General features: G+C 42.0%; 6 protein-coding genes and 1 long non-coding RNA gene across 27 annotated transcripts; 2 read left to right on the top strand and 5 right to left on the bottom strand.

Moving 5' to 3' along the window:
- Window positions 1–5,161: 5,161 nt before the first annotated feature.
- On the bottom strand, window positions 5,162–11,450 carry LOC123726722 (ras-responsive element-binding protein 1). Its single transcript, XM_045694459.1, has 4 exons — window positions 10,998–11,450; window positions 7,766–8,470; window positions 6,796–7,572; window positions 5,162–6,420 (listed from the first exon to the last, which is right to left on the bottom strand). The coding sequence occupies exons 1-4, from the start codon at window positions 11,260–11,262 to the stop codon at window positions 5,471–5,473; spliced, it is 2,697 nt and encodes an 898-aa protein (XP_045550415.1). The 5' UTR covers window positions 11,263–11,450; the 3' UTR covers window positions 5,162–5,470.
- A 25,190-nt stretch (window positions 11,451–36,640) lies between these two features.
- Window positions 36,641–46,475, bottom strand: zbt17 (Zinc finger and BTB domain-containing protein 17). 2 transcript variants are annotated; one of them, XM_014141163.2, is made up of 6 exons: window positions 46,019–46,475; window positions 39,659–39,694; window positions 39,358–39,391; window positions 38,914–38,971; window positions 38,552–38,753; window positions 36,641–38,427 (listed from the first exon to the last, which is right to left on the bottom strand). In XM_014141163.2, exons 1-6 carry the CDS (start codon window positions 46,370–46,372, stop codon window positions 37,318–37,320), a joined length of 1,794 nt encoding a protein of 597 aa, XP_013996638.1. In that variant the 5' UTR covers window positions 46,373–46,475; the 3' UTR covers window positions 36,641–37,317.
- On the bottom strand, window positions 44,823–45,607 carry LOC100286550 (THAP domain containing 4). The gene has a single exon (NM_001146489.2). It carries the CDS (start codon window positions 45,506–45,508, stop codon window positions 45,143–45,145), a length of 366 nt encoding a protein of 121 aa, NP_001139961.1. The 5' UTR covers window positions 45,509–45,607; the 3' UTR covers window positions 44,823–45,142.
- Window positions 46,083–48,055, top strand: LOC123726720 (uncharacterized). Its single transcript, XR_006758842.1, has 2 exons — window positions 46,083–46,353; window positions 47,176–48,055. It is a non-coding gene; the product is annotated as an uncharacterized lncRNA (long non-coding RNA).
- A 1,712-nt stretch (window positions 48,056–49,767) lies between these two features.
- LOC106569621 (zinc finger protein 287) lies at window positions 49,768–69,153 on the bottom strand. 2 transcript variants are annotated; one of them, XM_014141166.2, is made up of 12 exons: window positions 68,616–69,153; window positions 66,685–66,822; window positions 66,173–66,310; window positions 63,219–63,356; window positions 60,269–60,406; window positions 59,855–59,935; window positions 59,085–59,726; window positions 57,206–57,433; window positions 56,137–56,176; window positions 52,989–53,034; window positions 51,568–51,787; window positions 49,768–51,465 (listed from the first exon to the last, which is right to left on the bottom strand). In XM_014141166.2, the coding sequence occupies exons 1-12, from the start codon at window positions 68,961–68,963 to the stop codon at window positions 49,954–49,956; spliced, it is 3,669 nt and encodes a 1,222-aa protein (XP_013996641.2). In that variant the 5' UTR covers window positions 68,964–69,153; the 3' UTR covers window positions 49,768–49,953. The 2 variants fall into 2 exon arrangements, with proteins under 2 accessions (XP_013996641.2, XP_045550414.1); XM_045694458.1 differs by lacking the exon at window positions 66,685–66,822.
- An 11,225-nt stretch (window positions 69,154–80,378) lies between these two features.
- On the bottom strand, window positions 80,379–114,042 carry LOC106569622 (ran-binding protein 3). Of its 18 annotated transcripts, none has more exons than XM_014141169.2 (16): window positions 113,798–114,040; window positions 106,549–106,604; window positions 106,358–106,394; window positions 104,622–104,708; window positions 104,442–104,519; window positions 103,270–103,332; window positions 102,811–103,013; window positions 102,427–102,516; window positions 102,160–102,251; window positions 101,864–101,939; window positions 101,441–101,540; window positions 101,184–101,308; window positions 92,232–92,352; window positions 86,191–86,333; window positions 84,355–84,535; window positions 80,379–81,832 (listed from the first exon to the last, which is right to left on the bottom strand). In XM_014141169.2, the coding sequence occupies exons 1-16, from the start codon at window positions 113,817–113,819 to the stop codon at window positions 81,789–81,791; spliced, it is 1,518 nt and encodes a 505-aa protein (XP_013996644.1). In that variant the 5' UTR covers window positions 113,820–114,040; the 3' UTR covers window positions 80,379–81,788. The 18 variants fall into 18 exon arrangements, with proteins under 18 accessions (XP_013996644.1, XP_013996649.1, XP_013996646.1 ...); XM_014141174.2 differs by having other exon boundaries at window positions 102,811–102,998; XM_014141171.2 differs by having other exon boundaries at window positions 103,270–103,335; window positions 106,358–106,391.
- Window positions 114,043–129,562: 15,520 nt separating this feature from the next.
- On the top strand, window positions 129,563–132,936 carry ccl25a (chemokine (C-C motif) ligand 25a). 2 transcript variants are annotated; one of them, XM_014141165.2, is made up of 5 exons: window positions 129,563–129,862; window positions 130,320–130,441; window positions 131,138–131,255; window positions 131,501–131,597; window positions 131,688–132,936. In XM_014141165.2, exons 2-5 carry the CDS (start codon window positions 130,381–130,383, stop codon window positions 131,715–131,717), a joined length of 306 nt encoding a protein of 101 aa, XP_013996640.1. In that variant the 5' UTR covers window positions 129,563–129,862; window positions 130,320–130,380; the 3' UTR covers window positions 131,718–132,936.
- The last annotated feature ends 11,243 nt before the right edge of the window (window positions 132,937–144,179 follow it).

Raw genomic sequence — 144,179 nt, 5'->3', positions numbered from 1 at the left:
CCGGTGTGAACTGAGCCAAATTAACTAATTGTCTCGTTTAATGTATATAACAACGTTCCAACCTTGTTTAGCACCTAGTCCAAAATGTGGCATTATTCCACTATTTGTATCAATTTGCATCGGTTTCAATGGGGAACTTGTATTTTGAAGGCAAACCGTAAACACCACTATTGTGGCTAATCCTTATTGTGGCTAGCGTCACCAAGGTTTGGCTCCAAGCTAATTGTCCAATTTTTTGTTACTGTAAATACTACAAAAGTGAGCACCAAATTTGCACGGGCAGAAATAGGAATCTCATATGAATCTGTTATTTTACTGTCAATAAGTAAAACAGTGAACCCACAAGGTTTGCATTCAGAATTTTTACATTTATTAAAGAATACACCAGCAGATACAAAACAACAAAGCAAACTTAAGAGTGCGTTTTTGAACACAGGAGTAAAAAAAAACTCAATGATTTGAACTACTCAACGAGTACGGTTACATGCACACAATAATGCGATTGTGGATAGTCTGATTAATCTAATAATTTGATTAAAACTTTTACATGCTTTGCAAGAAGAGCCATTTCCCTAATAATCCTGTTTACAGGGACATTTTAAAATCAGGCTACCTGATGGCGCTGATAAATGCAGTAAATTACCAATAAAAATAAACATTCTACCACAGTGACCATATTATTTTTGTGAGGCATATCTGATTCGAGTTCCGACATATAAAGTGTGTATGTGAAAACTACTTCCTAAGACTCATACATTCCGTTGTTCCGAACTCACTTCACTCGCACTAAAGAGTGAGGCTCGCTCGGCTGGCGCAAGCACATGTGCAGATCAAATACACAGGTAGAATGCTGATTAAGTCCAGGAACCACACCCTAACAGAGATTATTTTTTACACTTTAACAACTTTTACTAGTTGAATGTAGCCAGATATTTTTTGCTAATATGCAAATGAGGCAATACATCATTAAATATGCGCATACAACATCAATTAATTTTTCTGGACACTGAATGAAGTCAGCCTAAATATTTTAATTTCATGTTAAGACAGTCCAGCACCAGACTTGTCCAGAGCAGATTGTGGATAAATATTTTTTTCATCTTTCTATCAGTAAAATAATGACATTTACATTTTTTCCAAGTAAAATGTTACCTAGAATAAAATATTTACAGCATATCAACAATTCCCTCTGGGCAAGTCTGGATAATATATCTAAGGATAACCACACAACGCGGTGAATGCTGATGCTTCTGAAGCTGATGAAAAGGAGTTGGCATGTGGTAAGAGTCTGACTTTCAGGAAATGGCAGTTAAAGACAAGTACACTGAATTAAGACTACCAAACGCCAAAACCCTATTTAGACCCAATTCTCATCTCTTCAAAGTAAGTTACTAAATGAAGTCCAGTTTATAACATTCTCTATGAAATGGGCTTGGAAATTGTATAATTCAATGTAGTGAGCTTTGAAATTATTGATGCATGTCCGGTTGAGCTAACGTGCGCTAATGTGATTAGCATGACGTAAGTAACAAGAAAGTTTCCCAGGACATAAACATGTCTTATATGGTCAGAAAGATTAACAAGAATTTAAGCTAACTACACTGTCCAATTTACAGTAGCTATTACAGTGAAAAAGATCATGCCATTGTTTGAGGAGAGGGCACAACAACAAAACTATTATCACGGCAACTGGTTTGATATTCACCTCTGAAGGTAAATAATGTACTTACATTCAGTAATCTTGCTCTGATTTGTCATCCTGAGGGTCCGTCCCAAAGATGAAATGTAGTATAGTTCTGTTTGATAAAATCCATTTTTATATTCAAATGTGGGAACTGGGTTCCCCACCATCTAGATGTGTGAAGGTTAGTGTTTCTGTAGGGAAGCTATTTATCCATCATTTATGACATTCCTGGGAGTGTGTAAACGTAAATTTCGTATTACCATATCATTTTTGTATGTTGTCTATAGTTATGTACTTGAATATGTATCAATTGACCAATTCGGCACAGTTGGGCAGACTTGAGACAACGTTTTGAACAGTAATGCAATGGTTCATTGGATCAGTCTAAAACATTGCACATACACTGCTGCCATCTAATGGCCAAAATCTAAATTGATCCTATACTGCTAAGTGATATAATGGCCTCTCTCTTGCATTTCAAAGATGGAACAAAAAAATTTAAATAGAAAACACATTTTTTTCTTTGTATTATCTTTTACCAGATCTAATGTGTTATATTCTCCTTCATTAATTTCACATTTCCACAAACTTGGTATTAGGAATTTGTATATCCTTGCTTCAGGTACTGAGCTAAATAAAGGGAGTTAGATTTGGGTATGTCATTTTAGGCAAAAATTGAAAATAAAAGGGTCCAATCCTTTTAAGGTATTCTAATAATTAGAAAGATTACTCAGAAAACCAGGTGTTTTAATTGATGTATGCTTTCTTCGATTTTGACCTTACGCCGATTAAGATAAACGCTTTACTCTGCTTACATGACTATTGCATAATATGCTTACTGCCAAAATCAGTTTAATATTGGATTATTACTGTGCATGTAAACATACCCATTGAGTAATAAACAACCTTACCATCAACGTCTTCATACAAAACAAAAAGATATGTAGCCCACATGTTAAAATGGATCAATAATCCATACATTTGATGCAGGAAAAGAAAAAAGTGGAATAATTATAAATTGTTTTTCCTTAAACACTTTTTTTCCTCCCTTCTATATACATTATTGGAGAGATACCTGATGACAACTTTATAAACTAAGAACTGCTAAAATGTTCATTTTCCATAGCCCCAGCATTTGAATATCTTTAACATCCTTTGGGCTCCCGAGTGGTGCAGCGGTCTAAGGCACTGCATCTCAGTGCAAGAGGTGTCACTGTAGTCCCTGGTTTGAATCCAGGCTGTATCACATCCGGCCGTGATTGGGAGTCCCATAGGGTGGAGCACAATTGACCCAGCGTCGTCCAGGGTAGGCCGTCCATTGTAAATAAGACTTTGTTCTTAACTGACTTGACTAGTTAAATAAAGGATAAAAAAAAACACAAAATGTACTGGAAACAAAGACATCTTATCACAATTTCGTTGGACTTCTAAACTGTTACCAATAGCAGCCAAATGTCCCATACTCATTAACCAGTGTTGATTGAGTTTTGATGAGGACGAAACAACTTTCAGTAAAATGTGTGTCCCAAATTATAATCAATTTCTTATATAGTACACTACTTTGCCTACGGTCAAAGGTAGTGTACTACAGTGGTAAGAAAAAGTATGTGAACCCTTTGGAACTACCTGGATTTCTGGATAAATTGGTCATAAAATTTGATCTGATCGTCATCTAAGTCACAACAATAGACAAACACAGTCTGCTTAAACAAATAACACACAATTATAATTTTTCATGTATTTATTGAACACCGTATTAACATTGCAGGTTGGAAACATTATGTGGACTCTTGGATTTAATAACAGGTTGACTGACCCTCCTTTGGCAGCAATAACCTCAACCAAACGTTTTCTGTAGTTGCGGATCAGACCTGCACAACGGTCAGGAGGAATTTTGGACCATTCCTCTTTACATAACTGTTTCAGTTCCACAATATTCTTGGGATGTCTGGTGTGAACCACACTCGAGGTCATGCCACAGCATCTCAAATCAGGTTGAGGTCAGGACTGACTGGGCCACTCCAGAAGGTGTATTTTCTTCTGTTCAAGCCATTCTGTTGTTGATTTACTTCTGTGTTTTGGGTCGTTGTCCTGTTGCATCACCCAACTTCTGTTGAGCTTCAATTGGCGGACAGATAGCCTTACATTCTCCTGCAAACTGTATTGATCAACAGAAAAATGATTTTGCAAGTTTATGATAGCAAGCTGTCCAGGCCCTGCGGCAGCAAAGCAGCCCCAAACCATGATGCTCCCTCCACCATACTTTACAGTTGGGATAAGGTTTTGATGTTGGTGTGCTGTGCCTTTTTTTCTCCACAGTGTTGTGTTCCTTCCAAACAACTCAAATGTAGTTTCATCTGTCCACAGAATATTTTGCCAGTTGCGCTGTGGAACATCCAGGTGCACTTTTGCAAACTTCAGATGTGCAGCAATGGTTTTTTTGGACAACAGTGGCTTCTTCCGTGGTGTCCTCCCATGAACACCATTCTTTTTTAGCATTTTACATATCGTAGACTCAGATGTTAGCATGTTACAGAGATTTCTGTTAGTCTTCAGCTGACACTCTAGGATTCTTCTTAACCTCATTGAGCATTCTGCACTGTGCTCTTGCAGTCATCTTTGCAGGACAGCCAGTCCTAGGGAGAGTAGCAACTAGAGGTCGACCGATTATCATTTTTCTACACCGGTGCCGATTATTGGAGGACCCAAAAAAAACGATACCGATTACTCGGCCGTTATATTATGTAATAATGACAATTACAACAATACTGAATGAACAATGAACACTTATTTTAACTTAATATAATCAATTTAGTCTCAAATAAATAATGAAACATGTTCAATTTATTGAATATTGAAGACTCATGTTAAAAGGAACCACCAGCTTTCATATGTTCTCATGTTCTGAGCAAGGAACTTAAACGTTAGCTTTTTACATGGCACATATTGCACTTTTACTTTCTTCTCCAACACTTTATTTTTGCATTATTTAAACCAAATTGAACATGTTTCATTATTTATTTGAGGCTAAATTGATAGTATTTATGTATTATATTAAGTTAAAATAAGTGTTCATTCAGTATTGTTGTAATTGTCATTATTACAAATAAATAAAAATCGGCCGATTAATCGATATCGGCTTTTTTGGTCCTCCAATAATCGGCATCGGTGTTGAAAAATCATAATCGGTCGACCTCTAGTAGCAACAGTGCTGAACTTTCTCCATTTATAGATAATTTGTCTTACCGTGGACTGATGAACATCAAAGCTTTTAGAGATACTTTTTTAACCCTTTCCAGCGTTATGCAAGTCAACAATTCTTAATCTTAGGTCTTCTGAGATCTCGTTTGTTCGAGGCATGGTTCACAGCTTCTAGTGAATAGCAAACTCAAAATGTTTAGAGTTTTTTTATATGGCAGGGCAGCTCTAACCAACATCTCCAATCTCGTCTAATTGATTGGACTCCAGGTTAGCTGACTCCTGACTCCAATTAGCTTTTGGAGAAGTCATTAGCATAGGGGTTCAAATACTTTTTCCAACCTACACTGTGAATGTTTAAATGATGTATTCAATATAGACAAGAAAAATATAATAATTTGTGTGTTATTAGTTGAAGCAGACTGTGTTTGTCTATTGTTGTGACTCAGATGAAGATACAATTTTATGAACCAATGTATGTAGAAATCCAGGTAATTCCAAAGGGTTCACATACTGTTTCTTGCAACTGTATGTATATAGGGAATAGGGTGCCATTTGAAATGCAAACAAATACGCTTTGGCCCTTGATTAACCTGTATGAAGTCTCTGATGAGCTTTCAGGCTGCTCTTCTGAGTGAAAGTCTTACCACATATCTCACAGCTGTAGGGCTTCTCACCAGTATGAGTGTGCAGGTGTCTTTCAAAATGACTATGGCGATCAAAACTCTTTCCACAAAAGGAGCATATGAAACATCTATTTCTTGTGTCGTCTGTAGTGGCGCTGCTGCCCTCTGTACTGTCAAAACTGTCTATGCCAAGGGCAAATAAAATCCCTTCTTGACTGTAGTTTGGTTCTGTGATGTACGCTCTCATTGCTGTTTCCTCCTCTACGGGTAGTGGTGGCGGTGGTACCCGGTCCTGAAACCTGGGTAGTATTGTCCCATCACCATCCTCCCTGTTCCTTGCATGTAGAACCATCCCTGCATACTGCTCTTGCTCAATCACATCCAACTTGTCTTTTTCATCCTGAAAAGACAAGTCTTCAAGTTCCACCTCTCTAGAAGCTGACGTATAGAACGCGTGGTGGTGGTGCAGTCCATCAAAAGGACTGTGATGGTATTTGACACTGGGTGAAACAGGATGGGAGTTCTGCTGCTTTGTCACATCGGAGGAGCAGCCTGGATGTAGTGACGCAGACTCAGTATCACTGTGCCTCTCTGTGAAAGATCTACACAGCTGACTCTCCCTCTCATCCATGACATACTCTGGGTCGTCCTGGTAATCTGGTCGCTCTGTGCTTTGTTGGTGTGGAGGTCCTGACTGACTGAGTATCTGGGATTCAAACTGCTTTTCTTTCTCTGCTTCCCCCACCAACCCCTGCCCCCTGCCCTCCTCCTCCTCACTGTGCCCGGAGCTAGGCTGTGCTTCAGCAGGTGAGGGCTGATCCCTCGGTTCCTCTGGGTTCTCCGAGGGTCTAGGATAAACGTCAGGCTTCTTATCATCAAGTGGAGGTTGTCCCGTTAGCATGTCAGCATCATCTGCTTGTCAGGAAAAGAGTATCAAGTATTTTAGCATAGATTTTAACAACATGGCAATTCAAACAATGTAAATCAGCCAACATGAACTGTTTAACGTCATCTTAAACCCGACAGAGAACAGGAAAACACTTTGTATCCATCCCAAATGGTACCCTATTCTGTATGTAGTGCACTACTATTGATCAGAGCCCTTTGGGTCCAGGTCAATAGTAGTACACTGTAAAAGGAATAGGGTGTCATTAACGATGCACCTTAATTATATAACAGGCATACTGTCTGTTAATTACAGAATAATTAACGATTTACACACTTAAGAGTTACTTTTAATAAATGAAAAAGCTATGAAAAAAATTCTATATTTTTCTCATATCTTACCTCTGTGAGTTTTCAGATGCCCTTTGAGGCTACCCTTCTGGTTGAAACACCTTCCACATATGTCACAACTATACGGCTTCTCACCCGTATGAATTCGCTGGTGCCTTTCAAGATGACCAACACGCTCAAAAACTTTCCCACAGAATGAGCAGATGAAGCACTTCTTGTCCTTGGTGACTCCTTGGAAGGTTTTCACTTTCCTTTCCTGGAAACTGGAGAAGATGGGCGGATGGTTCAGAGAAGCCCCGTCCATGACCTGTGAGTTTGGCTGTACTGTACCGTCACTTGCTATCAAGAGTGTGTCTGAAGGTCCATAATGTTGCTGCCTGAGCTGTAAAATCATATCCTCGCTGACATCTACATATGGTTTCCCTGGAAACGAAGCACTGCTGCATGACGCCTCCACCATTCCTGGGACAGGAGGTACAGGAGAGTGATCAGTGAGACACTGGGAGTTCTGACCTGAACTGTTGAAATATTCTGAATTGCTCTTGTCTATATCGTTGTCTGCTTGTGGACCGGACATCCATGGCTGGCTGTCTCTCTCGTACATTGACAATTCATCATCCAGTTGCTGTTCTGCTCTCCCTGCTGTCTGTTCTTCTGCTTTATGATCTAGTGTCTGGAATGCATCCTTCTCCTCCCCTGGCTCAGACTTCATAGGGATCTGAGGAGCAGTTTGGAACACTTTGTCCTTTCCGTTCAACTGCTCTTCCTCAGTCTGACGTCTATCCAGGCGAGGCTTCTCTTCGTTGTTAGCTAGCCCGTCCATCGATACTGTTTGGAAAGATCACATTTGATTGATAAAATATTGATGCATCGGTCATGTCCTAAATATCACCCTATAGGGGTCTGGTCAAAAGTAGTGCACTACGTAGGGAAAAGGGTACTATTTGGAGTGTACATGGAATGATCTGTTGTATAATAGTGTACTATCTGCCGTCATTAGCTAGTGATTCTAATCTCTTACCTCTGTGAGTCTTCAGATGCCCTTTGAGGCTACCCTTCTGGTTGAAACACCTTCCACATAGGTCACAACTATACGGCTTCTCACCCGTATGAATTCGTAGATGCCTTTCAAGATGACTGTAACGTTCAAAACTCTTTCCACACAGTGTGCAAATGAAGTGTTTATTAACCTGGAAAAATCTCTTGGTCCTCGCTCTCCTTGCCGTATTATAATTCGGGCCAAAACCGAATTCACTTTGAGGGTCTGGGTTTGACTTTACTGTGCCGTCGCTTGTTCTCCTGAGCGCGTCTGACTGCCGATAATGTTGTTGCTGTCTGAGCTGTAAAATCATATCCTCTCTCACATTTGACTCCAAATATGGTTTTCCTGGTAATGAAACATTGCTGCATGATGCTGCCGTCATTCCGGAAGTTCCAGGAGAGTGATCAGGGAGACACAGTGAGTTTGTCTCCATATCATTGTCTTCTTGTGTACTGGGCATCCACGGCTGGCTGTCTCTCTCGTACGTTGACAGTTCAGCATCAAGACGATCCTTGTATTTTCTCCTTGTAGTCTGCTCTTCCTGTTCACTCTCCCCTCCCGGCTCAATCTTGACCAGAGCCTCATCCGCAGGTCCAATGCATTCATCCTTTCCTTTACCATCTCCCTCAGGCTGCAGGTTCTCAGCTGAGGTCCTCCTCACAGTGGTACCGCTTTTACCAGGCCCTGTGAAAATATTCAGTCATCAAAATCCTTCATTGTTTGTTTTAACTGTAATCCAAATGGATTTGGATTACACACACACACACACACACACACACACACACACACACACACACGTTATTCTTATTGTGTTCTTTTTTACTTTAGTTTATTTGGTAAATATTTTCTTAACTCTACTTGAACTGCACTGTTGGTTAAGGGTTTGTAACTAAGCATTTCACGATAAGGTCTACGCCTGTTGTATTCGGGGCGTATGTGACAAATAAAGTTTGATTTGAAGCTGTGGGTGATTGGGTTCAAGGGTTGTAATAATAAATTATTCGATTTCACAATCCTAGTGAGTAAGCCTTGTGCGAGCCAGGACGGCCCATAGGGCAAGAGCGTCCTGTTCCTATAGTGGGATGTACAAGTACACCTAGGGGCCCCCCCCCCCCAACAGTAGAATAGTTTACTTATTCAATTGTTCAGCCTGTCTCATTCTATGAGAGAATAGAATATTCCTCTAAGGCTCCTTCAAATTGCGAGTGTGGCGCAGGGAGAGAAATATGCATGCCCAGTTATTGTAGCTTACAATCTTAATACAGTTGCAGGAAAACCCGCCTCTGAAAACAGGCCACTGTTAAAAGACGACGATCATGAAGCCTTTCTGGTGCTATTAGGCTACACTTACTTCTCAAATCCCAATAAATTAGTCAAATGCACCATTTTATGAACTGAATTTTTAGCAGCAGCATTGTTTATGGCCGTTGAATGGCCGTTGAATGCATAGGGCTAAATGTGACATGGGTCAGGGGTAACAGCGAGGCCTACATTATATTCACAGTACATGATCCTTGGTTGGCTGTGTGACAGCAGAACACTTTTTTGGGGGGACATTCGAATCATCAATATGTTGCTATAACTAGCAACAAGATAGCCTATGTTTAAACTTTAGAGTTTGATCTAGCTAAAAATGATCCCAGTGGTGGAAAGGCAGATGGGCAACACTCAGCCTATTTATTTCTTGCCAATATGGTGCATAATGGTTAAATAAAGGTTAAAAAATAATATTTAAAATCAGGTGGGCTACATCATATCTTCATATTCCTAAATAGCACAGCTGCCTGATTTACATGTACATTTACATTTTAGTCATTTAGCAGACTCTCTTATCCAGAGTGCATACATTTCATTTCATTTTTTTTTTTGTACTGGCCTCCCGTGGGAATCGAACCCACAACCCTGGCGTTGCACACACCATGCTGGCGTTGCAAACACCATGCTCTACCAACTGAGCCACAGGGAAGACATTTACTTTATTTAAATAGGCAAGTCAGTTAAGAACAAATTCTTATTTACAATGATGGCCTACCGGGGAACAGTGGGTTAACTGCCTTGTTCAGAGGCAGAACGACATATTTTTTTTTACCTTGTCAGCTCAGGGATTCGATCCAGCAACCTTTCGGTTACTGGCCCAACGCTCTAACCACTAGGCTACCTGATATTGACCAATATGTTATATTGGGCTCATTTCTTGAGGGGGAAATTATATTTGAGATGTCATCATCATGTTATTTTGGAATAGGATTTCCTTCTAAAAAGGTCACCAGAACTGACATTCTCACAGTCACACCCCCCCCCAAAAAACTGTTAAGTTCTTCCGCAACCCCCTATCTCCCAAATCAACCACTGAGTACAACCCCTGGACAGGATACTAGTCTGTTGTAGGGCCTTACTCCAAATCCATCTCCTTAATGCTGAGTGCTAAACAGTCTGTGTTCAAATCAATGATTTATATATACACACTAGATAACTAATAGGGGATGCTGTGTTGAAGCCGCTGTGCCTCCATCTTGGCTCTCCCCCACCATTGTAAAGAAAGATTTTGGAAGCTACAGAAAACGCATTTATTAACGTCTACATTACTGTTTGCTACATGTATTTTATTATTTTAAATTCGATTTTTAAATACATTAAAAGTTTTCCTTAAAGTCGTTTTTTGAGATTAGTAAACGTTACTGGCCCCACTACAACAATAAAAATACTTAAATGCATGTCATTCTGCCCTTGAAACATTTAATTGAAATACTGTAGAATTCCATGTATTGCTATGGAGGACTACTCCTACTGAGGAGAGCCAATATGGCCGACCGGTGGCTTTAAAACCTCTCAATGGCCAATACATAGCGTTCACAATCCAGGATAATATATATCTCGTTTGTTCAAACCCTCAACCTTCCAATCTCAGGGCGTAGGCCTGCACTCTAACCACAAGGCCACTGAGTTGGTTATAATGATAGTCATTGCTGTTCCTCTCCCATCGGGCAGTCAAGAGATATGACTGGAGGACATGAGGCCTTCAGACTGCACATTTTTAGCCCAGGGCTAAGTGCCTTGAGAACGTGAGTAGGCTGATTAAATAAGCCTAGTTAATTTGTTTACCTGCGAAATGGTCATGTAATATTGCTAGAACCCTAATGTGACTTGCACAGTTAACTATTGATAATTGATTGATAGTAAAAAGTGAGTTAGTACCACTAGGTCGACCCACCTTTTCTCCCAAGATTCTCAGCATCGACTGATAGACCATGATGAATGCGTTTTCGAGGTTGAATCCCTCGAGCTCTTCGAAGCTCGCTGTCAAGTTGTTGTACATTATTTTTCAGGACGTTGATTTCATTTTCCCGTCGACACATTTCTACACGTAACACAACTATGCCATCGTCGATTACTTTGCTAATTTCTGCAACCGCAGTTTTAGAAAGTACCTCTATGATGGAAGCGATCTGAGCCCGGAGAGAAACACTGCTCAACATTTTCAAACGTTTGCGAAAACTAAACAGAGATCGGTCTGACTTCTGCAGAAGATTTAAACTTTGTATCTAAGTAATATGCTAATAATGTTTTGAAAATGGTAAATATGCTAGCAACAATTTGATCCGTGTACTTCTGAGCAGATAGCTGCATGCACCGCTGTGAAGCAGGCAAGGATAACTAAAGGTACTTCCGGATCACGGATTTTCGTAATCCTTCAGAATAAGAGTCCTGTCATGTATACTTTGTGAATGAATAATTAGGGCGAAAATTATGGAAATTGTCCAGAATTATCTATCTATATATATATATATATATATATAGATGTACATGTTATTATTGTTATCATACAAAGAGTAATTAAAAATACTTATATTAGATATGTGATTTATTTGTTTATTTTTTCAAGCTGAAATGGTCAACAATGTTTTTGGTGTGTACTTAGGAGCACTGCTAGTTTCCAAATCCACAGAGTTTACACCCAGAGCATCGTCAGTGCTCATTTTGCGGCCCTTTAAAATCCAATAATCATCATTAGAATAATGTAGATCATTTACAGGTATGCCGTCAGTTAAAAACCTCTCAGGGATAGGTGTCCCGCTAACTGGAAGGCGCGCAATTCAAATAAATAATCATAAAAATTATGGATTTTAAACATTTAGGTACATACAAGTGTCTTACATCGGTCGAAAGCTTAAATTCTTGTTAATCTAACTGCACTGTCTAATTTACAGTAGCGACTACAGCGAAAGCATGCCATGCGATTGTTTGAGGCCCCACATCAAAATATTTTTTCCACTGGCACAGCTTTCATAAATTCACAAATAGCGATTAAATATTCACCTACTTTTTGAAAATCTTCCTCTGATTTGTCATCCAAAGGGTTCCAGTTATAACAAGTACTGTTGTTTTGTTAGATAAAATCCTTCTTTATATACCAAAAAGTCTGTTTAGTTTGCGCCATCAATTTGAGTAATCCACTCGTTCAACGTGCAGAGAAAGGAATCAGAAAATCTACCCATAAACTTTGTTTCAATAAGTTAAAATATGTTTCGATTTACTCCTCAGATACCCTAAAATGTAATCAAACTATAATATTTCTTACGGAAAGAAGTATGTTCAATAGGAAACCGATTTTAGCAGGTGCGTCCTGTATTCATGGCACGCGCAAATACACATTTCCAAGACTGTGTCCCTGTACTAAAACTGATATTTCTTATTCGTTTTGGAAGTTACAAACCTGAAACCTTGAACATAGACTGCTGACACCCTGTGGAAGCCATAGGAATTGCATATTGGGAGCTAGAATTCAGTATGCCCCTATACTTTCCATTATAAGAACATGGTCTCTCTCAAAACGAAAATTCTGGTTGGTTTTTCTTTGGATTTTCTCCTACCATATCTATTGTGTTATAGTCTCCTACATTATTTGAACTTTTCTACAAACTTCAAAGTGTTTTCTTTCCCATGGTACGAATTATATCCTGGTTTCAGGGCCTGAGAAACAGGCAGTTTACTTTGGGCATGTCAGTCAGGTAGAAATTGAGAAAAAAGGGGCCTAGCCCTAAGAGTTTTTAATTAACACTCCATCTACAGATCACATTGCTTCCATTGTTTCGCTTAAGCAGTTAGCTTCTCACCTAATCACATGCTAATAGTCGGAATTTGGCACCTCCATTATAAGACAATCCAAGAGTGCAGTTTCATACTGGAAGCAAACAAAGAGTAAGCTAAAATGATAAATGTATTCCATTGTGATTAAGATATAGTCCTGAATTAGTCAGTCAGCAGAGAGTTAAAGTGATAGTACAAAAGTGCAGACTGGGAGCTGGTTTTATGGACACATTCTCTAGTTTTTCCTTTACAGTGTTATATTTGTACCATTGAGGGACAGTTTCCCAGACAGATAGTAAGCCTAGTCCTGAACTAAAAAGCTTGTTCAATAATGATTCTCCATTGAAGGTGCTTTGTTCAAACTCATCTGTTTTGTATCCTATGGACTCTAGTGAGTAGGCTGGACCCTGGTTCATCTGTTTTGTATCCTATGGACTCTAGTGAGTAGGCTGGACCCTGGTTCATCTGTTTAGTATGCTATGGACTCTAGTGAGTAGGCTGGACCCTGGTTCATCTGTTTTGTGTCCTATGGACTCTAGTGAGTAGGCTGGACCCTGGTTTTATGGACTCACAATCGATTATGTACGGTGCAATATTTATGTCCGGTATGAAAAACGTAATGCATTTAAACGTGATTCGTCACTTTTTAAGGGACACAAAATGATCAGTGACACTCCTCTGGGTGTAAACTGTGGATTTGGAAACTAGAAGTGCTCCTGATTAGAATGGATCCTTCTTTTAACTGCGACACATTTTTACATTTACATTTTACATATTTAGCAGACGGTCTTATCCAGAGCGACTTACAGTAGTGAATGCATACATTTCATACAATTTCATTCATTTTTTTTCTGTGCAGGCAATTATGTATGGTGCAATATTTATGTCTAATATTAAAAAACGTACTGAACATCATTCAATATGAATGGGCTAAATAACAATGGGATACTTTAAAAAAAACATTTATTATAATTATAATATTTATGTTATACAATTTTGAGTACAATTATAGTTTATTTTTTATTTTTCTAAATGTATGACCTTTGCGCCCTATAGGCCTACTATATAATAATAATAATTATTAACAGTGGCATTATAAAGAATGTTTTGTTTGAATTACTAGTGTTACCATAATAACTATCTAGTAATCATTACTTCCAATGCTGTTTACAATATCGCCAATGCTATAATAGTATTTGGCCTACTAAGCCTATTAACTTTTGAAAATGTTTATATAGTCAAACAAAATTCTAAGTCTGCTAACATTTCCCAATAAAATGTTACAAAAGAAAAATCTTCCTTGTGGGACATTTATTTTGAAGGGAAATCGCCGAGTTAAAGGCCTTATTCTTGCTAGGTCTTGCTTATTTTTGCTGGTTTCTCAGCGCCTCAGAGCTCATCCACGCCACAAAGTAAAACAGGGGGAATTATGACGGCAAGTGATGAAAGTAGTGAACCGTAAATAGAGGAGATTATGCGCAAATGAATTTGAGATCTCTTTTTTTTTTTATCAGACGAAGCAAAGACAAATAACATGAGAACAGGTTCAACATCTTTAATACTTTATATATTAATACTTCATATTTTGGAAACCTAAACCTTCTCAGTACAGTTGGACAATATTTCCGGTAAACTTTATTTTGAATCCCAAAATACAAGAACTGGAAATGTGTTATTTAGGCTGTGGGCAGGATATACTTAAGTGATAATACTTGAGAGGCAATGGCCGTGTTCGAGAGTATCAAAACGACTTCAGATGACTGTCGACAGACTGATCTACAAATAACATTGCATCATAAATAAAGACTAATTTATATTTGTAGGTCAGACAGTCAGTCACGATTTACCAATGATACATTGCGGGTTTGATCCTCTCGAGCACGGCCCATGTGTTTGCCTTGTGGCTATTGTCACGGCCCCTTTTCTGCAGTGCAGGGGCGGTTCCTCCTGCAGGCAGAGGAGGGTCGTTAGTGATTGGAGCCACCTGGGCTCAGGGTATTTAAACCTGCTGCTTCACTAACCATTCTCTCTCTCTGTTCCTCCAGGTATGATCCTGTTTTGTTTGTTCTTTTGTAGGTTTACTTAGTTTCATTTACATTTACATTTAAGTCATTTAGCAGACGCTCTTATCCAGAGCGACTTACAAATTGGTGCATTCACCTTATGATATCCAGTGGAACAACCACTTTACAATAGTGCATCTAAATCGTTTAAGGGGGGGGGGGTTAGAAGGATTACTTTATCCTATCCTAGGTATTCCTTAAAGAGGTGGGGTTTCAGGTGTCTCCGGAAGGTGGTGATTGACTCCGCTGTCCTGGCGTCGTGAGGGAGCTTGTTCCACCATTGGGGTGCCAGAGCAGCGAACAGTTTTGACTGGGCTGAGCGGGAACTGTGCTTCCTCAGAGGTAGGGGGGCCAGCAGGCCAGAGGTGGATGAACGCAGTGCCCTTGTTTGGGTGTAGGGCCTGATGTTTCCACTCAGTCATGTTCACACACACAGATTCATGCATCCATGCACCTTACCTACACCCTACATTATGACATTTCCACACCTCATTACTTTTTCTTTGTTTAAAGTTAATCGTTTTTTTTATCGTTTATAATAAATAACCTTTTGATTGGCCTATACCTGTTGTTCATGTCCCCTCATTTTTGACACAGGCTATGAGCCGGCCTGTGACACTATAATCATGTCACCACCATGATATAAATGGCATAACGCATGGACTCCAGTGATTGGCTACCAGCAAGCTATAAACGTGTGATTGGATGTTTTTACGTTCATTTAAAAAGGGTCCCTGCTTTCTGGAATCTTTGGAACGTCGAACTCTGACATCATCCCATGGGTCTTGAAACTTCAAATTATTAAAGCCCCCATGCAGTCTTTGGATTTTATTTTTAAATCATCAATTTATGTCTAATAAATTACTGTGTGTGTTTTATAATTTATTTTCACTGAGCCTCCTTGGCCCACTCAGTCTGATCATGTGGTTGTTAGAAAACATATTTGAATATGAAATTAGATATTTACATACACAGACCTGATTGGCTGATAGGATGGTCTAGAGCCCATCCCCTTACTCCTTAAAAAAAAGGGGGGAAAAGGCACATGGTATTCAACCTGTCAGTTGTAGCTGTAATTGGACCCTGAACGTGACCATCTTCCACAGGTGTGTAGGCTACTTTGTCTTGTCATCTAAACAAAAGGCATACATAATTAATCTTATATCATTGTTGTACCGTTTTCAGTAGGTGCAGGAGCACAACAACCTGTTTATACATTTGGGAATGTTTTCTACTGTTAAAGGTAAACAAAGAAACCAGACTGCAATGAAAGGTTGTCATTCTTCATAAATTCTCATCAGTTATTTACATAACATAATAAACAGATAGTAAACAAGGTTATAGTGAAAGCTATGTATCTTCCTTAGAAGTTGTTGTTTTACATGTGCTCAAGCTCTGTAAGGTGTTCCTGTGGGAAGAAAAACAGATGATGGTGAAAGTAAGAGTGTGTTGGCTAAACATGATCAGATAGGAAGTCCAGAGCGGCACCAGAGTAGTCATCGATGGTATAAAGTAAAAAAAAAAAAAAAAAGGGGTTTTATTTACATTGTCATCACCAGCTTTCTCCAACACTGACATTACCATACACACATCATGTGGTAGGAAAGGTAGAAGAGTTAGTATTTCACGCTTCCTGCACGCACACAACTACACCTAGCTTCTCAACTACACTTAGCTTCTCAACTACACCTAGCTTCTCAACTACACCTAGCTTCTCAACTACACCTAGCTTCTCAACAAGAACTTGCTTGGTGGGAACTGTTGTGATATGTGATGGAGTGAAACCCTACCGGAGAATAGATCTTCAAGACGATGGATGGTGACCACTGCTCCTAAACACACTACAAATGTGTTTTTATAATAGTCATACAGTCAATCATAGATAGACCCATAGCCCCTTGAATCGTATCTTCCTTCCTACTAATCGGTTGTAGGGCATGTTTCAACCACTACACTCTTAAAAAAACTAATATAGAACTTTTTTCCCCCTAGCAGAACAATCTTGGGTCTATACAGTGCCTTCGAAAAGTATTCAGACCCCTTGACTTTTTCCACATTTTGTTAGGTTACAGCCTTATTCTAAAATTGATTAAATATTTTTTTTTTTCTCATCAATCTACACACAATGCCTCATAATGACAATGCAAAAACAGTTTTTTAGAACTGTTTGCTAATGTATTAAAATAAAAAAGGGAAATATCACAAATTTACACAAATATTCGAGTTGTTTGTGGAGATATCCCTCCAGTGGTGTGGGGGCTGTGCTTTGGCAAAGTGGGTGGTGTTATATCCTACCTGTTTGGCCCTGTCTGGGGGTTTCATCGGATGGGGCCACAGTGTCTCCTGACCCCTCCTGTCTCAGCCTCCAGTATTTATGCTGCAGTAGTTTGCGTCGGGGGGCTAGGGTCAGTCTGCCACATCTGGAGTATTTCTCTTGTCTTTTCTGGTGTCCTGTGTTAATTTAAATATGCTCTCTCTAATTCTCTCTTTCTCTCTTTCTTTCTTTCTCTCTCTCGGAGGACCTGAGCCCTAGGACCATGCCTCAGGACTACCTGGCTTGATGACTCCTTGCTGTCCCCAGTTCACCTGGCCGTGCTGCTGCTCCAGTTCCAACTGTTCTGCCTGCGGCTATGGAACCCTGACCTGTTCACCGGACGTGCTACCTGTCCCAGACCTGCTGTCCCAGACCTGCTGGAACCCTGACCTGTTCACCGGACGTGCTACCTGTCCCAGACCTGCTGTTTTCAACTCTCTAGAGACAGCAGGAGCGGTAGAGATAGTCTCAAAGATCGGCTATGAAAAAGCCAACTGACACTTACTCTTGTGTTACTGACTTGTTGCACCCTCGACAACTACTATGATTATTATTATTTGACCATCTAGGCCATGTGCTGTTATAATCTCCACCCGGCACAGCCAGAAGAGGACTGGCCACCCCTCATAGACTGGTTCCTCTCTAGGTTTCTTCCTAGGTTTTGGCCTTTCTACTGAGTTTTTCCTAGCCACCGTGCTTCTACACCTGCATTGCTTGCTGTTTGGGGTTTAAGGCTGGGTTTCTGTACAGCATTTTGAGATATCAGCCGATGTAAGAAGGGCTATATAAATAAATTTGATTTGATGATATTCAGACCCTTTACTTAGTAATTTGTTGAAGAACCTTTGGCAGCGATTACAGCCTCAAGTCTTCTTGGGTATGACACTACAAGTTTGGCACATCTGTATTTGGGGAGTTTCTCCCATTCTTCTCTGCAGATCCTCTCAAGCTCTGTCAGGTTGGATGGGGAGCGTCGCTGCACAGCTATTTTCAGGTCTCACCAGATATGTTCAAGTCCGGGTTCTGGCTGGGCCACTCAAGGACATTGAGACTTGTCCTGAAGCCACTCCTGCATTGTCTTGGCTGTGTGCTTAGGGTCGTTGTCCTGTTGGAAGGTGAACCTTCGCCCCAGTCTTAAGTCCTGAGCGATCTGGAGCAGGTTTTCATCAAGGATCTCTCTGTACTTTGTTCCGTTCATCTTTGCCTCAAGCCTGACTAATCTCACAGTCCCTGCCACTGAAAAACATCCCCACAGCATGATGCTGCCACCACCATGCTTCACCGTAGGGATGTTACCAGGTTTCCTCCTGACGTGACGCTTGGCATTTAGGCCAAAGAGTTCAATCTTGGTTTCACCAGACCAGAGAATCTTGTTTCTCATGGTCTGAGAGTCTTTAGTTGCCTTTTGGAAAACTCCAAGTGGGCTGTCATGTGCCTTTTACTGAGTAGTGGCTTCCGTCTGGCCACTCCACCATAAAGGCCTGATTGGTGGAGTGCTGCAGAGATGGTTGTCCTTCTGGAAGGTTCTCCCATCTCCACAGAGGAACTCTAGAGCTCTGTCAGAGTGACCATTGGGTTCTTGGTCACCTCCCTGGCCAAGGGCCTTCTCCCCTGATTGCACAGTTTGGCCGGGCGGCCAGCTCTAGGAAGAGTCTTGGTGGTTCCAAACTTCTTCCATTTAAGAATGATGGAGGCCACTGTGTTCTTGTGCACCTTCAATGCTGCAGACATTTTTTGGTACCCTTCCCCAGATCTGTCTCTCGACACAATCCTGTCTTTGACCTCATGACTTGGTTTTTGCTCTGACATGCACTGTCACCTGTGGGACCTTATATAAACAGCTGTGTGCCTTTCCAAATCATGTCCAATCAATTGAAATTACCACAGGTGGACTCCAATCAAGTTGTAAAAACATCTCAAGGATGATCAATGGAAACAGGACGCACCTGAGCTCAATTTCGTGTCTCATAGCAAAGGGTCTGAATACTTATGTAAATAAGGTATTTCAGTTTTTTATTTTTAATAAATTAGCAAACAATTCTACTAACCTGTTTTCGCTTTGTCATTATGGGGTATTGTGTGTAGATTGCTGAGGATCTTTTTTTATTTAATCAATTATAGAATAAGGCTGTAACGTAACGTAACGTCAGTGGGTCTGAATACTTTCCAAAGGCACTGTATAGTACTATTTTTCAGTCCATGCCCTTTAACAGACTTAGTAGGAACTATCAATGGACAGGGGCTACTCGTCTATCTGTGATTGGCCGTAGGACCGATAGAAGACATTTGTATTCGGCCCCCTTGAACTTTTTGACCTTTTGCCACATTTCAGGCTTCAAACATAAAGATATAAAACTGTAATTTTTTGTGAAGAATCAACAACAAGTGGGACACAATCATGAAGTGGAACAAAATTTATTGGATATTTCAAACTTTTTTAACAAATAAAAAACTGAAAAATTGGGCGTGCAAAATTATTCAGCCCCCTTAAGTTAATACTTTGTAGCGCCACCTTTTGCTGCGATTACAGCTGTAAGTCGCTTGGGGTATGTCTCTATCAGTTTTGCACATAGAGAGACTGACATTTTTGCCCATTCCTCCTTGCAAAACAGCTCGAGCTCAGTGAGGTTGGATGGAGAGTGTTTGTGAACAGCCGTTTTCAGTTCTTTCCACAGATTCTCGATTGGATTCAGGTCTGGACTTTGACTTGGCCGTTCTAACACCTGGATATGTTTATTTGTGAACCATTCCATTGTAGATTTTGCTTTATGTTTTGGATCATTGTCTTGTTGGAAGACAAATCTCCGTCCCAGTCTCAGGTCTTTTGCAGACTCCATCAGGTTTTCTTCCAGAATGGTCCTGTATTTGGCTCCATCCATCTTCCCATCAATTTTAACCATCTTCCCTGCCCCTGCTGAAGAAAAGCAGGCCCAAACCATGATGCTGCCACCATCATGTTTGGCAGTGGGGATGGTGTGTTCAGGGTGATGAGCTGTGTTGCTTTTACGCCAAACATAACGTTTTGCATTGTTGCCAAAAGGTTCGATTTTGGTTTCATCTGACCAGATCACCTTCTTCCACATGTTTGGTGTGTCTCCCAGGTGGCTAGTGGCAAACTTTAAACAAGACTTTTTATGGATATCTTTAAGAAATGGCTTTCTTCTTGCCACTCTTCCATAAAGGCCAGATTTGTGCAGTATATGACTGATTGTTGTCCTATGGACAGAGTCTCCCACCTCAGCTGTAGATCTCTGCAGTTCATCCAGAGTGATCATGGGTCTCTTGGCTGCATCTCTGATCAGTCTTCTCCTTGTATGAGCTGAAAGTTTAGAGGGACGGCCGGGTCTTCGTAGATTTGCAGTGGTCTGATACTCCTTCCATTTCAATATTATCGCTTGCACAGTGCTCCTTGGGATGTTTAAAGCTTGGGAAATCTTTTTGTATCCAAATCCGGCTTTAAACTTCTCCACAACAGTATCTCGGACCTGCCTGGTGTGTTCCTTGTTCTTCATGATGCTCTCTGCGCTTTAAACGGACCTCTGAGACTATCACAGAGCAGGTGCATTTATACGGAGACTTGATTACACACAGGTGGGTTCTATTTATCATCATTAGTCATTTAGGTCAACATTGGATCATTCAGAGATCCTCACTGAACTTCTGGAGAGAGTTTGCTGCACTGAAAGTAAAGGGGCTGAATAATTTTGCACGGCCAATTTTTCAGTTTTTTATTTGTTAAAAAAGTTTGAAATATCCAATAAATTTCGTTCCACTTCATAATTGTGTCCCACTTGTTGTTGATTCTTCACAAAAAATTACAGTTTTATATCTTTATGTTTGAAGCCTGAAATGTGGCAAAAGGTCGAAAAGTTCAAGGGGGCCGAATACTTTCGCAAGGCACTGTATCTGGCCTATAGGAGCTTTGTCAGTTGGTGCCGGGGCTATCTGGGCCGTAGGAACAGAGTGGTGCTGCAGCCTTTGTAGTCCAATATTTGCTAGATTGAAACTGAATATTCACTGCCATCGTACACCTTACCTTTTGATTATAGAATGTGGCGACATAAAAATAGTGTTAACCCAATCAACAACCAAAGTTGTACTTTTTTATTTGGGGCTGACAGTCTTACAAATCCCTTTGATAGTACTTTGACAGTATGTCAATCTGAAGGAAGTATGATTTGAAGTGACTGAAATGATTCAGAGAGGTATTGGGAAGTGATTGGAAGATCACCAGGCGATAATTGTGTATGATATTCTGTGTAGAAAATAACAGAATTGACATTGCTTTCAATGATGTGGTGCTTTCCACCCCGCTTTCCACCCTAGTCTGATTATGCCTGTCCACTCTCTGTTCTAACAAGTTGTGTTCTAACAAGTCGTGTTCTAACAAGTCATGTTCTAACAAGTCGTGTTCCTGAGAATTGTATCTTTCAGGAATGGGGTCATAATAGCAAAAGTTAGAGCCACATTTGCAGGAGAAAAACAGAAAGCACTCTGTTTAACAGAACCTATATTTATCTGTCTATCTGCGGTTACGCACGTAACCCCAGTTCTATGAACTTAGCAATGCATTTTTATTTCATTGAGAGCTTCTCTCATGACCCCATTTTTCAAATCAGGCGAACCCAAGGCTTTGGGAAACGCGATGAGCCAGTTGGGTTGCCTCCCATAACTTTGCAGCATAAAACTTTCAGCCTATACTTTCCCTAGGTTGGGGAGTTTGCTAGAAATTAGGATACTGACGTGAAACATTTACCAATACATAATAAAGCAATGTTAGAATCGTAAATACAGATAAATGTCACGTCAGTATAGTAAATGTGATCTAGAGTTTTGTCGCCTCTAGTTCAGGGGTTCTTAAACGTTTTCAGCCTGGGACCCAAATGAGAAGTTCTGTGTTTTCCTGGGACCCAAGCTCATGAAAACATGCAACTATATATAAATATCAGTACATTTCATTGCCGTTATGCCTAAAACGAATGCAATATAGACAAAAACAAATAACAATTACATTAAATATCCATATAAATAGCTATTTATTTTTATTTTCCCCCATTAAAAACACTCTTACATATCTGTCTAGGTTGGAACTGTACCTGTTAAAATATGATAAATCGTTTTCTTTCTAAACTGGAATAAACTGATTGATCACATCACACCGATGTATAACAGAAGACACACGCGCACAGGCTCCATTGTGATAGTGCAACTTTAAGTAACAGTACAGATGAAAAATGGCCAGGCCTACTGTACATCTTACTGTAGAAATGATTGTTGAAAAAAAGGTCTAAGTAGGAACTGTTGCTATTAAAATACAATAAATATGTTTTAATTCTGAACTGGAATAAACTGATTGATCGCATTACACAGTTGTAGACCAGAAAACACACACACACACACACACACACACACACACACACACACACACACACACACACACACACACACACACACACACACACACACACACACACACACACACACACACACACACACACACACACACACACACACACACACACACACACACACACACACACACACACACTCAGTCCTAATGAGAGGTGTGTGGATGGTTGAAGTTTTCAACAAGCATGTCTATTCTGGGCTCTGCTTTAGACAGAAACAGACTCAGCATTGAGTCTGTTTCTGTACTTGTTTTTTTAGGTACACCTGATTTGAGAAACCCTGACTTATATAGGTCTGTGGTGCTGACCTGAACCAGAACATCTACTGCTTTCTCAGTCACGCAGGAGACCGCTTCCTGTTGTAGATGAGCAACCCAGAACTGTGTGTGTTTGCCACAAAAAGTGGCAAGTGACTGAAATGTTTCAGAAATTTTACATTTAGAAAAATTCATGTAAAATCATGTGAGATGAAAATGGACAAACTAAAGGGTGTGCAATGTGTGTCTATGCCATCGGTCTTCCCTGTGGCTCAGTTGGTAGAGCATGGTGTTTGCAACGCCAAGGTTGTGGGTTCGATTCCCATGGGGGACCAGTACAAACAAACAAACAAAAAAATCCATGAAATGAAATGTATGTATTCACTACTGTAAGTTGCTCTGGATAAGCATGTCTGCTAAAAGACTAAAATGTGTTGGGAGAGTGCTGTAGCAGGCAGTCATGACAAGTGATGTGAGAACAATGAACTAATCCCAGCACTAGCTAGCTACATATTTCTCCCTCATAATTCTAGTTTCCTTATTTGTTGTATCCTGACTGCCCCCAGTCCTAACAATCATTACTAGAGCTAACACAGCAAGAGAGACAAACTGAGAAATAATTATCCAACAGTCAGAGAGAGGGAGATAGGATTGAACGATGTGCTTTCTCACTGGGTACAGTGCATTCGAAAAGTTATCACAACCCTTGACTTTATCCACATTTTGTTACATTACAGCCTTATCCTAAAATGGATTGGAAATTGGTAAATTCAATTGATTGGACATGATTTGAAAAGGCACACACCTGTCTATATAAGATCCCACAGTTGACAGTGCGTGTCTGAGCAAAAACCAAGCCATGAGGTCGAAGGAATTGTCCGTAGAGCTCCGAGACAAGATTGTGTCGAGTCATTTTCTGGATTGACTGGCCTTCGTGTCTTAAATGACATTCCATCATTACTTTATCTTTGCTTATTTGAGCTGTTCTTGCCATAATATGGAATTGGTCTTTTACCAAATAGGGCTATCTTCTGCATGCTAAGAGTGTGCAAAGTTGTTATCAAGACAAAGGGTGGCTACTAGTATATTTTGATTTGTTTAACTCTGTTTCTGGTTACTACATGATTCCATATGTGTTTTTTCATAGTTTTGATGTCTTCACTATTATTCTACAATGTAGAAAACCCTTAAATGAGTAGGTGTAGAAAGAAAAACCCTTGAATGAGTAGGTGTATCCAAACTTTTGACCGGTACTGTATGTCTTAACCATTCACTATCAATCACTTCTTATATAGTTCAGATTAAATAATTTGGTGTGACCAATAACAAAGAGAGAAATGCAGAGAAAAACATAAAACATTTTTACCAGTTGTATTTAGATTGTCATTATGGAGACACCTATTCCATAAATTTGGCAAATCATCTCTTGCTGCAACATTTTTGGGGGGGGATATTTTTCAGGCCTTGTGGGTGGGTTTTGAGGGGTCATTTGTCTTGAAATTTTAGCTAGACCTGACAACTCTGCAGGTAGGCTCCCTACAGTAACTAGCTATGCAAATATAAATGTCATGTTAATTAGCTAGCAAGCTATCCTGGTTGCGGTCAAGGCTAGTAGCTAGCTAAGCTAATGCTATTGGCAGCAACACATTTATTTAACAAGGCAAATCAGTTAAGAAAAAATTATTTAAAATGACATCCTACACCAGCCAAACCCAGACAATGCTGGGCCAATTGTGCACCGCCCTATGGGACTCCCAATCACTGCCAGATGTGATGCAGTCTGGATTCAAACCAGAAAATGCAATGACACATCTTGCACTGAGATGCAGTGCCTTAGACCTCTGCACCACTCGGGAGCCCTCCAAAATGTCATGTCCTTTAGCTAGAAGAATAACTATTTAGAGACTTACTTCTTGAACGGTTGCTGCTGGCTACGGCTGCTGGATGCACGGTATAGAATCCTGATGGATAATACTAATTAGGGGGCGCATATATAGTTATTTTCCACTGTATTTACAAGTGGGTAACCTGAACAGGTGTCAAATGGAAATGTGTCCTTTGGACATCCCTATGCCATTGAAGTTGGCAATTAAAATAGTTACGGTAAGAGTTAAGGTAAGGTTTAGGGCAGGGGTGGGGTGGGCAAACTTTTTTGGCTCGAGGGCCACATTGGGATTTTGAAATTCAACGTAGGGCCGCATTTTTTTGTGGGACCAATTGTTGGTTAAAATCAATTTGTGGTGGCCTCCCGAGTGGCGCAGCGGTCTAAGGCACTGCATCACAGTGCTTAAGGTGTCACTACAGACCCGGGTTCGATCCCAGGCTGTGTCACAGTTGGCGGTGGTTTAGGGTATGGACGTCCCAAGGATCCCGGATCCTGGGAAGAATCCATTAAGCTTCTCCCATCATTTCCTTCACTGAATTTATAATGTATTGGGGTGCGCCTGACTAGTAAGGCTAAAGCAACCGAGGAGTGAAGTCTGATTGTACGTTCAAGACAACTGGGAACTCAGAAATCTCTGACTTCTGACTTCAGTGCGTTCATGATAACTGGGAACTCTGAAAGAAAACTAGCTCTGACTGGGCTTGACCTCACCTTGAAAGCACCAAAGATACATTCAGAAGTAGAATTGGCAACATGACAAAAAAATTCATAACATTGAGAAAGGACAAAAAGTTTTGGGCAAAAGGACATGTTTTTTTTAAGATAACTAGTAGCAAACATTTGCTACTCTCATCTAAAAATGAGCTAGCTAGCATAAGGGATTCAATTCCAAGCAGAGAGGATTTATTCTATTTGATAGAGCAACATTGTTCTTTCCATGCAAGCCTTTCATTCTAATATTAATACATCTTATTCTTTGACCTTCAACAGATGCACATCCTTTAAAACAACTCAGTTGGGAGATTAAAAGTCTCCCATTTAATAGTGTTCCATTTCAAGTTGTGGGCACAAAGACATCAGGAAGATGATCAGGAAGATACTTATTTCCCTCATTAAAATGCAAATCATTTTATAACATTTTTGACATGCGTTTTTCTGGATTTTTTGGTTGTTATTCTGTCTCTCACTGTTCAAATAAACCTACCATTAAAATTATAGACTGATCATTTCTTTGTCAGTGGACAAACTTACAAAATCAGCAGGGGATCAAATACTTTTTTCTCTCACTGTAAAATTGTAATGGTGGTACATGGAATATTCCTCAACTGCATATATCATAAATTGCTATTGCAAATAGAAGTATTATGTTCAACAACTGGGCTAGACAATCTGGACCCTCTCTTTCTAAAATTATCAACAGATATTATTTTGACAAACACACTTTGGTGCTTCCAATTCATTCTCTATTGTTATAGATTTGGTGGGCACTGTCATCTGTGATCTTTATGATATGACTTTCTTTAAGCACGTACTGATGAAACTGTCACTTCATATTTTTTTCTTAAAGTCTACAAACGCTCTACATTTATTCACTCTGTGATAGGGTTGGATCCTGTATGCTACTCTTATTATTGTCCTGTAAATGGTTCAGTGGCTATAATTTAGGCTGTGTGTAGAATCGGGCATAAAGTAAGTTACCTCTACTAATAAATTACTACTAGATTATAGTGATAAGGAAAACAGCATACACATTTGGCCTGTGTATCCATTTGCCTATAACTAATCATAATTCCATTATTTTTACTTACAAAAAGAGAATAATTCAAAATGAGAAGATCCTGCCATGGAAAAGACGACTGGGTGGACATAAAGTGGAAAGGATGGGAAATAACTCACACCATGCAGCAGGACACCTTCAGCTGTGGGGTCTTTGTAATAGTTATATTTTCAATAATGAATGGTTAGCTGTTATGTGACAATTAGGTCAAAAACTGTGTTTTATTTTTTGGTGAAGATGGCCAAGGAAGTTGCACAGAACTTCCCCAACATCCCCTCCCAAATTGATATGGAACCTTCACAAAAACACATGGAGCAACTGCGAAAAGAAATGACTGAGGATATACTAAAAATGTCTAGTATGTAATGACATTTAATTCAAAGTAAATGTAAATTCTTTATTTTTATGTAGTTGTGTGGGACAGCCATATGTTCAGTTCATGCCTATGATTTCAGAGTTCAACAAGGGCAACAACTGCTTCATGTGTGCCACTGATAAAGAACCTGGATGTGGCCCAAAGACTGACTGGGTTAGTAACTTTATTTAACACGTTTATAATCTTTTGACAACAGTGACAGCATGTAAGACAATTTATGATATAACACAATGGATGGCTAATTCGTCATTCTGCATTGATATGTGATATTATTTATAACGTGTTACGCTTTGTTTTGTTTTAGATTGAATGTTTTGCATGCCAACGGTGGTTCCATGTGCTGTAACTAGGAATGAAGACAAAAGAGTTCAACAGAGTAAAGAACACACACTGGAAGTGCAGTCTTTGTTGTTGAAAATGTATGCTATACCCCATCCACACTGAAGAGGCTCTAATGTACATCAACCAGGGATAAAGAGAAAGTTAACACTGTGAAATGTTTCACCAGCTCACTCTCCATCCTGCTTTGGACAATTAATAACATGACTCTCGTACTTTACCCTTTTCCTTTATGGTTGATATTAACGACGAAAGGAGATATTATCTGTCTCTCTCCTATTGTGTACCGCTGTTAAATACTGTGGAAAAATAAAAAAAACTGGGAAAATAGGTACTTAGAACTATCAATTATTGTAGATAAATATTAAAGAAAAGGGTAAACATAACACTGGACTGAACCCCCTAATTGTCAAACTAATATTAATATACAACAATATAGAAGATACATGACTAGAGGTTATGCAATATGGGTGTATATCCACTGCATGCTTCTTAAGTGTGTAATTGACATGACCAAGGAGCTATTGCAAATTTTAAACTATGAAAAATGTACGTTACACCACGTGATTTTACAGTACACAAACAAGAGTGTGCAATATAGAAGGGTAGTCAGCGGACATTAGGTCACATGACCAAGGAGCTATTGAAATTTTACATTTAGAAAAATTAATGTAAAATCATGTGAGATGAAAATAGACAAACTAAAGGGTGTGCAATGTGTAGGGCCACTGAGTGGACATTCTGAACCATGTTTGAAGTCACTAGGTCACATGACCAAGGAGCTATTGATATTCCACATTTTGAAAAATTCATGTAAAACCATATGAGACGAAAATGGATAAACTTAAGGGTGTGCAATATAGAAGGATAGTCAGTGGACATTCTGAACCTTGTTTGAAGTCAGTAGGTCACATGACCAAGGAGCTATTGAAATTTGAATGTAAAAAAAATGTGTACTTTGTTTACTAACTAATTCAACTTGGAATACAAAATGCTGCTCACATTTCCACATGTTTATTAGCTTTGAAAAGCGAATTAATGTACAAATCGTGAAAATAACACCTGTGCAATGTTGTGCACAATTTTTCCAACATCATGATATTTATTTGGAGACTGTGGCTCAAGTTGTTTCAAAGCTATTGAGGTTTGAAAGCGCGAATATCCGTTGAATATCCAACTTAAAACTGTCTTTACCTCGGTGAATGGCAGCAAGGGGAAAGACAGACAAACAAATGCCAAAGAGAAATATGCTGCTGAAAGGAACAAGATAGAAATAAGTAAGTTCAAAGACAGATCACTGTCATTTATACCATATACTTTTACAACATTAATTTTATTATAATGTTGAAGTACTAACTAAAATTTTTTTAATGTTTCTCAATATAATTGATGAAGATGGGACTTTAATTCTTAAAAGTCTAAACTGTTGGGGGGTGGTGTTAAGCTGATATGTGGAATTGTTTTAAGATGGTCATACTATGGATCATTTAGCTATTTGATTTTGGATTGTAGGACCCCTTTTAGGGATATAAAATATATAAAATAATGATTTGATAAAATATTGAATTTGGCCTTTGCAACTAAAGCCCATCGAAATGCATTGAATAACGCATCCATAAATGGAAAAAAAGACAGTCATGATTTATTTTTTAAGAAACAAGGTTTTGAAGTGTTTGTCCTATATCTTTGAGATATAAGAAAGCTCAGAAAGCTTTTTTTTTTTTTTTTCACATATTTAACCACTTTTTTAGGTAGGCATAAAACTACCTTCCTACTTCCATTAATTAAAATTAAAAAAACGGTACAGGTTACCTTCAGATGAGTCCTGTGACACTTGTGGGGGTCGTAGAGCAAAATGGCAAACACCATTGTGTTCGTGAGAGTCTCCCATTTTCATAGAGTAGTCAAACCGTTCGAACGCTAAAGACGTTTTCGTGAGAAGACAAATTTGTGGGATGTCTCATGGTCTGACAAACACCGCTCTAGCTCCGCCACGCTTCACATCAGATGAGGAAATGCGTCATAGATGGACACGGTGGATTGAGACACATCCAAAACAGATATCTCTAACTTAAACTGACAGATTAAAAAAGTGTACCGGTGTGTCAATCGACTCTTGGGGATTAAACGGGTATCCCAACTCCCTAAAGAACCCATGGCACTTATTGCAAGAGTACGTAATGAAGCATCAAAGCTGGGACCGAGAGACTGAAAAACAGCTTCTATCTCAAGGCCATCAGACTGTTAAACAGCCATCTCTAACATAGAGAAGCTGCTGCCAACATAAAGACTCAAATCGCTGGCCACTTTAATAAATTGACTTAATAAAGGTATCACTACTCACTTTAAATATTGCCAGTTTAATAATGTGTATATATCCTACATTACACATCTCATATGTATATACTGAATTCTATACCATCTATTGCATCTTGCCAATGCCACACGGCCATCGCTCATCCATATATTTATATGTACATATTCTTATTCATCCCTTTACATTTGTGTGTGTGTATTAGGTAGTTGTTGTGAATTTGTTAGATTACTTGTTAGATATTACTGCATTGTCAGAACTAGAAGCACAAGCATTTTGCTACACTCGCATTAACATCTGCTAACCATGTTTATGTGACCAATAACATCTGCTAACCATGTGTATGTGACCAATAACATCTGCTAACCATGTGTATGTGACCAATAACATTTGATTTGATGAATATCATTTGATGTGTGTATCAAACTGTTTTCCTATCGTGTAATAATGTGTATATCAAACTGTTTTCCTATCATGTAATAATGTGTATATCAAACTGTTTTCCTATCGTGTAATAATGTGTATATCAAACTGTTTTCCTATCATGTAATAATGTGTATATCAAACTGTTTTCCTATCATATAATAATGTGTATAAAAGTACCATGTAAAGTGTATGAAGAATGTATATCTAACAAAATATCTGTCAAAAACTAAAAGTTACTTTTGTCCTCTGAAGAGGGGGGTGATGGGAAAATAAAATACATACAAATAAAGAGTATGTACGTGGGGTGGTGAGTTACCCCTGTGTAGAGTGGGGTGGTGAGTTACCCCTGTGTAGAGTGGGGTGGTGAGTTACCTCTGTATAGAGTGGGTTAGGGTGGTGAGTTACCCCTGTATAGATTGGGGTGGTGAGTTCCCCTGTATAGAGTGGGGTGGTGAGTTACCTCTGTATAGAGTGGGTTAGGGTGGTGAGTTTCCCCTGTATAGAGTGGGGTGGTGAGTTATCCCTGTATAGAGTGGGGTGGTGAGTTTCCCCTGTATAGAGTGGGGTGGTGAGTTACCCCTGTATAGAGTGGGGTGGTGAGTTACCCCTTTAGAGTGGGGTGGTGAGTTTCCCCTGGTTAGGGTGGTGAGTTACCCCTGTATAGAGTGGGCTGGTGAGTTTCCCCTGTATAGAGTGGGGTTAGGATGGTGAGTTTCCAAGCGCAACATAGCTTCCACGTGTAAATCAGCTAGAAAGATGTGTCGGTATCGAGTAACTGTCTCTGGCCCCCTCCCAGTTAGGGGGAGTGATGTGTTATTCAGCAGGGTCTCACAACTCAATCGCTGGTTGAAAATGTTTTTCTGTCCCTCCCAAAAGATATAATTTGTAGATAATTGGCCCTCTTTCTGGGACTCAACCACAAACAGGACCAAGCCTGGCCTGTTGAGGAGTGACGGACTCCATGCTAGCTGGAGGGGTGCTCTCATCTTATCTACGAACATAGACAGGGCTCTAACTCCCCTAGCTCCACAATGAGAGAGGGTGCAGGTCAGGCAGCAGGTTGTTAGCCAGCCGGCCAGCTTAGTGGAGTCTGCCACTAGCACAGTCAGTGTAGTCAGCTCAGCTATCCCCATTGAGACCGTGTCTGTGCCTCGATCTAGGTTGGGCAAAACTAAAGATGGCGGTGTTCGCTTTAGCAATCTCACTGGAATAAAGACCTCCTCCATTCCTGCCATTATTGAAAGAGATTGTGATATCATACATCTCAAAATAGGACTACTTAATGTTAGATCCCTCACTTCCAAGGCAGTTATCGTCAATGAACTAATAACTGATTATAATCTTGATGTGATTGGCCTGACTAAAACATGGCTTAAGCCTGATTAATTTACTGTGTTAAATGAGGCCTCACCTCCTGGTTACACTAGTGACCATATCCCCCGCGCATCCCGCAAAGGCGGAGGTGTTGCAAACATTCACAATAGAACATTTCAATTTACAAAAAACAACAACTGCGTTTTCGTCTTTTGAGCTTCTAGTCATAAAATCGATCCACCCTACTCAATCACTTTTTATAGCTACTGTTTACAGGCCTCCTGGGCCATATACAGCGTTCCTCACTGAGTTCCCTGAATTCCTTTCAGACCTTGTAGTCATGGCAGATAATATTCAAATTTTTGGTGACTTTAATATTCACATGGAAAAGTCCACAGACCCACTCCAAAAGGCTTTTGGAGCCATCATCGATTCAGTGGGTTTTGTCCAACATGTCTCCGGACCTACTCACTGCCACAGTCATACTCTGGACCTAGTTTTGTCCCGTGGAATAAATGTTGTGGATCTTAATATTTTTCCTCATAATCCTGGACTATTGGACCACCATTTTATTATGTTTGCAATCGCAAAAAATTATCTGCTCAGACCCCAAACAAGGATCATCAAAAGCCGTGCTATAAATTCTCGGACAACCCAAAGATTCCTAGATGCCCTTCCAGACTCCTTCCACCTACCCAAGGACGTCAGAGTACAAAAATCAGTTAACCACCTAACTGAGGAACTCAATTTAACCTTGCGCAATACCCTAGATGCAGTCGCACCCCTAAAAACAAAAAACATTTGTCATAAGAAACTAGCTCCCTGGTATACAGAAAATACCAGAGCTCTGAAGCAAGCTTCCAGAAAATTGGAACGGAAATGGCGCTACACCAAACTGGAAATCTTCCGACTAGCTTGGAAAGACAGTACCGTGCAGTATCGAAGAGCCCTCACTGCTGCTCGATCACCCTATTTTTCCAACTTAATTGAGGGAAATAAGAACAATCCAACATTTATTTTTGATACTGTCGCAAAGCTAACTAAAAAGCAGCATTCCCCAAGAGAGGATGGCTTTCACTTCAGCAGTAATAAATTCATGAACTTCTTTGAGGAAAAGATCATGATCATTAGAAAGCAAATTATGGACTCCTCTTTAAATCTGCGTATTCCTCCAAAGCTCAGTTGTCCTGAGTCTGCACAACACTGCCAGGACCTAGGATCAACGGAGACACTCAAGTTTTTTAATACTATATCTATCTTGACACATTGATGAAAATAATCATGACCTCGAAACCTTCAAGCTGCATACTGGACCCTATTCCAACTAAACTACTGAAAGAGCTGCTTCCTGTGCTTGGCACTCCTATGTTGAAGATAATAAATGGCTCTCTATCCACCAGATGTGTACCAAACTCACTAAAAGTGGCAGTAATAAAGCCTCTCCTGAAAAAGACAAACCTTGACCCAGAAAAAAAACTATCGGCCTATATCGAATCTCCCATTTCTCTCAAAAATGTTTAAAAAAAGCTGTTGCGCAGCAACTCACTGCCTTCCTGAAGACAAACAATGTATATGAAACGCTTCTGTCTGGTTTTAGACACCATCATAGCACTGAGACTGCACTTGTGAAGGTGGTAAATTACCTTTTAATGGCGTCAGACCAAGGCTCTGCATCTGTCCTCGTGCTCCTAGACCCTAGTGCTGCTTTTGATACCATCGATCACCACATTATTTTGGAGAGATTGGAAACCCAAATTGGTCTACACAGACAAGTTCTGGCCTGGTTTGGATCTTATCTGTCGGAAAGATATCAGTTTGTCTCTGTAGATGGTTTATCCTCTGACAATGGTTTTCTGTAAATGTCGGTGTTCGTCAAGGCTCCGTTTTAGGACCACCCTTGTTTTCACTATATATTTTACCTCTTGGTGATGTCATTCACAAACATAATGTTAACTTTCACTGCTTTGCGGATGACACACAGCTGTACATTTCGATGAAACATGGTGAAGCCCCAAATTTTCCCTCCCTGGAAGCCTGTGTTTCAGACATAAGGAAGTGGATGGCGGCAAATGTTCTACTTTTAAACTCTGACAAAACAGAGATGCTAGTTCTAGGTCCCAAGAAACCGAGAGATCTTCTGTTGAATCTGACAATTAATCTTGATGGTTGTACCGCCGTCTAAAATAAAACTGTGAAGGACCTCGGCGTTACTCTGGACCCTGATCTCTTTTGACGAACATATCAAGACTGTTTCAAGGACAGCTTTTTTCCATCTACGTAATATTGCAAAAATCAGAAACTTTCTGTCCAAAAACGATGCAGAAAAATTAATCCACGCTTTTGTTATTTCTAGGTTAGACTACTACAATGCTCTACTTTCCGGCTACCCAGATAAAGCACTAAATAAACCTCAGTTAGTGCTAAACACGGCTGTTAGAATCTTGACTAGAACAAAAACATTTGATCATATTACACCAGTGCTAGCCTCTCTACACTGGCTTCCTGTTAAGGCTAGGGCTGATTTCAAGGTTTTACTGCTAACCTACAAAGCATTACATGGGCTTGCTCCTTCCTATCTTTCCAATTTGGTCCTGCCATACATACCTACACGTACGCTGCGATCACAAGACGCAGGCCTCCTTACTGTCCCTAGAATTTCTAAGCAAACAGCTGGAGGTAGGGCTTTCTCCTTTAGAGCTCCATTTCTATGGAATGGTCTGCCTATCCATGTGAGAGACGCAGACTCGGTCTCGACCTTCAAGTCTTTATTGAAGACTCATCTCTTCAGTAGGTCCTATGATTGAGTGTAGTCTGGCCGAGGAGTGTGAAGGTGAACTGAAAGGCACTGGCGCAACGAACCGCCCTTGCTGTCTCTGCTTGGCCAGTTCCCTTGTCTCCACTGGGATTCTCTGCCTCAAACCCTATTTCAGGGTCACTGGCTTACTGGTGCTCTTCCACGTCGCTAGGAGGGGTGCGCCACTTGAGTGGGTTGAGTCACTGACGTGATCTTCCTGTCCGGGTTGTCTCCCCCCCTTGGGTTCGTGCCGTGGGGGAGTTCTTCATGGGCTATACTCGGCCTTGTCTCAGGATAGTAAGTTGGTGGTTGAAGATATCGCTCTAGTGGTGTGGGGGCTGTGCTTTGGAAAAGTGGGTGGGGTTATATCCTGCTTGTTTGGCCCTGTCCGGGGGTATTATCGGACTGGGCCACAGTGTCTCCCGACCCCTCCTGTCTCAGCCTCCAGTATTTATGTTGCAATAGTTTGTGTTGGGGCTAGGGTCAGTCTGTTATATCTGGAGTATTTCCTGTTTTATCCGGTGTCCTGTGTGATTTTAAGTATGCTCTCTCTAATTCTCTTTTTTTCCCCTCTCTCTCTCGGAGGACCTGAACCCTAGGACCTTGCTGTCCCCAGTCCACCTGGTCGTGCTGCTGCTCCAGTTTCAACTGTTCTGCCTGCGGCTATCGAACCCTGACCTGTTCACCGGACATGCTACCTTGTCCCAGACCTGCTGTTTTCAACTCTCTAGAGACAGCAGAAGCGGTAGAGATATTCTGAATGATCGGCTATGAAAAGCCAACTGACATTTACTCCTGAGTTACTGACCTGTTGCACCCTCTTCAACCACTGTGATTATTATTATTATGAACATTTGAACATCTTGGCCATGTTCTGTTATAATCTCCACCCGGCACAGCCAGAAGAGGACTGGCCACCTCTCATAGCCTGGTTTCTCTCTAGGTTTCTTCCTAGGTTCTGGCCATTCTAGGGAGTTTTTCTTAGCCACCGTGCTTCTACACATGCATTACTTGCTGTTTGGGGTTTTAGGCTGGGCTTCTGTACAGCACTTTGTGATATCAACTGATGTAAGAAGGGCTTTATAAATACATTTGATTGAACACTTTACATGTCTGCTACTACAGCCACTGAAATGACTGCAAAACTTAACAAAGAGCTGGAGTTAGTTTCAGAGAGGGTGGCAAGGAATGTTAGTCCTAAATGTTTCTAAAACTAAAAGCATTGTATTTGGGACAAATCATTCAGTAAACCCTAAACCTCAACTAAATCTTGTAATAAACAATGTGGAAATTGAGCAAGTTGAGGTGATTTAACCGCTTGGAGTAACCCTGGCTTGGAGTAACGCTGCTGTACCTTCTTAACAACACTATCAACAAGGCAGGTCCTATAGGCCCTAGTTTTGTCGCACCTGGACTACTGTTCAGTCGTGTGGTCAGACGCCACAAAAAGGGACTTTGGAAAATTGCAATTGGCTCAGAACAGGGCAGTACAGCTGGCCCTTGGATGTACACAGAGAGCTAATATTAATATTATGCATGTCAATCTCTCCTGGCTCAAAGTGGAGGAGAGATTGACTTCATCACTACTTTTATTTATGATAGGTATTGACATGTTGAAAGCACCGAGCTGACTGTTTAAACTACTGGCACACAGCTCAGACACCCATTCATACCCCACAAGACATGCCACCAGAGGTCTCTTCACAGTCCCCAAGTCCAGAACAGACTATGGGAGGCGCACAGTACTACATAGAGCCATGACTACATGGAACTCTATTCCATATCAAGTAACTGATGCAAGCAGTACAATTTGATTTAAAAAACAGATGAAAATACACCTTATGGAACAGCAGGGACTGTGAAGCAACACAAACATAGGCACAGACACATGCATACACACACACGATAATATAAGCACTATACACACACGTACACATGGATTTTGTACTGTATATATGTGGTGGAGTAGGGGCCTGAGGGCACACAGTGTGTTGTGAAATCTGGGAATGTGTTGTAATGTTTTAAAATTGTATAAACTGCCTTAATGTTACTGGAACCCAGGAAGAGTAGCTGCTGCCTTGGCAGGAACTAATGGGGATCCATAATAAACCCCAGGAAGAGTAGCTGCTGTCTTGGCAGGAACTAATGGGGGTCCATAATAAACCCCAGGAAGAGTAGCTGCTGCCTTGGCAGGAACTAATGGGGGTCCATAATAAACCTCAGGAAGAGTAGCTACTGCCTTGGCAGGAACTAATGGGGATCCATAATAAACCCCAGGAAGAGGAGGTGCTGCCTTGGCAGGAACTAATGGGGATCCATAATAAACCCCAGGAAGAGTAGCTGCTGCCTTGGCAGGAACTAATGGGGGTCCATAACAAACCCCAGGAAGAGTAGCTGGTACCTTGACAGGAACTAATGGGGATCCATAATAAATACATATACATTTCTGCATTTGTATGTGAAGCACGTGCATATTGAACTGTACAATTAACCACTCTGTTGAACAATTCTGTTTATGTCACAGAACTAAGCGGACTATGAATCAGTGATATAGTTAGATACTATATTGAGCTTGAATATTACATTGACTTCAAATCTTAAAAGTTGCACGAAAATCTATAAAGGCCATATTTCAAAATGCAACATTAATCATCCTCATGACAGCAAATACACAAATCCTCCATAAAAATATAAGAAAATTATTTTCTAATATGATATTTCAACAACTATTAAAACAACTGGAATTCCAAATGATTAAAATAATGTAGACAGTCATCAATACATGTTATATAACATCAACACAAACTAAGTACTGGTTAAAGTAGTAGTAAATAGCTACATTTTCATTTCCTGTTGAAAAAAACGTTTTGCTACGGTATGCCCTATGAACACAACACTGCTGTGATCAATCCAAGTCTTCTAGAGCTACATTTCTTTCCCCAGCGGTTCTAGATGTCCCTCTGGGCCTCACCTTATCTCTCCCTTCCCCTCTTCCTCTCCCTCCGCCTGTGTTACTCTCCTCTCCCTCCGCCTGTGGTACTCTCCTCTCCCTCCGCCTGTGGTACTCTCCTCTCCCTCCGCCTGTGGTACTCTCCTCTCCCTCCGCCTGTGTTACTCTCCTCTCCCTCCGCCTGTGTTACTCTCCTCTGCCTCCGCCTGTGGTACTCTCCTCTTCCTCAGCTTGTGATACTCTTCTCATGGCCATGATAGCGTTGGATGTGGTTCTTCAGACTGACATTATGATTGAAGCACTTCTCACACTGCTGGCACTTGAAGGGCCTCTCCCCTGTGTGGAGGCGCATGTGGGACTTAAGGTTGCTCGCTTGGTTGAAGGACTGTTGGCAGACCTGGCACATGTGGGGCTTCTGCCTTTTGTGAATAATCATGTGCCTCTCCAGATGGTTTTTGTTAGAAAATTCTTTGTAACAAGTGTGGCAGATGTTTCTATTCAGGTTGCTGTGGGTTCGTAGGTGGCTGTTCCTTGCCATTAGGTCATCACATTTTTCGGAGCATTCTGAGCACTGGTAGGGAGAGTTCTCATCCTGATGGCTTTCCTCGTGTGTCAGTTTGTCTGACCTGGTTTTGAATGGCTGCAGGCAGAACTTACAGGGGAAAACATGGTCAGGGTGGTGGAGGTGCCTGTGAATCTTGATACCCGTTTCAGTCCTACAGCGCTTACCACAGTCTACACAGCGGAATTTCTTGATCTTGTGCTCACACCAATGGTCCTTCTTGTGAGGAAAGATGCCACAGTCTGTACAGAGCAACCTATGAGGTTTTGTGTTGTGTTCACGTCGTACATGTTCCTTGAAGCTGGCCGGGTCCTCGAACTGCATGTAGAATCGGTCAAATCCAACAGCTTGTTGGACCTCAGTCACACACAGACCACAGGCGTACAGCTTCTTATGGCGTTGTGTGGTGCAGGCGAGTACAGGCTCGGCTCCACAGTCAGTGCACCACTCCACAAGTCTCTCTTCTTTCTCTATTCCGCTCTGAGAATTATCAACGTTGGCCTCTTCTGTTAGACCAGAGGAACCTGCCGTTTCCAAATCCTCAGAAGAATCAGAGTCCATTACAATGTCTTCCTCATCAGACGGCTTCCACTCGGTCTCATCTGATCTCTCCTGCTTATTCCGCTTCTTCGGCTTTTCGTCCTCCTCACTCTCCTCATCCGAGGACCGAGCATCATGTTCACACAACTCCTCAGTGATTTCCATAGTCAAGCAAATGTTCTCTAGGTCTGGGTGTCTGTCTTCACATGGCTGGGACAATGTCCCTCCAACCGCCTTAGGAAAGGAAAACAAAATATCATTATTATGGATTACAGGCATGCCAGAATCTTGTTAAGAATGTTGTGTGCAGAATTTGGATTTCATTGTGTCCACTACATTGTATCCCGTGCATACCCACCTCTTCATTCAATCCACAGGTTTCCTGGGAAAAAGAGGGCTGGCTCATCCATTTCCTGTGGTGACTGCAGAACGGACACGTCTGAACAACAGAGAAGCAACCCAGTTCATCCTGGATCCTGGCATCACAGTCGCAGCCACATCTCTCGCAGATTAGGAAGAGCTGCAGCAGACAGGCTCTGTTCACACACACATCTGCACTCCTGTGGATGGAGGAGAAGCAACATAGAGGGGTTTTAAAATCGTACCACAATCTTACAATCTCTAAACACTTCAAAAATGGACAGTTAATGACCAAATACATCTGGGCTGTAGGATTGTTAAGTACCGATAACAAGAGGTGGTGTGATTATTTGAACGTACTCAGGTGTAATGTCAATGCTGGTTCCAGAATCCTGGACACGGGGACGGGTCAGAACACCTGTGAACATTCACATTGGAACATCACTGACATTCTATGAGACAGAAATTCTACCTGTCTTCATTGTTACAGCCTAATTGGAAAACTAAGTGGAATCGTCATGGCCAATTTACTACCATTTCTTGAAGTGGAATGAAAAAGATGCCTGTACAATACACCAGTGTTGATATTTTAGAAAAATATGAAGTGAGATAAGATCCGAGGAAGGAAGGCAGGTAGAATCCAAAAACAAGACAAAACGGTGACCAGTACAATGCAGAAAATGTTTAGTTAACTATTCAAAGATATTATCAAAAATATATACAAGACAGAAAAACATGAAGAAAACGTGAGTGCTGTTTACCACTGACAAGAATGTAGATGACACCGAGTTGCTTTATACTGACCTTTGTTCTTCCTTCCAGGCAATATTGGAGCCACCTGTATAGATACATCTGTGATCACTTTTAATTGTAAAGACATCCCAGTAAACATGTCAATGTCTACATCTCAAATGGAACCCTTTATAGTGCCCTTAGGGCTCTGATCAAAAGTATTGCCCTATATAGGGTGGCGTTTGGAACGCATACAAGATGACCTCAAACAGGGATGGCACCATCCATCAGTCTCTACAGTAATGAGTTAGGGCTAGGCTATGTGTTATATTAAACAGTAACAAATGTAGTGATTGATATGGCACTGACTCACCTCTGGTGTGATGAGAGCTTCAATACTCTTCAGATACTGTAAAGAAAATACAAATGTTAGGCTACACATCATGAAATATATTGAGACAAATTACAGACAGTAGCATACAAGTAGCAAAATAGAACTCAATTGATTGAACATTAAAATGTATTTCAATATGATTGAAATAGATATCTAGACTACTGTTTTATATTTTAATGCAGTCATCTCATTTGAAGCACCTTTTTATAAATTGTTTGTTTGTATCAATTGCAAAGACATTGTCAAGTTTGAATTTGTAGTTAACTTTGTTCTGAAGTCATCGGTGGTCACAGAGACGGATAAAACCATGTGATTCTGTTTAGCGGAGATCTTCTGTGTATAAAGTGACACAGGAAGGCAAAACGACGCACACCGCTCGCCCGTATTTTGATTTTGACCACCCACACCAGACGCGATCAAGACATGCAGGTTGAAATAGTAAAACGAACTCTGAACCAGCTATATTAATTTGGGGACAGGTCGAAAAGCATTAAACATTTAAGGCAATTTAGCTAGCTAGCTTGCTGTTGCTAGCTAATTTGTCCTGGGATATAAACATTGGGTTGTTATTTTGCCTGAAATGCACAAGGTCCTCTACTAAGTTAGTTTCTAGTAATCTCTCCTCCTTCAAGCTTCTTCTTCAGACTTTATATATGGCGGTTGGAAACCAAATTTAAGGTGCATTACCACCACCAACTGGACTGGAGTCTGGACCTCAGTTCATCTTTCAATCACCCAAGTGGGTATATGCTCCTAAAGGTGGGACTTGCAGCACATCAAGGGTAACAAATAGAACCAAGTTCTACGTGCGCGAGCAGTGTAGGTGCAATGATTGAATAACGTGTACATTTATTTTGCGACGCGGGAGGTGTGGTCAGCATGTTAGCTTACAAGTGTTTTCAAGTGCAACGTTAATAACGATGGTTTTGCGAAACAGCTCGGAGATTTAACGATGTTCCTATGAAGGTTCTAACCATGAACTTAGCCTTAACCTGTTTAGGATAGGGGGCAGTATTTTCACGGCCGGATAAAAAACGTACCCGATTTAATCTGGTTATTACTCCTGCCCAGAAACTAGAATATGCATATAATTATTTGATATGGATAGAAAACACCCTAAAGGTTCTAAAACTGTTTGAATGGTGTCTGTGAGTAAAACAGAACTCATATGGCAGGCCAAAACCTGAGAAGATTCTATATGGGAAGTGCCCTGTCTGACCATTTCTTGGCCTTCTGTAGCCTCTTTATCGAAAATACAGGATCTCTGCTGTAACGTGACATTTTCTAAGGCTCCCATAGGCTCTCAGAAGGCGCCAGAATGTGGAATGATAACTCTGCAGTCCCTGGGTGAAAAACAGTAGGGGTTTTGGAAAGTGGTCGTTCTGAGAACAATGACACTGGGGCGCGCGTGCATGTGAAGACTCCATTTTCTACTTTCAGTGTTTGAACGGATACAACGTCTCCCGGTTGGAATATTATCGCTATTTTACGAGAAAAATCGCATAAAAATTGATTTTAAACAGCGTTTGACATGCTTCGAAGTACAGTAATGGAATATTTTTAAATTTTTTGTCACGATACGCGCCGTCGCGTCACCCTTCGGATAGTGTCTTAAACGCATGAACAAAACGCAGCTAAAACAACATTGGGTGTTGAAGTAAAAGTCCTGGGAGTGCATTCTGACGAAGAACAGCAAAGGTAATCCAATTTTTCTTATAGTAAATCTGAGTTTGGTGAGGGCCAAACTTGGTGGGTGTCAAAATAGGTAGCCATGATGGCCGGGCTATCTACTCAGAATATTGCAAAATGTGCTTTCACCGAAAAGCTATTTTAAAATCGGACACCGCGATTGCATAAAGGAGTTCTGTATCTATAATTCTTAAAATAATTATGTTTTTTGTGAACGTTTATCGTGAGTAATTTAGTAAATTCACCGGCGGTTTCGGTGGGTATGCTAGTTCTGAACAAAACATGCTAATGTAAAAAGCTGGTTTTTGATATAAATATGAACTTGATTGAACAAAACATGCATGTATTGTATAACATAATGTCCTAGGAGTGTCATCTGATGAAGATCATCAAAGGTTAGTGCTGCATTTAGCTGTGGTTTTGGTTTTTGTGACATTATATGCTGGCTTGAAAAATGGGTGTGTGATTATTTCTGGCTGGGTACTCTCCTGACATAATCTAATGTTTTGCTTTCGTTGTAAAGCCTTTTTGAAATCGGACAATGTGGTTAGATAAAGGAGAGTTGTCTTTAAAATGGTATAAAATAGTCATATGTTTGAAAAATAGAAGTTTTTGCATTTTTTAGGCATTTGTAATTCACGCCACGCTATACCATTGGATATTGGTGAGGCGTTCCAATAGCGGAACATCTAGATGTAAGAGGTTTTAAGATGCTTTTGGGAAACCGGGTCCTGATAGGCTGGCAAGAGTAACTGAGACCACTTGATCAATCCAGACGGATTTGACTATTACACACACACACAAAACAGTGGACTGACTGGGCACGTTTGAGTGGTAAGGCGAAAGAAGCCGACTGTAAACAGAAGTCCGACACATAAAGTCGGGGTAGGTACATATGCACCGGCAGCAAGTCGGATATCTGCGATTTCTAAGAAACACGACAATGGCATTCGTCTTTGTTATTTCCGATGAAGTCGATGCTATCGAAATTCCACTTCTACACGAAGCTGAACATGATCCCCATGTTCCAAGGAATTAATATACTGATGAGGAAATGAGTTACCAGCCCAAGCTCTTTCTAACATCCACAAGACTGGTTTTATATATCAAAACATAACGAGGTAGTGAGTTTATAGGCTACTAGAATGAGAACATATGGGTGTTTTGCAGCATAATAGACATGCTCTGTCGTTGCCATTACTTCATCCCTTGCAACGTCCTCATTATTGTGTGTGATTGTGCAACATGGAACTGTGATAGCTTCTTACTGTATTGTAATTGATTGCATGTCAGCGTCACTATAGCCTGCAGTGTGTTTATTTAATTCTCAACCTTTATGTTGCTCTTCTCAGTAAGCATGTGAAGAATAGAATAGAATTGTAAAAAAAATAAATCACATGAAGGACAAAACACTCACAGTACAGAGGTCACCAACTAGATTCAGCCGTGGGTCTATTTTTCCTTGAGCGGACGGTGGGGGGGGTCGTAACATAATGACAAATAATTTGTAGACTGCAAATTGACCGCAAGAAGTCCAAACAGTATAATATTTGACTAAAACAATCATTTTAAACCTTGCTTACATTTGTATATGTTCACATGTCTCTATGATGAGTGGGAATACTTGGGAGCAGATTTCCTAAATCAAAATCACTATGAGCAGATTTTCTGGGGATTTTACAGTCTATAACATGAGACACAACATTACAGTAACATCTAGAAAAACACATTAGCTATATTGTTGCAAGCAGGATATTTCATTTATTTATGTTCGAAATGTGGATCATATGTAGGCCTGCATATTTAGATCGTAAGGATGTAAGGATCAATATGTATTTAAACTCTAAATAGTAATCCATCCAAAACAGTCAACACGCATTAATAGTAAGCAATGATAGGTGGCGACATCAACCATTTGAGTATGTAGTGCCTTTTGCTTCCAAATAAAACCCAGAAAGTTGTCTCCCACAATGCTTTGGTTCCGACTTCACATTGCAGTTGGTGAGGAGCATCTGCAAACATTTCAAGTCGACTGCTGTCGAAAATTCATGACCTTTGGTCACATGGTTGTTGTAAAGGTCACACAGTCGACATGTAGTCTCAAGCCGGACAATTTTTATACCCATAATGCAACACACTTTGAAAGGTGGTGGTGACCAACGTCATACGTTGATACGCTTCAACTCGTCCATTGACTTGATTATAGGGGTTGAGTTCATTCATTGGAAGGAGGAGTTTCGGGTTTGAGAGCAATGGCGGAAGCAGAAGCAAAGGCTTGTTTCTGTTGGGTGCAATTGAAGATAGAGGAAATGAGTGGAACACTGAAACATCGAAGAATGGCTAGAGTTATAAACCAAGATAAGCCTCACTATGATAACGCCTCATTCCTTGTTGGAGTGGGGGCCCGTTTGAGGTCACAAAGATGGTGAAGGATGCATTGGGAGAAGTGGAGTCAGAGTGACCATTGGTATGATGTTGATTTTCTAATTATCGACGCATGAAATGGAATGCTATGATTATTGGAATAGGTCACGGATAAATGGGAGTCATATGTGGCGTCTCAATGGAGATTGAGGCTTTATGGATTAAGATGAACATGCCAGGAATAGTTGATTCACGTCACTTAACCCGCACTGTGAATGGAAAGGAAAGCCTTTCTGTATTATTGATGTTTGATGAAGAAGTTCTCCCGACCCATGTAAAGCTGGGATATATGAGATATGCAGGTGGGAGCTTATATATAAAAGATACTTCAATGTCATGAATGTAAAAAGTTTGGACACGTGTCAAGTGTTTGCAAACGGAATATCATTTTTGAAGATTCTGAGGATAGACGGTGTTCCAATTGTGATGTGAATCACGTTCCAGAGTTCCCTGAGTGGCCTGTTAGGGTGAAGGAGGTCAAAGTAGAAAGGATCAGGGCTGTCGAGAAGGTGTCCTATGTAAAAACCAGTACAAATTGAGAAGGTGTCCTATGTAGAGCCTGTACAAATTGAGAAGATGTCCTATGTAAAAGCCAGTACAAATTGAGAAGGTGTCCTATGTAAAAGCCAGTACAAATTGAGAAGGTGTCCTATGTAGAGCCAGTACAAATTGAGAAGGTGTCCTATGTTGAGCCAGTACAAATTGAGAAGGTGTCCTATGCAGAGCCAGTAGAAATTGAGAAGGTGTCCTATGTAGAGCCAGTACAAATTGAGAAGGTGTCCTATGTAAAGCCAGTACAAATTGAGAAGGTGTCCTATGTAGAGCCAGTACAAATTGAGAAGGTGTCCTATGTTGAGCCAGTACAAATTGAGAAGGTGTCCTATGCAGAGTCAGTAGAAATTGAGAAGGTGTCCTATGTAGAGCCAGTAGAAATTGTCAACGCAAGAGTAGAGATGATGAAGCTATGTCTGTGGATGTCAGTCAGTTGAGAGATCCTGAAACACTAATCGTAAACAAGGTTGATTTTGTTGTGTTTATTGCGCAGGTGATTAATTGTACATTTCAATGTTAGAACAACAAAAAAAATCTAAGAAACTGGAAATCCTTCTTAAAGCAGCTAATGGTTATTGGATCTCCAGGATTTCATGGTTGAAACATTGCTGGGAATACCGTCTGAAGTAACGTCTGACTCTCGGGAGACGGAACAAGTTCACAATTTCTGATCAGCAAGGCTTGAGCAGAGAGGGTGGAAAATATACGAATTTCAGCAAACTCTTGAGTTGATTTGGCCGATACATTAAATACAGGACTACAGCGTTAGCTGTAACTAGCTAACCTGGTCTAGGTGGGCTAGGTTACCTCTAATCGAGATCTTTTCTTCTGTGCTGGTGTTGGTTGATCTGATGTCTTCCGTTTTGTTGTGAAGGAAAACACCGATGGTATCGCGTCCCTTTTTAGCTGACGTCGATTTGGCTTCCCCATCAATTCAGATTGATAATCCCTCAAATAATCTTCTGGCCGAAAATGTTGACTACAGACGCGGATGTTTTGATACTTGGCCACTGGTGTATTGACATTGTAAATATTATTCTTGATAGCCGCGAGCCATTTACGGCATCGGGGTATATCTCCGGTAGGTAAACTGTGAAAGATCACTCCTTGTTTTTGCGCTTGTTTGTAATTAGCACAGTATGGTACAGAACACCACACGGGCATGATGATGACAACAATACAGTCTAGAGAAATTATGAGATTACAGGTTTGACTTCTCAACGCGTTGTTCGTACCTGCTTAGCCCACGTAAACGCCATTTCCACTTTACTTCCGGGTCATGTCGCCCCTAATTTTCTGTCACAACCACAAAAATCAATAAACCCCGCCTATTTCTAAAATATAGCTTCATAAAATCTGATGTTAAACCTAACTTTAACCACACTGCTAACTTTATGCCTAACCTTAAATTAAGACCAATAAACTTATTTGTTTACAATGTAGACTTTGTGGCTGTGGTAACTAGTGTAGTGACAGACCTGCAAAAGGCTGGAGCAGCGACTCTGTAACTTAACGTAGTTTACTTTAGCTTGCAAAGTTACAAATCACGTCGTCGGGTAGCAGCTAGCTAATTACGTTGGTTAGCGATGGAATGATTAGCCAGCGTATTGTGAAAACGAGCTAGATGTTGGTTTAACTAGATAAATAACGGTTCGCTATAGTTACTGTAGTTACCTCAACTCGACTTGTTTTCTGCTGCGCTGATGTTGGCTGATCGGATGCCTTCCTCTTTGAAGTCAAGGGGAAAATCGATGGAATAGCTTCACTTTTCAACGTTCGACGACCTGGCAACCCCATCAGTTGAGATTTAAGGTCCGTTTCGAAATGCTCTGGCTGAAAGTGCTGGCTACAAACCCGGACATTTGGATATTTATCCAGTGAAGTATTCACATCATAGGCTGCGTTCTTTATTGCCGCCAGCCACTGTCGACTACGAGTAATATCTCTGGCAGGTAACCGATGAAACGTTACCCCAGCGGCCTGTGCTTGCTTGTAGTTGGCACATCCAGGTACTGAGCACCACACCATGACTAAACGTTAAGTTGTTGACACAAAAATAAAAGCGGTTGATCGCCTATTTGTTAACTGGATCCGCTTGGTTGTTACCACAGCCACAAAGTCATAAACCCCGCCCATTTCTATTTCTCATAAAATTATCGTTTTACCTTAATAACCAACACTGCTAACCTTATGCCTATATATATATATATGTATATATTTTTTTCGACCTAGCTTACGACCAGTAAATGTAGAGGTCCCGTTCTACAGGTGAGATGCAGAAACGCTCTTATTTGCGTGTGCCCTATTCAACTAGGCAAATCAGTTAATAACAAAATCTTATTTTACAATGACAGCCTACCCCCCGGCCAAACCCGGACGACGCTGGGCCAATTGTGCGCCGCCCTATGGGACTCCCGATCACGGCCGGATGGGATACAGCCTGGATTCAAACCAGGGACTGTAGTGACGCCTCTAGCACTGAGATTGCACTGCCTTAGACCGCTGCACACTCGGAGCCCATATTATACTGTAACGACTCTGGGTTTATAAGCGCGGATATCGACTCTGCCGTTTGACCATGCTTTTGCGGCACAGTCGATAGCGCGCTGGACTTCGGGCTAGAAGGTCGAGGTTTCGAGACATGCTCCCTGCTGTTTCATTATAATATGTTAATAACATATTAATGGCCATATACAGTGAAAGAGCAGTGGTGAAAATGTTCTTTCAAGTTGAATACCCCTGGCCTGGGGGCTAGGGTCAGTCTGGCCTATCTGGTGTACTGTGTGATCTTAGACATGCTCTCTCTAATTCTTCTTTCTCTCCCCTCCCAGAATGCCTGAGCCCAACTCTGTCACCAGTCCCCCCCCAGTTGTACTGCTGATCCTCTCTCATTCTCTGTCTCTCTTTTTCTTTCTCTCTCAATCTCTCTAAGGACTTTATTGGCATGGGAAATATATGTTTACATTGCCAAAGCAAGTGGAATAGACAATAAACTGAAGGGAAATAAGCAATTAGAAATTAGCAGTAAACATTACTCAAAGTTTTTAAATTAATATAGACATTTCAAATGTTATATTGTCTATGTACAGTGTTGTAACATAGTTGAAGTATAACAAATAGTTGAAGTATGAAAGGGAAAATAAACAGATATATATAGGTCGTATTTACAATGGTTTTTGTGCTCCACTGGTCGCCCTTTTTAGTGGCAACAGGTCAACAAATATTGCTGCTGTGGTGGCACAGTCCTCTCTGAAAAGCCAACTGACATTGACTCCCGAGGTGTTGAACTGTTCCACCCTCTATATCCACTGTGGTTATTGCTTGACATGGCTGGTAATCTATGAACATCTTGAATAACCATCTTGACTTATTGGCCACGTGTACTCAAAGTTTCCCCAAGGCACAGCCAGAAGAGGACTGACCACCCCTCCGAGCCTGGTTCCTCTCTAGGTTTCTTCTTAGGTTCCCGTCTTCTGGGGAGTTTTTCTTAGCCACTGTACTTCTGCATCTCAATTGCTTGCTCTTTCATTTTTTTGGGCTGAGTATCTGTAGAGCACTGTAACAAGCTTTATAAAATACATTTGGTTGATCTACTTGTTTGCTTCTGTACCATTTAAACTGAAGTTATATCACTATACAGCTATTTGCTACTGTACTGTTCATTCTATAGAAGTTGTCTCCAATAAAGGAGTGTGATTTGGAATCCTCAGACACTCTTCTAATAGGACCCAGTGTCATACCAAAGATTTTTTATATGTAACCCAAGATAGACCTCAGCCTGTCGTTTCCAATGGGAGCAAATGAATCATAGTGGGCAAAACAAGCAAGGAGGTGGGCAGAGCCAAACACGAGCTAGCGAGACCCTATAGGCACGTTCCAGCATGTATTTGCATATTTCTGTTAGGGAACGCCTACTCTGTTAAGTGCGTGTGCAATACTTAAATTCGACCTTGCATTCCTTCTAAAGAACAAAAGGCAAAGTCTACAAAACTTAGTCCACTCTGTTCGTAACTGATTCTAGTTTTGGAAATAGAAAACTATATTGAGATCAAATGTTGCATCGATGAGAAAAATCCATCTCGCTCCATCATCTCCCATTGCCGGCCCGTGGGGCATCACCATATTTGGTAGTGAGTGGAAACGCCAACACGATGCTTCACATTTATATACTGAAGAAAAATATAAACGCAACATGTAACAATTTCAACGATTTTGATGAGTTACAGTTCATAAAAGGAAATCAGTCCATTTCAATACATTCATTAGGCTCTAATCTATGGATTTCACATAGGCCCACCCACTTGGGAGCCAGGCCCAGCCAATCAAAATTAGTTATTCCCTACAAAAGGGCTTTATTACAGACAAATACTCCTCATTGAGCAGTTATCCACTAAGCATAATTGAATCTTTTACCAAGTGTATTGAGACGTATTGAAAACCACTTTAATAAATAGATGGTGATTTTAGAGGCATGGTGATTTTAGAGGCGTGGTGATTTTAGAGGCGTGGTGATTTTAGAGGCACCTTGCTTACACCCATGTCTGCCATCGGAGTCTGTTGTCACTACACTGAAACACAAAACATATTTTGCAAGAAACCTTGATGGACATAAATCAAAGTTTTTTAAATGTATTAATAAATCCTCAATGCTGTAACATAGAATATGAGGAAACCACTCAAAATATTTCTCAATCTTTTATAAATCAACATTTTTTTGTCAACCTCAAAAAAACGATAACAGACTTTTCTAAGGACAATGGTAGATGGCTGATGTTCATTCTGGTGCGACCTGGAGGTGCCCACAAAAAGGCACAAATCACTCCTGTTTTTGTTTGTGTTTTGGTTCTTCCTGTCCCTCTACTATGATGTCCTTTTTCTCCACGTCAACGGCTTCTCTGGGTCAGTCGGAAGTGGCGTTCCTGCCTGACTACAGTTCAGACGTTGCATTGCCTCAACCAATGGTTCAGTGCCACATCATCGAGTGCTTAGTCGGCCATCAGATAGCTATATCACATGATGTGGTCAGCTGATATGTTAAACACCTATCCAGGCACTGTGAGATCTGGAAAGTATCTGCATTGTAGTCAGTCAGGAAAACCTCCCAATTCAATGGTGCTCCGACTCTCCCCCTCCTACTCTCTCTCCTGTTCAGCACTAGAGTTTGGTTCCTGACTCTCCACCTCCTACTCTCTCTCCTGTTCAGAACTAGAGTTTGGTTCCTGACTCTCCCCCTCCTACTCTCTCTCCTGTTCAGAACTAGAGTTTGGTTCCTGACTCTCCACCTCCTACTCTCTCTCCCCCTCCTACTCTCTCTCCCCCTCCTACTCTCTTTCCCCCTCCTACTCTCTTTCCCCCTCCTACTCTCTCTCCCCCTCCTACTCTCTCTCCCCCTCCTACTCTCTCTCCCCCTCCTACTCTCTCTCCACCTCCTACTCTCTCTCCACCTCCTACTCTCTCTCCACCTCCTTTTCTCTCTCTCCCCCTCCTACTCTCTCTCCACCTCCTACTCTCTCTCCACCTCCTTTTCTCTCTCTCCCTGCTTCTGAGAGCCGGGGCCATGATGCCGTTGGATGTGGTTCTTCAGATGGACTATGCGATTGAAACACTTCTCACTGCTGGCACTTGGAGCGCATGTGGGCCCTGATGTGTCTCTTTTCAGTGAACGAGCGTTGGCACAGCAGGCACGTGTGGGGTCTCTGCCTACTGTGGACAGCTGTATGTTTCCGGAGGTGTTTAAGCTGGAAGAAACGTCTATCGCAGACATCACAGATGTATCTCTTTGAACCTCTGTGGCTCTGAAGGTGTCTGTCCCGTAGATTCATGTTCTTGAATCTTTCTAAGCATTCTGAGCACTGATAAGGATGCCGATGGTTCTCCTCGTGGGTAAGCTTGTCCTGTTTGGTCCTGAATGGCACGAGGCAGAACTTACATGGGTAAACACAGCCTTTTTGGTGGAGACGTCTGTGACACTTCAGACCCTGTTCACTCAGACAGCGTTTACCACAGTCTAGACAGCAGAGCTTCTTGATCTTGTACACATACAAATTATCCTTCTTAAAGTGACGCTTACGCTCTCTCTCCTGCTCCGTCCCACAGTTTGTCTCCCGACTCTCCTGCTCTTGAGAGCCGGGGCCATGATAGCGTTGGATGTGGTTCTTCAGACTGACGCTGTAATTAAAGCACTTCTCACACTGCTGGCACTTGAAGGGCCTCTCCCCTGTGTGGTGGCGCATGTGGGACTTGAGGTGGCTCGGCTGGGCATACGAGCGTCGGCACAGCTGGCACGTGTGTGGCTTCTGGCCACTGTGGACGGCTGTCGTTGGACCTCTGTGGCTCTGAAGGTGTCTGTTCCGTAGTCTAATGTTCTTGAATCTTTCTGAGCATTCTGAGCAATGATAAGGATGTAGATGGTTTTCCTCGTGGGTAAGCTTGTCCTGTTTGGTCCTGAATGGCTTGAGGCAGAACTTACATGGGTAAACACGGCCTTTCTGATGGAGACGTCTGTGACTCCACAGACCCTGCTCACTCAGACAGCGTTTACCACAGTCTCGACAGCGGAGCTTCTTAATCTTGTACACACACAAGTTATCCTTCTTGATGTGACGCTTGCCGCAGTCTGTACAGAGCAACCGATTACATTTTGTGTTGTGTTCACGTCGTACATGTTCCTTGAAGCTGGCCGGGTCCTCGAACTGCATGTAGAATCGGTCAAATCCAACAGCTTGTTGGACCTCAATCACACACACACCACAGGCATACAGCTTCTTATGGCGTTGTGTGGTGCAGGCGAGTACAGGCTCGGCTCCACAGTCAGTGCACCACTCCACAAGTCTCTCTTCTTTCTCTATTCCGCTCTGAGAATTATCAACGTTGGCCTCTTCTGTTAGACCAGAGGAACCTGCCGTTTCCAAATCCTCAGAAGAATCAGAGTCCATTACAATGTCTTCCTCATCAGACGGCTTCCACTCGGTCTCATCTGATCTCTCATCTGATCTCTCATCTGATCTCTCCTTTCCCCTTTTCCTCCGAGGACAGACTTCCTCATCATAGTCACACATCTTCTCAGTGATTTCCATTGTCAACGAACAACTGTCATCCTGGTCTCTGTCCTTACATGGTTCCTCACGAAAAGAAACAAAAACACATTTTACTATCAGCATGTCTGCATCATTCTCTAAAGGGTTCTGTGATGATGTCACAGAGGTAAATAACTAAATACCCACTTCTTCATCCTGTAGCTCCGTCTCTCTTTCTCCAGAGGTTTCCTCAGCAACAAAAGGCTGGCTCATCCACTTCCCGGTGTGACTGCATATTGGGCACATCTGAATGACAGAGAAGCTCCTCTGTTGGCCCTGCAAGCTGACCTTGCACTCAAATCCACACATCCTGCACAACCGGAAGAGCTGCAGAAGACAGTCTCTGTTCACACACAGGTCACCACTCCTGTGGATGGAGGTGAAGTGACAATTAACAAAATTGTGCTCATCACAAAGTGCTGTTAATGTAAAAGCCACTTAAGACTACGCTAAATAAAAACAAACGCAACATGCAACAATTTCAAAGATTTTACTGAATTAAAGTTCATATAAGGAAATCAGTCAATTTAAATAAATTAGGCCCTAATCTATGGATTTTACATGACTGGGCATGCAGATATGCATCTGTTGGTCACAGACAGCTTTTTAAAAAAAAGTAGGGGCAGAGTTGATCAGGCTGTTGATTGTGGCCTGTGGAATGTTGTCCCACTCCTCTTCAATCGCTGTGCAAAGTTGCTAGATATTGGCAAGAACTGTAACATGCCGTCGTACACGTCGATCCAGAGCATCCCAAACATGTTCAATGGGTGACTTCTGGTGAGTATGTAGGAAGAGATGAAGACCCGCGAACTGTCGAAAAAAGGAATAAATCCAAAACTGACGCTTGAATGCAAAATAAAGATGTTGGATCATGTGACATATACAATTATCCTTGAAGTAAAAGCCAGGTGTGTGTTCCAACGATTTACACTGATGATGGCCTGAGGCCGAAACATTTGTTTTGTTTTCACCTTTCATTTATGCACTTGTTGGACGCTTGGACGTCCTGCCAAATTCTCTAAAACGACGGAGGCGGCTTATGGTAGAGAAATGAACGTTACATTCTCTGGCAACAGTGCTGGTGGACATTCCTGCAGTCAGCATGCCAATTGCACACTCCCTCAACTTGAGACATCTGTGGCATTGTGTTGTGTGACAAAACTGCACATTTTAGCGTGGCCTTTTATTGTCCCCAGCACAAGGTACACCTGTGTAATGATCATGCTGTTTAATCAGCTTCTTGATATGCCACACCTGTCAGGTGGATGGATTATCTTGGCAAAGGAGAAATGCTTACTAACAGGGATGTAAACAAATTTGTGCACAAAATTAGAGAGAAGTTTCTTGTGCATATGGAACATTTCTGGGATCTTTTTATTTCAGCTCATGAAACATGGGACCAACACTTTACATGTTGCGTTTTATATTTTTGTTCGGTATAGTTTTAAGAAAAGATAGATGTCTCAAAAGGTAGTTAGTTCCCGGTTATATTACGATCCCCTTTAGACATGTTGATATTTTGACATCCTGTATGTGGAATCATCAGTGAAGTGAATATGTGGACTTACTCAGGAGTGACATCGACGCTGGTTCCATGAGGAAGTGCTAGCACAGCTGTGGAAAATGAGATGCATTGTTTCATATGTCACGCTGATATTTTGCCCAGGGTTCACTGTGAACACATTAATAACAATTATATTATTCAAAGTGGGTAAAGTAAAGTGTCTTCGGAAAGTATTCAGATCCCTTGACTTTCTCCATATTTTGATACATTAGACTTATTCTATATTTACTTTTTTTCAGCAATCTACACATTATACCCCATAATGACAAAGCGAAAACATTTTTTTTTTTTTTATGTTTGCAAATGTATTAAAAATGTATTAAAAATAAACATAAGTATTCAGACCCTTTGCTATGAGACTCACAATTGAGCTCAGGTGCATCCTGTTTCCATTGATCATCCTTGAGATATTTCTACAACTTTATCGGAGTCCACTTGTGGTAAATTCAATTGATTGGACATGATTTGGAAAGGCACACACCTGTCTATATAAGGTCCCAAAGTTGACAGTGCATGTCAGAGTAAAAACTAAGCCATGAGGTTGAAGGAATTGTCTGTAGAGTTCCAAGACAGGATTGTGTCGAGGCACAGATCTGGGGTAGGGTACCAAAACATTTCTGCAGCATTGAAGGTCCCCAAGAATACAGTGGCCTCCATCATTCTTAAATGGAAGAAGTTTGGAACCACCAAGACTCTTCCTAGAGCTGGCTGCCCGGCCAAACTGAGCAATCGGGGGAGAAGGGCCTCGGTCAGGGAGATGACCAAGAACCTGATGGTCACTCTGACAGAGCTCTAGAGTTCCTCTGTGGAGATGGGAGAACTTTCCAGAAGGACAACCATCTCTGCAGCACTCCACCAATCAGGCCTTTATGGTAGAGTGCCCAGACGGAAGCCACTCCTCAGTAAAAGGCACATAACAGCCCGCTTGGAGTTTGCCAAAAGGTACCTAAAGACTCTCAGACCATGAGAAACAAGATTCTCTGGTCTGATGAAACCAAGATTGAACTCTCTGACCTGAATGCCAAGTGTCACGTCTGGAGGAAACGTGGCACTATCCCTACGGTGAAGCATGGTGGTGGCACCATCATGCTGTGCGGATGTTTTTCAGCAGCAGGGACTGGGAGACTAGTCAGGATCGAGGCAAAGATTAATGGAGAAAAGTACAGAGAGATCCTTGGTGAAAACCTGCTCCAGAGCGCTCAGGACCGCAGACTGGGGTTAAGGTTCACATTCCAACAGGACAACGACCCTAAGCACACAGCCAAGACAACGCAGGAGTGGCTTTGGGACAAGTCTCTGAATGTCCTTCAGTGGCCCAGCCAGAGCCCGGACTTGAACCCGATCGAACATCTCTGGAGACAATAGCTGTGCAGCACCGCTCCCCATCCAATCTGACAGAGCTTGAGAAGATGTGCAGAGAGGAATGGGAGAAGCTCCTCAAATACAGTGGTGCAAAGCTTGTAGCGTCATAGGGGCGGCAGATAACCAAGTGGTTAGAGCGTTGGGTCAGTAACTGAAAGGTTGCTGGATCGAATCCCTGAGCTGTCAAGGTAAAAATCTGTCGTTCTGCCCCTGAACAAGGCAGTTAACCCACTGTGCCCCGGTAGGCCGTCCCGGTAGGCCGTCCCGGTAGGAGACACAACCCTTCAGTGATTTTAACAGCCAAAATGTAGCTGAGTTCCCTGTACATTCAGATAGTGAATCAACATAATAATCAGATTTAGCTTTTTTAACTAGTTTGACACACATATTTCTCAATTGCCTAAAAGACTGCCAGTCTGGGCCCGAGTATGTGAATTTTGCGGGGGCAAATTTAGATTAGAACAAATATAATTTAAACAGTCAGCATCCTGCGTTCCCCATGCAAGATTAAAATCTCTGGCGATCAACACCTCTGGGGTAGTAAAAATGGCAATTAAATCAGTGAGTTAGTTTAGTACACACTTCTTGACAGAGGGTGGATGATAGATTCCTACAACTGTTATTTTTGAGTTTGAACCCAACTGAAGACTTAAAGCCAACAATTCAAATTGTTTAGGACTGTTGGTAGCCTTTAACAGAGACACAGAAAGAAGATTCCTTGTGGAAATAGCAACACAACCACCTTTGCCTTTCTTATCCGCCCTAAACACATTGTAACCATCTATAGAAACCTCGGAGTCCAGGGTTTCATCAGTTAACCAGGTCTCAGATGCAATACAAATATCAGGGTCTGCCTGAGAGGCCCAGATCTTCACATGATCCATTTTAGGTAATAAACTACAAATATTAATATGTAAAAATCTCAAACCTTTTCTGCATTTAAAATCATACAGAGTTTCAATACAAGTCAGATTACTTTGAGATTTCAGAACAACAGGAGACTCAAAGATTGGATTATACCAATTAGGAAAATAAAACAAATTGTTCCCAAGGATGAACAAGACTTGTGGAGGTCTACAATTTCTTTCTGAGGTCTTGGCTGATTTCTTTTGATTTTCCCATGATGTCAAGCAAAGAGGCACTGAGTTTAAAGGTAGGCCTTGAAATACATCCACAGGTACACCTCCAATTGACTCAAATGATGTCAATTAGCCTATCAGAAGCTTCTAAAGCCATGACATCATTGTCTGGAATTTTCCAAGCTGTTTAACGGCACAGTCAACTTAGTGTATGTAAACTTCTGACCCACTGGAATTGTGATACAGTGAATTAAGTGAAATAAGTGAAATAATCTGTCTGTAAACAATTGTAGATGTCCTAACCGACTTGCCAAAACTATAGTTTGTTAACAAGACATTTGTGGAGTGGTTGAAAAACGAGTTTTAATGACGCCAACCTAAGTGTATGTAAACTTCCGACTTCAACTGTAGGCCTTTGCAAATATGAACAAATTAGCCGCTCTATGCAGTATTCTATTACACAGTGTGAAGTTACATTTAAAACGTGTTGTATTAAGTAAAAGTGTGAATATCAGTGACAGGTTTTTAATTTAGCACATGCGCATATCGTTTAGAAAACGGGAACAAGCGTCCAAGGGACAAGGCGAACAGGAGTCTAGGCCACTGAATTTTTCCCCTGTGATACTTGGCCTGTTATCATTATCATTAGTAAAATGTTGCTATCGTGACAACACTACTAATGAATATCATTAGTTAAATTGTTTTACAAACCTTTATTTTTCCTTTGCACCTTGAAGTTCTTCGCAGAGAGCTGTGTGGACAGATCTGGAGTCAATTTCAATCATTCTAAACATCATAAAATAGTTAGTCCTCAACCAAACACCCATGATAGCCCCTCCCTCCCTCCCTCCCGGATAGCCTCTCCCTCCCTCCCTCCCTCCCTGATAGCCTCTCTCTCCCTCCCTCCCTCCCTCCCTCCCTCCCTCCCTCCCTCCCTCCCTCCCTCCCTCCCTCCCTCCCTCCCTCCCGGATAGCCTCTCCCTCCCTCCCTCCCTCCCTGATAGCCTCTCCCTCCCTCCCTCCCTGATAGCCTCTCCCTCCCTCCCTCCCTGATATCCTCTCCCTCCCTCCCTCCCTCCCTCCCTCCCTGATAGCCTCTCCCTCCCTCCCTCCCTCCCTCCCTGATAGCCTCTCCCTCCCTCTCTCCCTCCCTGATAGCCTCTCCCTCCCTCCCTGATATCCTCTCCCTCCCTCTCTCCCTCCCTGACATCCTCTCCCTCCCTGATAGCCTCTCCCTCCCTCCCTGATATCCTCTCCCTCCCTCTCTCCCTCCCTGATATCCTCTCCCTCCCCGATAGCCTCTCCCTCCCTCCCTCCCTGATAGCCTCTCCCTCCCTGGTAGCCCCTCCCTGATAGCCCCTCCCTCCCTCCCTGATAGCCTCTCCCTCCCTCCCTGATATCCTCTCCCTCCCTCTCTCCCTCCCTGATATCCTCCCTCCCTGATAGCCTCTCCCTCCCTCCCTCCCTGATAGCCTCTCCCTCCCTGGTAGCCCCTCCCTGATAGCCCCTCCCTCCCTCCCCTGATAGCCTCTCCCTCCCTCCCTGATAGCCTCTCCCTCCCTCCCTGATAGCCTCTCCCTCCCTCCCTGATAGCCTCTCCCTCCCTGATAGCCTCTCCCTCCCTGATAGCCCCTCCCTCCCTCCCCTGATAGCCTCTCCCTCCCTGATAGCCTCTCCCTCCCTCCCTCCCTGATACCCTCCCTCTCATATAGTAATGACCAGTTACAACTGTCTACCGATTTGGTTGCATTCCAGATATTCATTCCATCAAAAATCTCACCCGTTTTCCCCGTTTCCGCTGGACTGACTTCTTGTACGCAGTCTTGTTCCCCTTTTTATCATCATCATCATCCTCATCTTCATCCTGCTCCCTGGAGAACTGCCAGAACTCCTCATCCGTCAGCGCAGCGTCATCTTCATAGTCACTGCCTGGCAACACAACAGTAGTCTCTGCTACATTCCCTCCAGAGCAACCGGGATCTACATCCTCCAGTGACAAAGGTGGCATCTGTATACATGTAGAACATATGTGCAGTTATTAACCAGTGCAATGGAAAAAACCCAATGGAAACAATTGGGAAAGAATACACTATGGAATAATGCTACAATTATCTACAGTGCCCAGTCAGGGGGACAACAGAAAGGATTCATACCAGTTGACTTGTTCTACATTTTGTTGTGTTACAACCTGATTTCAAAATGGATTAAATTGATTTTCTCTCACCCATCTACACACAATCCCTAAAAGACAAATTGAAACATGTTTTTAGAAATGTTTGCAAATTTTGTGAAAATAAGATACAGAAATTAATTTACATAAGTACACACCTCTGAGTCAATACATGTTAGAATCACCTTTGGCAGTGATTACCGCTGTGAGGCTATCTGGGTAAGTCTTCTAAGACAGGGGTGTCAAACTCATTCCATGGAAGGCCGACTGTCTACTGGTTTTTGGTTTCTCCTTTTAATGTGTCCAATTAAGACCTATACAGTTCCTATCTAATTGGTGACCTTAATTCATCAATTAAGTACAAGGGAGGAGTGAAAACCCAAAGACACTCAGCCCTCTGTGGATTGAGTTGGACACCGGGCTCTAAGAGCTTTGGACACCTGGATTGTACAATATCTGTACATTATTTTATTTTTAATTCTTCAAGCTCTTTCAAATTGGTTGTTTATAATTGCTAGACAACCATTTTCAAGTCTTGCCATAGATTTTTAAGCCAATTTAAGTAAAAACTGTAACTAAGCCACACAGGAACATTCCATGTTGTCTTGGTAAGCAACTGGCCTTGTGTTTTAGGTTATTGTCCTGCTAAAAGGTGAATGTCTCCCAGTGTCTGTTGGAAAGCAGACTGAACCATTTTTTCCTCTAGGATTTTGCCTGTGCTTAGCTCTATTCCGTTTCCTTTTATCCTAAAAAAACTCCCTTGTCCTTGGCGATGACAAGCATACCCATAACATGATGCAGCCACCACCATGCTTGAAAATATTGTTGTTGATCCATCCTCAATTTTCTCCTATCACAGTCATTCAAGTCTGTAACTGCTTTAAAGTCACAATTGGCCTCATTGTGAAATCCCACCATCCAAAGTGTAATTAATAACTTCACCATGCTCAAAGGGATATTTAATGTCAATTTATTTGTATTTTTACCCAACTACCAATAGGTGCTCTTCTTTGTGAGGCATTGGAAAACCTCCCTGGTCTGTGGTTGAATCTGTGTTTCAAATTCACTGCTCGACTGAGGGACCTTACAGATAATTGTATGTGTGGGGTACAGAGATGAGGTAGTCATTCAACAATCATGTTAAACACTATTATTGCACACAGAGTGAGTCCATGCAACTTATTATGTGACTTGTTAAGCACATTTTTACTCCTGAACTTATTTAAGCTTGCCATAACAAAGGGGTTGAATACTTAAGACATTTCAGCTTTTCATTTTGAATTCATTTGGAAGAAATCTAAAGCATAATTCCACCTTGACATTGTGAGGTATTGTGTGTAGGCTAGTGACACAATCTCAATTGAATCAATTTTAAATTCAGGCTGTAACACAACAAAATGTAGAAAAAGTCAAGGGGTGTGAATACTTTCTGAAGGCACTGTATGTAGTCACATTTAGAAAAACATACCGGATGTTCATCTCTACTCACCACTGGATGGGGTGGGCTGGTCAGTAGGCTTATTGGTTGGTTTTCAATAGCGGTCCGGGTATGGCAGGCAGCAAAGTCTTTATCATAAGATAGTGTAATTTCTCTCCTCTTTGTTAAGCTACTGTGATTTGAAACACAAACTCCCATTTTTGCAAGCTTGTTTTGGCATCTCGTACTGGTTCGTCCTTGCCGTAGCAACATTGAGGTCCTGTACATGGCTGCACACATATTCTTTGAACGAGCCCTAAGTAGTAAGGCACCAGCCATGGCCACCATAGAACTTCTTGCTGATTTGGTTGTATTTGGATTCAAGCCCGCTGTAGCTGAGCTAGTGGATAGAAACCGGAGGAAGGTTGGAGCTGAGTTCTTCCACTCATCGGTCACAGTGGTCCAATTGAAGGTTTTAAGTGAAAGGGGACTAGTCCGGCGTAGTACTGAGTTGAAACGCATTGAAACTAAGTTGACGCATTCTTTAGTTACCAACTTCAGCACTTCCTCCAACATCACGTGGCCCATGCCAGGGATTGCCATTAGGTTTTTAGGGATAGCTTTAAAACGACCCCGCACTAAATTATCTGCAACTGTCTCCCACGGTCCGGTAAGTACTCTGGTTCGTAGCGATGAGCCGACACGTAAACTGATCTATATTAAAATAAAAATGGCCGTAAGAAAATATGTAGTTGCACATATTCCATCCACACAGAACAGACAAAGGTGAAAAGGATTGTGGCTGGAATTTGTCATTTAATAGATTTTTGTACCATACTTACTTTTGCATCTTTATAAGTTTGATACCTTCGGGATCCTGCTGATGATTTTGTCTGCCAAGTAGCAAGTCTGCCATCTGCACTCTACAATGTAGAGAGGAGCAAACAGGGGGGGAGAGTTTTCACAACAACACAGCTGTCATTTTCCATGCATGTAACCATGTTTCAAGAATATTAGACCTGTAACACAACACTGTATATTCTAAGGGTTGCAAACTTCTGGTAACTTTCCCCAATTTTCAGGGTTTTCCAGAAATCCTAGGTGGAAGATTTACAGAATCAAAAGGGAAGAGGCAGAAAATCCTGGAAACCTCATACCGGGATTTCTGGAAATCCTGGGAATTTTCTACCATAATTCTTAGCATATTATTGGGGGACTTATTGCAAATGCATTTGAGCAAGAGGCTGCAGTCTGACCTTCACAGTCTGTGTTGAAAAAGCAATAGGAACTACTGCAGGTTGTTGGACCACTGATGTTGACATCCGGGATGCTGCTCCTGTTGTTGTTGTACCAGGCTCAACTTTTGGTTTGGCACCAAGTCTGCCAACTGCACTCTACAATGGGGACAAGAGAAAAGGAGGGAGAGATGTCATAACACAGCGGCCATTCTCCATGCATGCTACCATGGTTTACTCAGATCACACCTGCAACACTGCAAATCCAGGCTGTATCACATTCGGCTGTCATTGGGAGTCCCATAGGGCGGTGCACAATTGGCCCAGTGTCATCTGGGTTTGACCGGGGTAGGCCCTCGTTGTAATGTAGAACTTAGGAAATATCAGTTAAGAACAAATTCTTATTTACAATGATGGGGTAGGCCGTCATTGTAAATAAGAATTTGTTCTTAACTGACTTGCCTGGTTAAATGTTCTTGGTTTTTTTTTAAACACTGTGCATTCTAAGCATCTTTTTAGAGGAATGATGGCAAATGCATATGAGCAAGAGGGTGTAGGGTTAAAGTTGTCCCTGGAAGCTGATATTTCCTAAGTTCTACATTTTCCACAATTATGGTTAAGGCTAAGATTGGGGAAGTTGATTAGGGTTGGGCGGTATACAGATCATCTAACCGTCATTCATCCCGGGATTTACGGTTTTACCAGCTTAGTACACATGCAGGAAAAAAAGAAATAAAAACACAATAAATATCTTACTGCGTTTTGTAAACACAGATCTAAAATGCTTCTTATTGTACAATGAACAAAAATATTAACGCAAATTGTAACAATTTCAAAGATTTTACTGAGTTACAGTTCATATAAGGAAATCAGTCAATTGAAATAAATGAATTATGCCCTAATCTATGGATTTCACATGACTGGGAATACAGATATGCATCTGTTGGTCACAGATACTTAAAAAAAAGGTAAGGAGGACGTGGATCAGAAAACCAGTCTATCTGGTGTGACCACCATTTGCCTCATGCAGTTTGACACATGTCCTTCACGTAGAGTTGATCAGGCAGTTGATTGTGGCCTGTGGAATGTTATCTCACTCCTCTTCAATGGCTGTGTGAAGTTGCTGGATATTGGCGAGAACGGGAGCACTCTGTTGTACACGTCAATCCAGAGCATTCCAAACATGCTCAATGGGTGACATGTCTGGTGAGTATGCATACCATGGAATAACTGGGACATTTTCAGTTTCCAGGAATTGTGTACAGATCCTTGCGACATGGGGCCGTGCATTATCATGCTGAAACATGAGGTGATGGGGGCAGATGAATGGCACGACAATGGGCGTCAGGATCTCGCCACAGTATCACTGTTCATTCAAATTGCCATCGATAAAATGCAAATGTGTTCATTGTCCGTAGCTTATATAGGCCCATACCATAACCCCACCGCCACCATGGGGGAACTCTGTTCACAACGTTTACATCAGCAAACCGCCATCGTCAAAGGTGAGCATTTGTCAAGATCGTGGTGAGGACGACGAGCACGCAAATGAGCTTCCCTGAGATGGTTTCTGACAGTTTGTGCAGAAATTCTTCGGTTGTGCAAACCCACAGTTTCATCAGCTGTCCGGGTGGCTGGTTTCAGACAATCCAGCAGGTGAAGAAGCTGGATTTGGAAGACCTGGGCTGGCGTGGTTACACGTGGTCTGCAGTTGTGAGGCTGGTTAGGCATACTGGTAAATTCTCTAAAACAACGTTGAAGGCGGCTTATGGTAGAGAAATTAACATTACATTTTCTGGCAACAGCTCTGGTGGACATTCCTGCAGTCAGTATGCCAATTGCGTGATCCCTCAACTTGAGACATCTGTGGCATTGTGTTGTGTGACAAAACTGCACATTTTAGAGTGGCCTTTTATTCCCCCCAGCACAAGGTGCACCTGTGTAATAATAATCATGCTGTTTAGTCAGTTTATTTATATGCCACACCTGTCAGGTCGATGGATTATCTTGAAGAAAGGAGAAATGCTTACTAACAGGGATGTAAACAAATTTGTGCAAAATGTAAGGAAAAATACACTTTTTGTACGTATGGAAAATGTTTGGGATCTTTTTTATTTCAGCTCATGAAAAATGTGACCAACATTTTACATGTTGCGTTTTATATTTTGGGCAGTAATTTCTGCTCAGCATTAGCCAAATGATGTGCTTCAGTTGCACTTCTCCACTAGGATGGGAATTTACGAACGGGTATTCTATCAGCAAACAACGCTCTGATGTATAGCTACTTTTCCCCCGGTTATTTTCTGTGTAGCCAGCCTACTTTTCTCAGGTAAAATGCTAGATTAACTTTAAACAAAACATTAGGAAATATGATGCCCATGCATAGTTTTTGCAAAAAAGACTTTGCTTTTTCCAATGTAAGCTCATTTACCTGTGTGGCTGCAAGTCAAATAGCGTTACACTTCTATTGTCATCTGATGAAAATTAAGCTATTTTCCACCGAATATGTTGCACTAATATATTTTCTGTGAAGGAAAACTATAGTTGCACGTCCCTGATCACTCTATTGAAACAAAAAAAAACACTTTCAATATAAAACGCGACCCCGTCAATACACAGCTGTCTCCTGTTTTGCCATTTACAAACACACGCGACTGGCTCAACTGTTCTGGGGGAACTACGGTAAGCTTCATAATGTACAATAATGTGACAGGTGAAATGAAGAACGCGATCTGCTTTATCTCCTAACGTATTGCACTAGCTGACTGCAGGTATTTACTTAAAAAGTAGCTACAAATATAAAAAAAAGTATTGAAAAACATTTTCAGATGGTATTGAAAAACCATCCCGTGGCTATTTCCATATACCCGGTATATGGTTTATATGGTATACCGCCCAAGCTTAAAGCTGATCCTTTATCTGTACCTAGGGGAAACTTCCCCCTGGATACCAGAAGAGGCTGCAGTCTGACCTTCACAGTCTGTGTTGAAAAAGCAATAGGAACTACTGCAGGTTGTTGGACCACTGATGTTGACATCCGGGATGCTGCTCCTGTTGTTGTTGTACCAGGCTCAACTTTTGGTTTGGCACCAAGTCTGCCAACTGCACTCTACAATGGGGACAAGAGAAAAGGAGGGAGAGATGTCATAACACACATAACCCATTGCGCCACCGAAAAAGGCCTTCTTCAATGGCTGAGGAGTGAGTTTCCCCCCCCCACACTCACTCCACAGCGACCAAGATCCGAGAGTCCAACGGCACCATTATAAAGGACGGCGCACTGCTTGCTATTAGCGAGTCCCGCTTCCCCTTGATACCAAGATTCAAACTCCGGTCCTCTGCTTTGCAAACATACATGACCTCCCTGGTGAAGCCTTCCAACCCATTGTGCTTTTGAAAAAGGCCTTCTGTTGCACAGGGGGCGACACTTCAAGGCTGAGGAGGGAGTTTCACAGTTCCTCATCTGCTACACTCCCATGCTTTAAGGATATCAGACCTGCAACACAACGCTGTGCATTCTTCTTTTGATTTGTTTATATTGTTCATTTGTTTGTTTTGTTATACCAAATACAAAACATACACACATGAACAACGACCACATCTCCTCTGCCCAGACCTGCATGCTCACCCCCCATCCCTATTGCCTGGCCACACACCCCCATCCCTAGTGCCTGGCCACACACCCCCATCCCTAGTGCCTGGCCACACACCCCCATCCCTAGTGCCTGGCCACACACCCCCATCCCTAGTGCCTGGCCACACCCCCATCCCTAGTGCCTGGCCACACACCCCCATCCCTAGTGCCTGGCCACACCCCCATCCCTAGTGCCTGGCCACACCCCCCATCCCTAGTGCCTGGCCACACCCCCCATCGATAGTGCCTGGCCACACCCCCATCCCTAGTGCCTGGCCACACCCCCCATCCCTAGTGCCTGGCCACACCCCCATCCCTAGTGCCTGGCCACACCCCCATCCCTAGTGCCTGGCCACACCCCCCATCCCTAGTGCCTGGCCACACCCCCATCCCTAGTGCCTGGCCACACCCCCATCCCTAGTGCCTGGCCACACCCCCATCCCTAGTGCCTGGCCACACCCCCCATCCCTAGTGCCTGGCCACACCCCCCATCCCTAGTGCCTGGCCACACCCCCCATCCCTAGTGCCTGGCCACACCCCCCATCCCTAGTGCCTGGCCACACCCCCCATCCCTAGTGCCTGGCCACACCCCCCCCATCCCTAGTGCCTGGCCACACCCCCCCATCCCTAGTGCCTGGCCACACACCCCCATCCCTACTGCTTGGCCACACCCCCAATCCCTAGTGCCTGGCCACACCCCGCATCCCTAGTGCCTTGCCACACCCCCCATCCCTAGTGCCTGGCCACACCCCCCATCCCTAGTGCCTGGCCACACCCCCATCCCTAGTGCCTGGCCACACCCCCCATCCCTAGTGCCTGGCCACACCCCCATCCCTAGTGCCTGGCCACACCCCCCATCCCTAGTGCCTGGCCACACCCCGCATCCCTAGTCCCTGCATTATTGTTTGCCACATGACTTGAAACTGCACCATTTTGTTTCTCTCCATAGCCCACGCACTTTTAATATTTAAATAATAAATCATTTGATTTTTCATTGTGTTAATGATGGCGGATTGATTGATTTCCAAGTTAGTTTTTTCAAGATGAGTGATGAAAAGAATCATCCAACCCACTGGGTATCTCACTACACCCCCATATGCCATGTCTTGAAATATGCAGACAGACAGATTAAAAGTAAGTTTACATTGAAATACTTCTGACAGCCAACTTTCTAGCTCCGCCCACAACTTCTGGACTTCATAGCATTCCCAGAAAGCATTGATTATTGACTAATTATTAGTTTTACACTTAAGACATGACTCTGCCATTGTGCTGTAGAATTTGTGAACTTTGTCACTTGTATAATTAAGCACTAAGGCACGAGGGGGGTGTGGTATATGGCCAATATACCACGGCTAAGGGCTGTTCTTTGCACGACACAACGCGGAGTGCCTGGACACAGCCCTTAGCCGTGGTATATTGTCCATATACCACAAACCCCCAAGGTGCCTTATTGCTATTATAAACTGGTTACCAACGTAATTAGAGCAGTAAAAATACATGTTTTGTCATACCCATGGTATATAGTCTGATTGGTCCAATCATCATTCAGGGCTCGAATCACCCAGTTTATAATCAATTATATACATTAGTTTATACTGGATTAAGCGTACATTTTCCTTAACTGTAATTTCGTTAGTTCTGCTCTAACTTTCCCTCCATCTTGTGCAAACATCAGTTCTTTTTAAGTCCAGTTTATTTTATTTTTTTCTAACAGATTGTCAGTTAGATAGGTCATATATACAAAACCTTGCAGACAGCCTATCATATGAACATCATTTTCTGACTCAAATAAGATTCCCTCAAGGTTGCTACGATGTCCAAAAGATTTCAAATCAAAATGTTGTAATATGTAACTTTTAAGTTATCTACATTAGTCAGTCCAACATGACTTATAAATTCTGTCATGGAAATACATGTATTTCCTGTTAGCAAGTCATTTCCGGTTTCTATGCCTTTAGTTTTCTATGTGGACCAATTTATCTGTGAAATTCGGAAAAGCTATCCAAGGACTGTTCCATAAGGTTGTGTTTTTAGGAAGTGAGTTGTCACTTAATAAGCATTTCATATTGTTGAGTAATGGGATAAAGTTATCTTTATATATTTGTTGTCACTTATTAAACATCCTAAGTATTTAATATTTTTTTGGTGGTCCACTTAAAGGATTGCTGTAGATTGTGAGTTATTTTTATGTTTCCTATTGCCCTTATTTCAGTTTTTCACTGTGCATTCTAAGCATATTATTGGGGGACTTATTGCAAATGCATTTGAGCAAGAGGCTGCAGTCTGACCTTCACAGTCTGTGTTGAAAAAGCAATAGGAACTACTGCAGGTTGTTGGACCACTGATGTTGACATCCGGGATGCTGCTCCTGTTGTTGTTGTACCAGGCTCAACTTTTGGTTTGGCACCAAGTCTGCCAACTGCACTCTACAATGGGGACAAGAGAAAAGGAGGGAGAGATGTCATAACACAGCGGCCATTCTCCATTCATGCTACTGTAAAAATACCACGCTGCTTGCTTAGTGAGTACTGCTTCCCTCTAATTCAGGGGGAAGTCAGGACCTCTTCCTCACAAACATGTGACCGCCCTTGTGATGCGTTACAACCCACGCGCCACCGAAAAAGGCCTTCTTCAATGGCGCAAGGGGTGACACTTCAGGATTAGGAGTGAGTTTCGCAGTTCCCCATATGCTACACTACCATGCTTTAAGAATATCAGACCTGTAACAACACTGTACATTTTAAGCATATTATTGGGGGACTCATTGCAAATGCATTTGAGCAAGAGGCTGCAGTCTGACCTTCACAGTCTGTGTTGAAAAAGCAATAGGAACTACTGCAGGTTGTTGGACCACTGATGTTGACATCCGGGATGCTGCTCCTGTTGTTGTTGTACCAGGCTCAACTTTTGGTTTGGCACCAAGTCTGCCAGCTGCACTCTACAATGGGGACAAGAGAAAAGGAGGGAGAGATGTCATAACATTCTCCATGTGTGCTACGCATAGAGATCCTATTAAATTACTAGAGGGGCTATGTCATAAACCCTCAAAGTTCCAGAATGGTATGATAATAGAAGCCATTTTGGGGAGAAATCCAAACCAGTCTAATTGGAATTAATGCAGAAAAGGCATGGTCCGTGCTATCTGGAATACTTGGGACGTCCCTACCCCATTGTTGACATTTAAAGGGTAAGGGATAAGGTTAGGGTTTAGGATAGGGATGTCCCAAGGATGCTGGATAGCACTGACCGTAAAGGCCTAGGTGATTCATTTCATGCTTTTTATTTATATAGTTTATACAGGTTTTATAGCAATTTTATTTATACATTTCCTCTAAAATATACAGTATGTAAACAGACCATAAATGTATCAATGTTGCTTTTCTTGGAAAGGTGTGAAATGAAGCAATAAGGCCTGAGGGAGTGCCTGGACACAGGCCTTAACCGTGGTATGTATATTGGTTATATACCACAAACCTCCGAGGTGCCTTATTGCTATTATAAACTGGTTACAAACATAATTAGATCAGTAAAAATAAATATTTTGTCATACCCATGGTCTCATATACCACGGCTGTCAGCCAAATCAGCAGTCAGGGCTCGAACCACCCAGTTTATAATATGATACAATATCAGAACTTGTTGCATTTAAAACTTGTCTAAATCCTAACATCAACTGATTTCAGCCAGTGTGTATAGCCTGAAATCTGTATATAATGACGTCGGTAACCAACTGCCCATATCTCCGCCCTAACAATGGGAGTTGTTGTCCCAAAAGCAACAAGCTTAGGTACAAAAATAAGCCCATAGAAACGCATTGGGTTTACATGTATTCTGGGCAGATTTAGGCGAGTGAAACCTCTCGCTTCGCCTCGTCCCTATGGAACGTTGGCACATCTGCCAGTTAATTTGAAAAGATGTGTGGAATAATTCCATTGAAGCTGGCAGGCTAAATCTTAACGCTACAATGACATTCTAGACGATTCTGTGTTTCCAACTTTGTGGCAACAGTTTGGGAAAGGCCCTTTCCTGTTTCAGCATGACAATGCCCCTGTGCACAAAGTGAGGTCCATACAGAAATGGTTTGTCGAGATCGGTGTGGAAGAACTTGACTGGCCTTCACAGAGCCCTGACCTCAACTCTATTGAACACCTTTGGGATGAATTGGAACGCCGACTGCGAACCACCCCTAATTGCCCAACATCAGTGCCCGACCTCACTAATACTCTTGTGGCTGAATGGAAGCAAGTCCCTGCAGCAATGTTCCAACATCTAGTGGAAAGCCTTCTCAGAAGAGTGGAGGCTGTTATAGCAGCAAAGTGGGGGAGGTGGGGGGGGAAATCAACTCTATATTAAGGTCCATGATTTTGGAATGAGATGTTCAACATTCAGGTGTCCACATACTTTGACAATGTAATGTAGTTTGTCCATTCTGGTATTCTAATTCCTAATTCTATGATGCTAAAAGTTTAAGCATATGTATCAGACCTGCATCACAACACTGCACTAGTGTAGTTGCAAGTACTACATTGCAAGTGTTGTAGTTGATAAACCGCCCTGGCATGTGATATTTGATTATGAAACATTTTCATTGGTCCCCAATACTGGGAAATTGAGGCTTTGGGGGGAAAAAAGTAACAAAAACTATATGTTTAGCAAGCCGAATTTTCCGTAATGGGAGCACTAACGTTCCGTTTTGGTGGCAGGGTTTCTCAGGGGATTTCGCAAACCTACCAGAAACATTTCACTTCCGGCCGCATTCAAATGTTTTCTGTGTGGCTGAATTCTCTTCCAAATGTAATCAGTCCATGGAAATATGGTGGGAATCGCGGTGGATTTAAGCTTTTTCTTATGTTTGGCGCCCATTGTCTCTGCCATCAAATCCTTTTCATATTCCTCTGGTCTGAAGTGGTGTTCACACACTAAGAAATGTCTATGCCTTTCCACTGGTAAATTGACATCCTTTTGTATGGCTGCTAACCATCGTCTGCATCTTTGCACATCATTCGCCGGCAAGCAATGATAAAGAATATCTTCATCTTCCTGTGTGTTACAACCGGGTACAGCACACCAACCCACCATTATCACTGTGCTATCAATTCTGTTTCAGTCGACTCTCTTTGGTAAACTAACGTTAACGAGCCGACCTTTGGTAGACGTGTGGCCTCTCACATTAACAATGTTCGGCGTAGGTCTGCACAGATACAACAAAACGATATTATAAGGGATATAAATATCTGGATGCAAACATCCGTTTGGTATACTGCGCGCAGGATATCCGTCTGTGTTACTTTGTTCATTGCTATACAGGGTCATTGGGACGTACACACCCCATTGCTGACGTTTAAAAGTGTATTATTTTTTAACTAGGCAAGTCAGTTAAGAACAAATTCTTATTTACAATGATGGCCTAACCCGGACGACGCTGGGCCAATTGTGCGCCGTCCTATGATGCTCCCATTCACGGCCGGTTGTGATGCAGCCTGGAATCGAACCAGGGTCTGTAGTGACGCCTCCAGCACTGGGATTGCGGTGTCTTAGACCGCTGCGCCACTCGGGAGCCCCAAAGTTGATCTCCAGCGATTTTACACACATACTAAGAAAAAAATAGTTTTGAGCAAAATAATCAAATAATCAAATAAAATAAAAATGTACACAATTACAAAATTCAAGGAGTAGGGCATTAAAGGATGGCTCCCTATTGTTGGTTCCACTAGCTACCACAGCCACAAAATCTATATAATATATCGTAAAAATGTATATATAAAAAAAATGCTTTTTGGTCTTAATTTAAGGTTAGGGTTAGGCATTTATGGTTAAGGTTAGGGTTTATGGTAGGGACGTCCCAAGGATCCCGGATAGCACTGGTCGTGTTACGTCCCGGACATAAGTGATACATAAATCTTAAATTTTGAGTCATTTCGGAGAGAATTTTAGCACAGATTTTCTAAACAATACTGTACAGTCTTTGAAGTTGGTATTTTAACTAATCACTAACATGCCTCTCCGACATATAAAAACATAGATAATGTCGGCTCTATTCATGGCATTTCTAGCTGCAACGTTAGGCAACTGAACGTGGACCTGGGGTGTATTCATTACGCTGATTCTGTTGCAAAAAGTTTTGTCTGTTTTGCAACAAAAACCATTTACTCCAAACGGAAAACGTTTTGCAAAGAAAACAAGAGTGTCTATTGGACAAATACAGACAGGTCCCGCCCCGTTTCGTTCGTTCGTTTCCGTTGCAAGACGGAATGAATACGCCCCAGGTGTAAACGTCCCCACCGGACATTGCAGCGCACTTTTGCTGCTGACTGTCAGGCAGTGAGGCAGGATGCTGTTGCTGAGTGAATGAGTGGAAGGAGCTTCATATATCATTGGAAAGGAAGGGCGAACCCGGAGGGTATGTAGAGCGCTTCTGCTGCAATAGGCAGCTCAGTGACGTGAGATTCAACAACGAACAGCAGCATAGCTACAAACCTCTCCCTCAAAATGCTTCTTTATTTGGTTCTTTGTATCCTGACCGCCCCAAAGTCCTACCAAATCATTACAGCCAACATGGGAAGGGAGAGAAACTGAGAAATAATCAACAAACCGTTTCAGAGAGAGGATAGAACAATGTGCTTTCTCTCTGGGTATGTAGCAAGCTAGCTAGTAACATCTGCCAGAAAGTTAAAGTCAGAGGAGAGCGGGAGCAACGTGCAGAGATGAGGACAAAGGAACGAACCAATTTCACACCCTAGTTTACTGGCTAGCCACGGTTCTACTGTCAGAATGCCAAGTAAATGGACAGAATATGGGCGAAAATATTGCAAAGATTGGGAAAGAGAACAGGGTAAATTAAAATGCATAAAGAGCATCACAGGAGAACAATCAGACTTACAGGTGGCTGTACATATTGCATGCCACTCCAGCATTGCAACTGTAGATTACCTGGAATGTGTTGTTGAAGACATTGCAAAGAAAGGTAATCAATGTCCACAGAACAAAATGCACAGCGCTCATAAATGCAGTTATAGGGCTGCCGCAGCGCATGAGGAAGTAATAAATTATATTTGGAATGAGTCATACTCATTGATTATTGTTGAAAGTACTGATGTCACTACCAGGAAGCAACTGTGTGGTGATAAGATACAACGGCAAGAAACTCTCAAATCACACAAACACAAGAAAAAAGCAGGGTGAGTAACGGGGAGTTAGACTTTACAGGCAGATAACAGAAGGAAGTGGCAGCAGTACCAACTTGTATGGGGATCACCAGCATGTACCTCCTTTGGCCTCTCACTGGCTGGAACCCTTTTTTCCTAGTGTCCCCGAAGGTCCAAGAAATGGCTTCTGGTTAGCCTAACCCAGCACTTCAACCTGCTAGTGGGACTCCTGGTTGGTCTAACCCAGCACTTCAACCTGCTAGCGGGGCTCCTGGTTGGTCTAACCCAGCACTTCAACCTGCTAGTGGGACTCCTGGTTGGTCTAACCCAGCACTTCAACCTGCTAGCGGGGCTCCTGGTTGGTCTAACCCAGCACTTCAACCTGCTAGCGGGGCTCCTGGTTGGTCTAACCCAGCACTTCAACCTGCTAGCGGGGCTCCTGGTTGGTCTAACCCAGCACTTCAACCTGCTAGTGGGACTCCTGGTTGGACTAACCCAGCACTTCAACCTGCTAGTGGGGCTCCTGGTTGGTCTAACCCAGCACTTCAACCTGCTAGTGGGACTCCTGGTTGGTCTAACCCAGCACTTCAACCTGCTAGCGGGGCTCCTGGTTGGTCTAACCCAGCACTTCAACCTGCTAGCGGGGCTCCTGGTTGGTCTAACCCAGCACTTCAACCTGCTAGTGGGACTCCTGGTTGGTCTAACCCAGCACTTCAACCTGCTAGCGGGGCTCCTGGTTGGTCTAACCCAGCACTTCAACCTGCTAGTGGGACTCCTGGTTGGACTAACCCAGCACTTCAACCTGCTAGTGGGACTCCTGGTTGGTCTAACCCAGCACTTCAACCTGCTAGTGGGGCTCCTGGTTGGTCTAACCCAGCACTTCAACCTGCTAGTGGGACTCCTGGTTGGTCTAACCCAGCACTTCAACCTGCTAGTGGGACTCCTGGTTGGTCTAACCCAGCACTTCAACCTGCTAGCGGGGCTCCAGGTTGGTCTAACCCAGCACTTCAACCTGCTAGCGGGGCTCCTGGTTGGTCTAACCCAGCACTTCAACCTGCTAGCGGGGCTCCTGGTTGGTCTAACCCAGCACTTCAACCTGCTAGCGGGACTCCTGGTTGGTCTAACCCAGCACTTCAACCTGCTAGCGGGGCTCCTGGTTGGACTAACCCAGCACTTCAACCTGCTAGTGGGGCTCCTGGTTGGACTAACCCAGCACTTCAACCTGCTAGTGGGACTCCTGGTTGGTCTAACCCAGCACTTCAACCTGCTAGTGGGGCTCCTGGTTGGTCTAACCCAGCACTTCAACCTGCTAGTGGGACTCCTGGTTGGTCTAACCCAGCACTTCAACCTGCTAGTGGGGCTCCTGGTTGGTCTAACCCAGCACTTCAACCTGCTAGCGGGGCTCCTGGTTGGTCTAACCCAGCACTTCAACCTGCTAGCGGGGCTCCTGGTTGGTCTAACCCAGCACTTCAACCTGCTAGCGGGGCTCCAGGTTGGTCTAACCCAGCACTTCAACCTGCTAGTGGGACTCCTGGTTGGTCTAACCCAGCACTTCAACCTGCTAGTGGGGCTCCTGGTTGGTCTAACCCAGCACTTCAACCTGCTAGTGGGGCTCCTGGTTGGACTAACCCAGCACTTCAACCTGCTAGTGGGGCTCCTGGTTGGCCTAACCCAGCACTTCAACCTGCTAGTGGGGCTCCTGGTTGGTCTAACCCAGCACTTCAACCTGCTAGCGGGGCTCCTGGTTGGTCTAACCCAGCACTTCAACCTGCTAGTGGGGCTCCTGGTTGGTCTAACCCAGCACTTCAACCTGCTAGCGGGGCTCCTGGTTGGCCTAACCCAGCACTTTGGGGGGAGCAGAACACAAAGACACCTCCTTCAATCATCCGCCGTGTATCTAACTCATCGCTCATTATATCTCTGTCTGTTCCTCTACTCTCTGTAGAGCAACATATGGGGAATGGCAGCGGCAGCATCAACTTGTGCTGGGATCACCTCATCCTCTAGATCAGGTCTTGGCAAAGCCAGCCTGGGGGCCGTATGCGGCTTGCGACCTGATTCAATACGGCCCGCGTAATCATGCTCAGATCACATAAAGAATTTGCGATAGTAAAGTTTTGAAAAACGTATTTGTTATTCAAATTAAAAGCCCAATGAATACTTGCCTTTGTATAATGATTTAACTCCCACCGCTTGTGGGACATTCATTTTGAAGGCACTTATAAATAACAACTGTACGAGGACAGAGAGTGACTGACAGGCTGACACACACATCACAGTTACAAATAGTAGCTAGCTAGAAATTACGGGAAAATTTGTTTTCCAAGGATTTCAAAGAAAAGGAAAGCAGACAGTGAACGTAGGGTGTTCCAGCAAGAGTGGACATCGAAACATTTCTTTATTGAGGTATCAGGGAAAGCTGTGTGCTTAGTGTGCAAAGCGAGCAGCCCTGTCTTGAAATACTACAACTTGTCCCGACCAGGGGCGGAAATCCTGGGGGGGGACGGGGGGGACACAACCCCCCCATCCTGGGAAAAATATGATTTGTCCCCCCCCAATATATCACTGAAACATAACTATGTAATTTAAATAATATTAATAATACGCAATGAAAGCAATTGTGCTGATTATAGACACTTAATAGCGCGTTTTTAAGTTTCAAAAGATTGCGACCCCCCCCCCACCCATTGCCTCACAATGGTTTGATCCACTGCCAGTTCCTTAGTTGGCAAGGTAACAGAGGGGTCGTATCCACTGTCTGAAAGGCACTCAATGAACGTAACTGACGTGAGGTTAATCCAGTCAATCGCGCACACACACTAGCTGAATATGCAGAGCTAGCGCGCAAATATTAACTATTAAGCTAGCTAGTACCTATTCCATTTATGTGGCCTCGTCAAAGATGGAATGTTTGCTATCGTCAATTTATTCCAAGATCAGCATGCAGATGATGTAAGTTAGTGCTTCAAAGTCTCTGTGATAAGGTTAGCGATAAACTGGAGTCCAAACTGAACAGAACTACACTCTCTTCTACCATTGTCTTAAATATATTTAATGGTCTCGTTGCAAAAGCTAAATTGTCGCAAGGGAACTTTAATTTATTTATTTTATTTCACCTTTATTTAACCCGGGTAGCAAAGATTATAGCAAACACCACTGAAACTGAATTGGTGCTCGCTAGCTTTGCAAATTCAGCTATTGTTGGAAGCCTGCCAATATGAAACAAACTATTAAAATTACAAAAGGTTGCAGCATATGTTGTGTAAATGGTGAACTCATACAGCTGTCAACTCTTGTCATTTTAATCCGTTTCACATTTGCTAGCTACCTTTTAGATCGAAGCCCAAATAGAATGATAAAAGATAAGATGATAGAAGCCCATCTCCTACTGTAAATAACCTAGACACTGTGTGTGTGTGTGTAGCTAGCCAGCCAGGTAGAAAAATGTCAGAAAAATAAAAGACGGACATCAGAGTATTTTTCAGTACACCAAAACGCAAAGTAAGAACCCTAGTAGCCTAATATCTCAAAGACTAGTTGATAAAATGTTCATAAGAAAGAAATGAAATTCTAATGGAAATGTTTCACAATGATGTCATTAGGCAGAGCAGGCAACAGATGGCACACAGACAGCAGAGTTGGGGACAGATATGCAGGGACAGACTGGCAGAGACAGGGAGTCTCAGGTAAGTTTGTTGAGTCTTTGTTTGGCAACATTATGAAAGGTTCTCAATTTTTTTTACTTGTAAAATAGGAACATAATTGGAAAATGCCATGGATACCCCCACTCTCAACTTAAACTGGTGACTGAACTAAGATTTGTTAAAGGCAATGGTATTGCTGTTGTGATTAGTTGTGTAGTTTTGGGTACCGGTAGTTAGGAGTACGGCAAACACCTTATTTCTTTGGTTCCTCAATATACATTTACCATATTACAATGTAGGCTATGTGTTACAGCACTACTTTTGGTGTCCCCCTCAGGAATTGCTCGAGAAAATTTCATGTAATTGTCCCCTCCAAAGTTGATATCAGATTTTCGCCCCTGGTCCCGACACTTCCAGACGAAGCATGCAGAGAAATATAGGAATACGTCTTCTGAGCAGAGGGCAAGTGCATCGAAAGAGTTGCTTTCTCAGTTGCAAAAGCAGCAAGGACATTTCACAAAACTGCATTCAGGAAACGACGGAATTGCGAGAGCTAGCTATGTACTGTCCCACAAAATTGCTAAACATAGCAAGCCATTCGCCTAGGGCGAATTCATTAAATAATGTTTAATTGACTCTGCAGCAATACTTTGCCCCGACAAGAAAGAGCTGTTTGAAAATGTTTCCCTGTCAAGACGAACAGTGACGGCGTGTTGAGGACATTGCAGAGAATATGGAACAACAGTTGAAAGACAAGGTAAAGGATTTCACCCATTTCTCCATGGCCCTGGATGAGAGCAGTGATGCACGTGACAAGGCGCAGTTGTTGATATTCTTACGAGGCATAACCCCAGAACCCCAGACTGAAATTACAGAGGAGCTTGCTTCAGTGCAGGCAATGAAGAGCACAACCACAGGGAAATCTTTATTGGAGGAGGTTAATAAGTGTGTGACAAAGCTGGGACTGAGTTTTAAAAAGTTATCCAGTGTGACCACTGATGGGTGCCTAAACTTGACAGGAAAAAACGTTGGCCTTTTGAAAAGGATACAAGATCAAGTAGCTGAGCGGAACCCAGATCAGAATTTTTGCATTATTATTATTTTGCATTGCATTATTCATCAGGAGGTGCTCTGTAAATGTGTTCTGAAAATGATCCATGTTGTGGATACAGTCACTAAAGGGGTAATCTTCATAAGAGCAGAATCTTTAAACCACAGGCAGTTTGTCTCACTGTTGGAAGAGACAGAGTCGGGTCATGCAGATCTCCCCTACCACACAAACGTGAGATGGCTGAGTTTGGGGAAGGTGTTTAAAAGGGTGTGGGACCTGAAGTCGGAGATCAGAGTTTTTGCAAATTAAAGGAAAATATGTGGATTTCCCTCAACTGCAAGATAAAGAATGGTTGGCTGATTTTGCCTTCACCGTAGCCCTCATGAAGGAACTGAATTCCAAACTACAAGGGAAGAGCCTTTTTGCACATCAGATGTACAGCCTTGTCAAAGGAAAATTACTCCTCCTGACCCGCCAAGTAGAAGCCAACAATCTCACCCACCTTCCCACACTACTAGTCTGTTCCCTATCAGATCACCAGTGGAAGAAGTATACTTCGCTGCTGTGTGCTTTTAACGGTGAGTTTTCTTGTCGTTTTGAGGATTTCAATGTGTTGGAAAATGACATGCTGTTGGTTTCATCTCATTTCACCTTCAATGTGGATAACGCTCCCACTGACCTGCAACTTGAGTTTATCGATCTTCAGTCTGATGCAGTGATTGGAGAACTATTCAAAACAATGTCACTGACGAGGTTCTACGCATCTCTCGATGAACAAAACGTTCCAAAGATTAGGAGTCATGCTCAGAAGATGTTTGTACATGTAACCGATGTGAAATGGCTAGCTAGTTAGCGGTGGTGCGCGCTAATAGCGTTTCAATCAGTGACGTCACTCGCTCTGAGACCTTGAAGTAGTTGTTCCCCTTGCTCTGCAAGGGCCACGGCTTTTGTGGAGCGATGGGTAACGATGCTTCGTGGGTGACTGTTGTTGATGTGTGCAGAGGGTTCCTAGTTCGAGCCCAGGTAGGAGCAAGGAGAGGGACGGAAGCTATACTGTTACATACAGTTTGGGTCAACCTATAAATGTGAACAGACATTTTCAGTGATGAAATATAACAAGTCAAGGCACAGATCATCTCTTATTGACTCTCACCTCTCAGCAATCCTGCGCATAGCGACGTCAGAAACTATACATGACTTCACTGCTCTAGTCAATTCCCATCAGAGACTTCACTCCGCACACTGAGTAGTTTAAATGTAATGTTGAGCTCTTTGTTTTTTATGCATACCCGTTAACAAGAGTTCTGTCCGTGGTGCTGAATGCACAGTATACAGTGGGGGGAAAAAGTATTTAGTCAGCCACCAATTGTGCAAGTTCTCCCACTTAAAAAGATAAGAGAGGCCTGTAATTTTCATCATAGGTACACGTCAACAATGACAGACAAAATGAGAAGAAGAAAAATCCTGAAAATCACATTGTAGGATTTTTAATGAATTTATTTGCAAATTATGGTGGAAAATAAGTATTTGGTCAATAACAAAAGTGTATCTCAATACTTTGTTATATACCCTTTGTTGGCAATGACACAGGTCAAACGTTTTCTGTAAGTCTTCACAAGGTTTTCACACACTGTTGCTGGTATTTTGGCCCATTCCTCCATGCAGATCTCCTCTAGAGCAGTGATGTTTTGGGGCTGTCGCTGGGCAACACGGACTTTCAACTCCCTCCAAAGATTTTCTATGGGGTTGAGATCTGGAGACTGGCTAGGCCACTCCAGGACCTTGAAATGCTTCTTACGAAGCCACTCCTTCGTTGCCCGGGCGGTGTGTTTGGGATCATTGTCATGCTGAAAGACCCAGCCACGTTTCATCTTCAATGCCCTTGCTGATGGAAGGAGGTTTTCACTCAAAATCTCACGATACATGGCCCCATTCATTCTTTCCTTTACACGGATCAGTCGTCCTGGTCCCTTTGCAGAAAAACAGCCCCAAAGCATGATGTTTCCACCCCCATGCTTCACAGTAGGTATGGTGTTCTTTGGATGCAACTCAGCATTCTTTGTCCTCCAAACACGACGAGTTGAGTTTTTACCAAAAAGTTTTATTTTGGTTTCATCTGACCATATGACATTCTCCCAATCCTCTTCTGGATCATCCAAATGCTCTCTAGCAAACTTCAGACGGGCCTGAAAATGTACTGGCTTAAGCAGGGGGACACGTCTGGCACTGCAGGATTTGAGTCCCTGGTGGCGTAGTGTATTACTGATGGTAGGCTTTGTTACTTTGGTCCCAGCTCTCTGCAGGTCATTCACTAGGTCCCCCCGTGTGGTTCTGGGATTTTTGCTCACCGTTCTTGTGATCATTTTGACCCCACGGGGTGAGATCTTGCGTGGAGCCCCAGATCGAGGGAGATTATCAGTGGTCTTGTATGTCTTCCATTTCCTAATAATTGCTCCCACAGTTGATTTCTTCAAACCAAGCTGCTTACCTATTGCAGATTCAGTCTTCCCAGCCTGGTGCAGGTCTACAATTTTGTTTCTGGTGTCCTTTGACAGCTCTTTGGTCTTGGCCATAGTGGAGTTTGGAGTGTGACTGTTTGAGGTTGTGGACAGGTGTCTTTTATACTGATAACAAGTTCAAACAGGTGCCATTAATACAGGTAACGAGTGGAGGACAGAGGAGCCTCTTAAAGAAGAAGTTACAGGTCTGTGAGAGCCAGAAATCTTGCTTGTTTGTAGGTGACCAAATACTTATTTTCCACCATAATTTGCAAATAAATTCATTAAAAATCCTACGTGATTTTCTGGATTTTCTTTCTCATTTTGTCTGTCATAGTTGACGTGTACCTATGATGAAAATTACAGGCCTCTCTCATGTTTTTAAGTGGGAGAACTTGCACAATTGGTGGCTGACTAAATACTTTTTTCCCCCACTGTACTTTTCCCTGTGTAGTTCATTGCCTGTTTAATAATGAAAATACCTACCAAAAGGAGAACATGGATGTGGTTTATTTCTGTGCATGATAAAAAAATAAAATAAATAGCATATCTGGATGTGATTTACAGTAGATATATCTGTCAACACAGTCATACACATGATGTATAATCCTGTAATATGATTCTGGACCACGATGGCAAAAATATATTATAATGTGGCCCTCCATGGAAAATAATTGCCCAGGCCTGCTCTATATGGAGGGCTACTAGCAAACCAGCACTACTGTTTTGGTGAGTACTTATCTCTACACATTGACATTTATTATGAAATAAAAGATGCCAAAAAACAAACAGTTTGGGCTTTTAGATTGTTATTCTTTATAAGAATGTATTTATTTAACCTTTAACAAGGCAAGTCAGTTAAGAACAAATTGTTATTTACAATGACGGCCTACAGTTTAAAGGAATACGATTATTTTAGAGCAATGTGACTTAACACTATTTCACAATATTTTCTTGAAAAAATATATGGCTTAACCATTCACTATCAATCACTTCTATAGTTAAGGCACAAGGGGTTGTGGTACATGGCTAATATACCACGGCTAAGGGCTGTTCTTAAACACAACGCATCGTGGAGTGCCTGGATACAGCCCTTAGCCGTGGTATATTGACAAATATACCACAAACCCCCGAGGTGCCTTATTGCTATTATAAACTGGTTATCAACGTAATTAGAGCGGTAAAAACTTTGTTTGTCATACGCGTGGTATACAGTCTGATACACCACGGCTGAATCAGGGAGCCTAGTGGTTAGTGTTGGACTAGTTACTGAAAGGTTGCAAGATCAAATCCCCGAGCTGAGAAGGTAAAAATCTGTCGTTCTGCCCCTGAACAAGGCAGTTAACCCACTGTTCCTAGGCTGTCATTGAAAATAAGTTTGTTCTTAACTGACTTGCCAAGTTAAATAAAGGTGTAAAAAAAAAAATTAAAAAAAAATCAGCATTCAGGGGTCCAACAACCCAGTTTATAATTCAGATTAAATCATTTGGTGTGACGAACACATAAAAGGGATTAATGCAGAGAAGCAAATTGACCATAAATATTTGATTGTCATTATGGAGACAACTACTGGATAAATGTACAAACTCCTCTCTTGCTGCTGGAACAAAAATGTGGGCTAGTTTTCAGGTCTTGTGGGTGGGTTTTGAGTGGTCATTGTGCTAGAAATTTTAGCTCGACCTGGCAACACTGGCTATCACATAACATACTGTGAACCCATTATGTCACTAAAAAGGTTTCAGTTTGAAGTAAACGTTTAACAGAAACTTGTCAAATTAAATGGAAACTTCTCAAGCTTCCTTCCCACTGCCCATTGTGAATGAATGAGTGTCATTTCTTTTGTAGGTACATTAATCTGCTGTCCCTATTTCAGCTCTTTGCCATATGGGAGAAAGTGTTTGATGAAGATTCCATAAGTCAGTCCAAAATGTTTTATTTTGTAAAGAGAGGAGTTGAGAACGATTACTAAAGAATAATATATTCAACGGAGTAGCTGTGGATCGCTAACTAAAGGATAATTAATATATTCAACGGTGTGGTTGCGGATCCTCCTTTCTCAGGATCTGCTTCTGTGCATATTCTCTGCTCTAGTCGTAGAGAACACACCTATTCAGACAAATGGTGCTTGTTTAATAAAGTTAAGATTAAAAGATGAATCAATGTCTGCAAGATCATTTAATGATATTCTAAATAACAGAGCATAGTAGAACGTCATCCGCACACACAGACGCTTCGGGATCTTTGGATCCCAGAAAAGTATTCTGCAGCCACGGCCTATATTCAAATGTACATGACATTCAAGGGTAGTACGGTTGTTTGAATTAACTCCCATTTTTGTCCCCCCCAGACAAAATAAATCTTCATTCCAGTTGATTTTTTTTTCTCTCCAAATGAATTGAAAATGGATAAAATGTTTATATAATATCAAACAACAAATAATACTGTATCAACACAATATAAAACTCTCAAATGTCAGAAATGAAAACCATGACATACAAAATGTAGATAGATTGAGTTACTTTCTTGAGATACATAACAGGGTCAATGACTAGATGATACAAAGTCCTCAATTTTAGAGACATTTTCCAGGTGAATCCTTGGTTTTGTCCCAACTCTCCTTTCCTCCAAAAAGTGTGCACTTCTCTCCACTGATTTGAATGGAAATGTGGTTAAAACGATGGACGCCACCAATCCAATGCTTTTAGATGTGTGGGAAGTATCGTATCTCACTGGGCTTCGGTCGAACCTGCTCAGACTGAACGAGTACACACTTTCAGGAGAAAAGAGATATTATTGGTACATACTCCGTTGGTTATCCTTGGAGCATTAACCCACAAGAGTTGTATTTGTTTTAGTCATTTATTTACTAAATAGGAAATAAGAAACTGCTATCATTTGAAGACTGAGTGATGCGGACTAGACGTAGACATTAGAAACACAGTGCATATTAGGTGTTGTTAGATAACTCATGAAATTGATGATCACAAATAAATGACATATCCGGAAACTATTCGACATGTGAGAGCTGGATGGATGGGGATGGTGAGCCCGATGAAGGAGCAGTCAAATGACTGACCATAAGACAGATCGGTACACGGTGACAGCCATGAGTTCCTCTGGAGCAGGGGCTGGTCGGGTGGGTCCAAGACGTGTGGGTGAGTAGAAAGGTCCCATAGTAGAAACTGCATTCTTAAAACATTTGTCATACCTTAAAATGTCAGAGAGGAAAACACCCTCACACTCATCAATATGATGAGAAGCCAAGTCACAAACATCCCCCAAAAAGCTGTGGTTTCTTATTGCAGCTGAGAAGAAAAAAAAAATAACTCCAGATGTTTACTTTTTTTGAATGCAAAGGAAAAAAATGAACTGCACGAGTTAGGGTGAGACACTCCAGCACAGTTTTTTTTAATTTTTAATCCTGGGGCTAGAATTCTAAATATCCAAAAGTACTGGTCTGAAGGACCCATGTTGGTCAAGGTGGGGTGTCCGTGGGGATGCCTGCAGTAAAATGCCCCTTAAACAGCAGCAGTATCCTGACAGGCAGTCCTTTAGGGTGACTAATGCTATGTGTTCCCAGCAGCCTGGGTCTCCCCTCCCTCGGAGTTACCTGCAGGACAGAACACTGTTAACATAATACAGTCAAGGGTTTGCCCTATATGCATTTATCAGTGGCACACAGGAATCATTTTCTGGATGGTAAATTGTTTTCAGCATAAACTTAAAAAGGACTAAAACCAGATATTAAGAATGTAGAAAATAGAATGGAGCAATATTATTTTATATATCTTTTTTTAAATAAGATCTTTGAGATCTAGCAATCACCAAAATAAAAACTACAGTCAGGGAGAATCTGAAATTCCAAAAATGTCATGAGTCCCCATTGATTTTGTTATGTTTGAGTCATTTAGATAGCATAAGAACAAGGCATAAGCCATGGCAAAATGTGTAGAATTGCAGGAAATTGGTTTTGAAACAGCAAAATTGCAGAGCAGCCGAACAGCGACTGGACAAACTAGAATTGTAGGCTTGGGCGGTATCCAGATTTTCATAACTTTATACCGGCACTGAACACAAGGAGCTCTATTTTCAAACCCCACTGATCCTCTGTAATCCGAAGGTTAGCAATGCTAACAAGTACATGTAAAAGCCCATAGAAAATGCTAAATAAATGCTAATGAGCGCAGTGCGAACATTTTATACAGTCTCTGAACATAAAGTATTTGTAGAACAGACATCCCAGCTAGTAAAGTTATACAAGTAACTGAAAAATGCTACTCACAGTTTGCTGCATGCACAAAACAAATATTAGACAGCAAGGCTCTTGATCCAAGAGGGGATTCTCTGCTGTTACCAAGCAAAGCTTGATTTTGAATGTAGCTAGCTAGGTAGCTAACTGGCTACTAAATTAGCAAAGCAACTGCAGAGCATTTAGCACATTTGACAGTTAATAGGAATAAAATACATTAGTTGTGAATTCCATACTGTAACTACATCACCTGGCATGTGCTGTACTGCAAAACACTCAGTGACTCAAGGCTCCGGTATCTCGTCGCCGTGTGCAGGTAAACAAACATCACGTGACTAGGGACTACCAGTAAGCTTCATAATGAAAAATGATGTGTTGAAAAATGAAGAACAGGGAATCTATTGGACAAATTCAGGTAAGTCCCTTCCAGTTTCATTCCGTTTGCTACGTTTTAAGATTTTTTTTTGCAACAGATGGGCGATTGAATACACCCCCAGGGCTCTCCCTAGTATTCTCTGACAAGGTGGTGCTGATGTAGGCCTTGGGTTGGGCAGGTCCAGAACGGGACAGTTAACTTCCCCCTCAGGAAGTTGGAGCATTTAGATTTTTTTTATATATATTTTTTTTTACCAGTAAATGCCATTTCCTGAAACCTAGAGTCATAAATTATATCAAACAATGTAGCTAACACAGAAGTCTTGTGTTTTATCCTAAATGAAATAGAGGTGGTCTCAATGACACTTTCAAATGTTTCTAGGTTAAATTTAGGAGTAATGATTTTCCTAATGAATAGGTGTCTATGTGGATAGTCTAGTGAAAATGTAAACTGACTTCTTTAATTTTGTTTGGGGAGAAAATTCGGAATTATTAAATTACTGGATGTAGTCTAGTTTACTGTAGTCTAAGTGGGAATATGAAACAAGTGAACTAGGCCTATAGGAGCTTGTTGCAGATCTCCATCCCTGACATAATCCATCAAGTTAGGTCTGACTACTAGGCTACCTAGTATTCAACATGCCTTGTTGTCATTGGTGAACTGACTATTATCACTATTTAGCAGCCTACAGATCAAGAACTGTTTAATTAACATAGGCCTACTAATCGTTAACAGTCCAACATAGCGTTACGTTAACGACGGTATTGGCAGAAAAACTCTCTCTGCCTTGTCCGTTTCCATCCACGCAGCGACGCGAACTACCGCAGCATCACACACACGTTTCCTTGCTCGTCAATGCGCTCCCGCCAACTACCGTTGCGGAGAGCAAAGCATGCGCGGGCAAGAAAGTGTTATTTTAGTTGACTAAACGCTGTAGCTATTTACCTTCGTCGTAATGACGCCTTAGCTAAGGAGACAATTAAAAAAGTGGTTGTGCGCCTGACTTAGATACAATTTTGGAAAATGTATTTGGCAAACAGTTTGCCATTTTACTTACCCTCCCCTCCCCCCCACACACATCATTGATGTCAACAAACAGAGAGCTGCCATCCAGCTGTAGGGAGGAAACCATGACTACGGGGGGCAGGGCAGGGAGCTGCCATCCAGCTGGAGGTAAGAAACCAGTCCTCCGATTGGCTCAGCTCCAACTTCAGATGGTTGAGTCAAACACCAGAATGTGCCAACTAGAAGCCTATTTTAATGGTAGTTTTTTGTACGAGCGTGCTTTGATCTCAAATTGTGTGCATGGTACGCAGAACGCGTGTAGGTTGGCAGGTCTGATGACTGGACACACTAGTAATAGTGACTGGAGAGATATGGGTAGACATACTGACTAAAAGTACACAAGTACCACAAAAGGCAGTTGAAGAACCTTGAAGTCTCACAAAAAGTGATTGAATGACACACCCACCCACTAATACCACTAGAGAGGTAGCTAGGTACAGACCTGCTGCTGAGTTGTTGACCTGGTCTTCCTCATCGCTGTCCCCCTCAGAGTGGGGCAGGTCAGCCTCAGGGACGCAGTCTGTAGCCGGGGCCTCATGGGGCTCCTGGTCCGCACGGCTCTTCAGGGCCAGGATACGATGGTGCAGCGCTGCAGCAAGCTGACCTGTGTCCTTAGAACTGGCCTGGAAACCAACAAATTAAAATACCATTTATTTTATAAAGCCCTTTTTTACATTAGCAGTCATCACAAAGTGCTTTACTGATTACCCAGCCTAAAACCCCAAAGAGTGAGCAACGCAGAAGAACAGTGGCTAGGAACTTCCTAGAAAAAGGCAGGAACCTAGGAAGAAACCTAGAGAGGAACCTGGCTCTGAGGGGTCCTCTTCCGGCTGTGCCGGGTGGAGATTTAAGGCCAGATCCATGAGGATCCACAAAGACAAGAGATAAACACCATCTCGACAGACACCATTGTTCCCCTCTATATGCATTTAGCAGTGACGCAGTTCTATTCTTCAATTGTTTTATTTACCTTTTCCCAGATGGTAAAAAGTTTTCAGTGTAAACTTAAATGACTAAAACCAGATATAAAAGTATGTAGAAAAGATAATGTAGCAAGATCATCTTTGAGATCTAACAAGCGCTGAAATAAAAACTAGACAGTCAGGGAGAATGTCATGGCATGGGGGGGTGGGGCTCCCATTGATTTTGTTATGTTTGAGTCACTCAGACACCGCAGCGTAAGAACACAGCATAAGCCATGGCAAAATGTGTAGAATTGCAGGAAATTTGCTGTAAAAACAGCAATATCGTCTCGGCAGCCAATAGGGCCTCAAACTGCATCATTGGCCACGCCCATTACAAAGGATGGCGCCGTATGCGTGATGCAGACTAGGGGATGGCGCCGTATGCCTGATGCAGACTAGGGGATGGCGCCGTATGCCTGATGCAGACTAGGGGATGGTGCCGTATGCCTGATGCAGACTAGGGGATGGTGCCGTATGCCTGATGCAGACTAGGGGATGGTGCCGTATGCCTGATGCAGACTAGGGGATGGTGCCGTATGCCTGATGCAGACTAGGGGATGGTGCCGTATGCCTGATGCAGACTAGGGGATGGTGCCGTATGCCTGATGCAGACTAGGGGATGGTGCCGTATGCCTGATGCAGACTAGGGGATGGTGCCGTATGCCTGATGCAGACTAGGGGATGGTGCCGTATGCCTGATGCAGACTAGGGGATGGTGCCGTATGCCAGATGCAGACTAGGGGATGGTGCCGTATGCCTGATGCAGACTAGGGGATGGTGCCGTATGCCTGATGCAGACTAGGGGATGGTGCCGTATGCCTGATGCAGACTAGGGGATGGTGCCGTATGCCTGATGCAGACTAGGGGATGGTGCCGTATGCCTGATGCAGACTAGGGGATGGTGCCGTATGCGTGATGCAGACTAGGGGATGGTGCCGTATGCCTGATGCAGACTAGGGGATGGTGCCGTATGCCTGATGCAGACTAGGGGATGGTGCCGTATGCCTGATGCAGACTAGGGGATGGTGCCGTATGCGTGATGCAGACTAGGGGATGGTGCCGTATGCCTGATGCAGACTAGGGGATGGTGCCGTATGCCTGATGCAGACTAGGGGATGGTGCCGTATGCCTGATGCAGACTAGGGGATGGTGCCGTATGCGTGATGCAGACTAGGGGATGGTGCCGTATGCCTGATGCAGACTAGGGGATGGTGCCGTATGCCTGATGCAGACTAGGGGATGGTGCCGTATGCCTGATGCAGACTAGGGGATGGTGCCGTATGCCTGATGCAGACTAGGGGATGGTACTGTACCGATATTAGGAACACTTTGACCCCCTGGTCCTCTGTGTCCATGGCAGTGACGCGGACACTCTTCTCGCTGGCCTTGTCCACCTGCATCTGGGGCCACAGCTTGGTGTTCAGGATCAACCTTAAGCTGCCCTGGGTCCGCATCACTGGGGAACACACACGCACACACACACACACACACACACGGTAGTTACAGACAGATCACTGGACAACACGGATATATTTTATTTATATTTCACCTTTATTTTACCAGGTAGGCAAGTTGAGAACAAGTTCTCATTTACAATTGCGACCTGGCCAAGATAAAGCAAAGCAGTTTGACACAAACAACACAGAGTTACACATGGAGTAAAACAAACCTACTGTCAATAATATAGTAGAAAAATAAGTGTATATACAAAGTGAGCAAATGAGGTGAGATAAGGGAGGTAAAGGAAAGAAAGGCCACGGTGGCGAAGTAAATACAATATAGCAAGTAAAACACTGGAATGGTAGATTTGCAGTGGAAGAAAGTGCAAAGTAGAAATATAAATAATGGGGTGCAAAGGAGCAAAATAAATACAGTAGGGGAAGAGGTAGTTGTTTGGGCTAAATTATAGATGGGCTATGTACAGGTGCAGTAATCTGTTAGCTGCTCTGACAGCTGGTGCTTAAAGCTAGTGAGGGAGATAAGTGTTTCCAGTTGTAGAGATTTTTGTAGTTCGTTCCAGTCATTGGCAGCAGAGAACTGGAAGGAGAGGCAGCCGAAGGAGGAATTGGCTTTGGGGGTGACCAGAGAGATATACCTACTGGAGCGCGTGCTAAAGGTGGGTGCTGCTATGGTGACCAGCGAGCTGAGATAAGGGCGAACTTTACCTCGCAGGGTCTTGTAGATGACCTGGAGCCAGTGGGTTTGGCGACGAGTATGAAGCGAGGGCCAGCCAACGAGAACGTACAGGTCGCAGTGGTGGGTAATATATGGGGCTTTGGTGACAGAACGGTGATAGACTGCATCCAATTTGTTGAGTAGGGTATTGGAGGCTATTTTGTAAATGATGTCGCCGAAGTCGAGGATCGGTAGGATGGTCAGTTTTACGAGGGTATGTTTGGCAGCATGAGTGAAAAATGCTTTGTTGCGAAATAGGAAGCCAATTCTAGATTTAACTTTGGCTTGGAGATGTTTGATGTGAGTCTGGAAGGAGTTTACAGTCTAACCAGACACCTAGGTATTTATAGTTGTCCACATATTCTAAGTCAGAACCGTCCAGAGTAGTGATGCTGGACGGGCGGGCAGGTGCAGGCAGCGTTCGGTTGAAGAGCATGCATTTAGTTTTACTTGCATTTAAGAGCAGTTGGAGGCCACGGAAGGAGAGTTGTATGGCATTGAAGCTCATCTGGAGGCTAGTTAACACAGTGTCCAAAGAAGGGCCAGAAGTATACAGAATGGTGTCGTCTGCGTAGAGGTGGATCAGAAACTCACGGACAACAGGCCCTCCGATTTGACACACTGAACTCTGAGAAGTAGTTGGTGAACCAGGCGAGGCAATCATTTGAGAAAGCAAGGCTATTGAGTCTGCCAATGAGGATGTGGTGATTGACAGAGTCGAAAGTCTTGGCCAGGTCAATGAATACGGCTGCACAGTATTGTTTCTTATCGATGGCGGTTAAGAGGACCTTGAGCGTGGCTGAGGTGCACCCATGACCAGTTCTTAAACCAGATTGCATAGCGGAGAAGGTGCGGTGGGATTCGAAATGGTCAGTAATCTATTTGTTGACTTGGCTTTCAAAAGGCAGGGTAGGATAGATTTTGGTCTGTAGCAGTTGGGTCAAGAGTGTCCCCCCCTTTGAAGAGGGGGATGACCGCAGATGCTTTCCAATCTTTGGGAATCTCAGACGACATGAAAGAGGTTGAACAGGCTAGTAATAGGGGTTGCAACAATTTCGGCAGATTGGTCCAGATTGTCTAGCCCGGCTGATTTGTAGGGGTCCAGATTTTGCAGCTCTTTCAGAACATCAGCTGACTGGATTTGGGAGAAGGAGAAATGGGGAAGGCTTGGGCAAGTTGCTGTGGGGGGTGCAGTGCTGTTGACCGGGGTAGGGGTAGCCAGGTGGAAAGCATGGCATGCCGTAGAAAAATGCTTATTGAAATTCTCAATTATAGTGGATTTATCGGTGGTGACAGTTTCCTATCCTCATTGCAGGGGGCAGCTGGGAGGAGGTGCTCTTATTCTCCAAGGACTTTACAGTGTTCCAGAACTTTTTTGAGTTTGTGTTGCAGGAAGTATATTTATGCTTGAAAAAGTTAGCCTTTACTTTTCTAACTGCCTGTGTATATTGGTTTCTAACTTCCCTGAAAAGTTGCATATCACGGGGGCTGTTCGATGCTAATGCAGAACGCCACAGGATGTTTTTGTGTTGGTTAAGGGCAGTCAGGTCTGGAGAGAACCAAGGGCTATATTTGTTCCTGGTTATACATTTCTTGAATGGGACATGCTTATTTAAGATGGTGAGGAAGGCATTTTTTTAAAATAACCAGGCATCCTCTACTGACGGGATGAGGTCAATATCATTCCAGGATACCCAGGCCAGGTCGATTAGAAAGGCCTGCTCGCTGAAGTGTTTCAGGGAGCGTTTGACAGTGATGAGTGGAGGTCATTTGACCGCTGACCCATTACGGATGCAGGCAATGAGGCAGTGATCGCTGAGATCTTGGTTGAAAACAGCAGAGGTGTATTTAGAGGGCAAGTTGGTTAGGATGATATCTATGAGGGTGCCCGTGTTTACGGCTTTGGGGTGGTACCTGGTAGGTTCATTGATGATTTGTGTGAGATTGAGGGCATCAAGCTTAGATTGTAGGGTGGCTGGGGTGTTAAGCATGTCCCAGTTTAGGTCACCTAGTTACAGCCAGATCACTGGAGAACAGATATATACAGGGTAGTTACAGCCAGATCACTGGGGAACACAGTGTGGAAGACATCTTTGTGGGCAATACGCAGCCAGGTCTCAGGGTAGTAATTTGGTGGTCTGTTGATATCCCTCTAGTGGTGGGGGGGTCTGTTTTTGGCAAAGTGGGTGGGGTTATATCCTGCCTGGTTGGCCCTGTCTGGGGGTATCGTCAGGACAGGGCCACAGTGTCCACCGACCCACTGTCTCAGTATCTATGCTGCAATAGTCTGTGCCGGGGGGCTAGGGTCTGTCTGTTATATCTGGTGTCCTGTGTGATCCCTCTAATTCTTTCCCTCTCTCCCAGAGGACTTGAGCCCAAGGATCATGCCTCAGCACTACCTGGCCTGATGACTCTTTGCTCTCCCCAGTCCACCTGGTCGTGCTGCTGCTCCAGTTTCAACTGTTCTGCCTGCGGCTATGGAACCCTGACCTGTTCACTGAACGTGCTACCTTGTCCCAGACCTACTGTTTTCGACTCCCTCTCTACCGCACCTGCTGTCTCGACCTCTGAATGCTTGGCTATGAAAAGCCAACTGTCATTTACTCCTGAGGTACTGATCTGTTGCACCCTCTACAACCACTGTGATTATTATTTGACCCTGCTGGTCATCTATGAATGTTTGTTCTTCAAGATGTTCAATCTGGCCTTTAAATTGGCAATGTACTCTTTTAATCTCCACCCGGCACAGCCAGAAGAAGACTGGCCACCCCTCAGAGCCTGGTTCCTCTCTAGGTTTCTTCCTAGGTTCCTGCCTTTCTAGGGAGTTTTTCCTAGCCACCACGCTTCTACATCTGCATTGCTTGCCGTTTGGGGTTTTAGGCTGGGTTTCTGTACAGCACTTTGTGACATCTGCTGATTTAAAAAGGGCTTCATAAATACATTTGATTGATTGATATATAGACGGGGTAATTAGACAGATCACTGAGGAACACGTATACAGTGCATTCGGGAAGTATTCAGACCCCTTGACTTTTTCCACATTTCGTTACAGGCTGTCTTCTGTATACCACCCCTACCTTGTCACAACACAACTGATTTGCTCAAACGCATTAAGGAAAGAAATTCCAAAAATTAACTTTTAACAAGGCACACCTGTTAATTGAAAATCACTCCAGGTGACTACCTCATGAAGCTGGTTGAGAGAATGTCAAGAGTGTACAAACCTGTCATCAAGGCAAAGGGTGGCTACTTTGAAGAATCTCAAATATATTTTGATTTGTTTAACCAGTTGGGGCTAGGGGACAGTATTTGCACGGCCGGATAAAAAAACGTACCCGATTTAAACTGGTTACTACTCTTGCCCAGAAACGAGAATATGCATATAATTAGTAGATTTGTATAGAAAACACTCTAAAGTTTCTAAAACTGTTTGAATGGTGTCTGTGAGTAAAACAGAACTCATATGGCAGGCCAAAACCTGAGAAGATTCCATACAGGAAGTGCCCTGTCTGACAATTTGTTCTCCTTCTGTGGCATCTCTATCGAAAATACAGCATCTCTGCTGTAACGTGACATTTTCTAAGGCTTCCATTGGCTCTCAGAAGGCGCCAGAAAGTGGAATGACGTCTCTCCAGTCTCTGGGCGAAAAACAGCAGGAGATTTTGTGAGTGGTCAGGCTGAGAACAGTGACACTGGAGATGCGCGTTCATGTGAATTCTCAATTTTTTTCTTTCAGCCTTTGAATGAATACAACGTCGCCCGGTTGGAATATTATTAATTTTATGCTATTTTACGAGAAAAATAGCATAAAAATTGATTTTAAACAGCGTTTGACATGCTTCGAAGTACGGTAATGGAATATTTCGAAATTTGTTGTCACGAAATGCGCTCGCGCGTCACCCTTCGGATACTGACCTGAACGCATGAACATAACGGAGGTATTTCAATATAACTATGGATTATTTGGAACCAAAACGACATTTGTTGTTGAAGTAGAAGTCCTGGGAGTGCATTCTGATGAAGAACAGCAAAGGTAATCCAATTTTTCTTATAGTAAATCTGAGTTTGGTGAGGGCCAAACTTGGTGGGTGTCAAATTAGCTAGCCGTGATGGCTGGGCTATGTACTCAGAATATTGCAAAATGTGCTTTCACCGAAAAGCTATTTTAAAATCTGACACCGCGATTGCATAAAGGAGTTCTGTATCTATAATTCTTAAAATAATTGTTATGTATTTTGTGAACGTTAATCGTGAGTAATTTAGTAAATTCACCAGAAGTTTGCGGTGGGTATGCTAGTTCTGAACATCACATGCTAATGTAAAAAGCTGTTTTTTTTATATAAATATGAACTTCATTGAACAAAACATGCATGTATTGTATAACATAATGTCCTAAGAGTGTCATCTGATGAAGATCATCAAAGGTTAGTGCTGCATTTAGCTGTGGTTTTGGTTTTTGTGACATATATGCTTGCTTTGAAAATGGCTGTGTGATTATTTTTGGCAGGGTACTCTGACATAATCTAAAGTTTTCCTTTCGCTGTAAAGCCTTTTTGAAATCGGACAATGTGGTTAGATTAACGAGAGTCTTGTCTTTAAAATGGTGTAAAATAGTCATACGTTTGAGAAATTGAAGTTATAGCATTTGAGGTATTTGTATTTCGCGCCACGCGATTCCACTGGCTGTTGACTAGTTGCCCAGGGAGGTTAACAATTTTTTGGTTACTACATGATTCCATGTATGTTATTTCATAGTTTGTCTTCAATATTATTTTACAATGAACAAATTAATAAAAAATAAATAAAAACCCTAGAATGAGTAGGTGTGTCCAAACTTTTGACCGGTACTGTATGTAAATGAGGTATTTATGCATTTCATTTTCAAGCATTTCTAAAAACATGTTTTCACTTTGTCATTATGGCGTGTAGATGGGTGAGAAAAATAATACATTCAATCCATTTTGAATTCAGGCTGTAACAACAAAATGTGGAATAAGTCATGGGGTTATGATTACTTTCGGAAGGCATTGTATTCCTTCAAACCTTTTTGGAATGTTCAATCCCAAAAACCATGATGACTGTGTTAGGTTCTTAGGAAGACATTGTGAGTTATCCTATAAGTTACTGAGACAAACAAACATCCATTAATGTGTACAGGTTTGTGTGTTTGTGTACCTACCTAGGCGTGACTGTAATGATCCGTCATCTGTGGATGCCATGTCATTAAGCCTGAGCAGCCCTCGACCTCGCTCTATCCACGACTGGGCCGTCATGTCAAACACAAACAACTTGCACTGGACCTGAGGGAGAGACAACAAAACAACAAACCAATTTCAATAGAAAGTTTGCAAAAATAGATAAGATTCTGCAACCATGGAGAGGTAAATACTTGTCTATTTATGGGAAAATCACATTGATTAACTCTTTGGCCCTATCACTGTTTAATTCATTAGTAATAGCGCTGCCTACCCCAGACGACTCCTTTTTTAAATCATATGAGAAAAAAATATTTCATTTTATTTGGAATGCTAAGCCAGAGAAAATTAAAATGTGCTTATTTATCCAGGCTGCATCACATCTGTCTGTGATTGGGAGTCCCATAGTGTGGTGCACAATTGGCCCAGCGTCACCCGGGTTTGGCTGTCATTGTAAAATAGAATTTGTTCTTAACTGACTTGCCTAGTTAAAAATATATATATTATATAAAATATGAGTTTAGGGGGCTAAAATTATAAAACATTAAAAGCTTTAAACCTCTCACTAAAAGCTTCACTCATACATAATTTATACTGTCCCGTGTGGCTCAGTTGGTAGAGCATGGTGTTTGCAACGCCAAGGTTGTGGGTTCGATTCCCACGGGGGACCAGTACGAAGAAAAAAATGTATGAAATGTATGCATTCACTACTGTAAGTCGCTCTGGATAAGAGCGTCTGCTAAGTGACTAAAATGTAATGTAAATGTACTTAAATCCAAAATGGTTCTCCAGTAGATTATTAAGAAAGGATCATCCTTTGTTCAAAAATGGCCTTTTTACCTTCATACAGATTACAACTTCTCATTTCCCACTAATTGAAAATGAAATTTTGTTTAAAGTATCACCTTTTCTTAAACAAGCCATACAAAGCTGCTTACAATTTCATCCTCCAGAAAATATTACAACAAATGTTATGGTTAAACTCAAATATAGTGATTTCTTAATTTTTTTTAAAAACAAAAATACATATTTTTTATTATATTTACTAATGATATTATGAAGTGTTGGATTCAACATTTTGAACATTGAGATATTAAAAGACATGATTGATCAGACGCATAGTATATAAAGGAGTGAGATCTGTAGAAAGAGAGTGGCTGTGGAATGTGCTGGGTGGATGGGAGATCACAGGATTGCTATAGGGGAAGAAGATGGACATCTGTGCATTAGGCGAAGGAGGGGTTGAAGTCAGGTGGTCAGGTCAGATCCCCTGAAGGGAGTAATAAGGGTTTACTATCCTCTTCATGTGGAACCATAAGATGTAAGGATTGGAGAGAAGGAGGAGTGTCTTAAGTGGGATATATATACCTGTAATGTTTGGCGGTCTGAATTACAGCTTTAAAAAGACCCTTTGGGCAGAATTAAACTAATTAAACTTGGTTAAGCTTCTCTAATGTCTGGGAGTTATTTACTCTCAAAAATAAGAACCTAACAATAGAAACAGTGGAGCTATGTCACATATGCAGCTATAGAAAATATATGGGAATATCTGTTCAATATAAACTAGCAACCAACTGATTGCAGCATTACCACAAACATGGAGGAGGCAAGTGGAAAAGGGAGAAGGTAGAGAACTTGTTTGCCTGCCATATATTAAAATATACTAATTGGCTGAAAGGAATTGGCATAAATAGAATATACCAGTTTCATTTGAGGACAAAAATGTGGACAGCTGCGTCATACAGGTTGCAAAATAAATGGCAAGAGATTTTTGATGTACCAATTTCATGGCACATGGTTTACAAACTGGTACAAAAGTTTTTCAATTTAAATTATACACAATTCTTGCCACCAACAGAATGAGATAGATAGATATATATAAACTCAGCAAAAAAAGAAACGTCCTCACTGTCAACTGCTGTTTATTTTCAGCAAACTTAACATATGTTCATACAAATATTTACACAACTAGATTCAACAACTGAGACATGAACTGAACAAGTGCCACAGACATGTGACTAACATAAATGTTATGTCTCCCTGAACAAGGGGGGGGGGGTCAAAAATCTAAAGTCAGTATCTGGTGTGGCCACCAGCTGCATTAAGTACTGCAGTGCATCTCCTCCTCATGGACTGCACCAGATTTGCCAGTTCTTGCTGTGAGATGTTAACCCACTCTTCCATCAAGGCACCTGCAAGTTCCCGGATATTTCTGGGGGGAATGGCCCTAGCCCTCACCCTCCAATCCAACAGGTCCCAGACGTGCTCAATGGAATTGAGATCCAGGCTCTTCGATGGCCATGGCAGAACACTGACATTCCTGTGTTGCAGGAAATCATGCACAGAACGAGTAGTATGGCTGGTGGCACTGTCATGCTGGAGGGTCATGTCAGGATGAGCCTGCAGGAAGGGTACCACATGAGGGAGGAGATGTCTTCCCTGTAACGCGCAGCGTTGCGATTGCCTGCAATGACAACAAGCTCAGTCCGATGTTGCTGTGACACGACACCCCAGACCATGACGGACTCTCCACCTCCAAATCGATCCTGCTCCAGAGTACAGGCCTCGGTGTAACGCACATTCCTTCGACGATAAACGCAAATCCGACCATCACCCCTGGTGAGACAAAACCACAACTCGTCAGTGAAGAGCACTTTTTGCCAGTCCTGTCTGGTCCAGTGACGGTGGGTTTGTGCCCATAGGCGACGTTGTTGCCGGTGATGTCTGGTGAGGACCTGCCTTACAACAGGCCTATAAGCCCTCAGTCCAGCCTCTCAGCCTATTGCGGACAGTCTGAGCACGATGGAGGGATTGTTCGTTCCTGGTGTAACTCGGGCAGTTGTTGCCATCCTGTACCTGTCCAGCAGGTGTGATGTTCGGATGTACCGATCCTGTGCAGGTGTTGTTACACGTGGTCTGCCACTGCGAGGACGATCAGCTGTCCGTTCTGTCTCCCTGTAGCGCCGTCTTAGGCATCTCTCAGTACGGACATTGCAATTTATTACCCTGGCTACATCTGCAGTCCTCATGCCTCCTTGTAGCATGCCTAAGGCACGTTCACGCAGATGAGCAGGGACCCTGGACATCTTTCTTTTGGTGTTTTTCAGAGTCAGTAGAAAGGCCTCCTTAGTGTCCTAAGTGTTCATAACTGTGACCTTAAATTCCAAACGTCTGTAAGCTGTTATTGTCTCAACGACTGTTCCACAGGTGCATGTTCATTAATTGTTTATGGTTCATTGAACAAGCATGGGAAACAGTGTTTAGACCCTTTACAATGAAGATATTTGGATTTTTACGAATTATCTTTGAAAGACAGGGTCCTGAAAAAGGGACGTTTATTTTCTTGCTGAGATATATATATATATACTGCTCAAAAAAATAAAAGGAACACTTAAACACAATGCAACTCCAAGTAAATCACACTTCTGTGAAATCAAACTGTCCACTTAGGAAGCAACAATGATTGACAATACATTTCACATGCTGTTGTGCAAATGGAATAGACAACAGGTGGAAATTATAGGCAATTAGCAAGACACCCCCAATAAAGGAGTGGTTTTGCAGGTGGGGACCACAGACCACTTCTCAGTTCCTATGCTTCCTGGCTGATGTTTTGGTCACTTTTGAATGCTGGCGGTGCTTTCACTCTAGTGGTAGCATGAGACGGAGTCTACAACCCACACAAGTGGCTCAGGTAGTGCAGCTCATCCAGGATGGCACATCAATGCGAGCTGTGGCAAGAAGGTTTGCTGTGTCTGTCAGCGTAGTGTCCAGAGCATGGAGGCGCTACCAGGAGACAGGCCAGTACATCAGGAGACGTGGAGGAGGCCGTAGGAGGGCAACAACCCAGCAGCAGGACCGCTACCTCTGCCTTTGTGCAAGGAGGAGCAGGAGAAGCACTGCCAGAGCCCTGCAAAATTACCTCCAGCAGGCCACAAATGTGCATGTGTCTGCTCAAACGGTCAGAAACAGACTCCATGAAGGTGGTATGAGGGCCCGACATCCACAGGTGGGGGTTGTGCTTACAGCCCAACACCGTGCAGGACGTTTGGCATTTGCCAGAGAACACCAAGATTGGCAAATTCGCCACTGGCGCCCTGTGCTCTTCACAGATGAAAGCAGTTTCACACTGAGCACGTGACAGACGTGAGAGTCTGGAGACGCCGTGGAGAACGTTCTGCTACCTGCAACATCCTCCAGCATGACCGGTTTGGCGGTGGGTCAGTCATGGTGTGGGGTGGCATTTCTTTGAGGGGCCGCACAGCCCTCCATGTGCTCGCCAGAGGTAGCCTGACTGCCATTAGGTACCGAGATAAGATCCTCAGACCCCTTGTGAGACCATATGCTGGTGCGGTTTGCCCTGGGTTCCTCCTAATGCAAGACAATGCTAGACCTCATGTGGCTGGAGTGTGTCAGCAGTTCCTGCAAGAGGAAGGCATTGATGCTATGGATTGGCCCGCCCATTCCCCAGACCTGAATCCAATTGAGCACATCTGGGACATCATGTCTCGCTCCATCCACCAACGCCACGTTGCACCACAGACTGTCCAGGAGTTGGCGGATGCTTTAGTCCAGGTCTGGGAGGAGATCCCTCAGGAGACCATCCGCCACCTCATCAGGAGCATGCCCAGGCGTTGTAGGGAGGTCATACAGGCACGTGGAGGCCACACACACTACTGAGCCTCATTTTGACTTGTTTTAAGGACATTACATCAAAGTTGGATCAGCCTGTAGTGTGGTTTTCCACTTTAATTTTGAGTGTGACTCCAAATCCAGACCTCCATGGGTTGATAAATTGGATTTCCATTGATGATTTTGTTGTCAGCACATTCAACTATGTAAAGAAAAAAGTATTTAATAACATTTTCTTTCATTCAGATCTAGGATGTGTTATTTTAGTGTTCCCTTTATTTTTTTGAGCAGTATATATATATATATAGATTTTGCTGCGAAGAGACAGAATCATTTGGTCATTTATTCTGGTATTGCCCCTATATAGCTTGTTTCTGGTCACATGTTCAGAAATGGTAAAAAAAATCATAAATAAAAAAATAATCGCTTAAAATGAACCTTACAAATAGCCGTTTTGGGCGATTTGGAAAGCCATAGTCAATAAATAATATAATACTCGTACAAAAGGTTCAGCTTTAGCTCACAATCTGTGGATACTATACGATTAGAAAGGTTCAAAATGTTTGTAAAACCTCACAAAAAATATATATATATATGGCACATGGAAACCAAACGAGGGTGGTCTATGGTGATAGGTGGGATGGGATGAGAGCCTGGGATTAAAGAAGTTGTGTTTGGTAATGTATTATTGTTGTGATTGCTTTATATAAAAAGTACCATGTATGTAAAATGTATCTGTAGCAGAAAAGCTGTAATTTAAAAAAAAGATTTTGTCCTCAAAAGAGGGCTTGCTGATTGTGTGTGTGTGTGTGTGTGGAGACACATTACTGGTCGGCGGGGTGTATGTGTCTCAGAGTGTGAGTACCGCTCTAGATCAGCTCCTCCCTGTCCATCTAATACATTATCCTAGATCAGCTCCTCCCTGTCCATCTAATACATTATCCTAGACCAGCTCCTCCTTGTCCATCTAATACATTATCCTAGACCACCTCCTCCCTATCCATCTAATACGTTATCCTAGACCAGCTCCTCCCTATCCATCTAATACGTTATCCTAGACCACCTCCTCCCTATCCATCTAATACGTTATCCTAGACCAGCTCCTCCCTGTCCATCTAATCTAATACGTTATCCTAGATATCAGCTCCTCCCTGTCCACCTAATCTAATACATTCTTCTAGATCAGCTCCTCCCTGTCCATCTAATCTAATACGTTATCCTAGACCAGCTCCTCCTTGTCCATCTAATACATTATCCTAGACCACCTCCTCCCTATCCATCTAATACGTTATCCTAGACCAGCTCCTCCCTGTCCATCTAATCTAATACATTATCCTAGATATCAGCTCCTCCCTGTCCACCTAATCTAATACATTCTCCTAGACCACCTCCTCCCTATCCATCTAATACGTTATCCTAGACCAGCTCCTCCCTGTCCATGTAATCTAATACACTATCCTAGACCAGCTCCTCCCCGTCCATCTAATCTAATACGTTATCCTAGACCAGCTCCTCCCTGTCCATCTAATCTAATACGTTATCCTAGATCAGCTCCTTCCTGTCCATGTAATCTAATACGTTATCCTAGACCAGCTCCTCCCTGTCCAGCTAATACATTATCCTAGACCACCTCCTCCCTATCCATCTAATACGTTATCCTAGACCACCTCCTCCCTATCCATCTAATACGTTATCCTAGACCAGCTCCTCCCTGTCCATGTAATCTAATACACTATCCTAGACCAGCTCCTCCCCGTCCATCTAATCTAATACGTTATCCTAGACCAGCTCCTTCCTGTCCATCTAATCTAATACGTTATCCTAGATATCAGCTCCTCCCTGTCCACCTAATCTAATACATTCTCCTAGATCAGCTCCTTCCTGTCCATGTAATCTAATACACTATCCTAGACGAGCTCCTCCCTGTCCAGCTAATACATTATCCTAGACGAGCTCCTCCCTGTCCATGTAATCTAATACATTATCCTAGATCAGCTCCTCCCTGTCCATGTAATCTAATACATTATCCGAGATCAGCTCCTCCCTGTCCATCTAATCTAATACATTGTCCTAGACGAGCTCCTCCCTGTCCATGTAATCTAATACATTATCCTAGATCAGCTCCTCCCTGTCCATGTAATCTAATACATTATCCTAGACCAGCTCCTCCCTGTCCATCTAATCTAATACGTTATCCTAGATATCAGCTCCTCCCTGTCCACCTAATCTAATACATTCTCCTAGACCACCTCCTCCCTATCCATCTAATACGTTATCCTAGACCAGCTCCTCCCTGTCCATGTAATCTAATACACTATCCTAGACCAGCTCCTCCCTGTCCATCTAATACGTTATCCTAGACCAGCTCCTCCCTGTCCATCTAATCTAATACGTTATCCTAGATATCAGCTCCTCCCTGTCCACCTAATCTAATACATTCTCCTAGATCAGCTCCTTCCTGTCCATGTAATCTAATACATTATCCTAGACCAGCTCCTCCCTGTCCATCTAATCTAATACGTTATCCTAGATATCAGCTCCTCCCTGTCCATCTAATCTAATACGTTATCCTAGACCAGCTCCTCCCTGTCCATCTAATCTAATACGTTATCCTAGATATCAGCTCCTCCCTGTCCACCTAATCTAATACATTCTCCTAGACCACCTCCTCCCTATCCATCTAATACGTTATCCTAGACCAGCTCCTCCCTGTCCATGTAATCTAATACACTATCCTAGACCAGCTCCTCCCTGTCCATCTAATACGTTATCCTAGACCAGCTCCTCCCTGTCCATCTAATCTAATACGTTATCCTAGATATCAGCTCCTCCCTGTCCATCTAATCTAATACGTTATCCTAGACCAGCTCCTCCCTGTCCATCTAATCTAATACGTTATCCTAGATATCAGCTCCTCCCTGTCCACCTAATCTAATACATTCTCCTAGATCAGCTCCTTCCTGTCCATGTAATCTAATACACTATCCTAGACGAGCTCCTCCCTGTCCAGCTAATACATTATCCTAGACGAGCTCCTCCCTGTCCATGTAATCTAATACATTATCCTAGATCAGCTCCTCCCTGTCCATGTAATCTAATACATTATCCTAGATCAGCTCCTCCCTGTCCATGTAATCTAATACATTATCCTAGATCAGCTCCTCCCTGTCCATGTAATCTAATACATTATCCTAGATCAGCTCCTCCCTGTCCATGTAATCTAATACATTATCCGAGATCAGCTCCTCCCTGTCCATCTAATCTAATACATTGTCCTAGACGAGCACCTCCCTGTCCATGTAATCTAATACATTATCCTAGACCAGCTCCTCCCTGTCCATCTAATCTAATACGTTATCCTAGATATCAGCTCCTCCCTGTCCATCTAATCTAATACGTTATCCTAGACCAGCTCCTCCCTGTCCATCTAATCTAATACATTCTCCTAGACCACCTCCTCCCTATCCATCTAATACGTTATCCTAGACCAGCTCCTCCCTGTCCATGTAATCTAATACACTATCCTAGACCAGCTCCTCCCTGTCCATGTAACCTAATACATTATCCTAGATCAGCTCCTCCCTGTCCATGTAATCTAATACATTATGATCTGAAAACTGATCCTAGTGACTATTGATGGGTTCTGACTTCTAAACTTGCAAATATGAAATATCCTTATTTCATGTCACTGAGGGAGAGAGGGGAATGTAGCACGTTTACATTCTGTCAGAACATGTTATTGTTAGACATCAGATATCCTATGGAAAGGAGAGGAGCCACAGTCTGGTACAAGTCAACAGGACAGCCGTGAGTTGGAGAGGAGAGAGGAATTTGGGCCGGGGTCAGGTCAGATGAAGAGAGAGAGAACAGGCAACACTAAAGTCCTGTCTAGCATTTACACATTTACATTTAAGTCATTTAGCAGACGATCCAGAGCGACTTACAGTAGTGAATACATTTCATACATTTTTTTTTCTCCCCCCGTACTGGTCCCCCGTGGGAATCGAACCCACAACCCTGGCGTTGCAAACACCATGCTCTACCAACTGAGCCACACGGGACTAGCAGCCGAGATGTATTGGCTGTCCAGATGTGTAAGGAGGAGAGACAGCATAGGAGGAAGATTTAAATACCAAGTGCTTATGTAAATATGTCTGTCTGTTAAGCCGTCTGTACCATTGAGTGAATAAACTTGGTTTGAGCTTTCCCTAGTTGTCCATTAGTTTTACTCTGTTTATTTAGAACCTAAGACTATGCACCTTGATGTATTCCAACATAGTCAGCAATAGAGACTAGCCACCGACCTGTAAAACGTTACTTTCTGATTCCTCTCCAGTTTTGACGTCTACTTTCTCTAAGATACACTTCTTGGCTGTGGCTTTGGTGTACGCTGCTGCAGACTCCTCCAGTGACTCAGTCACGTTGTTACCTGGGAACACACACAATGACGCACATCTAACTAATTAACACACTGGGGCCAGCACTAGTCTGTAGTGAAGATAGAGAAAGCCAGTCTCTCAAGATTTATACTGCGAGACATGCGTGTGTGCGTGTCTCTTACCCTTCTCTGGTGTGTTTTCCTTTGAGGAGGGTTCAGACACAGGGGGAGCCGGTAAGTCTTTACAGTCCTCTTCTGATGCCTCACCTCCTCTAGGAGGACTCTGAGAAAAAACAGGAGGCAGCCAGTCAACCTCACAGGAGGCAGCCAGTCAACCTCACAGGAGGCAGCCAGTCAACCACAGTGTCTCGACAGTACAATAAAGTCCACTCCTGATAAGGTCACTCATAATATGTGTGTGGTTTTGTAGTCCCAATTCAAAACACATTGTCCTGTACGATTGGATTTGTTACAAGCTTTCATAACAGTTCCAGGTTGATCCATTTCTCATGGAGCTGTATCGACTAGGGTTTCAATCTCCCACCAGCTCTACTGTTTGTCATGGCCTGTAGGACAACACCACCCGCTAAAACAGTCTCTACTCACCAGAACCCTCTCTGACATGTTCTGCCCAAAGACAAATTTGGCCCCCTTGTCTGTATTGTTTGTGGCGTTCTTTAAACTGGAAGGTTGAAAAGAAGAACAAGAAGTTATTATTAGTACGTTAGTCATTTAGCAGACACTTATCCAGAGCAACTTACAATTACCGCTTTTAAAAACTAAGGTAGCTGAAAACATAATATTACGAGCATTATAAGTTCAACCTTCAAAATAGTGAAAAGAGTAAAGTGGTCTGAAAAGCCAGTAATATGAATTTTTCTACTCTGAGGACACTACATTACCTGGGGGTGGCAATGTACTCTAAGAAATAGTTAGTTCCCTCCTTCTGAGAGGCCAGGGGCAATGACTTGCCGTCGTTAGTGCCCTCTTCCAACTAGAGACAGAGAGAGAGAGACACAGACAGAGAGAGAAGAATAGAGCGACGCTAACAAAGAAACTGAGATCATAATCCACTTCATTTGAGAAAATGTACAAAAATGAATAAAATATTGAAAACAGCCTATCTAGTGAATTAAATGGAGTATCAGCATCCTACAAAAAATATGAACCTTTGCTCTGTCTTTGATATTTTGTCCAAACACGAAAGAGGACTCTGCAGGACAGTCGTCCCTCATTCCATCCTCCTCTTTGTCACGTTTCTAGATTAAACATATATTGAATTCAACTTTAAAATGTTGTTGTTGCCAAAAAGGCATTTTTTTGAAAACCAAAAAATAAAACATCTGATTGATTTTGACAGTAATAATTTGGACTAAATCATATCCAAGAAGGTCTTGGCAGTCACAACATCATGCAACTACAGGCAAAAATAACTCGCTGCCATAGAGACACATTCAATTATCGTTCCACTTTAAAATTATTTTGTTGCTACGCCGTTGTCACATTACACAAGCTTCTGCATATTAAAACAGGACCATGACGACAGTCCTCACCGGTGACCTGGCGAGGCCGTCTGACTGCTCAGTGTTGTTACGGAAGATGGTCGACCCTTCTGACTTCCCATCTGTCGACTTCTTCACCCCGTTAGTGGACTCCGAGTTGGTCTTGGCTGGCGGGGCCTGGAGCAAGGCTGGCCGGAGGACACTGCGCAGTTGCTCCTTGGGTTTCTGACTGGGGACGCCTGGAACATAACCTGCTAATGGATTGGATCTGAATGCCTTACAGAACTAGTCCATTCACAACTATATCACACCTACCATGTACTATATTACAACATGCACGACCACGGACTATGTCAAAACTACTACCATGCACGTCCAATCATATTAACATGCTGTAACATCTACGTTTTAGGAGTTTTCCCTGACCATTTAACCTGACTAGAGTTGCTTTCTGTAATCCACACACACACACACACACACACACACCAATACCCAGGCACCAATACCCACCTGAACTAGGTGCCTTCCCGTGGATAAGAGTTGGTGGTTTTAAACGAAACCCTACTGGCTTTTCTTCTAGCAAGAAAAAAAAAAAACAGGAGGTAGAATTGTTAAAAAGACCATAAACAAAAATAGCATCTTTCAGCGTGTGGGGAGGGTACATTAATACCATCATAAAATTAACACAGATGAACCCATGGAGATACCATTTGTCTCTGCATCCAGTATGATGGAAGTTAGAGGTAGTTTCGCAAGGCAATCCTAACTAGCATTAGCGCAGTGAATGGTATCTTCTAGCAGTTATCATAGACTTTGTCATTGCGCTAACGCTAGTTAGCAACATCATTCAAACTGCGCGCAGGGACAAATGGTATCCACGTGTTCGTCTAGGGAAGTAGATAAATGGTTTCATTGACAAAATCCCCTTAGTATCCCTTTAAAACTAAGCACTACACATTTAAAGAAAGACACATTTGACTAACTGCTTGAATGAAGGTCATTTTCAAAGCTACATAAATGAGGTTCCCTTCTCACCTCAAAGCTAGTGTCACTAAGGTCTAGGAGATCATACACATTGGTGTTTAGTTTACCCTTTCCCCCCCCAGAATGGCCAAAATTAAGTCATATTTTCTTCATCTCCAAACTAATTCTACATATGTTTGGGAGCTTTTGAGCTGGGATTCTGTTATTCTGTGGTTTCGTAATTTCTTTCAATCTTGATGTTTTGTGGCACAGACATTTTTTTTGCTGTGAGGAAAATAACCATCTGTGAAAGTTTACTTCAGCACCTCATTTAGATGTTTGGTGCTTTGGAGGAGTGTGAGTAAGACACATTCAATGTCTACATTAAAACAATGTTTCTTTTTCTCTGTCCTGCCATTCTTCCCTGTCAAGTTTAACCCATGGTACCTGTGGTTTTTTTTTCCTATAATGTATGCTTCTTGTCTATGTGAACCCATCTTGAATCAAGGTATTTGTGAGAGACTGCACATAAACCAAAGTTTTAAAAAATCATGGTCATACCTTTTTGTTGGCTTTCCTTGCCACTGAGTTGTACTGTAACTTATTTGTGCATTAAGGGTGCTTTGGCCTGGACTACAGTTCACAAGCATACAAATGCATGTCACATACTGGAGACTTAAAACGAGGAGAAACCATAGGAATTAAACACTATGCCTCACCTGGCTCCGAGTCCTCGGAATTCCCAGTGGGAGACTGCCAGAAACTTGATGGCATGAAGACATTGTTCTTACTAGCCACTGCAGAGAGCAAGAAGAAACATTACACACAAGGCAAGTTTCCTGTACTACTCTTCATGAATCAACTGAAACACAGTCAGCTTCTCTGATGTTTTCTACTACCAGAATGTGAAGACGGGAATTGTGTTGAAGATGAAGTCCTCTCTCTTTTCACCGGAGGACAATAGCCACCATCGTCTCTGTCTGAATCTGAAGCCCCAAAAAAAGAGAGCCTTCAATTCACATGATTAAAGAGCGGACTGAACGCACCGATTCCGCATTTTTTTGTCCGTCACTCATTAAGAAAAAAAAAAAAAAGAGATTTCAGTCTTTTGGGTGTGGTTGGATGTGGCAGTTACTGATGTTTGTCCCCCATGAGACACCGTAGGAACAAAGCCAGTATCACTCCTCAAAAGTCAGAATGAACTCAAGAAATCTGCAATACATTTGGATGTTTTTGCTGAGGTCTTAGTCACGCAATCTAGTTAAGTGTTTGATAAAGTATTTGTCAAGAAAAAAAAATGTGCGAAGTTGTCTTATGTAAACAAAGTCTGCTCTGCTGGTTAGTCTGTCTCACGGACTGTGTTCTGCGGTAGGATTGGATAGAGCACAAATCACCACAGCTATGTATCCTGTGTTAGTGGACAAGTGAGCATTGTCGAAATCAAAACCAAACCCTCAAGTCAGTCATGACGAACTCACTTAGTTTAGGACGAGACTGACTTTATGACCAAAATGTTCACATTTTCACTTTGTACTCAATTTTGATATTAGAATACATGTTTGACCTGTCTCAGCCTCCAGTATTGATGCTGCAGTAGTTTGTGTGTCGGGGGGCTATGGTCAGTCTGTTATATCTGGAGTATTTCTCCTGTCTTATGCGGTGTCCTGTGTGAATTTAAGTACGCTCTCTCTATCGGAGGACCTGAGCCCTATGACCATGCCTCAGTACTACCTGGTATGATGACTCCTTGTTGTGCCCAGTCCACCTGGCCGTGCTGCTGCTCCAGTTTCAACTGTTCTGCCTGCGGCTATGGAACCCTGACCTGTTCACTGTGATTACTATTATTTGACCATGCTGGTCATTTATGAACATCTTGGCCATGTTCTGTTATAATCTCCACCCGAAACAGCCAGAAGAGGACTGGCCACCCCTCATAGCCTGGTTCCTCTCTAGGTTTCGTCCTAGGTTTTGGCCTTTCTGGGGAGTTTTTCCTAGCCACCATGCTTCTACACCTGCATTCCTTGCTGTTTGGGGTTTTAGGCTGGGTTTTTGTACAGCACTTTGAGACGTCAGCTGATGTAAGAAGGGCTTTATAAATACATTTGATATTTGATAATATCGATGCCAAATAGAAAAGTTTCTCTATCAGCGAAGTTGTTTATTGCATTCAGTTGCACTTTACTTAAGCAATAAGGCCTGAGGAGGTGTGGTATATGGCCAATATAATACAGCTAAGTGCTCTTCTTACGCACAACAAGGAGTGCCTGGATGCAGTCCTTAGACATGGTATATTGGCCATACACCACAAACCTCCGCGAGGTGCCTTGTCGCTATTATAAACTGGTTACCAATGTAATTAGAACAGTAAAAATAATTGTGTCATACGCGTGGTATACGTTCTGATAACACGGATTTCAGCCAATCAGGATTTCAGCCAATCAGCATACAGGGTCGATAAAGAACATGCCAGTTTAAAAAGCCCCAGCTGGGCTCCAGCTTTGGAAATACAACACCCCTCCTGGTAAACGAATTACAAGATTTATAAAAACGGACATCAATTTTAAGATTAGATGGAAAATATTAGAAAAGGGTCTACATTTTTTTGGCCAAATCTGATATGCAGATGTAGTCTTACCTTCTCCATCTTCTCCACTGGATCCATCAGCTGCCTGCTGTAATAGAAAGCAGTACTGAATCTACTGTGTTTCTCAGTCTAAAAAACAACAACTACTGAATCAAATGATGGAAGCTTTACAGTGAATTTCCATAAAGACCCACTCATGTCAATGAATGTCAGGATGGAAGAAACAACACGATGTGACTTACCTTCGGTGCTTTATCTTTTTGGAACACAAACATTGGTGGCACTATGGCAGGTTTCTCTGTTTCAAAAGAAGAAGGAAAGCATCTTTCATCATACAGAAGAAGAGTATGCTTCAGTGACTTGTGTGAAGTGTACGCCTAATATAAAAAATATTTAAAAAAGACACCACAGCCTGTCAATCGGTTGTTTGTTTCAACACTTGTCACGGTGATCGTAAAAAAAAGTATTAAAATAAACAAGCGTCGTGAACGAACACCCTGCAGCAGTCTTGAGTTGACAAGTTCTGCCGTAATGGTTTTTTTTTTTTGCAAAAAGCTAGAAGGCCTAGATCTGAGCAACCCATGTCTGGCACACTTGATTCTCTCTGTTTAAAACACAGGAATGCGTTTCTAATTCTACAAAGATACTCAGTGACACTTATGGAAATTCAGGAATACTGCATTTAGCTAAGCCTAGGCTAAACCATATACCTGGTGAGTATTTCTGCCAACAAAACAAAAACCCAACATGGATTTAGACATTATTTTCTCCTTCTTCCAACTTTCCGCTAAACTAGTTATACCCACAAAGCATAGCAACGCTCACCACTCAGTTCAGACACTTCTGAATAGATGCCAAACATTCATGATGCAAAGCCTGAGAATAAACAACTTGCATTATAATAATTTAGTCCATTTAAAACAAGTGGCACACAACACTGATTAGTTCAGTCACCAGAAAACAACCAGAGCCTTGAAGAGATAAGAGACATTAATTAAATATTAAAACCTGCATCTAAAGCAAATCAAGCTTTTATAAAAGGACACCCTTTTATATGGTCACCCTGACAGAGCTCTAGAGTTCCTCTGTGGAGATGGGAGAGAGAACCTTCCAGAAGGACAACCATCTCTGCAGCACTCCACCAATCAGGCATTTATGGTAGAAGGGGCCAGACAGAAGCCACTCCTCAGTAAAAGGCACATGACAACCCGCTTGGAGTTTACCAAAAGGCACCTAACGACTCTGACCATGAGAAACAAGATTCTCTGTTCTGATGAAACCAAGAGGGAAATCTTTGGCCTGAATGCCAAGCGTCACTTCTGGAGGAAACCAGGCACCATCCCTACAGTGATGCATGGTGGTGGCAGCGTCATGCTGTGATGCATCAAACAAAAGCTATTTACATTGCCTTCGGAAAGTATTCATACCCTTGGACTTTTTCCACATTTTGTTACAGAATTATTCTAAACATTTAAATGTTTTCCCCTCATCAATCTGCACACAATACCCCATAATGACAAAGCAAAAACAGGATTTTTTGCTAATTTATATATATTTTTTAAAACAACCACATTTATGTAAGGATTCAGCGATTACAGCCTCAAGTCGTCTCGGGTATGACGCTACACGCTTGGCACACCTGTATTTGGGGAGTTTCTCCCTTTCTTCTCTGCAGATCCTCTCAAGTTCTGTCAGGTTCAATGGGGAGCATTGCTGCACAGCTATTTTCAGGTCTCTCCAGAGATGTTCGATCGGGTTTAAGTCCGGGCTCTGGCTGGGCCTCTCAAGGACATTCAGAAACTTGTCTCGAAGCCACTCCTGCGTTGTCTTGGCTGTGCTTAGGGTCGTTGTTCTGTTGGAAGGTGAACCTTTGTCCCAGTCTGAGGTCCTGAGCGCTCTGGAGCAGGTTTCCATCGAGGATATCTCTGTACTTTGCGTCGATCCTAACTAGTCTCCCAGTCCCTGCCGCTGAAAAACATCCCCACAGCATGACGCTGCCACCACCATGCATCACTGTAGGGATGGTGCCTGGTTTCCTCCAGAAGTGACGCTTGGCATTCAGGCCAAAGATTTCCCTTTTGGTTTCATCAGACCAGAGAATCTTGTTTCTCATGGTCAGAGTCGTTAGGTGCCTTTTGGTAAACTCCAAGCGGGTTGTCATGTGCCTTTTACTGAGGAGTGGCTTCTGTCTGGCCCCCTCAAACATAAAGGCCTGATTGGTGGAGTGCTGCAGAGATGGTTGTCCTTCTGGAAGGTTCTCCCATCTCCACAGAGGAACTCTAGAGCTCTGTCAGGGTGACCATCGGGTTCTTGGTCACCTCCCTGACTAAGGCCCTTCTCCCCCGATTGCTCAGTTTGGCCAGGCGGCCAGCTCTAGGAAGAGTCTTGGTGGTTACAAACTTGATCCATTTAAGAATGATGGAGGCCACTGTATTCTTGGGGACCTTCAATGCTGCAGAAATGTTTTGGTATCCTACCCCAGATCTGTGCCTCGACACAATCCTGTCTTGGAACTCTACAGACAATTCCTTCAACCTCATGGCTTAGTTTTTACTCTAACATGCATTGTCAACTTTGGGACCTTATATAGACAGGTGTGTGCCTTTCCAAATCAAGTCCAATCAATTGAATTTACCACAGGTGGACTTCAATCAAGTTGTAGAAACATCAAGGATAATCAATGGAAACAGGATGCACCTGAGCTCAATTTTGAGTCTCAAAGCAAAGGGTCTGAATACTACAGTAAATATGGTATTTCTGTGTTTTATGTTTAATACAGTCGCAAAATTTTCTAAAAACCTGTGTTCACTTTGTCATTATGGGGTACAGTGTGTAGATTGATGAGGATTTTTATTTGATCCATTTTAGAATAAGGCTGTAACGAAAAAGTCAAGGGGTCTGAATACTTTCCGAAGGCACTGTATATCCTTTAGCTAGCTATTTATAGTCTATCTATCCTATGAGTGGCTCAAGTAGTCTACATGTATGGACAAGAGCATTGGATTTGGACCATCAAAACTCATGACCTAACTGAAGCCGACAGGACAACTAGCTCCTCTACAGGCCAGGGTCGGAGAGAGAACTGTCCTGCTTTGTAAATAAACACAAGTATATGATGCAGCTCAACTCTCACAATATTTTTAGCTTGACTGAAACAACTGTTGTCATAAGTGACAAACATTTGTGGTGTACGACAGTTACACACACAACATGACCAAGCAGGGCAAACCAGATTTGGTGATTTCTGGGGTATCATAAAAATAAAATCAGACATCATGTTTTTGGACTCATTAAGCAGTTTTTACCTGATTAAATGTATATTCTTAAACCTTAAAATGATACCGCCGGTGCTTCTTGTTGACCAGACATTTTGATAAATAGCCCCAATGTCAAAACACAGTTTTAAAGTGTCCAAATCAATACCAATATGCAGAAACAGTTTTTGATATTGAAAACATAAGTGTACTATCCACACATACAGTGCATTCAGAAAGTATTCATACACCTTGACTTATTCCACATAGTTGCATTACAGCCTAAACTCAAAATTGATTACATTTATTTCTCACCCAGCTACACATAACACCCCATAATGGCAAAGTGAAAACACGTTTTTAGACATTTTTGCAAATGTATTAAATAAAATACAGAAATATGTCATTTACATAAGTATTCACACCCCTTTGCTATGACACTAAATTGAGCTCAGGTACATCCAATTTCCTTTGATCATCCTTGAGACATCACTACAACTTCATTGGAGTCTACCTGTGGCCAATTCAATTGTTTGGACATGATTTAAAAAGAAACACACCTGTCTATATAAGGTCCCACAGTTGACAGTGCATGTCAGAGAAGAAACTATATCATGAAGTCCAAGGAAATGTCTGTCGATCTCAGAGATAAGAGTTGTGATGAGGCATATATCTGGGGAAACTATTTCTAGAATGTTCAAAGTTTCCAAGAGCACAGTGGTCTCCATCATTGGGAAATTGAAGAAAAAAAAATATGGAATTCTCCAGACTCTGCCTAGAACTGACCGTCCGACCAAACTGATCAACCGGGCAAGAAGGACCTTGTCAGTGAGGTGACCAAGAACCTAATAACCACTGACAGTTCTTTAGATGAGATGGGAGAACCTGCCAGAAGGACAACAGTCTTTACAGCACTTCAATATGGGCATTATCGTAAAGTGGCCCAATGGAATCCACTCCTGAGAAAATGTCTGGAGTTTGCAAAAAGGCACGTGAAAGACTACAAGCATAAGGCAAAATATTATTTGGTCTGATGAGACATATTTTACTCTTTGGCCTGAATGCAAAGCCCTATGTCTGGAGAAAACACAGGCACAGCTCATCACCCATCCCTACAGTGAAGCATGGCGATGGCAGCAGCATTATGCTATTCAGCTGCAGGGACTGGGAGACTGGTAAGGATAGAAGGAACAATGAATGGAGCCAAATACAGGAAAATCCTTGAGAATCTGCTTCAGAGTCCAATCGACTTTAGACTGGGGCGAAGATTTACGTTCCAACAGGACAAAGACCCCAAGCATACAGCCAAAGTAATGCTGGAATGGCTTCAGAACAAGAATGTGAAAGTCCTTGAGTGGCCCAAACAAAGCCCAGACTTGAATACCATTGAAAATCTGCCAAAAGACTAAGATTTCTGTTCACTGCTGCTCCCCCATCTAACTTAACAGAGCTTGAGAAGAATGGGAGAATATCCCCAAATCCAGATGTGTAAAGCTGATAGACATACCCAAGATGACTCAAAGCTGTAATCGCCGTCAAAAGTACTACTATAAAATATTGACTCGGGTGTGAAGTGAATACTTATGTACATTAGATTTCTGTATTTCAATACATTTGCAAACATTTATAAAAACATTTTTTCACTTTGTCATTAGTGATGGGCTGGGGGGAAAAAAATCTATCCATTTTGAATTCAAGCTGTAACAACAAAATGTGGAATAAGTCAAGGGGTATGAATACTTTGAAGACACTGTACATGTGCAACAATAGTAATCATTCTACTTTCTTTAAACAAGCACCTCAAACTGCACAAGCACCAAATACCCTGTTGTTTTGACATGTAGCAATAAATCACTCATCAATTAAGAAGGAGATATGCGCTGCTGAAACTACCACAACTCAAAAACCACTTGGAAACTGGAGATGTTTTCTTACCTCACTGGGTAGAGGACAACCTGCAGCTACCTCACTGGGTAGTGGACAACCTGCAGCTACCTCACTGGGTAGAGGACAACCTGCAGCTACCTCACTGGGTAGAGGACAACCTGCAGCTACCTCACTGGGTAGAGGACAACCTGCAGCTACCTCACTGGGTCGAGGACAACCTGCAGCTACCTCACTGGGTAGAGGACAACCTGCAGCTACCTCACTGGGTAGAGGACAACCTGCAGCTACCTCACTGGGTCGAGGACAACCTGCAGCTACCTCACTGGGTAGAGGACAACCTGCAGCTACCTCACTGGTTAGAGGACAACCTGCAGCTACCTCACTGGTTAGAGGACAACCTGCAGCTACCTCACTGGCTAGAGGACAACCTGCAGCTACCCTTGTGGCTAGAGGACAACCTGCAGCTACCTCACTGGCTAGAGGACAACCTGCAGCTACCTCACTGGCTAGAGGACAACCTGCAGCTACCTCACTGGCTAGAGGACAACCTGCAGCTACCTCACTGGCTAGAGGACAACCTGCAGCTACCTCACTGGCTAGAGGACAACCTGCAGCTACCTCACTGGCTAGAGGACAACCTGCAGCTACCTCACTGGCTAGAGGACAACCTGCAGCTACCTCACTGGCTAGAGGACAACCTGCAGCTACCTCACTGGCTAGAGGACAACCTGCAGCTACCTCACTGGCTAGAGGACAACCTGCAGCTACCTCACTGGCTAGAGGACAACCTGCAGCTACCTCACTGGCTAGAGGACAACCTGCAGCTACCTCACTGGCTAGAGGACAACCTGCAGCTACCTCACTGGCTAGAGGACAACCTGCAGCTACCTCACTGGCTAGAGGACAACCTGCAGCTACCTCACTGGCTAGAGGACAACCTGCAGCTACCTCACTGGCTAGAGGACAACCTGCAGCTACCTCACTGGCTAGAGGACAACTTGCAGCTACCTCACTGGCTAGAGGACAACCTGCAGCTACCTCACTGGCTAGAGGACAACCTGCAGCTACATCTTTCCGAAGGCACTGTATCAATTATTTTTTTATTGGAACGTCGGGTGTTGATTTCGGGAGGCTGCCATCACAGAAAAGCAAACAAAAAAACACTTCAGTTAAAGCTACAATATGTAACTTTTTGGGCGACAACCAAATTCACATAGCAATGTGTGCTATAGATCCATCATTCTAATTGAAAGCTTCTATGTGCATTATTTCTATGCTTCCAGTTAAGTATATTATTGCATATTTTACTTTTCGGTTTACACCAGCTTCAAACTTTTGAAAATACTATATTTTTTGGGCTATGTAAAATACTTAACAGAAGTTTAGATGGTACAATGATTCTCTACACTTGCTTGTTTTGTCACAAACTTAAATTAGGCGAACTATTACAATTTTTGCAAGCGGGAAATGGCGGAACGATTTCTGCATAGTGCATCTTTAACTAGTCTCCATACCTTCTGTGCAGCCGCTTTAACGTTCCTACCACGACATAGCCACTAGCCTAGCTCCCAATCAGATACATCAAGACAACTTAGTAAGCTAGTTACATCATATAGGCTAACTAATACAAATACAGTCACAGACAAGTCAGTGAATTTACAAGCTACAACGCATCGCTAACTAGCGAACTGGATTTGACGTAAGAATAGGCTCCCCCAGCAGACGTGTTAGTTATTGTACTAGCTACCTAGTCCTCTCCAGTTCCGAATGTCCAACATTCATTAAAATTGCTAACCATCTCGCTGGCAAGTGGGGTTTTGACAGATAGTTGGCTAACCTTTCAAGAATTCAGGGTTTTACTGGCTAGCTAACTGTCCTTCACAAATAACACTCCTGCTAAAGTTAGCCATAGCCCCCGCCAAGGAGTAGAGTCATTTCGCCGGCTAACGTTGGCTAGCTGATTAAATTGTTAGCTAGTTAAAGTAACGTTAGATGTGACAACCACAAATAAGCAACCCACATAGCTAAGTAGGTAGCAAACATGCATTAACGTACATTACTAGTTGATTATATATACACACACACCCCTTACTAACACGTAGTTAATAGTACCATCATTTCTGATTACCTAGCTAACGTTAGCCAGCGTCCCATCCCCGCCTAAAATGAGACGCTTGCTCTGAAAGCTAACGTTTTCTTTTCTATGCAACCGGAGTTGACATTTTTTTTCATTCAACTGTTCTCCTGAAAAGCTGCGAAGCACAACTTTTAGCACACAGTAATTTAACTATACTTAAAACGTAACGTAAATAATCCAACGGTTTCGATTCCTCACACGACCACTGCTCACCTTCATTTGCCAAGTCCGCCATTTTCCTTCTTTGCTCACACCCACAATCCACCACGCAAAATACGTGTGGGCAGAAAGAAACTAATTTCGCAGAAGTAGACGAAATCGCTCAATATCGATCACCAGTAGAATTTCTAATGGAAACGTAGAACATAATCAATATCTTCAATATTAACGTATGATTTATCTATCATTAGCAGCAATTCAAAGTGTTATTTTCAGAGAGAGCACCATCCAAAGTAGCTTAATGAATTTGTAACCAAGCTAATAGGAGATCTACCCCTTGGCTAAGGCCATCAACTCCAGGAGAGATAAAAAAAAATGGCTTACGGCAAAATGTGTAGAATTGTAAGTTGAGAGAAAATGTTGCTGTTTTTAAGCTAATTTCCAGCTATTCTACGCATATTGCCATGGGGCAGAGAGAAACATTTCTAGTGTTATAACTTATGCTATTGTACACATTTTGCAATGAGGCTGAGAGAATTTTGAATTTTTAAAGCTAATTTTCTGGTATTCTACTAGGGCTGACCTCAATTAGTAGAGTGGTTGATTGTTGGTAAACCAAGATTGTTTTAGTCAAGCAGTAACATACATACATACATACATACATACACACAGTTGAAGTCGGAAGTTTACGTACACCTTAGTCAAATATATTTAAAATCAGTTTTTCACAATTCCTAACATTTAATCCTAGTAAAAGTTCTCTGTCTTAGGTAAGTTAGGATCACCACTTTATTTTAAGAATGTGAAATGTCAGAATAATAGTAGAGAGTGATTTATTTCAGCTGTTATTTTTTTCATCACGTTCCCAGTGGGTCAGAAGTTTACATACACTCAATTAGTATTTGGTAGCATTGACTTTAACGTGGGTCAAATGTTTCGGGTAACCTTCCACAAGCTTCCCACAGTAAGTTGGGTGAATTTTGGCCCATTCCTCCTGACAGAGCTGGTGTAACTGAGTCAGGTTTGTAGGCCTCCTTACTCGCACATGCTTTTTCAGTTCTGCCCACACATTTTCTATAGGATTGAGGTCAGGGCTTTGTGATGGCCACTCCAATACCTTGACTTTGTTGTCCTTAAGCCATTTTGCCACAACTTTGGAAATATGCTTGGGGTCATTGTCCATTTGGAAGACCCATTTGTGACCAAGCTTTAACATCCTGACTGATTTTCCTTCCTCATGTTGCCATCTATTTTGTGAAGCGCACCAGTCCCTCCTGCAGCAAAGCACCCCCACAACATGATGCTGCCACCCCCGTGCTTCACGGTTGGGATGGTGTTCTTCGGCTTGCAAGCCTCCCCCTTTTTCCTCCAAACATAATGATGGTCATTATGGCCAAGCAGTTCTATTTTTGTTTCATCAGACCAGAGGACATTTCTTCAAAAAGTACGATCTTTGTCTCCACGTGCAGTTGCAAACCGTAGTCTGGCTTTTTTAATGGCATTTTTGGAGCAGTGGCTTCTTCCTTGCTGAGCATCCATTCAGGTTATGTTGATATAGGACTCATTTTTACTGTGGATGTAGATACTTTTGTACCTGTTTCCTCCAGCATCTTCACAAGGTCCTTTGCTGTTGTTCTGGGATTGATTTGCACTTTTCCCACCAAAGTACGTTCATCTCTAGGAGCCTGAACTCGTCTCCATCCTGAGCAGTATTTATTTATTTATTTCACCTTTATTTAACCAGGTAGGCAAGTTGAGAACAAGTTCTCATTTACAATTGCGACCTGGCCAAGATAAAGCAAAGCAGTTTGACACATACAACAACACAGAGTTACACATGGAGTAAAACAAACATACAGTCAATAATACAGTAGAAAAATAAGTCTGTATACAATGTGAGCAAATGAGGTGAGATAAGGGAGGTAAAGGCAAAAAGGCCATGGTGGCGAAGTAAATACAATATAGCAAGTAAAACACTGGAATGGTAGATTTGCAGTGGAAGAAAGTGCAAAGTAGAAATAAAAATAATGGGGTGCAAAGGAGCAAAATCAATAAATAAATACAGTAGGGGAAGTGGTAGTTGTTTGGGCTAAATTATAGATGGGCTATGTACAGGTGCAGTAATCTGTGAGCTGCTCTGACAGCTGGTGCTTAAAGCTAGTGAGGGAGATAAGTGTTTCCAGTTTTAGAGATTTTTGTAGTTCGTTCCAGTCATTGGCAGCAGAGAACTGGAAGGAGAGGCGGCCGAAGGAGGAATTGGCTTTGGGGGTGACCAGAGAGATATACCTGCTGGAGCGCGTGCTCCAGGTGGGTGCTGCTATGGTGACCAGCGAGCTGAGATAAGGGGGAACTTTACCTAGCAGGGTCTTGTAGATGACCTGGAGCCAGTGGGTTTGGCGATGAGTATGAAGCGAGGGCCAGCCAACGAGAGCGTACAGGTCGCAGTGGTGGGTAGTATATGGGGCTTTGGTGACAAAACGGATGGCACTGTGATAGACGCATCCAATTTATTGAGTAGGGTATTGGAGGCTATTTTGTAAATGATGTCGCCGAAGTCGAGGATCGGTAGGATGGTCAGTTTTATGAGGGTATGTTTGTCAGCATGAGTGAAGGATGCTTTGTTGTGAAATAGGAAGATGATTCTAGATTTAATTTAGGATTGGAGATGCTTAATGTGAGTCTGGAAGGAGAGTTTACAGTCTAACCAGACACCTAGGTATTTGTAGTTGTCCACATATTCTAAGTCAGAACCATCCAGAGTAGTGATGCTGGACGGGCGGGCAGGTGCAGGCAGCGATCGGTTGAAGAGCATGCATTTAGTTTACTTGTATTTAAGAGCAGTTGGAGGCCACGGAAGGAGAGTTGTATGGCATTGAAGCTCATCTGGAGGGTTGTTAACACAGTGTCAGCGTGGTCCCATGGTGTTTATACTTGCGTACTATTGTTTGGACAGATGAAAGTGGTACCTTCAGGCATTTGGAAATTGCTCCCAAGGATGAGCCAGACTTGTGGAGGTCTAAAAAAAATTTCTGAGGTCTTGGCTGATTTCTTTTGATTTTCCCATGATGTCAAGCAAAGAGGCACTGAGTTTGAAGGTAGGTCTTGTAATACATCCACAGGTACACCTCCAATTGACTCAATTGATGTCAATTAGCCTATCAGAAGCTTCTAAAGCATTTTCTGGAATTTTCTAAGCTGTTTAAAGGCACAGTCAATTTAGTGTATGTAAACTTTTGACCCACTGGATTTGTGATACAGTGAATTATAAGTGAAATACTCTGTCTGTAAACAATTGTTGGAAAAATTACTTGTGTCATGCACGAAGTAGATGTCCTAACCGACTTGCCAAAACTATAGTTTGTTAACAAGAAATTTGTGGAGTGGTTGAAAAATGAGTTAATGACTCCAACCGAAGTGTATGTAAACTTCCGACTTCAACTGTATATATACACACACATACATGCAGTACCAGTCAAAAGTTTGGACACACCTACTCATTCAGGGGTTTCTTTATTTTAACAATTTTCTTTATTGTAGAATAATAGTAACGACATCAAAACTACGAAATAACACATGGAATCACGTAGTAACAAAAAAAAAGTGTTAAACAAATCAAAATATATTTTATATTTGAGATTCTTCAAAAGTAGCCACCGTTTGCATTGATGACAGCTTTGAACACGCTTGGCATTCTCTCAACCAGCGTCACCTGGAATGCTTTTCCAACAGTCTTGAGGGAGTTCCCACATATGCTGAACACATGTTGGCTGCTTTTTCTTCACTCTGCGATCCAACTCCTCCAAACCATCCAATTGGGTTGAGGTCAGGTGATTGTGGAAGCCAGGACATCTGATGTAGCACTCCATCACTCTCCTTGGTCAAATAGCACTTACACAGCCTGGAGGTGTGTTAGGTAATTGTTCTGTTGAAAAACAAATTATAGTGGTACTAAGTGCAAACCAAATGGGATGGTGTATTGCTGCAGAATGCTGTGGTAGCCATGCTGGTTAAGTGTGCCTTGAATTCTAAATAAATCACAGACAGTGTCACCAGCAAAGCACCCCCACACCTCCTCCTCTATGCTTCACATTGGGAACTACACTTGCGGAGATCATCCATTCGCCTACTCTGCATCTCTCCAAGACAGCGTTTGGAACCAAAAATCTCAAATGCGTTTGAGCCAATCAGTTGTGTTGTGACACGGTAGGGGTGGTATACAGAAGATCGCCCTATTTGGTAAAAGACCAAGTCCATATTATGTCAAGAACAGCTCAAATAAGCAAAGAGAAATGACAGTCCATCATTACTTTAAGACATGAAGGTCAGTTAATCCAGAAAATCTTAAGAACTTTGAAAGTTTCTTTAAGTGCAGTCGCAAAAACCATCAAGCACTATGATGAAACTGGCTCTCATGAGGACCACGACAGGAAAGGAAGACCCAGAGTTACCTCTGCTGTAGAGGATAAGTTCATTAGAGTTACCTGCCAAAATAAATGCTTCACAGAGCTCAAGTAACAGACACATTTCAATATCAACTGTTCAGAGGAGACTGCGTGAATCAGGACTTCATGGTCGAATTGCTGCAAATAAACCACTACTAAAGGACACCAATAAGAAGAGTTGCTTGGGCCAAGAAACATAAGCAATGGACATTAGACCGGTAGAATTCTGTCCTTTGCTCTGATGAGTCCAAATTTGAGATTTTTGGTTCCAACCGCCGTGTCTTTGTGAGACGCAGAGTAGGATACTCTCCGCATGTGTGGTTCCCAACGTGAAGCATGGAGGTGTGATGGTGTGGGGGTGCTTTGGTTGTGACACTGTCAGTGATTTATTTAGAATTTAAGGCACACTTAACCAGCATGGCTACCACAGCATTCTGCAGCGATACGCCAGTCCATCTGGTTTGCGCTTAGCGGCAGTGGTGTGAAGTACTTAAGTAAAAATACATTAAAGTACTATTTAAGTATTTTGGGGGGGAACCTGTACTTTACTTTACTATTTATATTTTTGACAACTTTTACTTTTACTTCACTACATTCCTAAAGAAAATATTGTACTTTTTACTCCATACTTTTCCCCTGACAATCAATTGTACTCGTTACATTTTGAATGTTTAGCAGGGCAGGAAAATTGTAAAATTCATGCACTTATCAAGAGAACACATGGTCATCCCTACTGGCTCTGGCGGACTCACTAAACACAAATGCATCTTTTGTAAATAATGTCTGAATGTTGGAGTGTGGACCCTTGCTCTCCATACATTTTAAAAACAAGAAAATGTTGCCATCTGCTTTGCCCCTTTACCCCTACCTACATGTACATATTACCTCAATTACCTCGACTAACCACTTCCCCAGCACTTTGACTCGGTACCTGTACCACCTGTATATACTGTAGCCTCGTTATTGTTATTTTATTGTGTTACTTTAGTTTATTTAGTAAATATTTTCCTAACTCTGTTTTACTGCATTGTTGGTTAAGGGTTTGTAAGTAAGCATTTCATGGTAAGGTCTGCACCTGTTTTAGTCGGTGCATGTGTGATAAGAGAATTATATAATAAAGGTAAATTAATAAAGAATCCGACCCTGTCACGTTAGTAATTAGTAGTTATGTAGCATGTGTAATGAATAATTCAATTACTGAACGTAAGTCCCATAAGGTCTAGTAGAGACCCGGAAGGGAGAGAAATGTGTGTGTGTGTGTGTGTGTGTGTGTGTGTGTGTGTGTGTGTGTGTGTGTGTGTGTGTGTGTGTGTGTGTGTGTGTGTGTGTGTGTGTGTGTGTGTGTGTGTGTGTTAGTGGGCCTAAGGGAACTGTAGACATGTGTGTGTGTGACCCGACCTGAATAGGCTTGGGAGGAACCTTCAAGGTCCCCCTAATCTCGGGGGAAAGGAACAGGCAAGCGCTGGGTAGTGATTAACAGTGGTGAGAAGTCCGGGGAGGGATACTATTCACCTACTGTTCGTGTATGGGTGTGCGTAGGATATCTACTGTTTGTGTGGAGGTATGTGCGTAAGCGGGGAGGGATAATAAAATGAACTTCTTTGTGTAATGTTCTTCAGAACGTTCTCTGAATAAACTGTACAGACCTTTTGCAGAAAGCTGAGTCCTTGCCTAATTATTATTAACCCATAGTCTTACAAACCTTAGGGATTAGTCAAGGCTTATTGATTGTTAATTATTATCATTGGGATTCGAACATTCCCGTGACAATGTGACAAATACATTTTGATTTGATTAGATTAATATAAAGATTTTTCAAGGATTCATACTTTTACTTTTGATACTAAAGTATATTTCAAACCAAATACTTTTCGACTTTTACTCAAGCATTATTTTACTGGCTGACTTTCACTTTTACTTGAGTAACTTTTTATTAAGGTGTCTAAAGTCAAGTATGACAATTGGGTACTTTTTACACCACTTCTTAGTGGGACTATAATTTGTTTTTTAACAGGACAATGACCCAAAACACACCTCAAGGCTGTGTAAGGGCTATTTGACCAAGGAGAGTGATGGAGTGCTGCATCAGATGACCTGGCCTCCACAATCACCTGACCTCAACCCAATTTGAGATGGTTTGGGATTAGTTGGACCTGAGAATAAAGGAAAAGCAGCCAAAAAGTGCTCAGCATATGTAGGAACTCCTTAAAGACTGTTGGAAAAGCATTCTAGCTGAAGCTGGTTGAGAGAATTCTAAGAGTGTGCAAAGCTGTCAACAAGGCAAAGGGTGGCTACTTTGAAGAATCTCAAATATAAAATATATTTTGACTTGTTTAACACTTTTTTTGGTTACTACGTGATTCCATATGTGTTATTTCATAGTTTTGATGTCTTCGCTATTATTGTAAAATGTAGAAAATAGCAAAAATAAAGAAAAACCTTTGAATGAGTAGGTGTGTCCAAACTTTGGACTGGTACTCTATATATATATATATATATATATTTCTGAGCTTTCTTATATCTCCTAGATATAGGACAGACACTTCAAAACATTATTCCTTATTATTTATTTTTTGACTGTCTATTTTTGCCATTTATGAATATGTTATTCAATGCTTTTCTATGGTATTTGGTAAACTGAGAGTGTTATTATATGATACAATATCAGTCTTATCATCTACTGATTTCAGCCAACTTTGGAATGACTGCATTGTTTGAATGGAATGTTGGCATATTGACAGTTAATTCAAAGAATGTATGGAATCATTCCTCTAAAACTGTCTGGCTAGCTAGCTAATAAACATACAGTGCAGATACATTCTTCAAATTCATTATTTTACACAATATCTTATCACAGCTCTGGCAAACAATGGTTGACCAACTCCCTGATCAAAATGGCTGACCCTTTATCCCATCATAAGAATGTTCATGTCCATTCTATTATTCTGATTCCTAATTCTATGGGGGCGGCCTCCAGGCTAGGTTGAAGATGACCTAATATCCCATAACTCTTTGCAAACATGGGACCAGCTTTGTGGGTCCCCAGAGCCTTCTCCCCTACCCCCACCGCCCTTGGGGCTGTGGGGGTGTGTGGTACTCCAGCGCTCATGGTGCAACATGATCACAATGATCTAACTTCCTCTCCTCTCCTTCATCTAAAAATAACTTAACTTGTCCCAAGAGGGCTTGACGAGAGATGTATCAAGACTCAATAGGTAGGTAGAGGATTGATTTGATCTGCGCACAAGGTTAAGAGGTGTTCCTTGCTTTCAGATCCACCACTAGATGGGGTAGTGTACAAGGGAATTCAACATGCTATGACACATTGAAAATGTATTTGAAAAAAATACCTAATCCTAATCTGGCTATAGATAACCATGTAAGAGCTCTTGTATTTCTAGTCATATAGATAACCTCATAAGAGCTCTTGTATTTCTAGTCATATAGATAACCATGTAAGAGCTCTTGTATTTCTAGTCATATAGATAACCATGTAAGAGCTCTTGTATTTCTAGTCATATAGATAACCACATAAGAGCTCTTGTATTTCTAGTCATATAGATAACCATGTAAGAGCTCTTGTATTTCTAGTCATATAGATAACCATGTAAGAGCTCTTGTATTTCTAGTCATATAGATAACCTCATAAGAGCTCTTGTATTTCTAGTCATATAGATAACCATGTAAGAGCTCTTGTATTTCTAGTCATATAGATAACCACATAAGAGCTCTTGTATTTCTAGTCATATAGATAACCATGTAAGAGCTCTTGTATTTCTAGTCATATAGATAACCACATAAGAGCGCTTGTATTTCTAGTCATATAGATAACCACATAAGAGCTCTTGTATTTCTAGTCATATAGATAACCACATAAGAGCTCTTGTATTTCTAGTCATATAGATTTTTTAAAATGTATTTTACCTTTATTTAACTAGGCAAGTCAGTTAAGAACAAATTCTTATTTTCAATGACAGCCTAGGAACAGTGGGTTAACATCCTTGTTCAGGGGCAGGACAGATTTTTATCTTGTCAGCTAGGGGATTTGATCTTGCAACTTAATCTTGCGATTCAAGTAATCGAAGCTTGATAATGAGTTGGTTTATTTGAATCAGCTGTGTAATGCTAGGGGGCAAAAACCAAAACACGCACCCAGGGGAAGCCCCAGGACAGAGTTTGGGAAACCCTGCAATAGATAACCACATGAGAGCTCTTGTCTTACACACGTTAAGACAGAATCTGAGTTCAACATTTTCCTGAGGCACTACCAAGCCCATACTTGTTGTCCCCTCCCCCCACTCCCATGCTTAACTGCTCTAGGCCTACTCCACATTCATCACAGACAGAAGAGAAGATGGAAGCTTTTCAAGTGTGCTGCTCCATAAACAATGGTAAGTCTAAACCTGACGAGAGATGCACATCTAAGTGCCATATGCATGCCCCCCCCAACTCATATATACTATAGAAAAAATGTGATGGCGCCGACAGAGGGCTGCCTCGCTTCTAGTTCTTAGGAAACTTTGCAGCAAGCATTTTGCTACACCCGCAATAACATCTGCTAAACATGTGTATGTGACCAATAAAATTTGATTTGATATATACATATATCTTACTCACACAGTAAACACAGTGGTTGTTATGTACTGTTAAATAGCATTGATTCTAGTGAAATAGTGAAAATATTCTAACAGGAAACAGTAGGCTTACCTACATTCCTGTTTTTCTGCGGTTTACAATGTTTATTGACATTGTGTGATGCACGACTCGAATATAAAAATAACATTCTGTAGGGATGAGGGAAGTGTTCCTGTTATCGGTCATCCCTGCCTTGACATTTTCAGTAGGAGAATCCAAATAGTACATCAATAACAGTCAAAATATTAGCTTTATCCCATGTTTGATACATCTTATTTATAAATGGCTGGTTAAAACTCTAATTAATAATAGCTTCATATTAGTGACTTGTCCATATTTCACTCTGTTTTGAGCAATGTCTTTGGAGTGTCAATCAAGACATTCTTGTGAATTCAAGGCCATACTTGATGCTTCACTGATGCCAGGAAGAGTGTTAGACAGTTCTTTAATATACAGGTCAGTATGTGAACCTATACTGAGGCTTCTCTCTGTGTCAAAGTAAAGGTTTCATTCAGCAACACTGATTAATGGCTTTGCATATTGCTTTTCCCGAAACGCATGCAACATGACAAACTATGAAAGTTGGAGAGAGACATAGTCTCTTTCATGCAACCTGAATCCCTGTGTAGTGTCCCAAATAGCACCTTATTCCCTATATAGTGCGCGACTTTTGACCAGAGCCCATAGGTAGTAGTGTACTATATAGGGTATAGGGTGCCATTTGGGAAGCAAACCCTGGATCTCTTGGCAGTGGGCCATTATCTTTTTCTAAGACTTTATGACAAGGTATTTCTCATTGTTCAGAGTTCAGTGCCATTAATCTGTCAGGATCAGTAGCTATGAAGCTATTACCAGGAAATGGGACAACTCAAGCCAACTTTGTGTCCCCTGTTTTGTATTTGTTCCCAGATGACTGTTTTAACTATGGCAGGTGATTATGAAACAAGCAAACTGTTGCGTTTCACAAGGAAAAGAAAGCGAGGGTCACGTCAAACTTTTAGAAAATGACCGAAACAATGTGAGTAAATCACATCAAATCAGATTTATCTTATTTTATGTGAACTATTATTTTCTCAAGAAAATAATATTTTTAACATCTCCTTGGCATTTGAAAGACTCACTCTCAAGCTATCTCCTCTCCTGCCATGCTGGGTGGCAACAGAAAAGGGTGTGAGGGTTTTGTTCAACAAAGTAAGACCACAGTGTAGCATTAGTATCCTCACCTGCAGGACCATAAACACCAAAAAACACTGACAAGAAAAATAACCCTGAGGGTAAACAAAACAAAAAGGGCAGGCTGTTGACATGCCTCATTTGGCTGTTATGGGATGCACCCTATTCCCTTTGTAGCTCACTACTTTTGGCCAGGGCACATATGGAATAGGGTGCCCTATTTGGGACACGGTTGTGAAAGTGACTTGAGCATCACTGAACAACGCTATCAGATGACATATCCACTCAGGGCTGACACTTTCCCATCAATATAGGTCAGTGATTCATGAAAATCGGAAACAATCCTTGTCTGGCAGGGAAACTTTATTTTTTATAGTTGAACAGCAAAAAATGTTTTGGTTGAATTATTTGATCTTAAAAATGAAGTTTAGCGAGACAAGGATATTGCCTCTCTTTTGGAATTTTTGAAATATTTTCAATATTATTCATTTCAATGTCGGCTTTATGCCCAGATCTGTCTGGAGCAAAGGATCACAATTTCAAACTCTCCCCAAAAGGTTTTCATAATTCTAAAACCTGGTAATAATTAATATTACCTGAAAAGGGATCTTATTTAGTTTCTTGCAATAGCCCTCGCAGACTTTAAAGAATATTTTTTTCAAACTGTGATTCCTATAAAAAATTGGCCGTAACTTTGGTGAACTCCATCAGATTTGTATGAAATCCTAAATGAATATTAATGTCCTCATTACATATAGTGCAACAGGACAATTCATGGTCTGGAAAGTTCTCTACTTTTGATAGATTTAAACAATCAATATTGAAATCACCCTGGTCACATCCATAAACTGTCAACTCCATCTCCCTGATAGGATATTAATTTATTTTCAAATATATTTATTTTAATTAGGTTTTACAGTCAAAAGCAACTGAGGGAAAACAAAATTGCTACTTTGTAAACCACTTGAATGAAGTAGAAAAATGACATTTTTTGCCAACTCCGTAAAACCTCAAATCCGCCAGATTTTTGTCTAACGTAAAGTGTGCTGAAAGATCTTAAAGAATGGTTGTTTTTATTGGAGATTTTCAAATGAATAATTTTCTATATTTTACAAATGTTTGTATAGAACTTATATGTAACTTCTATGTATTTTTTGAGTATTTGTTGTCAACTCCACCAGTGGCTCGTCAACTCCTTCACAGATGTCTGTCCCCCTTAAGATAATTTTTTGGGGGGCAATATTCTGAAAAATATACGTAATCACTGTTCTGCAATATATAGTTTGCTTAAACTGTTGAAGTATTTGCTGAACTAGATCATTTCTAAGGGATAATGTTTGCTTTATAAATGTTGTTTTATGTTCAGATTTTTGTTGTTGTTGAAACTAACAATATTAATCCTGGAGCATTATATAGCGTTTTACAATAAAGCCATTTAAAAAATTTAAAAAAGTACAATCTAATGTTAGAATTTCTAAAATCCTTGTGTTTTTTTAAAGGTTTAAATCCCAATAGAATCGTATTTCAGCTGGAAAGAGGAGACGAGAGGCCAAACACTGAAGAAGATATGCTTTAAGGCCACGCTGACAGAGGCTCTTTAATGTCAGAGTTAGACTCATAGTGTGCGTCTCAAATGGCAACCTAAACGCTATAAAGTGCACTACCTATAGCTCTGCTTAACATATGAGATTGTCACAACTGTCAGAACATGATATTTCCAGAGGGAAAATTATTTGTGAGCACAAAACCCCTCTTTACAACGATATATAATTCCTCTCACTAAATCCCTATATGACTCTAAAAGTAGATTAGATTGAGTTTATAGAGAAAAATTGTTATTCAATATTTACATTCTGGCATATCTGTGCAGTCCTGCTTTTCCATCTCGACTTACCCCCCGCACCAGGCTGTCGCCAGCGTTTTATATACAAACAAATTCACATAGAAATGTGAGTTATAGATCTGTCATTGTTATTGGGGCACAGGTAGCCTAGTGGTTAGAGTGTTGGACTAGTAACCAAAAGGTTGCAAGACCGAATCCCCGAGCTGACAAGGTAAAAATCTGTTGTTCTGACCCTGAACAAGGTGGTGAGTTTATTTTATTTTTACAGGGACAGTGCACATTAATCAACGTTTCAGTAAAAGTGCCAGTTTTAGCCAGCCGGCTAATTTTCAACCGCAGTCCCTGGGCAGGTTATTAAAAACAATTACAATACAGACAATCATTGAGCAGTGAGCACAGGCAGAGCAACATAGGACAAGCAAGACACAGCATGCAGACAGAGAAACATAGGACAAAAAGCAACAAGACAAAATCCATAAAAGCAACAAAGTGTTTCCATACCTCACATGCTACAGATAACAGACAACATGGAAAGCGGCAATACACAGCTAGGGATTATGTTCACAAATCTGATTGACCTTTAGCCATGTCTTCATGTTTTTGTGAAAGTGTGATATGTGGTGCAGTTAGGTGTGTCTGATGGCAGTGAATTCCAGACATGGGAAGCTCTCACAGAGAAAGCAGATTTACTAAAGGTGCTTTTCCTTAAGGGAACTATACAGTCACCTCTCATGGCAGACCTTTTGGATCTGCTGCCATAGGTTTGGGTTTTCTGTTTAACAACAATACTGAGTGGAGGGGGAGCCAGGCCATTTAGGATCTTGAATACAAGACATGCGTCGGTGTATTGATCAATATTTTCCCAACTCAGGAGCTCATGCTTTCTGAGAATGTAACAGTGACGATGGCTACTGGGCTTCCTATCAAGCACTTTGAGAGCCTGTTTGTAGACAGACTGAATAGGTTTTAATGTTGTACAGCAAGCTTGGGCCCAACTAGTCAAGCAGTATGTTAAGTGGGGGAGTATCATAGATTTGAAGTACAGTTTTGCTACCTCAGTAGTCAAACAATTTCATATAAATCGGAAATTAGCTAGGTTGAATTTGGTTATTTGAATTACCTTTTTCATCTGCTTTTTAAAAGAGAGGTTGGAATCAAGTATGATGCCAAGGTACTTAAAATCAGACACCACCTGGAGCTTCTCCCCTGACACATAGACATCTGTCTCAGTAGCATCTGTTGCCCTCTTTGTGAAGAACATGCAAACAGTTATTTTCACATTGAGATGCAAACACGAGTCACTGAGCCATTTTGTAACCTGGACCATTACAGTAGTATGTTCTTGTGCAGCTTGTTGTTTGCTCTTTGCATGTACATATATCACTGTATCATCTGCATACATTTGAGGGCAGATCATTAATGTACAGGCTGAACAGGAGGGGCCCCAGTATTGACCCTTGGGGCACGCCCACATCATAGCTAATAGTGGGCAACAGCTCATTGCTCACTCTGACACACTGAGTTCTGCCTTCAAGGTATTTTTGTAGTGTTACTATGGTCTTTCCCTGTTAACTTTTTTAGATTCTCCCAGATCAATTTAGAATTTCCCTTTGCTTCACCAATTATGTTAATAAAAAAGTTTGCCTTGGCCTGTCTGATTTCTTTCATCACCTTATTTCTCAACATGGCTTTTGGGTTAACCCACTGTTCCTAGGCTGTCATTGAAAATAAGAATTTGTTCTTAACTGACTTGCCTAGTTAAATAAAGGTAATTTTTTTTATTGAATGCAAGTCTAAGAAGTGGTATATTTGTTCTATGTGTGCTATTTCTATGCTTCCCATTCTTAAGTTTTGTTTTTGGGTATTTTATTTTCGGTTTTGTACACCAGCTTCAAACAGCTGAAAATACACCATTTTTGGTTATGGACAAATATTTTTCACAGACATTTAGATGATTACAGTGGAGGCTGGTGGGAGGAGCACTAAGAAGACGGGCTCATTGTAATGGCTGGAATGGAGTAATTGGAGTCAAACGTGGTTTCCATTTGTTTGATATGTTTGATACCGTTCCATTTATTCCATTCCAGCCATTACAATGAGCCCGTCCTCCTATTGGTCCTCCCACCAGCCTCCTCTGAAAGTTTTTCTACACTATACTTGCTTGTTTTGTTTTGTCACATAAACTGAAAATTAGGTGAACTATTAGAATTTTAGCAACCAGGAAATGGCAGAGTCGATTTCTGCATAGTGCAAATGTATTGTGTTTCCATCAGGAGTGTGACACTAAAGACTTGTGGTGAGCGTTAAAAACTGTTGCTTTGTGAGAAGGTATTAAAGTTCACAGTAAAGCCATTGTTGTGAAAATGACAGCTGAAAAATACCCAGGGCCTTGCCTTGGCTTCAAGTCAGAGCAGGTCCGCCGGAGGCTTACCCCAGTGAGACACGGGTGCTGGCTCAGAAAAGTCTGAGCCTTTTGGGTAAAACACTGGGTAAATCCTCAGTGGAAATGCACCGAAATGTGTGTAGCATGTTACAGCAACCTATACTTTCTTATGGATAGTAATTTTGTATATTTGTATTATGTTGTTTTTGTAAATTGTGTATATGCAGGGCTCCCTTGTAAAATAAAGCTTTGTCTATTTTACAAGGAAAGGAAAGGTGGGAAAAAAGCTCTGTATTAATGATTTGAGATCATGTTGTATGAGGTTGCAGATTGTATGGTCTGAGCACTGTCTTAGGACCATTCTAATCATACAGTACCTGGCTCTAGCAGTCTTCCCAGAAAAAACATTGTTTTACAATGGAGAGGTTTGGTCAGGCTCACTATCTTGGCAATTCTGAGATAGGAATTTTAATGGGCTTTCCTGGCTTGATAAAGGAAGCCATGACTTTATCTGTTGGGAGTAAAAAGTGTGGACTTCCGCTGACAATAAAACCAATTAAAGGAGAAGCAAAAACAATGATCTTTGACACTGTTCCCTTTAATAGAAGAGAGTAGTAGAGAAGAGTCTCTCAGGTTACCAGACAATATGATGGCTGATCTGCTCCCTGAGTTACATGCATGTTCTACCGTATCCCCTGTGTCACACATCTTTTTCTATGACAATTAGCCTAAAACTATTTAAGTAGCGAAGGGCCAGGCTCGTTTTATGGCAAGTTTCAACAGAGGCTTTTGGGTAGATTTTGTAGACCCGTCAAAAAAAAAAAAAAAAGTTGCCAAGTTTGAGTCTAATATTTAATCCTTTTAATAGTTAGAGTTTTAGACTTGCGTTTTGTAAATAATGCTTCCACATTTGGCCATGAATCAAGAACACATTATGTAAGAGATAAGAACACATACCTATCACAGCTGAGCCCTTTCGTCTTAGACTTGATCGGTAAAGCCATTGCGAGAGCTTGGGACCAAAAGATGATTCTGAGATAATTGGCTTTAAAGTTCCGAACCTTCTTCGGTTTGAACGGTGACATCAATGTTAACAACATGAATTGGCGTTATTTAGTGTACTATATAGGTAGAGAACATTGAACAGAACAAGTCTATGTCAATAACTGCATATAGACAATAATGCAGATAGAACAATATAGTTCCAAACTCTCAATTGGTAAATGAAAATAATTTCACAACCATGAGAAACTGAATTAACTGTACTATTTGATTGGGCCTTTCAGTTCAATGTCTAAGATATTGCCCTATTTAAAGAGAAGTAAATTGTGTGAACCCGAAAGTATAACCGTCCTTCAGTTGGAGATTGCCCAGATTTATCAAGAGCCCATATCTATTTTCGCAAGTTTTCTAAACAACGCTCCATGTGTCAATCAATTTTCTGCTTACCCAATAAAAATCAAACTTCAATAAAAAAGTAAAAGTCAGAGTACCTCAGGTGCACAGGGGTGTGACATGTCAGGTAATACAATCTAAGCTCTGTCTGTGTGGCACTAACTACATAAGAGCATGTTCCCTTGCACACCCAGCAGAACCAAGGAAACAGCAGCAAACTAAAGACATCCTATCTCCTTCAGAGTTTTGTGAGTAGTACTGATAGCTGTCTTTGTACAGGATAGCCTTCTAGAATGCAAGCATTACTACTTTTGTGTCACTGTCATATGAAAAGCATATGGTTTTGCATAGTTTTGAATGTTATAGATTTTGTGTATTATCATCAGTGAAATATGTATTATTCACTTTTTAGCTTGCAAAAAGTTTAACAGGATATTGTGAGTTGATATAGGCTGTATACAATTGGATGTATTACTATTTTCTATATAATTATACATCTGGACTGAAAAGTGTGCATACTTAGTTCACTTTATTTTAAGGTGATTGCTGATGTCCATTAGCAATGGAATACAAATGTTATCATATAGCCTAGGTAAAACTACAAAAGGATTTGAAAGTGGATAGCTTGGGGCAGTAAGACGTGGGAAGTTGCTGGAAGCAGAGAGACATTGATAAAGGTTTATGGCTATTCCTGTATTGCTGCAGGGTTTGATTCCACTCTGCACCGCCAGGATCTCTTCACAGAGCCACGACCACACATCCAGCCATGCGGTTCAACGTAATGTTCATTCTAATCCTAGCCTGTCTATGCGTCACGCTGGCCCAAGGTACGTTTAGTATAAATAGGATTTAACATGGGTTGGGTATCTGTTAATTAAGCGCTTTGTGACAAGTGTTGATGTAAAACGGGCTTTTGTACAATACATTTAATTAATTAATGAGTTGTTGTTCATGGATTTGACATTCATATTATGCACTGTTATACAGGAAAAATACAGGAAAAATACAGGACAAATTCAGGAAAAATACAGGAAAAGTACAGGAAAAATACAGGAAAAGTACAGGAAAAGTACAGGACAAATACAGATACAAGGACTTTGATACGACCAACTGGCCCCTGCTCTCAGAGAGATAAGCCAGCCTCACCCTGAGTGCTGTTCTGTTTTTATTTGATCACTGATTTTCGGATAGCATTTCAGTCGGTGGTGTTGTTAGCTTTGCTTTACTGATAGTAACATATGGGTCAAAGACTGTCAGCCATATCTACATCCTCTTCTTCATTGATGCTGAATCGAACCTGTGCACTTCCAACCTGAAACAGTCAATGACAAAAAGAAGGTCTTCACTCTTAGAATTAAGGTTGAGAGCGGAAGAAAAAAAAATCTGTTTATTCCATTTTGAACCAAATGTAAAAAAAGAATGTAATACACTGATTAATTTCTGTGCAGAGTTGGGGGCCTTCTCTTATTTTATTAATCATAAAGTACAGATGTTGAGCTGCGATCCTCTCCATGGCCCCCCAGGTTCATATGAAGACTGCTGTCTGAAGTACGTGCGGAGGGTGACGAAGACTGCTGTGAGGATGGTGACGAGTTACAGGAGGCAGGAGACGGATGGGGGCTGCAACATCCACGCTATAGTGTAAGTCCTGACTGAGAATAAGAGGAGCGTAACCATGCTATATGACTTTAGTAATACAGAACATGTGAAAAGCTAAAAAAAAAAAAAAAGTACCTTCAATGGACGAGACATCCAGCTCTGTGATGCACTGCGGACGTTCACTCACTTCATGAGGTTCAACTACTAACTGTTAGGCTATAACCTACATCAGCGTTCGTGTTTTGAAGGTCACCCTGAGTTTTTATTTCTGTTCCTGTCCACGTCAGGTTCACCATGAAGAGAGGCAGGTTGTTCTGTGCTGACCCCAGAGAGAAATGGGTGAATGAACTGATGCTGAAGGTTGAAACCAAGAAGAGTAAAAAGGTGAGAATTTCTAACATTACAACTGGATTTATTTATTCATTCATTGATTTCATTCATCTTCCTGAAACCAATATATTTGTTTTCCAGCAGATGAAGGTGCTAAAGAAGCTGAAAGGCTAGACGCTCTGCCTTCGAGACCGTGTTGTCTATAACCATTTACTCTGCCATCCTGCCGTGACGAGTCCTGTTGTAAATCAGTACGATTTTTGATGATGTCTGGTCATTTGAGGGACATTTTTGCTTTTCTACTGCAGAAGTCATCTGCTGCTTTAACAGAGATCTAACTGGTAATGATGCATACTTTCTGCTACTGTGCAGTTCTGCTATTCCTTTAACAGACACCCATACCTGTTGAAGCCAGCCCAGCCATGAGAATTGGCTGCATTTTACTGTATAGCAACCCTGTCGGAACCTGTGTGTGTGTGTGTGCGTGTGTGTGCGCGTGTGTGTGCGTGTGTGTGTGCGTGTGCGTATGTGAGCGTGTGAGTGTATGAGCATGTGTTTGTACAGTTTTTTTGTGTGTAGCATAAAACCAGTGGTGTAAAAAGTACCCAATTCTCATACTTGAGTAAAAGTAAAGATACCTTAATAGAAAATGACTCAAGTAAAAGTGAAAGTCACTCAGTAAAATACTACTTGAGTAAAAGTCTAAAAGTATTTGGTTTTAAATATACTTAAGTATCAAAAGTAAATTTTAAATAATAAAAAATTCCTTATATTAAGCAAACGGCACTGTTTTATTGTTTTATTTTATTTATGGATAGCCAGGTGCACACTCCAACACTCAAACATCATTTACAAGCAAAGCATGTGTGTTTAGTGAGTCCATCAGATCAGAGGCAGTAGGGATGACCAGGGATGTTCTCTTGATAAGGGTGTGAATTAGACCATTTTCCTGTCCTGCTAAGCATTCAAAATGTACTTTTGGGTGTCAGGGAAGTAAGGAGTAAAAAGTACATTCTATTCTTCAGGAATGTAGTGAAGTTAAACTAAAAGTTGTCAAAAATATAAATAGTAAAGTAAAGTAAAGATACCCCAAAAAAGTTGTTTTACTTAAGTACTTTACACCACTGCATAAAATCTGGTATTGCATTTCACTGTAAGGTCTACACCTGTTGTATTCGGCGCATGTGACAAATACAATTTGATTTGATTTGTATTGAACATAGCGCCACCAACCATAGTGCCACCAAGTATAAGTGCCTACCATTTTTGAATGAAATCTCTTTGTATTTGTGTATGTTTTGATACTGTAGATTTTTGTCAAATGTATATTTTTTCTCGCTTGTTATATTGGTTTTCACTAACAAATACTAATAAAGTTGTTTACTGCGTTTCACTCTGCTTTGTTTATGGTTTATGAGGTATGACATAACTAAGAGAACAGTTCCTTTATAAATGTTAACCCTCTAGAGTCTATGACTAATTAGCATAATACAAAATCCCCATCAAAATACGCCAGTTTAAGATAGAGATATTGGATTTGTTTCAATCCACCGCATCCGCCGATGTCGCACTTCTGTATCTGCGGTCGAAAGGTGACAGAGCTAGAGAGGTGTTTGTCAGACTATGAGACATCCTGAAAATGTAGCGTCCGAACAGTTTGGCCTAGAAACTATTATGACCCCTCTATGGAAAGATGAGACTCATGAACAGGATGGTGTTTTCTGTTTTGCTCTACGACCCCCACAAGCGTCTTGGGACTCGTCTGAAGTCGGTACAGCCGATCTACCAAACTTCTGTCTGTAGCGTCCGAACACTTTAGGCGACACACTAATAAATCAAATAAAATACAATTTTATTGGTCACCTACATGTGTTTAGCAGATGTTTTTTTGCGGGTGTAGTGAAGTTCTTGTGACCCATCTGTGGAAAGGTGAGACTCAGTCTCACATATATGTCCTACGTGTAATTTTGCTCTAGAACGCCCACGGGCCTCACTAGACTAGGTTGTAGGTCTCCAGCACCAGTTGAAAAAATTAATGGAAGTGTATATGGAGAGTGTTTAGTGACAAAGAATAAGGGGTTAAATACATGTCAAAATATAAATTTGTTTCCTGACCCCCCTCCCCCTTCCCCCGGCTTAGACTGTAATGGGTTAATGCTTGATGAGTTATGACACCACTAAGAGAACCGTTCCTTTGTAAATGTTAATGCTTGATGAGTTATGACACCACTAAGAGAACATTTCCTTCATAAATGTTAATGCTTGATGAGTTATGACACCACTAAGAGAACCGTTCCTTTGTTAATGTTAATTTTCTTCATAAATTAAGTAGAAAGAGGTTAACAGAATCTATCAGCATTCAAAACTACCAATATACTTACATACTGCACATGTAGTGGCTTTTCTGAAAATGCACAGTAATATCCCTAATATTCCCATCGAGATGTGTTTATTACAGCTGTTAAATATTTCTCTCTGTCCCTTTTATGGTTCTGGGTCGATAGAATTCACTACAGACCTTTACACTTTCACTTTTACTGTCAAACCCAAGAGCCTTTGTGTTGCATAACCTTTGACATCTTTATTGTCACGCGGTTCAAGGACAATACAATAAAATGCATGGGACACTTTGTTCCTTCACCAACCCTTTGAAATAGTCATTTTTATTTTAACAAGTCAGTTAAGAACAAATTCTTATTTATAATGACAGCTTAGGATCAGTGGGTGCCTTTTTCAGGGGCAGAACAACAGATTTTTACCTTACCAGTTTAGGGATTTGATCTTGCAACCTTTCGGTTACTAGTCCAACACTCTAACCACTAGGCTACCTGCCGCCACGACTAACACTGACTAAGGTGTTGCATTTATCACACGACATAGTGGTATCAAATACACAACTGATACGATAAGGAAGATATGTGGACTGAATGAAAAGAAGAAATAGACATGATACAGAAATACCCCCATCAGTATAGCATTACCACAGATGTTGTTTTGTTAAAGCTTCCAGGTGATGGCTAATATGTTATTTTAGCCAGAATATCCAAGTAGGAAAGGCTATATTCCCATCTAGATTTCAGTGTTTTTCATGAGTGCGACAAAATGTTTTTCACAGTACAAAATAGAAGAGGATGGCTGCCGGAGGGGATGGCTGGCGGAGAGGATGGCTGCCGTTTTATTGTCTCTTAACCAGCCGTGCTATTTTGCTTGTAACTTATTTTGTACATAATGTTGCTTCTGCTACCTCTGTCTCTTATGACCGAAAATTAAATTGGACGAAGAAGTTTTCTTTAATGAGTCGGATGAGAGGGATTTACTCCAGACACACGAACAGACCCTCATCCCCATCATTTGCAGGAGAAAGAGACGGAAGAGGTATCGCGGAAGGAGATCGGGGTGCCTTGTGAGGATCCGCCGACGAGTGGCTAATCTGCCTTTGCCATCGGTCCTATTGGCCAACGTACAATCGCTGGATAATAAATTGGGCGAACTAAAATCACATATATCCTACCTACGGGACATTAAAAACTGTAATATCTTATGTTTCACCGAGTCGTGGTTGAATGATGACATGAATAACATACAGCTAGCGGGTTATACACTGTATCGGCAGGATAGAACAGCAGCCTCTGGTAAGACAAGGGGTGGCGGTCTATGTATATTTGTAAACAACAGCTGGTGCACGATATCTAAGGAAGTCTCAAGGTTTTGCTCGCATGAGGTAGAGTATCTCATGATAAGCTGTAGACCAGACTATCTACCTAGAGAGTTTTCATCTGTATTTTTTAAGGTGTCTATATACCACCACAGACCGACGCTGGCACTGAGACCGCACTCAATGAGCTGTATACCACCATAAGCAAACAGGAGAATGCTCATCCAGAGGTGGCACTCCTTGTGGTCAGGGACTTTAATGCAGGGAAACTTAAATCCATTTTACCAAATTTCTGTCAGCATGTTAAATGTGCAACCAGAGGGGAAAAAAAACACTGGACCACCTTTACTCCACACACAGAGACACATACAAAGTTCTCCCTCGCCCTCCATTTGGCAAATCTGACAATATACACTGCTCAAAAAAATAAAGGGAACACTTAAACAACACAATGTAACTCAGGGTCAATCACACTTCTGTGAAATCAAACTGTCCACTTAGGAAGCAACACTGATTGACAATAAATTTCACATGCTGTTGTGCAAATGGAATAGACAACAGGTGGATATTATAGGCAATTAGCAAGACACCCCCAATAAAGGAGTGGTTCTGCAGGTGGGGACCACAGACCACTTCTCAGTTCCTATGCTTCCTGGCTGATGTTTTGGTCACTTTTGAATGCTGACGGTGCTTTCACTCTAGTGGTAGCATGAGACGGAGTCTACAACCCACACAAGTTGCTCAGGTAGTGCAGCTCATCCAGGATGGCACATCAATGTGAGCTGTGGCAAGAAGGTTTGCTGTGTCTGTCAGCGTAGTGTCCAGAGCATGGAGGCGCTACCAGGAGACAGGCCAGTACATCAGGAGACGTGGAGGAGGCCGTAGGAGGGCAACAACCCAGCAGCAGGACCGCTACCTCCGCCTTTGTGCAAGGAGGAGCAGGAGAAGCACTGCCAGAGCCCTGCAAAATGACCTCCAGCAGGCCACAAATGTGCATGTGTCTGCTCAAACGGTCAGAAACAGACTCCATGAGGGTGGTATGAGGGCCCGACGTCCACAGGTGGGGGTTGTGCTTACAGCCCAACACCGTGCAGGACGTTTGGCATTTGCCAGAGAACACCAAGATTGGCAAATTCGCCACTGGCGCCCTGTGCTCTTCACAGATGAAAGCAGTTTCACACTGAGCACGTGACAGACGTGAGAGTCTGGAGACGCCGTGGAGAACGTTCTGCTGCCTGCAACATCCTCCAGCATGACCGGTTTGGCGGTGGGTCAGTCATGGTGTGGGGTGACATTTCTTTGGGGGGCCGCACAGCCCTCCATGTGCTCGCCAGAGGTAGCCTGACTGCCATTAGGTACCGAGATGAGATCCTCAGACCCCTTGTGAGACCATATGCTGGTGCGGTTTGCCCTGGGTTCCTCCTAATGCAAGACAATGCTAGACCTCATGTGGCTGGAGTGTGTCAGCAGTTCCTGCAAGAGGAAGGCATTGATGTTATGGACTGGCCCGCCCGTTCCCCAGACCTGAATCCAATTGAGCACATCTGGGACATCATGTCTCGCTCCATCCACCAACGCCACGTTGCACCACAGACTGTCCAGGAGTTGGCGGATGCTTTAGTCCAGGTCTGGGAGGAGATCCCTCAGGAGACCATCCGCCACCTCATCAGGAGCATGCCCAGGCGTTGTAGGGAGGTCATACAGGCACGTGGAGGCCACACACACTACTGAGTCTCATTTTGACTTGTTTTAAGGACATTACATCAAAGTTGGATCAGCCTGTAGTGTGGTTTTCCAATTTAATTTTGAGTGTGACTCCAAATCCAGACCTCCATGGGTTGATAAATTGGATTTCCATTGATTATTTTTGCGTGATTTTGTTGTCAGCACATTCAACTATGTAAAGAAAAAAGTATTTAATAACATTATTTCTTTCATTCAGATCTAGGATGTGTTGTTTAAGTGTTCCCTTTATTTTTTTTGAGCAGTATAGTTTCCTCCTGATTCCTGCTTACAAGCAAAAATTTAAGCAGGAAGCACCAGTGACTCGGTCAATAAAAAGTTGTCCCCACAGTGACTGTACATATATACCCCAACCAGAAGCCATGGATTACAGGCAACATCTGCACTGAGCTAAAGGGTAGAACTGCTGCTTTCAAGGAGCGGGAGTCTAACCTGGAAGCTTAAAAGAAATCTCGCTATGCCCTCCGACGAACCATCAAACAGGCAAAGCGTTGATACAAGACTAAGATCAAATCGTACTACACTGGCTCCGATGCTCGTCGGATGTGGCAGGGCTTGCAAACTATTACAGACTACAAAGGAAAGCACAGCTGAGAGCTGCCCAGTGACACGAGCCTACCAGACGAGCTAAATTACTTCTATGCTTGCTTCGAGGCAAGTAACAATGAAACATGAATGAGAGCATCAGCTGTTCTGGACAACGGGATAAACGGGATAAAATGGCGCAGGAGAGGAAGGCAGACGTTTTACTTGTCCCCAACTAATTGTGCTTTTTTGTTAGTTTATTTGCATTGACTGTAACTTATTTTTTAAATAATTTTGTACATAATGTTGCCGATACCATCTCTTAAAACCAAAAATAACTTCTAGACATCAGGACTGCGATTATTCACCACGGACTAGCAGAATATATTTTTTTCCTTTCACGACTCCGATGAGCCCGACACGAAGGATATCCTCTCTAGGCTAGGCGGGACGAATTCGTCCCACCTACGTAACAGCCACTGCTATCCTGTGGCGCGATTTTCAAAACCTTAAAAATCCTATTACTTCAATTTCTCAAACATATGACTATTTTACAGCCATTTAAAGACAAGACTCTCGTTAATCTAACCACACTGTCCGATTTCAAAAAGGCTTTACAACGAAAGCAAAACATTAGATTATGTCAGCAGAGTACCAAGCCAGAAATAATCAGACACCCATTTTTCAAGCCAGCATATAATGTCACCAAAACCCAGAAGACAGCTAAATGCAGCACTCACCTTTGATGATCTTCATCAGATGACAACCCTAGGACATTATGTTATACAATACATGCATGTTTTGTTCAATCAAGTTCATATTTATATCAAAAACCAGCTTTTTACATTAGCATGTGACGTTCAGAACTAGCATACTTCCGGGGAATTCGCTAACATTTTACTAAATTACTCACGATAAACGTTCACAAAAAGCATAACAATTATTTTAAGAATTATAGATACAGACCTCCTCTATGCACTCGATATGTCCGATTTTAAAATAGCTTTTGGTGAAAGCACATTTTGCAATATTCTAAGTACATAGCCCAGGCATCACGGGCTCGCTATTTAGACACCCGGCAAGTTTAGCACTCACCATAATCATATTTACTATTATAAAAGTTTCATTACCTTTTGTTGTCTTCGTCAGAATACACACCCAGGACTGCTACTTCAATAACAAATGTTGGTTTGGTCCAAAATAATCCATCGTTATATCCGAATAGCGGCGTTTTGTTCGATGCGTTCCAGACACTATCCGAAATAGTAAAGAAGTGTCACGCGCATGGCGCAATTCGTGACAATAAAATTCTAAGTATTCCATTACCGTACTTCGAAGCATGTCAACCGCTGTTTAAAATCAATTTTTACGACATTTTTCTCGTAGAAAAGCGATAATATTCCGACAGGGAATCTCCTTTTCGGCAAACAGAGGAAAAAATTCCCAAAGGGGGGGCGGTCGGGGTCACGCGCATAAGCTAGTGTCTCTTGATCGGCCACTTGAGAAAGGCGATAATGTGTTTCAGCCTGGGGCTGGAATGACGACATTCTGTTTTTTCCCGGGCTCTGAGCGCCTATGGACGACGTGGGAAGTGTCACGTTAGAGCAGAGATCCTTAGTAAATGATAGAGATGGAAAAGAAGTTCAACAAATGGTCAGACAGGCCACTTCCTGTAAAGGAATCTCTCAGGTTTTGACCTGCCATTTGAGTTCTGTTATACTCACAGACACCATTCAAACAGTTTTAGAAAATGTAGGGTGTTTTCTATCCATATGTAATAAGTATATGCATATTCTAGTTACTGGGTAGGAGTGGTAACCAGATTAAATCGGGTATGTTTTTTATCCAGCCGTGTCAATGCTGCCCCCTAGCCCTAACAGGATATACTGCTTTCCCGTGATTTGCGTGAAGAGGAGGCGGAGAAAAAGGTGCCGAAGGGTGTGCTGCCTTCTGAGAATTTGTAGGCGATAGAATAAACCCCACTTCCTTCCATTCTGCTAGCAAACGTGCAATCTTTGGAGAAAAAAATCGATGACTTACGCGGAAGATTAAACTACTAACGGGACATTAAAAACTGTAATATGTTATGCTTCATGGAGTTGTGGCTGAACTACGACACTATCAACATACAGCTGACTGATTATACGCTGTACCGGCAGGATAGAACAGCAACGTCTGGTAAGACAAGGGGTGGCAGACTATGTATTTTTGTAAATAACAGCTGGTGTACGATATCTAAGGAAGTCTCGAGCTATTGCTCGCCTGAGGTAGAGTATCTCATGGTACGCTGTAGACCACACTATCTACCTAGAGAGTTTTCATCTGTATTTTTCATAGCTGTTTAAATACCACCATGGTCAGAGGCTGGCACTAAGACAGCATTGAATGAGCTGTATTCCGCCATAAGCAAACAAGAAAATGCTCACCCGGAGGCGACGCTCCTAGTAGCTGGGGACTTTAATGCAGGGAAACTTAAATCCGTTTTACCAAATTTCTATCAGCATGTTAAATGTGCAACCAGAGGGAAAAAAACACTGGACCACCTTTACTCCATACACATAGATGCATACAAAGCTCTCCCTCGCCCTCCATTTGGCAAATCTGACTATATTTCTATCCTCCTGACACGAGCCTACCAGAAGAGCTAAACTACTTCTATGCTCACTTCGAGGCAACTAACACTAAAACATGCATAAGAACACCAGCTGTTCTGGAAGACTGTGTGATCACGCTCTAAGCACCTTTCTCTGCAACTGGATCCTGGACTTCCTGACGGGCCGCCCCCAGCTGGTAAGGGTAGGTAACAACACATCCGCCACACGGGGGCCCCTCAGGGCACGTGCTCAATCCCCTCCTGTACTCCCTGTTCACTCATGACTGCACAGCCAGGCACAACTCCAACACCATCATTAAGTTTGCCGATGGCACAACAGTGGTAGGCCTGATCACTGACAATGACGAGACAGCCTGTAGGGAGGAGGTCAGAGACCTGACCGTGTGGTGCAAGGACAACAACCTCTCCCTCAACGTGATCAAGACAAAGGAGATGATTGTGGACTACAGAAAAGGAGGACAGAGCACGCCCCCATTCTCATCGACGGGGCTGTAGTGGAGCAGGTTGAGAGCTTCAAGTTCCTTGGCGTCCACATCACCAACAAACTAACATTGTCCAAGCACACCATGACAGTCATGAAGAGGGCACGACAAAACCTATTCCCCCTCAGGAGACTGAAAAGATTTGGCATGGGTCCTCAGATCCTCAAAGTGTTATACAGCTGCACCATCGAGAGTATCCTGACGGGTTGCATCACTGCCTGGTATGGAAACTGCTTGGCCTCCGACCGCAAGGTACTACAGAGGGTAGTACGTACGTCCCAGTACATCACTGGGGCCGAGCTTCCTGCCATCCAGGACCTCTACACCAGCCAGTGTCAGAGGAAGGCCCTAAAAATTGTCAAAGAAAGGCTGGTCATGGCTCACATCAACACCATTATCCCAGAAACCCTAGACCCCCTCCAATTTCCATACCACCCCAACAGATCCACAGATGATGCAATCTCTATTGCACTCCCCACTGCCCTTTCACAACTCAAGAAAAGGAACATCTATGTGAGAATGCTATTCATTTACGACAGCTCAGTGTTCAACGTCAGTGCCCTCAAAGCTCATCACTAAGCTTAGGACCCTGGGACTAAACACCTTCCTCTGCAACTGGACCTGGACTTCCTGACGGGCCACCTCCAGGTGGTAAGGGTAGGTAACAACACATCCGCCACGCTGATCCTCAACACTGGGGCCCCTCAGGGATGCGTAAAAATTGTCAAAGACTCCAGTCCCCCTAGTCATAGACTGTTCTCTCTGCTACCGCACGGCAAGCAGTACCGGATTACCAAGTCTAGGTCCAAGAGGCTTCTGAACAGCTTCTACCCCCAAGCCATAAGACTCCTGAACATCTAATCAAATGGCTACTCAGACTATTTGCACTCCCCATTACGCTGCAGCAACTCTGTTATTATCCATGCATAGTCACTTTAATAACACTACCTACATGTACGTTACCTCAATTACCTTGACTAACCGGTGCCCCCACACATTGAGTCTGTACCGGTACCCACTGTATTTAGCCTTGCTATTGTTATTTTACTGCTGCTCTTTAATTATTTGTTACTTTTATTTCTTATTTATTTTAGTTTTTTTTCTTAAAACTGCATTGTTGGTTAAAGGCTTGTAAGTGAGCATTTCACCGTAAGGTCTACATCTGTTGTATTCGGCGCATGTGACAAATACAATTTGATTTGATTTGATTTTAATCGCAAGACTGATTGATGAAATGTATGTTGCAATACTGGTGAAAACTGAAGCCTAGTGAGAGTGATTTACAATGTCCTAGTTAACCAAGTCAAGTGAGATTTATCACCTGTATGGTGCGGTATTAACTCAAAGATAATAGATTGTTTTCTCACAGTTCTGATGCATGTCCATTCCCATCCTGTGTTGTGATCTCTTATTCTGTAACCAGAGGTGATGTGTAAAGTCTGGTATTTGTTCAAAATGGAACCCTATTCCCTATATACTGCACTACTTTTGACCAGAACTCTATGGGTCCCGGTGAAAAGTAGTGCACTATAAAGGGAATAGGGTGCCATTTAGGACGCACTTGATCTTTTTCCATCTTCATGGGTTCTTGATCTTCCTCCATGATGTGTAACAGAAAGAGCCAGTCATGGTGTTTCTGATAGCATCTAACTGTGAGTCATGTCATAGTTTAGGACCTGGCTGGGTGACTCGTAGATTGATCGTTTCCAGTCACTGGTGCCTCAAAGATTGAAATAACTTCAGGTGAATTCAACTCTTTACTACTGGGCAGCAGGTAACCTGGCGGTTAAGAGCATTGGGCCAGTAACTGTAAGGTTGCTGGTTTGAATCCCTGAGTCGACTATGTAGAAAATCTGTCAATGTGCCCTTGAGCAATGTACTTAACCATATTTGCTCCTGTAAGTCGCTCTGGATAAAAGCATCTGCTAAAATGTGGACCTGAGAAGTTGGGTTAAGAAATAATGCATTTTAGACTCAGAGACTGAGACTAAAAGATGGTCAAAGATGGTCAAAGATGCGGGGGTGCTAATATTGCTCTCACATGAGTTAGGCCTACTTGTTAATGTCATTGATGGTTATGGTATGATCATTTATGACATGGTTATAATATTTCCTAAATTAAGTAGGCAAGTAAGTAGTACCAGGTGATCCATGTATATTGTTGACATACATTATCTGTCAGAATGCTCAAGGAAGCAGGAGTGTTGAAGTCAGGCGCAGGAGACACAAGTCCGTGAACACTCGTTTTTTAATAAATAATCCACGCTTGCCAAAAACAGGTAGGGCAGGGCAAGGTAAAACAAATACCCATAAACAGCCCGAACACAGCGTAGGGACGCAGCCCAAAACACACTGCCACAAAACCCACAGGCAGAAGGGAAGAAAAAAAACCACCTGTTCCCCAGACGTACAACCTGACGAAAATAATCACGCACAAACACAGACATACCTTGCTAGATTAAATAACCCCCCCTACTAATAACTAAACCAAAACAGGTGCGTGCCTACCTAGACCTAACCAACAGAAAGTGAAACAAAAAGGATCGATGGCAGCTAGTAGGCCGGCGACGACGACCGCCGAGCGCCGCCCGGTCGAGGAGGGGCGCCACCATCCGTCGGTGTCGTGACATTATCACATGATGATGTGAATGTAGAGAAGCAATAGTACCCAATCAATAACACAATGTAAGTTAATGGGATGGTTCAACCAAATTACAAAACACAATGTACCGAAGGTTAACGGGATGGTTCACCCAAATTACAAAACACAATGTACTGTAGGTTAACGGGATGGTTCACCCAAATTACAAAACACAATGTGCTGTAGGTTAATGGGATGGTTCACCCAAATTACAAAACACAATGTACTGTAGGTTAATGGGATGGTTCACCCAAATTACAAAACACAATGTACTGTAGGTTAATGGGATGGTTCACCCAAATTACAAAACACAATGTACTGTAGGTTAATGGGATGGTTCACCCAAATTACAAAACACAATGTACTGTAGGTTAATGCCCTATATCAATCTGTGGACGAACATCTTCATTCCCTACTTCAGTGAATGATGATAGACTTGACAGTGAAGATTAAAAAGTATATTTGTTGTCACCTGCCTATTTAATTGTATTTTACCTGACTATTTAATTGTATTTGACCTACCCATTTAATAGTTTTTTACATACAGTTTGAAAAGCAGGACAGTCAGTCTGTGAAAAGTAAATTCTTCCTGTGCACTCGCTAATGATCAGATAGTGTCTGTGCATAGCCGTATGTGTACACTGCTACAGTACACACTGTCACCTATACAGATGCATTATAGCATATAATGCTAATTATAAGAATTATATTATAGCATAATGTGTGATATATTATACTGTATATCAGTAACACTTTATTTGGATAGTCTGGAGACTATCAGTAACATTTCAACTATCTACTAACCCTAACCCTAACTCTAACCCTAACCCTTATCCTAAACTTAAACTTAACCCTTACCCGTTATTCTAAACCTACCCTTAGCAATCAGTTGCTTATCAACAGATAGTTTGTTGATAGTATGACCATTTGTAGAGCATCTACAGATGGACTATCTAGACACCTGCTTATCGAACGA

The sequence above is a fragment of the Salmo salar genome, chromosome ssa14, assembly GCF_905237065.1.
Source record: "Salmo salar chromosome ssa14, Ssal_v3.1, whole genome shotgun sequence".
NCBI lineage: Eukaryota > Metazoa > Chordata > Actinopteri > Salmoniformes > Salmonidae > Salmo > Salmo salar.
Note: the sequence above shows the minus strand (reverse complement) of the source record. Positions and strands in the feature narration are given on the sequence as shown.

Bases quoted from the DNA above. Each gene is read 5' to 3' on its own strand.
- zbt17 (XM_014141163.2), bottom strand. From the start codon at position 46,372: ATGGTGTGGTGCTCAGTACCTGGATGTGCCAACTACAAGCAAGCACAG. The intron at 38,972-39,357 runs GTCAGTATAAAG...GAATGTTCACAG, and splicing joins GCCTGGAAGGAAGAACAAAG to GTGTTCTGACCCGTCCCCGT. The intron at 38,428-38,551 runs GTGGGTATGCAC...TCCTTTCCTAAG, and splicing joins CCTGTGGATTGAATGAAGAG to GCGGTTGGAGGGACATTGTC.
- ccl25a (XM_014141165.2), top strand. From the start codon at position 130,381: ATGCGGTTCAACGTAATGTTCATTCTAATCCTAGCCTGTCTATGCGTC. The intron at 130,442-131,137 runs GTACGTTTAGTA...ATGGCCCCCCAG, and splicing joins ATGCGTCACGCTGGCCCAAG to GTTCATATGAAGACTGCTGT. The intron at 131,598-131,687 runs GTGAGAATTTCT...GTTTTCCAGCAG, and splicing joins AAACCAAGAAGAGTAAAAAG to ATGAAGGTGCTAAAGAAGCT.
- LOC100286550 (NM_001146489.2), bottom strand. From the start codon at position 45,508: ATGCCCGTGTGGTGTTCTGTACCATACTGTGCTAATTACAAACAAGCG.
- LOC123726722 (XM_045694459.1), bottom strand. From the start codon at position 11,262: ATGTTGAGCAGTGTTTCTCTCCGGGCTCAGATCGCTTCCATCATAGAG. The intron at 8,471-10,997 runs GTGGGTCGACCT...ATATTTTCACAG, and splicing joins TGAGAATCTTGGGAGAAAAG to GGCCTGGTAAAAGCGGTACC. The intron at 6,421-6,795 runs GTAAGATATGAG...CCTGACAAGCAG, and splicing joins GCATCTGAAAACTCACAGAG to ATGATGCTGACATGCTAACG.
- LOC106569621 (XM_014141166.2), bottom strand. From the start codon at position 68,963: ATGGTGGGTTGGTGTGCTGTACCCGGTTGTAACACACAGGAAGATGAA. The intron at 63,357-66,172 runs GTCAGACTGCAG...TCCCCATTGTAG, and splicing joins TTTCAACACAGACTGTGAAG to AGTGCAGTTGGCAGACTTGG. The intron at 59,727-59,854 runs GTAAGTATGGTA...ATTTTAATATAG, and splicing joins AAACTTATAAAGATGCAAAA to ATCAGTTTACGTGTCGGCTC.
- LOC106569622 (XM_014141167.2), bottom strand. From the start codon at position 113,819: ATGGCGGACTTGGCAAATGAAG. The intron at 103,014-103,269 runs GTGGGTATTGGT...CCAATCCATTAG, and splicing joins CGGGAAGGCACCTAGTTCAG to CAGGTTATGTTCCAGGCGTC. The intron at 92,353-101,183 runs GTCGGTGGCTAG...TCTCTCCCTCAG, and splicing joins CAGAAAGTAACGTTTTACAG to GTCCAGTGCAAGTTGTTTGT.